This window comes from Nycticebus coucang, chromosome 14, assembly GCF_027406575.1.
Source record: "Nycticebus coucang isolate mNycCou1 chromosome 14, mNycCou1.pri, whole genome shotgun sequence".
Taxonomy (NCBI): domain Eukaryota; kingdom Metazoa; phylum Chordata; class Mammalia; order Primates; family Lorisidae; genus Nycticebus; species Nycticebus coucang.
The window spans coordinates 14,956,795-15,086,119 of NC_069793.1; the positions used below are offsets into that span (position 1 = coordinate 14,956,795).

The 129,325-nt window shown below is 48.8% G+C and overlaps 6 protein-coding genes across 9 annotated transcripts; 3 read left to right on the top strand and 3 right to left on the bottom strand.

Annotated features, from left to right (window-relative positions):
• Positions 1 to 15,890: 15,890 nt before the first annotated feature.
• Positions 15,891 to 28,753, top strand: UBE2L6 (ubiquitin conjugating enzyme E2 L6). The gene is made up of 4 exons (XM_053562326.1): positions 15,891 to 16,282; positions 19,690 to 19,785; positions 26,101 to 26,287; positions 27,895 to 28,753. Exons 1-4 carry the CDS (start codon positions 16,256 to 16,258, stop codon positions 28,044 to 28,046), a joined length of 462 nt encoding a protein of 153 aa, XP_053418301.1. The 5' UTR covers positions 15,891 to 16,255; the 3' UTR covers positions 28,047 to 28,753.
• A 1,233-nt stretch (positions 28,754 to 29,986) lies between these two features.
• On the bottom strand, positions 29,987 to 41,198 carry SMTNL1 (smoothelin like 1). The gene is made up of 8 exons (XM_053562821.1): positions 41,068 to 41,198; positions 36,967 to 37,664; positions 36,570 to 36,714; positions 36,407 to 36,458; positions 35,201 to 35,356; positions 34,893 to 35,007; positions 34,608 to 34,759; positions 29,987 to 30,270 (listed from the first exon to the last, which is right to left on the bottom strand). Exons 2-8 carry the CDS (start codon positions 37,660 to 37,662, stop codon positions 30,126 to 30,128), a joined length of 1,461 nt encoding a protein of 486 aa, XP_053418796.1. The 5' UTR covers positions 37,663 to 37,664; positions 41,068 to 41,198; the 3' UTR covers positions 29,987 to 30,125.
• A 5,077-nt stretch (positions 41,199 to 46,275) lies between these two features.
• On the top strand, positions 46,276 to 49,465 carry TIMM10 (translocase of inner mitochondrial membrane 10). The gene is made up of 3 exons (XM_053562460.1): positions 46,276 to 46,428; positions 46,858 to 46,973; positions 49,180 to 49,465. The coding sequence occupies exons 2-3, from the start codon at positions 46,903 to 46,905 to the stop codon at positions 49,379 to 49,381; spliced, it is 273 nt and encodes a 90-aa protein (XP_053418435.1). The 5' UTR covers positions 46,276 to 46,428; positions 46,858 to 46,902; the 3' UTR covers positions 49,382 to 49,465.
• An 11,326-nt stretch (positions 49,466 to 60,791) lies between these two features.
• On the bottom strand, positions 60,792 to 66,160 carry LOC128565381 (60S ribosomal protein L39-like). The gene is made up of 2 exons (XM_053561798.1): positions 65,708 to 66,160; positions 60,792 to 61,406 (listed from the first exon to the last, which is right to left on the bottom strand). Exon 2 carries the CDS (start codon positions 61,390 to 61,392, stop codon positions 61,237 to 61,239), a length of 156 nt encoding a protein of 51 aa, XP_053417773.1. The 5' UTR covers positions 61,393 to 61,406; positions 65,708 to 66,160; the 3' UTR covers positions 60,792 to 61,236.
• A 196-nt stretch (positions 66,161 to 66,356) lies between these two features.
• Positions 66,357 to 94,884, top strand: SLC43A1 (solute carrier family 43 member 1). 4 transcript variants are annotated; one of them, XM_053561793.1, is made up of 15 exons: positions 66,360 to 66,647; positions 67,942 to 68,108; positions 77,282 to 77,489; positions 77,588 to 77,643; positions 77,906 to 77,982; positions 80,363 to 80,455; positions 82,347 to 82,480; positions 83,337 to 83,515; positions 85,804 to 85,950; positions 86,043 to 86,078; positions 86,277 to 86,415; positions 89,260 to 89,401; positions 89,670 to 89,743; positions 92,762 to 92,885; positions 94,156 to 94,884. In XM_053561793.1, exons 2-15 carry the CDS (start codon positions 67,955 to 67,957, stop codon positions 94,300 to 94,302), a joined length of 1,710 nt encoding a protein of 569 aa, XP_053417768.1. In that variant the 5' UTR covers positions 66,360 to 66,647; positions 67,942 to 67,954; the 3' UTR covers positions 94,303 to 94,884. The 4 variants fall into 4 exon arrangements, with proteins under 4 accessions (XP_053417772.1, XP_053417768.1, XP_053417769.1 ...); XM_053561794.1 differs by lacking the exon at positions 66,360 to 66,647 and adding an exon at positions 67,164 to 67,285; XM_053561795.1 differs by lacking the exon at positions 66,360 to 66,647 and adding an exon at positions 67,508 to 67,848.
• A 5,683-nt stretch (positions 94,885 to 100,567) lies between these two features.
• Positions 100,568 to 115,415, bottom strand: RTN4RL2 (reticulon 4 receptor like 2). The gene is made up of 3 exons (XM_053561575.1): positions 115,047 to 115,415; positions 108,739 to 109,220; positions 100,568 to 101,927 (listed from the first exon to the last, which is right to left on the bottom strand). The coding sequence occupies exons 1-3, from the start codon at positions 115,075 to 115,077 to the stop codon at positions 101,178 to 101,180; spliced, it is 1,263 nt and encodes a 420-aa protein (XP_053417550.1). The 5' UTR covers positions 115,078 to 115,415; the 3' UTR covers positions 100,568 to 101,177.
• Between the last annotated feature and the right edge of the window lie 13,910 nt (positions 115,416 to 129,325).

Sequence of the window (129,325 nt, forward strand, 5' to 3'; positions counted from 1 at the left end):
ACAACACCCAGCTATGTTTTTAGAGACAAGGTCTCGCTCTGGCTCAGGCTGGTCTCTAACCTGTGAGCTCAGGCTCAGCCTGCCAGAGTGCTAGGATTACAGATGGGAGCAACCATGCCCCCTCTCCCCCAAACCTCTGAATAGCCTCCTACCTGATTTTCCATGCTTCCCTCTGCCCCTTGCAGACATTCTCCATTCCACAGCTAAAATTATTAAATTATGAATTAGTTTTTCATGGAATTCTATTCTGATGGGAAGCCTCTTATAAGGCTTTGTCTTTACACTTACAGCAAAATCTAAACTCTAACTGGGCCATGAGGCTGGGTCCAAACTGACCTCTCCAACCTCCTCTTGTATTATTCAACCCCTCTTATTCTTACCTAGCGCCTGGCCTTCTAGAAATTTCTGGAACACACCTTTCCTATTCTCTGCGTTAGGATTTCTTGTTCACCAACTTTCTGCATGGCTGGTCCACCCCTTCTGGTTGGGATCCAACCATAATCCCTGGCTATTTTTAAAGATGAGGTCTTTCTCTTGTTCAGGCTGGTCTCTAACTCCTGAGCTCAGGCAATCAACCCACCTTGGCCCCCCAGAGTGCTAGGATTACAGGCAGGAGCCATTGAGCCCAGCCTCTGGTTGGGGTCTTTAAATGCTCCTCTCAGAGAAGCCTCCTTTTGATATTTCTCCTTCCACCAGAATGTCTCTTTGGTCTTCCTTATTACATTTATTACATGGGGGGCGGAGGGAGGGAATAATTCTGTTTGCTTTTTGTTTACTTGATTATTATTTATTTCCCCACTGGATTGTAAACCACACAAGAGCAGGAGCTCTGTTAGTCTTTTCACCACTGTATTCCTGGCACATCATATTGAGTTCACCATCTTAAATATATTTCATGGCTGAGCTCAGTGGCTCACAGCTATAATCCTAGCACTCTGGGAGGCCAAGATGGGAGGATCTCTTGAGCTCAGGAGTTCGAGACTATCCTAAGCAAGAGTCTCTACAAAAAAATAGAAAAATTAGCCAGGCAATGTGGCAGGCACCTGTAGTCCCAGCTGTTTAGGAGACTGAGGCAGGATCCCTTGAACCCAGAAGTTTGAAGTTGCTATGAGCTGTGACACTACGGCACTCTAGCCAGAACAACAGAGTCAGACTCTCTCAAAAACGAACAAAGAAATAAAAGATATTTCACAAATACTTGTTGAAAAAATGAACACATCTTGCCTAAGCTAGGGGACAGAAGTCCAAGCACAGGATTCCCTGAGGAGGAGCGGAATGAACTGCACAGAATCTCAAGTGACTGTGTGTAATGATTAGTAATGACAATTGTCTGGGTGAGGGGATGGGTGAATTAACTGGAATCATCCCACTACAAAAGTTCTTCGCCTAGTCAGAGGCAACTTGAGGGTCCCATCTGTTGGCCCCCTAATAATCCCATCTTTCTGATACATCTCCATCCTTCATCTGAATAAGCAAAAAGAGGAAGAATGCCAACAAACGGAGAAGAGTGGGGTGTTAAAAGAAGCAGGCTGATTGCACAGTGCCGCCACCTGCTAACTTGTGCTGCGGCTGGGGCTACCGCGGGGCACTCTCGGGGATGTCCATTGTGGTTCAGGGTCAGCATTCTTGCCTGCCTTGTGGGAGGTTCAGATTCCACTTCTGGTCTGTGCAACTTCCTTTCAGCCCACCACCTGGCACACAGCAGAAACTCAATAGATATTTGTTGAATGATTGAATGAGCAAGGTTCTTTGATATTGGCTATCAAGGACACAGATTAAATTGTCCAACTGTGCCTTCTAGCAGTTGTTTTTTCCATACATGCATTTCTACAGGCTCTCCTGGCAGCTGCTGCCAGGAGGCTGGTGGTGCTTGTTACCTCCTCTAAGTAACTGATAAGAATAAGAGAAGAGAGACACAAAAATGTTGCAACGGAGGTGGGAATGGGGAGGAGGAGAGCAAGCACCCCCTTCAAATTCCAGAGAAACAGCTGCACCAGGAGAACATTAACCCCTTAGGGGTAAGGCGTGCTCTGTACTCACAACCCCTCCCCGATATGCTTCAGTCACGCTTCCCTTATGACTTATACTCCTGGGTTATTCTCATTTTCCTACTGAAAAATCACTTCGTTAAGTGGATAGAAAATTTAAACATTAACATTTGTTGCCTTATATTTACATATGTACTTCAAGGAAATAAGTTTTTTTTCTTTTTTTGAGACAGAGTCTCATTCTGTCACTCAGGCTGGAGTGCTGTGTCATCAGCCTAGCTCACAGCAACTTCGGACTCCAGAGCTCAAGCAATCCTCCTGCCTCAGTCTCCCAAGTGGCCGGTCACAATGCTGGGCTAATTTTCTATTTTTAGTAGAGATGGGATCTTGGTCTCTAACTCCTGAGCTCAAGGGATCCTTCTGCCTCAGCCTCCCAGAGTGCTAGGATTACAGACATGAGCCAGCACAGCCAGTCCAAAATTTTTTTTATAAAGCTACGAATAGTGTCTGACTAATGCTTTCTCTCCTATCTAACTGCATTGTATCATTGCTTTACTTTATCCCTGGGTTTACTTGCTCAGCCTAACGTTAGTTCAGAATTCAAACCCACCTGAGTCTTTTCATTTTAGTCAAAATCTTTCTCAAGCCTTTCTGGACCAGCTCGGACTAATGGCAAAAGCTTCTAACTCAGAACTTTTCCTCCCTTGCAATTTCAAAGACTCCCCTTTCATGTCCCATCACCATCCTAATTTGCCATCCAGATAGCTGACTTGGAACGCTGACCCTTTGGTGGATTCTGGCTCTCACTAGGCCTCTGCCCTTTCTCTTTGGCTTGTTAGACTCCACTAGGTTAAAATAGAAAAGTAGGCAACAACAAAAACCCTGGTGGATGGGGTACCCAGGGGCCCTGCTTTCTGTCTCAGGATGTGTCCCCTGATCAGGATATGGTTACCTGGGTGACAGGAGTGTCTTCAGGCCTTTGAAGAAGCCCCCTAGTCGGAATGCTAATTTACTCTTCTTCAAAGCTCCCTCATTTGTTTTTTAAAAGGAGGTGCCTGGATTTAAAGGGACTTTTTAGCCTTTCTGAACATTTTTAAAGCAATGTTCTAGTGGAAACAAAACCCAATTCTGAAGCCGTTTCCTCCATGGTCCTCTGGGGAGCCCACTCCCTGGCCAGAGCCAGCTGTGGGGGAACTCGGGAACTTCCTACATCCCTGTGGAGCGGGTCCAAGGCCAGTGAGAGGGATCATCCCACCCCCAGGAATGTGCTGGGGGAGCTGAGAGACCTTATTGCAAAATGTCATCTGGAAAGCTTAAGAGTGTAGGGCCTGGGCCGAGTGCACTGGCTTATGCCTGTAATCCTAGCATTCTGGGAGGCTGAGGCAGGTGGATTGCCTGAGCTCACAGGTTCAAGACCAGCCTGGGCCAGAGCAAGATCCCACCTCTAAAAATAGCTGGGCAATGTGGTGGGTACCTGTAGTCCCAGCTATTTGGGAAGCTGAGGCAAGAGAATCGTTTGAGCCCAAGAGTTTGAGGTTGCTGTGAGCTATGATGCCAGGGCATTCTACCAAGGGCAACAAAGAGAGACTCTGTCTCAAGAAAAAAAAAAAAAAAACAGATTGTCTGTCTGGCTCCCCAAAATGTTAAATCCCCGGACCTGAGTCTCCTCTTATCTGTTTAATGAAGGGCTTTCATTTTTGCTGTATCCTCACATCCCCTGTACAATTATCTACTTCCATATTGTTTAATGAACTCATTTCCACTTGAACACAACTGTATAAAAAGGTAACTTGATATATCTTCTCTAAATGGAAAATCGGTAGCACTCTCCACAAATAGAATGAACCAGGGCTAACCAGCCACAGGGCTTTGAGTCCATGATACTTTTAGGGGTCAACAAAAAAGCTTTAATTTGAATTTCTTTTAAAATTAGAAAAAAAGTATTATAATAATGAATACATATAATAATGAATCTAGCCAAGATTAAATTCTTATTTATACCAATGTAATTGTAAAATGCGATTTAAAAAAAAAATTCTTTTAATGGAGGAAGAAACACACCAAGGCAAAAGTTCTTAGATCCCACGAAAGTCAGCATGCAGCCCTGGAATGAATATACCTCTAAAATTAACGCAGTGAAAACAGAATAGCGTTATGCAATTCTAGCTGATTCTGCCTGGTAAATCTCTATACTGAAGACTCCTTCCCTGTTAAAAATGGAGGTAGCTAGGTAATAGAGACTGAAGACTGTTAAACTGATACTTCATCCTGGAGAAATCAAGAAGGAACGAAAGAAATTGGAAAAGAAAAAGCTTTCTCAATCCATATTTTTTTGTTGTTGTTATTTAATACCACCTAACATTGTCTTGACACTCCTTCAGTGGGTTCATTCTATACTTGGGAGATGCTGAATTTGATGACCATGATGACAATGATGGTCATCATGTGGTCCAGGTTTTTTTTTTTGTGTGTGTGTGGTCCAGGTTTTTATGAATGTTTATTGCCTGCCATGCTCTGGGCTAAAAATTTTCATATTCAAATCTCATTTAGTCTTCACAGTAATATTAGAAACAAAGTCTCATCTTATCCATTGAACAGATAAACTAAGGCTTAAAGAGGTTAAGTAACTTGCCCAAAGTCACCAGAAAATGTCAGAGCTGGCCAGGCAGGGTGGGTCGCACCGGGAACCCCAGCACTCTTGGAGGCTGAGGCAGGTGGATTGCTTGAGCTCAGGAGTTGGAAACCAGCCTGAGCAAGAGGGAGGCCCAATCTCTACTAAAAATAGAAAAACTAGCTGGGCATTGTGAAGGCACCTATAGTCCCAGCTACTCAGGAGGCTGAAGCAAGAGGATCTCTTGAGCCCAAGAGTTGCTGTGAGCTATGATCATGTCACTGCACTCTAGCTCAGGGCAACAGAGTGAGACCCTGTCTCCCACCAAAGAAAGAAAAAGTCAGAGCTTTACATCCACCTCTGGTTCACCTTACATCCCATGTTCTTCATCACTAGGTTATACCTCCTATTTTTATTTCTCTTTTTTCAATTAATCTTCTTTACATACATTGTATTTGTTTATAGTTTTTTTTTTTTGAGACAGAGTCTCACTCATTAACCCTCGGTAGAGTGCTATGGCGTCACAACTCACAGCAACCTCCAAATCCTTGGGCTTAAGCGATTCTCTTGCCTCAGCCTCCCGAGTAGCTGGAACTACAGGTGCCCACCACAACATCCAGCTATTTTTTTGTTACAGTTTGGCCGGGGTTGGGTTTGAACCCACCACCCTTGGTATATGGGGCCAGTGCCTTACCCACTGAGCCACAGGCACCACCTTTTGTTTTTTTTTTTTTGAGACAGAGTCTCACTATGTTGCCCTTGGTAGAGTACTGTGGCATCACAACTCACAGCAACCTCAGACTCTTGGGCTCAGGTGATTCTCTTGCCTCAGCCTCCCAAGTAGCTGGGACTACAGGCACGTGCCACAATGCCTGGCTATTTTTTGTTGTTATTGTTGTTGTTGCAGTTGTTTTAGCTGGCCTAGGCTGGGTTTGACCGGCTACCTTAGATGTATGTAACAACTGGTGCCATAAGCACTGTGCTACAGGTGCCACGCCTGTTTATAGTTTTGAAAGAATAGTTATTCTTTTTAAATTTCTATTCAAATTTTATAGTAAGAAAATGTTCAAGTACAACATAATAGAAAGTAAGTCCCCTTATTCTCCAGCCTCGAGACACCGTCTTCCCTCTCTTATCTATTTCTTTTTTTTTCTTAAGACAGAGTCTCACTGTTGCCCTCAGTTGAGTGCCGTGATGTCACAGCAGCTCACAGCAACCTCAAACTCTTGGGCTTACGCTATTCTATTGCCTCAGCCTCCCAATTAGCTGGGAATACAGGCGTCTGCCACAACGCCTGGCTATTTTTTGTTGCAGTTATCATTGTTGTTTAGCTGGCCAGGGCCAGGTTTAAACCCGCCATCATAGGTCACAGCCATCATAGGACATGAGAAACCCTGACCCTGGAAAAGAAAACAGAAGAGACAATGAGCAATAGTGGGTAACAAGTGCAAAGAGACTCCAGAGCAGGAGTCCCTCACAGGCCCAACGGCTTTAAGGCAGTGAAGCCAACCAGGCCGGGAGAAATGGGGGGTGGTGACAAGTGTGGCAGACAGGAGCATGTACTCCTGGGCTCACCCCTGCTGGGCCCTAGCCACCACTGCCAAGAAGGCATGTGGGCCTCTTATTGCCAAGAGCTTCATTCTTCAAGACAAGCCAGAAATACACATCTTAATGCAAAAACTGTTTTTTTTTTCTTTTTTTATTCCTATGTACAGATCACTCCCAAGCAAAAATCTTTCTATTAACAAAAGAGAGAATCTTGGTTGGGCATGGTGTGGTTCACCCCTGCAATCCTAGTACTCTGGGAGGCTGAGGTGGGTGGATTGTTTGAGCTAGGGAGTTGGAGACTAGATTGAACAACAAAAAAATTAGCTGAGTGTGGTAGCATAAGCCTGGAGTCCCAACTACTCCAGAGGCTGAAGCAGGAGGATCACTTGAACCCAGGAGTTTGAGTTTGCTATGAGCGAGGCTGAGGCCATGGCATTCTAACCCAGGTGAGTGGAACTTTCTTTCAGAATAAAATATTAATAAGAAATAACATGGGGCCACACCTACGGTGCATCTTAGAATGGGTACAGGCGAAACTTACTAAAGGCAGAATACAAATGTTTACATACAATAACTAAGAAAATGCCATGAAGGCTACGTTGAACAGTTTGATGAGAATATTTCAGATTGTATATGAAACCAGCACATTGTACCCTTTGATTGCACTAATGTACACAGCTATAATTTAACCAAAAAAAGAGAAAGAAATAACAAAAAAGCCGGGCGTGGTGGCTCATGCCTGTAATCCCAGCACTCTGGAAGGCCAAGGCGGGCGATTGCCTGAGCTTACAAGATTGTGGCGGGTACCTGTGGTCCCAGCTACTAGGGATGCTGAGGCAAGAGAATTGCTTGAGCCCAAGAGTCTGAGGTTGCTGTCGGCTATGATACCATAGCACTCTACTGAGGGTGACAAAGCTAGACTCTGTCTCAGAAAAAAAAAAAAAAAAAGCCTGTATTTATGTAACACATTGGTAAACATATATAGGATGAAAGACCTAGAAACAGAATTGATGGATCAAAGGAATGCATGTTGATGATTTTGATAAATTACTTATGATTTGTCCATTATAGAGATTGTACAAATTTACTTTTCTACCAGCAATATGAGTATCTGTTTTCCTACGCTCTGAGAGACTAAGTTGAGTAGATTGCTTGATGCTCAAGGATGTATATTGTAAAACGTCTTTTTTAGTTATAAAATTATAGGTTTGTTTTATATTAGAGAAAGGAAGAGAGTCGGGGGAAACGATGAGAAAGAGAAAGAGCCGAGAGCAGAGAGTGAGTGAGGGGAAGGTGCAGGAGAGAGAGAAGAGACCAGAGCAGGGAGATGGCATGGCAGCCCCACGAAAGGAGGGAGGAACACCAGCCATGTATTACCAAACTTATACATTATTTTGTCAATCTGATAGATGAAAAGTACACATATGGAAGGAAGTACATATATACAAAGGAAATTAAGTAGGTGAGAACAGGGAGGAAGGGTAGAGCCAATTCACACCTAACTGGTGCAACGCTCACATTTGGGGTGAAGGGCACACTTATAACCTTGACTTAAAATGTACGAAAGCAAATTGTGTAATCAAAATGTGTGTAGCACTGTAACACTCTGAAATTTTTTAAAAAGGGATATCTTGATGTGGTTTCAAAATGTAGTTCTCCTATTAGGAGCATGGTTGATGGATGAACTTTTCGCATTATTTAAGAACAATGTGTGTCCTTTTTTAATTACCTTGTCATATCTTTTGTCTTGTTTTCAACTTGAGTTGTTGATGGTTTTTATTCATTTGTAGGTATTCTTTATATATTAAAGAAAATAACACTTTGCTTGGAGTAAGTTTTTCCTGTTTTGGCACTTAGGTCTCTCTCTGTCTCTTGTTGTTGTTTTGAGACAGAGTTTCATTCTGCCAGGCTTAAGCCTAGCTCACAGCAACTTTAAGCTCTTGGACTCAAGGGACTCTCCTGCCTCAACCTCTGGAGTAGCTAGGACTATAGGCACCTGCCACAATGCCTGGTTAATTTTTTTATTTTTGATAGAGACAGTGTCTCCTTCTTGCTCAGTCTGGTCTCCTAACTCCTGAACTCAAGGGATCTTCCCAACTTGGTCTCCCAGAGAGCTAGGATTATAGGTCTCATTTTTAAAAACGTTGAATTGGGCCTGGCGTGGTGGCTAACGCCTGTAATCCTAGCACTCTGAGAGTCTGAGGCAGGTTTATTGCTTGAGCTCTGGAGTTCAAGACCAGCCTGAGCAAAAGCAAGACCCCATCTCTAAAAATAGCCAGGTGTTGTGGTGGGGCCTGTAGTCCAGCTACTAGGGAGGCTGAGGCAAGAAGAATCGCTTGAGCCCAGGAGGTTGAGGTTGCTGTGAGCTAAGACACGATGGTACCCTACCCAGGGTGGCAAAGTGAGACTCAAAACAAAATAAAACAAAACAAAAACAACAACATTGCATTGATGGGGTTCAGGACATGCTACACCAAAATATGACTGTAGGAGATCAGAATATGTCACCCTCCAAAATGCCTGTTTGGCATACGATTATTTGGAGTTAATTAAGAAACAGGAAATGGGGTGGCGCCTGTAGCTCAAAGGAGTAGGGCGCCAGCCCCATATGCCAGAGGTGACAGGTTCAAACCCAGCCCAGGCCAAAAACTGCAAAAAAAATAAAAAATAAAAAAATAAATTAACAAAGTCACATTAAAAAAAAAAGAACAGGAAACTCAGGAGAAGTTCTGAAAACAGAGTAGAAGTTGTCTTTTTATAAAGGAAATTTATAACTATGGACAATGCCTGTTGCTCAGTGAGTAGCATGCCAGCCTCACATACCAAAGGTGGTGGGTTCGAACCCAGCTCTGGCCAAACTACAACAAAAAAATAGCCAGGCATTATGGCGGGCACCTGTAGTCCCAGCTACTCAGGAGGCTGAGGCAAGAGAATCACGTAAGCCCAAGAGCTGGAGGTTGCTGTGAGCTGTGACACCATGGCACCCTACTGAGGCTGACAAAGTGAGACTCTGTCTCAAATAAAAAAAGTTTGATGAAAATATTTCAAATTGTATATAAAACCAGCACATTGTACCCCATGATTTCATGTAAGAAAGAAAGTTTACAACTATGTATGTATAATGGAAATCTCTATTTGTAAGTCTCTCTCTCTCTCTACCAGGAAAAGAGGGATGACTCTAAATCACTGGAAACTCTTACTAATATCAAAAGAAAAGAAACTGCCTTAAATCTCTAATGAACCTTATCTTTATTTGTGGTGCTTTTCTTGACCACTTTACCCTTCTTTCTTTCAAAAGAGATTTGCTATGTTCCTGGATATCTTCCATGTAGATAAGAGGTGCACATGTTAATAAACTTATTTGTTTTTCTCTTGCTAATCTGTCTTTTGTTAGAGGTCTGTCCCAACCAATAACTATGAAGGTTAGAGAAAAAATTATTTTTTTCTCCTCTATAGCATTGTATTTAACAATATATAGAAGCCACACAAATCCTGAAAAATTGATCTTGTTTCTGAGCCACCAGTTTGCCACCTGTATTTATTAATCCTAAGAAAATGGATGGGAAAACCAAAGTAGGGAGGCTATAAATTGCTTTGAGCAGAATCACACGGCTGTGAGTGTGGAGCTCACCATGTACTGGTTCAGGATGAGGGGACACTTCTTAACCACCAACTCTGCCTGATAGCAATCTAGGTAGGCATCAGCTGTCTGATAAGGCCTCTTTTCCTGGCTTGCCGACAGCCACTTTCTCACTGTATCCTCACACAGCCTTTCCTCAGGTGCTTGTGGAGGTCATGACAGGTGTCTCTTCTCATAACACACTAATCCTATCAGATCAGGTGCAATCCCTTTGCTCCCATCAAAAGGCCCAGTTCAGAAAAATTCATGGATGAGGCTGAGGCTGAGCCAACTGAAGGAAACCTGGAAGGCTGTAACTAGATCAGGCCTAAGGAATCCTGGGTTCTAACCCATTTCCCTTGTCTGGGCCCCTGGATCCTTATCAACACAGTGAGATGTGGAGCGATGTGGGGTGATCAGATAATGATTGAGGATCTCAAAACTCTCCTCTAGCTCTGGGATTAAGAGAACCTGAGGCCAACTTGAATATCCTGGGACAGCCTAAGTTTATTTTATTATTCGTTTTTGTTTTTTTTTCTTTTCTAAGACAGTCCCACTCTGTTGCCCTGGCTAGAGTGCCATGGCAGCATTACAGCTCACAGCAACCTTAAACTCTTGGGTTCAAGCAATCCCCTGCCTCAGCCTCCCAAGTAGCTTGGAGTACAGGTGCTGGCCACCTATGCCTAGCTAGTTTTTGTTTTTTTGTAAAGATGGGGTCTTGCTGTTGCTCAGGCTGGTCTTGAACTCCTAAGCTCAAGGGATCCTCTCACCTTGGCCTCCTAGAGTGCTAGAATTACAGGCATGAGCCACAGCACCCAGCAGAGGCAGCCCCATTTTAGAGGCTGGTCTTGTTAAGGAAAACAACTTAGATGTGCACATCACTTTTCAGGAATCACAGTCTTCCAAGTACAACTGACTGCATGGTGCAGACAGGGTAGAAATTCTCTCCTTTTTTTTTGAGACAGAGTTTATATTGCCCAGTCTGTTTTCAAACTCCTAGGCTCAAGTGATCCACGCATCACAGCCTCCCAAGTACTTGAGACTACCACTGACCTGGCTCACTTTCATTTTTAAGACAAGGAATTGAGGCCCAGATAGACATGGTGATTAAAAAGCAGGAAGTCAGGCTTGGTGCCCATAGGTCAGTAAGTAGGGCGCCAGTCACATACACTGAAGCTGGCGGGTTCAAGCCTGGCCCGGGCCTGCTGAACAACAATGACAAATGTAACCAAAAAATAGCTGGGCATTGTGGCGGGCACCTGTAGTCCCAGCTACTTGGGAGGCTGAGGCAAGAGAATCACTTAAGCCCAAGAGTTTCAGGTTGCTGTGACCTGTGAAGCCATAGCACTCTAGTGAGGGCGACATAGTGAGACTGTCTCAAAAGAAAAAAAAAAAAAAAGGCAGAAAGTCAGCAGGTCTGGGTTTAAATTCCAGTTCAGAGACTGAACAGCTGTGTGGCCTTAGGCCAGTGAGTTACCTAGCCTCAGTTTCTTTACCTATAAATGAAGACAATAAAAGAACATATTTTATGAAGATAGAAAATTAAGCTCATTGAATGGATCAATTATAATAATGCATATCAAACACTTTGTACAAGCCTAGGTTATGAATATTTGTGTCCCCCCAAGTTCGTATGTTGAAGATCTAATCACCCTTATGGTTGTTTGGAGATGCAGCCTCTAAAAAGTAATTAAGATTAAATGAGAAAGGCTCAGCGCCTGTGGCTCAAGTGGCTAAGGCGCCAGCCACATACACCTGAGCTAGTGGGTTTGAATCCCGCCGGGGCCTGCCAAACAACAATGACGACTGCAACAAAAAAATAGCCAGGCATTGTGGTGGGTGCCTATAGTCCCAGCTACTTCGGAGACAGAGGCAGGAGAATCACTTGAGCCCAGGAGTTGGCGGTTGCTGTGAGCTGTGATGCCACATCACTCTACCCAGGGTGAGAGCTTGAGGCTCTGTCTCCAAAAAAAAAGATTAAATGAGAAAAGAAAAAGATTAAATGAGGTCATGAGGGTGGGGCCATGATCCCATAAGTGTCTATATGAGAAGAAACATCAGAGAGCCTCACTGTCTCTCCTCCTGAACCACCTCAGCACAACACTTGAAGAAAGGTCATATGAGGGCACAAAGAGAAGGTTGCTGTCTGCAAGCCAGAAAGAGAGCCCTCATCAGAAACCAAATCAACTAGAAATGATTTTGGACTTTCCAGTTTCCAGAATTGCGAGAAAATAAATCCTCTGTTAGTTTGTTATGGCAGCCTGAGCAGACATCCTGGCACATCCAATTCACCATAGTTATTGTTATCTGTTGCTACTATTACTTCTCTTGTCCAAAAGTCCCATGAGAAGCAAGTAAGCAAGTGGCTGAGCCAGGCTGAGGAAACATGTTCCTTGACTCACCAACCCATCTTCCTGTTTTGCAGCAGGAATACCCAGGGGTGTCCAACCTGTGGCCTGCAGGCTGGGCTGCACGCCAACTTTGTGAGGACTCTTCTTGCTGGATATCACAAAAAGTATGCATGGACCTTTTTTTTTTTTTTTTGCTAATAAGTTTTCATTAATGTTTGTGTATTTAATATGTGGCCTGAGACAACTCTTAACTTTCCAATGATTGGCAGAGAAAAACAAAAGGTCACACACCCCTGCCTACTTCCTCTTTGGGACTCCCTGTCTCCACAGCTGCCTCTACACCATCCCCTCTATCTCAACGACAAGGGCAGGGCACATGGTACAGCCCATGTAGAGGTGTGTGTGTGTGTGTGTGTGTGTGTAATCCAGGGGAAGGGAGTGTGTGGGGTACACAGAAGAAGGTCCCTTCCTCAATTACAAGAAGCAGGAAATTCTCTTCTGTCTCAGTTTCCCAAGAACATCTCTAAGCTGTGGGAGACAAGTAGTGCTTAGGTAATTCTAAGATCAACCCTCCCTACCCTAGACAGGAACAAGCAAGCCCAGGGCGTGGGCCTGGAAGAAAATCAACTGCCTCTTCCTAACCCAAATTCTCCCCTCAAGTGCACACTGAAGGTTCTTGGAGACTTCTGAATAACCTGAATCTCTTGCCCAGAACTCTAGAGGCTTTATAAATAGGTAAAGTATTTTATCACCTAGAGATGCCCCTCACATAGACTAGCTCATTTTATCCTTACAAGAAACTAGCAAGTCTTACAGTTGGCAAGCTGAGTCTTGAAGAAATAAACCTAGAGGTCTTTTTCCTGCAGCTTTTTGTCATCTACACAGATGTATGTCTCTTTTACTCAATGGTGATGACACGAGTCAGCCTAACCCCTGTGTCCCACAGAATACTCAACATAGGGCCTTATGCAATGCTGTAGATGGCTGGCTAAATGTCAATGACTAGATTAGAGAGAAATAAAACAGGGTCTCCTATTTGGGAAGAAAGTGCTGCCATTGCTCTGAGGGAGCGGGCTCAAGCATCTTTTCTTCCAACCCAATACATTCACTCTTGGACAGCCACCTGCCATCATTTTAGTATTTATTATTATATATCATTATTATAACTATCATCTATTGTCTACAGTTCTAAGTTAGGTTCTTTCCAAATATCAATTCATTATTCTTCACATCCACTTTTATTAGCCCCATTTTACAGATGAGGAAACAGAAGCACAGAGAGACAGGTTAAGTAATTTGCCCAATGTTATATAGTCAGGAATAGCGGAGCTGAGATTCCAACTTGAGTGTTTATAACTTGAATGTATAATTTTCAAAGTTCCTCTACTTCTGTGAGCTTATCCTCACAACAGTCCTGGGAAGCAGACCCAAGTTTCCACCTCCCACCTAAGGCCATGCTGCACTTGGGGACAGATGTGAACTAAAACCTGGGTCTCTGGCTTGGTGCCTGTAGCTCAATGGCTAGGGCGCCAGCCACGTACACCAGAGCTGGAGGGTTCAAACCCGGCCCAGGCCTGCCAAACAACAATGACAACTGCAACCAGAAAAATAGCCAGGCATTGTGGCAGGCACCTGTATTCCCAGCTACTTGGGAGGTTGACACAAAAGAATCACTTAAGCCCAAGAGTTTGAAGTTGCTGTGAGCTGTGATGCTACAGCACTCTACCCAGGGCGACAGCTTGAGACCCTGTCTCAAAAATAAATAAATAAGACCTGAGTCTCCTTGGGGCTCATTCTGACCTGCATTGGGAAAGGAAAGACCGGATGAGCAGGCTCTCTTTGAAAGGAGGCTCCTGTGTTGAGGAGAACCCAGCCTGGGAGGCTGGGGTGAATTCACTTCAGAGATGCTGCATTTCTACAAGAGAAGGGAAGGAGAACCAACTAGCATGAACAGAGACTTTTGCTCTGCATCTCGTTTCCATATACACTGCCACCTTGTCTTTGCTCCTGCTGTTCACTCTTCCTGAAATACCTGCATCCCATTCCCTTACTCTAGCCAACTCTTCATGCTTTGTAGTACGCTTGGATTTTTCTCTCTTCCAGAAACCTCTGTGCCTTTCTGAGGCTGGATCAAGTGATCCTCCTCTATACTCCCATAGTATCAAGTGATTTTTTTTTTTTTTGTAGAGACAGAGTCTCACTCTATCACCCTCAGTAGAGTGCCATGCCATCACACAGCTCACAGCCACCTCCAACTCCTGGGCTTAGGCAATTCTCTTGCCTCAGCCTCCAGGAGTAGCTGGGACTACAGGCGCCTGCCACAACACACAGATATTTTTTTTGTTGCAGTTTGGCCGGGGCCAGGTTTGAACTCGCCATCCTCGGTATATGGGGCTGGTGCCCTACCCATTGAGCCACAGGTGCTGCCCAGGTGATTTTTCTATATTGTTATTAAGGGGTCCAAGGATTGAGTTGGGGTAATAGGCCATAATAAGGAGAGGAGGCCAGTCCTGCCTGGGATCAAGGAGAAGTTTTATTAGGAGGAAAGAGCAGAAAGGACTCTGGCCAGAAGTCGGCTCTCTGTCACACAGCTCCAAGAGGCTTTTATTAACCTTTATCAATATAGTTGGAATGCAGGAGGGGGTTGCTAGGAGAGTCATTCTCTTCTGCAGAGGGACTGATCTTTGCATTTGGGGCTAATCTTGGAGTCACTGCCTTCTGCACAGGGACTGATCTTTGTACCAAGGGTCATCTTAGAGTCACTCCCTTCTGCCCAGGAGCTGCTTTTTGCACTAGGAGCTAATCTGGGGGCCAGCAGGGCAGGTGGAAAGTTACTGTTCTGTTATTTCCTAGGAACACTGTCCTTGAACCATTCCAGGAGTCTGTGTGGGGGAAGAGGGGGAGGCCTGCTTTGATCATATAGTTTGGTTGCTGGTCTGTTTCCTCTAACTAGCTGTCCTCTCAAAATGGCTGTACTCTTGTTTAGGTCGTGAGGATTCCTTCCCCACAATTATTAAAAATTCAGGGGCTGGCCGGGCGGGGTGGCTCACACCTTAAATCCAGGCACAGATGGGAGAATCGCTTGAGGACAGGAGTTTGAGACCGGGGTTCAGGTCTCTGCCTTTGCACGGAGGGATGAGACTTCTAGCTGGGTTTGGGGACACATACTCGGCTCACAGTTTGTAAAGGGGCAGGAGTAAAATAAGGGCGGCTGAGCAGCCTCTCTTTGAAAGGAGGCTCCTGAAGTCCATCCTGGGGCTTCCCACACTGGACTGTTTTCCCAAATCCACTTAGAGTGGGCACTTACTGAATATTAAACCTAGTGAAGGACTGGATGATGGTCGACCAAATAAAAGCGAAAGAGAATCGACCTAACGCACCCCCTTGCGGTGCTCGGCCCCAAGCGACTCAGGAGAACGAACGTCGTTGCAGACCCGCCACCGAATGCTGGACAGCACAAAGGATCCCACTCTGCCTAAGGGAGCGGTCTTTGGAGGGCATGCGGTCTATGCTGTCCCCCACTCATTTTTCGAGCCCGGGCACTGGGCTCAGGGAGGGAACCGACTTGCCCGGGTTCTCCGAGAATGCGCTAGAGGGGCTTAGGGCCGCTGTCAGACAGAGAAGGCCGCCGCCGCGCGGACTGGTCGTGGAGCTGCGCCTGCACAGCAAGCGTCCCTTCCTTCCTCAGAGCGACTGTGTATTCTGGGTGGAGCCGAGGGGGCTGACAGAGACCGAGGCTCCGGAGGCTCTGCGGAGATGGGCGGACCCCATACCGCGTTCCCGCGCGCTCGCTGCCTGGTGCGCGGCGCCCCCCAGCGGGCCGCAGGGACCAGGCGACGCCGCGCGCTCCAGGGCCCGCCCCGGTCTCCCGACAAAGAGCGCAAGTTCCTGGGCCCACCGCGCCGGGGATCTGGCCGGGGCCCAGCGAGTCCCCTCCTCGGCGGCCTTCTCGTTTCAGCCCAGCAGTAGGGAGAAGGTCTGCTCTGCACAGCTGTCGCGCGGGTGGCGCGGGGCGTGGGCGTGGGCGTGGGCGTGGGCGGGGCTTCCGGACCGAGGTCCGGAGGGCTGGACTCGCCGAGTCCGCGGGTTCGCGCACTGCCCCGCTGGAGTCCGCCGGTGCCACCCGATCGATTCCGAGATGACGGCAAGCAAGCGAGTGGCGAAGGTAACCCTTTCCCGTGCCGCCCTCCCCACCCCCCTTTCATCTCCTCCGCCGTTCTCTGAGCTCGTTTATTTATTTTTCTGGGCACCGGGGCTCTCTGAATCCCTGTCATCCCCGCCTCCTACCCAGAGGAGCCCTGGGTCTGCGAGAGCGCCCAGAGCTGGAGTTTGGGGTGGGGGCGGGGATCTCCTGAGTTCCCTGAGCCGTGCTGCGGATGGAGATGAGCAGTTCCTCCGAGCTGATTTCCATTTCATTTCTCCTGCCGGAAACTTAGGGCAACAACTGAGTGTGTCTTAAGTGCGGGAAGGGTTCCTTGGCATCTTGGTGCCAGGCGTTCTGCCGGTGGTGGTGGTGGGTGGTAGGTTGTGAAAAGAGACAACCAGGACTGGGTCCTTGCCTTGAAAAAGCGCATGGCCTATCCCATGATTTGATGCCTACATTACCAGAGTCCTCAGAAGTCGGGGTGTTGATTAGGATTTGCGGGCAAAATTCTCTGGATATTCTTGGAGGAAAAGATACCGACATGGACATGGAAAGCCTCCTGGAGTAGGTGGATTTTATTTGGTGCTTGAACAAATGTTGAATGTCAATACGGATTGATCCTGTTCTAGGAGGTGGGGGAGACACAGATGAACCAAAAATCCTGCCCTCTTTGAGCCTTCATTCCTATTAGAGGCACAATTTGCAATAAGATCTGGAAGGATGGAGAAGAGGTAGTTTCCCCCAGGAGGTGGGAAAACCCAGGGTGTTTGGAGGACTGGAATGTTGCCAGGAGATGTAGATAGATGGGGAGGAGGAGAAACCCTAGTGAGGTGGTACTGGCACCCCCAGCCCCTCCACCCCAGCTTTGTGACTCTCAGAAGTGGGCTTCCCATCTGCAGAGGGGAGGGGCAGGCTCCAGGGAGGTGGGCTCCTTCAATCTGCAGAGAGGAAGGGCAGGTTCAGGGGCTAAAGGGGTTGGCTGCTACTCTTAGCCTCTGAGAAGAAAATGGTCTCAGACTGGGGCACTGACACAGCTGGGTTGGCTCAGAACTGAAATCTTCAGGCTGACTGACACCAAGGTGGACACAGGGTATTTCTCACCAACTGGGAAAGAGAGGGCAGCCAGTATTTATTATACTGGCTCCATTAAAGGCCAGACAGTTTACATCAGTTATTTTTTGCATCTAATTCTCACAGCAACTCTGTGAGATAAGTGATATGCCTCCATTTTACAGATGAGGAAATTGAGGCTCTGAGAAGATAACTTGGTTGTCTGGGGTCATTCAGTAAGGAGTGATGGTGCTGAGATTCAAGCTCCGGCTCATGGTCTTCAGCCTACAGGCTATTTTAATAGCCTCTCTACTTTCATTTTCCCTTTCTCTTAAGTCAGGTGATTTCCAAAGAGGGGTGTGTCCTAGCTTTGGTTTGAACTTTCTCAGGCTATGGGCAGAATTCACCTGTAACAGGTAAAGTCCGTATGTTCCTAGTTATATTAAAATCAGAAAAATGTCTCTTCCAGATCTCTGTCCTGCCTTGGCTTCATTCTGGTCAAAGAGTCACAGATAATACTGAAATTAGGACTTTCAGTAACAGATGCTTCTAGTTTGGGGTAAAGATAAATGAGAGGCCATAGACTGGGCAGAAGGCACCAGAAGGAATCTGTTAGCTGAACAGAAATGGAATATGAGGTGAAGGATAAGAGGAGGCAGTGAAGTGTGTTTATTTGTTGGGTGGGGAAAGTTTAGGTGATCTACAGTGTTGAAAGGGCCCCACCTCACCTGTGGGTTTGGGAAACTTTCTCTCTGGTTTTCTTTACACAAGAGTTTCTCAATCTTGTCACTATTGATATTTTGGGCCAAATAATTTTTTGTAGGATGTTTGTCAACACTTCTGGCCTCTACTCACTGGATGCCAGTAGTATTCCCCCTATTTGTGACAATGAAAAATGTTTCTGGACATTACCAAATGTGCTCTGGGGTAAAATTGCCCCCAATTAGAACCACTGATTTATACTATTGACTGTTCCAGAGGAATGTGACCTGCCTTTGAATGTCTTTTTATCTACCTCCCACAAAAAAGGTCTGCAGTCCTTCAAGATGGACCCCAAAAGGGGAGGAGTTTCCTTAATCAAATACATTTGAAAAGTACTGTGTGCCATGAGCTCCCATCTTGGAGGGTTACTATATACAATAATAGCATATGAAAGGCTCAGGGAAGTCCTAGAGTGAAGAAACCTCTTTACCCTAGTTTTCCCAAACATACTTGACCATGGAACTTTTTTCCTCTAATAACTGTTAACTTTCTGCCGGACACACTGCACACATTTGCCCTAACGTGATGCCTCTCCCTTTCTCTTCATGGTGAACTCCTATTCATTCGGCGTGGCCCAGCTCACCGTGTACACCTGTGAAGTCTTCCTGCTCCTCTCTGATTGCCTTCCCTTCTTTGTATCCACACTCATTGTTTATATTCATGTTTTTTTCATTATTTTTTATTTATTTTATTTTATTTATTTATTATTTTTTGAGACAGACCCTCAAACTGTTGCCCTGGGTAGAGTGTTATATCATCACAGCTCACAGCAACCTCCAACTCCTGGATTCAAGTGATTCTCCTGCCTCAGCCTCCCAAGTATTTGGGACTACATGTGCCCGCCACAACGCCCGGCTATTTTTTGGTTGCAGTGGTCATTGTTGTTTGGCGGGCCTGGGCTGGATTTGAACCCGCCAGCTGGCGCCTTAGCTGCTTGAGCCACAGGCACCGAGCCTATATTCATGTTTTGTCTATTACTCCTCTGAAGTTCTTGAGGGCTGGGCCCTGTCTTAGTTAAGTGTCTGTAGAAAATGCTCAGTAAATGGATACTGGGAGAATTCATTGATGTCCAGGTGAATGGGCCACATTTCTAGGAAAGTGAGTTGCTGCTCATCCCCTTTTTCCCTGATTGGTGCATTGAGTTCTTCTCCACTGTTGTCTACCTAAGTCATTTTCCTTCCGCAGCCCTGGTCTGGCAGCATTTGAAGGGGTGGAATGATGTCTTTGCTGTGTTCTCTCTGTGGATGCAGATGGAAGGAAGAGAGGAGGAAGAACGGGGGGAATTATGACCTACTGACTTTCTAGGAAGAAGGCAAGAGGGCAAAGGTTCAATATTTTGCTTTCAAGAGAAAAATTTCCTAAGAGAGTTTACTCCCAACTTTTAACATCGAGAAGAATGTCTTCTGCCTACATCTAGTACATGCAGAGTTGTGATGTGGCCAAAGTCAGATAATTTACTTACAGCACTTGGTGATGTGTCAGATTATGTACACTGAATGCTCAGTAAATGGAGGCCCTGACTTTGCCAGCTTCCCACTCTAGGCAGCTTGCTGCTAATGCCAGGGGGCTGACATAGGGAGGCCTGGGCCAACTGCCACTCACTGTGCTTTCTGCAGGAGCTGGAAGATCTCCAGAAGAAGCCTCCCTACTACCTGCGGAACCTGTTGAGTGATGATGCCAACGTCCTGGTGTGGCATGCTCTCCTCCTGCCTGTGAGTATCTGTGGGGATCATGACTTTGGACTGAGGATGACTTAGGCCAGGGGCATGGACATGGAGGGCTAGGACTAGGCCTTAGGGGCCTTTCTCTGAGGTTATCATTGGGGGAGGGGGTCTCTTTCTGGATCAATTGCTTTGGAGATCCAGGCAGACTGATGAAGATGCTAAAAGTCTTTTGGACTTAGTAGTAGACCCCCTCCTCTAACTGGGAGCCACCAGGACCACCATAGAGATTCAGCAAACAGCATCAAAGGGAAGAAGAAGTAAACTTCACTTGAATCTTTGTTAAGGGCTGGAGATGATCTTCCAGGTTCCCGAAGTTAGTAGAATTTGCTCCCCTAAACCTAAAAGGTATTTTGTTTTTTCTTTCCTTTTTTTTTTTAGAGATAGAGTCTCACTTTATTGTCCTTGGTAGAGTGTTGTGACGTCACAGCTCACAGCAACCTCCAACTCCTGGGCTTAGGCAATTCTCTTGCCTCAGCCTCCCGAATAGCTGGGACTACAGGCGCCCGCCACAACGCCCGGCTATTTTTTGTTGCAGTTTGGCCGGGGCTGCGTATATGGGGCCAGCGCCCTACCCACTGAGCCACAGGCACCGCCCTATTTTGTTTTCTTTTAAAGACCTTATTTCAGAAAATTACCATTACATATGACAACACAGCTTGTTACTACTGTCTCATTTTTCTCCATTTGTTATTTGATATTATCTTGATAAAATCTCCCTTTGAGGGCGGCGCCTGTGGCTCAAGGAGTAGGGCGCCGGTCCCATATGCCGGAGGTGGCAGGTTCAAACCTAGCCCCGGCCGAAAAAAAAAAAAAAAAAAAAGTCTCCCTTTGAAGGCAGTATTCCAAAGAACCTATCAAAATGCAGGATCTTTCTTTCGTCATATAATTCTTATATTTCCAAGATGCCTTCTTTCAGAAATTCATTTATATACCTTTGTTTACTTAGAAATATAAATTAAGACATTGGAGCTTTTTGTTGAATTTGGAATATGGAGAGAGCAATTCATCTTATTATTAGCTTTATTTATTATTTTATTTAGCTTTTTTTTTTTTTTTTTTGAGACAGAGTCACACAGTGTTGCTCAGACCAGAGTGCCGTGGCCTCAGCTTATCTCACGGCAACCTCTACCTCCTGGGATCAAGGGATCCTCCTACCTCAGCCTCCCGTGTAGCTGGGACCCCAGGTGCTGGCCACAATGCCCAGCTAATTTTTCTGTTTTAATTAATTAATTAATTAATTTTTTTTTTTTTTTTTGCAGTTTTTGGCCAGTGCTGGGTTTGAACCCGCCACCTCCAGCATATGGGGCCGGCGCCCTACTCCTTTGAGCCACAGGTGCCGCCCTGTTTTAATTTTTTATTTTTTTTGAGACAGAATTTCACTGTCACCCTCAGTAGAGTAGCTCACAGCAACCTCAAACTCTGGGGCTTAAAAGCAACTCTCTTGCTCCAGCTTCCCAAGTAACTAGGACTATAGGTGCCCATCACAATGCCTGGCTATGTTTTTGTTGTTGCAGTTGTCATTGTTGATTGGCAGGCCCAGGATTTGGACTTCTTACTGACAATGCAGTGGTCTAGGTTGTGGCATCTTCTCTTTCACTTAATCTGTAGTCCAGAAAAATGGAGAAAGGCTTGAGTCAGGTCAACTTTGGAGACTGTCAAGTCTCTTGGGCTGCTGTGTTGAAGTGATCCACTTATCTGGCTTGGGGTGAGGCTGTCTGCCAGGGGAAGACAGGTACCAGGGGAAGATGTGAGAAGGAGCTGCAGAGACTGATTAGATCTCCAGCGAGACCAGCTTTGAGATGAAGTGGGGTGGGGGAAGCGGTGGTCAGAAGGAGGAAGTTGAATCATAGGAAGACCCAGGAAAGGTCACATTTGGGAGAATACAATGAAATCAGAGGGTGTCAATAGCTGATAAGACCAAGATGGCTAGACATGCCCCCAGCATTGGCCCAAGAACTTCTAGCTTTATAGGAGTCCTGAAGAAGCTAGTTGGTACAGAATAACCAGAAGTCATAAAGGAGGGGATGGTTTGGCCAGCAGGGGAAGGAGGACTGAGAAAAGTCTTTGAGATGAGCAGACAAATTGTCCCTCAAAGGCTCAGTCTCAATTCACCAAGGTGGCCCCACTTGTCACATCTGGGCCATGGAAGATTTCAGATGGATGAGCCTTTTGGAGCTAATAATAAGAGTTCCCATTCCTTGAAAGGCCCCTGTGGACCAAGTGCTATTTTGAGGACATGACATATGAGATCATATTGAATCCTTTCAACCAGCTGCGAGGAGGGTCATCTTCCTCTATGGTTGAGGAGAAGGAAACTGAGGAGATTAAGCAAGTTGTCCACTGTGGTAACCCAGAATATGGTGGCAGGGCTAGAATTCAGCTGATTCCAGTCATCTCTCTTACCCCCTCCATGAAAAAATGAATGTTTTTCAAAATTTTTAAAGTAGCAAAATGCTTTATTTAGCCCAGAACTTAGAAGGCAGTGGGAGTTTCTCAGCTGACCTAAAGTACAGTGTGAAATCTCTGTCTGGTGCAACGTCTTCATTTTATACATGAGGAAACTGGATCCTTGAGCAGATCGAAGTCACATAGCAGGCTGGTGACAGAGCAGGGCCAGGTCCCCCAAGTTTTTGGCTCCATGATTCTGCTGTTCAATTCTTCCGTTAGGCCCTTGTGGAAAGGACCCATAGATACCCTCCATCTTAGTGCAGTTAGTATTGCTCTACAGGATTACCTGAGGCTGGGTAATTTACAAAGAAGAGAGGTTTATTTGGTTCTGCAGGCTGTCTGAGAAGCATGGTGCTAGCAGGTGCTTCTGGTGAGGGCTCAGGCTGCTGCCATTCATTGAAAGGGAGCAGGCATCACGTGACAAGAGAGGAAGGGACAGAGAGAGGGGAGAGTTACCAGGCTCTTTTTTTTGGTTTTTGGCCAGGGCTAGGTTTGAACCCGCCACCTCTGGCATATGGGACCGGCGCCCTACTCCTTGAGCCACAGGCGCCGCCACCAGGCTCTTTTTAACAACCAGTTCTCACAGGAATGAATAGAGCAAGAGAACTCACTTATCACTGACAACACCAAGCCATTCATAAAGAGATCTGCCACCATGACCCAAATGCCTCCCATCAGGCGCAGCCTCCATCATTGTGGGTTAAGTTTCGGCATGAGGTTTGTGAGGACAAACATCCAAACTAGATACCATCCTCTGTCTTGCTCTGAGGTCTCAGTCCTTGGTCTGTCTTACTTAATCAGTCCAGCTTTTTCTTATCATGGAGGCAACTAAAGCTGAGACATTATCTGCCCAGTAGATCATCTAGGCCTTATCTCAATGGCCCCAAATCACTGTGGTCTCCAGAGGAGGAGCTGTGTGAAAACCTTGACCCTGTGCTTAACTATATATGTCATTCTTGCTGTTTTTGCCCTGTCTTATTAATAACAAGGATTCTGAAAGGACCTTTGGTGCTTTGGAACTAGCCTGAAGGCAACTGTGCTCTGCATGGGGATCATCCAAGTTTGGGGTTCCTCCCTTCTAGGGGTGCAGACTAGTGGTTACAGTGGAGATGTGGAAATGTAGAGTCTAACAGCGCTGGGTCCCATCAAGGCCGCTGTGGCCCTGGGCACGTTACTTATACACACTGAGCTTGAGTTTTCTCATCTGTAAATAGAGCAGCTGGTAGTCATTAGTTTCATAGTTATCATAATAGCTGACACATGAAGCATTTGCCATGTGCCAGGCCCTGCTCTAGACCCTTGGCATAAGATAAATCATTTAATCTTCACATAAGCCCTATGAAGAAGTCTATTATTACCCCTATATGGAAACACAGAAAGGTTAAGCCCAACATCACACAGCTAGTGAGTGGCCAAGCCAAGATTCATACCCAGGCAGGGTGGCTCCAGGCCCTGTATAGCCCCACCCTCTGCTGCATGGCCTATGCATGTCAACTCCTCAGCACAGGGTGGCACCGATAGGTGCTCAGCAAAGTCTGCAATCTGCTTGAAGTCTGGAGGGTCTTCCAATGGCTCCTGGCATCTCCTAACCCCTTGGACATTCCAGTCTCTGGGTTTGGCTTTTTTCTGTTTAATCCTGGTAAAATACTCATAACAAAATCTACCATCTTAAGCATTTTTGAGTGTAGAGTTCAGTAACATTAAACACATTTACGTTGGCTCGGAGCCCATAGCATAGTGGTTATGGCGCCAGCCACATACACTGAGGGTGGCATGTTCGAACCTGACCCAGGCCAGCTAATCAACTGCAACAAAAAAATAGCCGGGCATTGTGGAGGTGCCTGTAGTGTCAGCTACTTGGGAGGCTGAGGCAAGAGAATTGCTTTAAGCCCAAGAGTTGGAGGTTGCTGTGAGCTGTGATGCCACAGTACTTTACCGAGGGTGACATAATGAGACTCTGTCTCTAAATAAATAAATAAATTGGCTCGGCGCCTGTGGTTCAAGCCGCTAAGGCGCCAGCCTCATACACTGAGCTGGCGGGTTTGAATCCAGCCCAGGCCTGCCAAACAACAATGATGGCCACAACCAAAAAATAGCTGGGCATTGTGGCGGGCGCCTGTGGTCCCAGCTACTTGGGAGGCAGAGGCAGGAGAATTGCTTGAGCCCAGGAGTTGGAGGTTGCTGTGAGCTTTGATGCTACAGCACTCTACCCAGGGCGACAGCTTGAGGCTCTGTCTCAAAAATAAAAAAAATTAAAAATAAAATAAATAAATAAAAATAAATACGTTTACATTGTTGTGCAACCGTTACCACCATCCATTTCTAGAACTTTTCGTGTCCCTGTACTGAAACGCCACCCATTCAATAATAACTCCGCATTCCTCCACCCCTCATCACCCGGTAACCACTTTTCTATTTTATATCTATGAATTTGACTATTCTACCCTGTTTCCCCAAAAATTATTTTAAGGTGTGCTCCCAAAGACGCGCTAGGTCTTATTTTCAGGGAACGTCTTATTTTCGGGGAAACAGGGTAGGTACCTCGCATAAGTAGCATCATACAATATGTCTTTTTTTGTTGTTTGGTCCAGCTTATTGTATTAGCGTAATGTCTTCAATGTTCATCCATGTTGTAGCATGTATCAGAATTCATTTCTTTTTAAGGCTAAAAAATATTTCATTGTATTTTTTATTCATCCATTGATGGACACTTGGTTTGCTTTTGCCTTTTGTCTATTGTGAATAATGCTGCTGTGAACATGGGTATACAGATACCTGTTTGTGTCCTTGCTTTCAGTCTTGTGGGTATACATGGGTCACTACAAAAGTTTTGAGACAGACTGTGTGATGCTCTATTATTTCACTTTCAAGAAAAACAGTCAAACCTGGCACGGTGGCTCATACCTGTAATCCTAGCACTTTGGGAGGCCAAGGTGGATTGATCGCCTGAGCTCATGAGTTCCAGACCGCCTTGAGCAAGAGTGAGACCCCATCTCTTGAAAAAAAAAATAGCCGGTCATTGTGGCGGGCGCCTATAGTCCCAGCTACTTGGGAGGCTGAGGCAAGAGAATCATTTGTGCCCAAGAGTTAGAGGTTGCTGTGAGCTGTGATACCAGAGCACTCTACCAGGGGCGACAAAGTGAGACTCTGTCTCAAGAAAAAAAAAAAGGAAAAAGAAAAACAGTTGGCAGTGTCCTTTCCAATTCACTGTGCAAGTTTCAATTTTCTCGGCTTACCAGTGTTGCTGGGAGGGCTTCATTCATTTCTGTCCACAGGGATTTTACATTTCTTGATATTTGTGTATCTCAAAATTTTTATAATGACCCTTAACGTATATCAAAAGTAGAATTGCTGGATCCCATGGTAATTCTGTGTTTAATTTTTTTGGAAAGTGCTGTACAGTTTTCCACAGTGCCTTCCCCATTTTCCTTTCCCAAGCCCCGCATTCTTGGGATTTCCTTAGTTTCTCCATTTCTTCGCCCCCAGAGATGTTCTCCTGAACTTGCTAATGGCTCTCAAAGCAAGGATGTTCTGTCCTTTTCCTCTTCCAAAATTCTCAGAAAGTCTTTAGAGCCAGGATGGTCCTTAGAGCTCATCTAGTCCATCTTTACCCATTTTTCAAATGAGGAAACTGTGGCCCAGACATGGGAAATGGCTTGCCCCTGGTCACACTGCCTCTTTTTGTGATTCCACCCTTCTGCTAATCTTTGGCTCAGCTGCCAAGTGAATGCAGATGTCAGGAATATCTCCTGCTTCTGATTCTTCCTGGGAGTGAACCAGAAGATGCCTGGGATCCTGTGATGGGGGGAGGGGGAGGAAAGCCAAACCAGAGCTTGACCCCTTCTCTCTGCATAGGACCAACCTCCCTACCACCTGAAGGCCTTCAACCTGAGCATCACCTTCCCTGGGGAGTACCCGTTCAAGCCCCCCATGGTAAAATTCACAACCAAGATCTACCACCCCAATGTGGATGAGAACGGCCAGGTCTGTCTGCCCATCATCAGCAACGAGAACTGGAAGCCCTGCACCAAGACCTGCCAAGGTGGGGCTGGGCTTGACTGGGTGCAGGGGCTGATCCTGGGTCGGGAGTTACTGGAGAGTGATTATTGAGCTTATTTTGAGTTAGAAGAGACCAAAAGAGAGGAAATAAAATTTGTGAGTTGCAGCTGAACTTATATAGAAGGGATTCTTCCTCTGACCCAAGACAGGCTGACTTGCTCCTGCCTGTGTCCCTGCACTTGGGCAGGAGTGACAGAGGAACTTTGCCATGGTTCATGAGAAAGAGAGGCAGTTTGGCTGCAAAGGGAAGGACTTTGGATAAGAAGACCTGCTGTTCCATCTGTGGACTTTGGCCTCAGTTCCCTAAATGGCCATGGAGGGGGTTGGCCTAATAATGATAATACCCATCAGGTATCGAGCACTTTTGGTACTGTGCTGAAAGCATCGCACGCCAACTTCATTTTTTATCCCTTCAACAGCCCACAAGGCAATGCTATCATTAGCCCTGTTTAATAGGTGGGGACACTGAGGCATGCGAGAGGTGAAATGGTTGCTTGAGGTTATACAGCTGGCAGAGCTTGGCTAACTCAGGAGCAGAGGTGTCCTTAGTACTGTGGTCACTAACCTCATGTGGCTAGTGCAACTTAGAAACTGAAGTCTTTGTATTTAATTGTAATGAAATTGAATGACCACATGTGGCTAGCGGCTACCATATTGGACAATGCAACTCTAGGGGCTTAATCAATGTGCTGTCCTGCATCTGGACTAGCTCAGGAGTTCTAAACCCCTGAGACAAGCATCCTTGGGGTGGTACAGGGAGGTGGCAGAGGAGTGGTCCTTGGATGAGCTTCAGGGGTTCTGTGAAGCACTCACACTCAGAACTGTGTGTGTGTGTGTGTGTGTGTGTGCGTGTGCACGTGCCTAGGGAGATGGGCTGCTGCCTGCGCTAGGTTTCTGGATGCATCTGTGAGAGATGGAAGGCCATGAGGCCGTGGTGGTTTTCATCTTCAGCCTTAGCATCCTTTTGCTGGAATAAAAGTTTACTTTGATGATTCTCTCTGAAATGGTTCTGGAGGACAGCTCATGAATAGAAAAAGGTTATTTGGGACCTCAATATAACAGAGAAAAACAGAGAGGTGTTTTTTTTTGTTTGTTTGTTTTATTATTATTATTTTTTTTTTGAGAGAGAGAGTTTTTCCCCCTCCCTTTGGAAGAATTTGAGACTGCTTTTTTATTTTTAATTTAATTTTTTAAAATTTCAGATTAATGTGAGGGTACAAACAACTGGGTTCTAATATTTACATTTATTAGGTAGAATCCCTTTTACAGTTGTGTCTGCAGAAAGGCTCTTGTTGAAATGGGGCTGAGACCCAGACACCCCACTTAGCTCAGTTACCCCATGATGTTCTCTGAAGCCCACAGAACATAACTGTTTGAAAATCACTGATATAACCAGTCAAGGCTTTGGATATCATCACCAAGAACAAGGTTATTTGATTTGGTTGTAGAGTCATCCTAAGAGATGGAACCTGTTCAGGGGTTCCCTAAGGAGCGAGTGTGGAATATCGGGGGATCTGGGAATGGATAGTCATTGCCTCCTTCCAGGACTTTTTCCCTCTGCCCTGATGTCCTAATCTGGTCTCTCCCCAGTCTTGGATGCCCTCAACTTGATGGTGAATAAACCGAATCTGGCAGAGCCCCTGCGGGTGGAACTTGCTGACCTGATGACACAGAATCCAGAGCTGTTCAGAAAGAAGGCTGAAGAGTTCACCCTCCGATTTGGAGTGGACAGGCCCAAATAACTCTGGTTCTGACCCCTCACTGTGTTGGATCTTCTGTGTGGTGGATGGATACCACCTCATGGACTGGGGCCAGAGCCCCTTTATGGCCCATTCCCTTTGCATTTTTCCTCCTTAGGTTGTTAGTTGTGAGTTTGTGTGTGTGTGTGTGTGTGTGTATGTGGAGGGAGGGGCTGTGGGTATGTGTGTTGTGGGTGGATTCCCTCCCAGGTCACCTGGCTACCAGTGCACCCCTCCCCCACTCCTCTTTCATACCCCAGAGCTGGGGGATTTCAAGTTTTTAGGGTTACAGGCTAGTTCTCCAGGTCTCCATTTTAATGAGGCAGGTCACCTTCTAGGCCACCTTGTAGCCAAGCAGAATTCCCCTAGGGCCCAGGTTTTGAGAGGTCAGGGGAGAGTGGGGAATCTTGGGGGGAGGCATCTGAGGGTCCCATACCAATGCCAGAGTGATTGACATCGGCCAAACTGCTGATAGGCATGTTCAAACTTAGGTGCTAAACCTTTTATTTTCCACTGATGAGTCATAGTGTGAAATATCTAACTTCTGTCCCAGAAATCTGACTGTGTGTTTTGAAACCACTTGCTGTTTATCCTATTAGGTTGCCAGTTCTTGGGGACCAGGCCTCAGGCTGTGAGGTGTGTGCATCCAGTCCGGGGGAGGCCACAAAGACCGCTTGCTTTCCTGCCATTAAAGTCACAGATGAATTCTGGAGTTGAGTCTTCAATGAGGGGAATGGGCTGGGGATTTAGCTGCTATCTGATAAAACAGCGGTTCTCAACCTGTGTGTTGTGACCCACAGGAACCGTATGAAAGGGCCACAGCATTAGAAAGGTTGAGAACCATTATAATAAAAGGTGTGGCCCTGCTTCCCTTGGACATTCCCCCAAACACTGTAGGGAATGCTGGCCATGAGAGAAGGGCCATCCTTGGCCGGAGGAGTCTTCAGAAGGTCTTCAGGGGTAACCTCCTTTTTATAGATGAGATGACTGAGGCACAGAGCGCTTCAGCGGATTGCACGGTCCACTCTGCAGTCAGGGCAGAGTCCACACCTCCCACAGCTGGCTGAGGTGTGTTTCGTTTTTTGGGTTTTGTTTCTTTTTAATGATTTGTTCTCATCAGCACATACCCCAGATGGCCGATGGAGCCAGACTGATTGTTAGCAGGAAATTGTAATCAGCCCCCGGGGTCATGAACAGTAGAAAAACAGAAAAAGACACATCTTCAGCCACAGGTGAGGGGTTCACCCCACCTGACGGAAGACCTTACTGATTGCAGTTGTTGTGAGTGCAAAACAATACTGTTTTTAAGAGACAATGTGAGGCATCTTTGAGTCAAGGGCATCATCCCAGGTCCAGTTAGGGTGAGATTTCTAGAGAACTTTCTCCAGCTCCTGGCCTTGAGTTCCCTAATCTGGAAGGAAATGTGGAAAGAACTGGGTAAAGTGCCACTAGCCCGAAATATAAGTTTGGTTTTTATTTTTGGTGACTACTTCTTTTTGGCTGTCCCCTTCATGGAAGAGGCAAACCCTTCATGCCCTGTGAGCCTAGGGAGTAGAGGAGGCCTCCTCCCAAGCATCATGGAGCAGCCCACTGGGAGGCTGTGGCATTGCTCACACCCTTAATATGGCAGGCACTGGTGAAGCTTTTTGCCCATGTCATTATCTAATTTAACCTTTGCAGCATCTCCATGAGGCTGGAATTCCTGTTATGCCCATTCAGACTATAAACCGAAGCTCAGAGAGGTTAGCTGTGTGACCCAAGGTCATGTAGCTGGTTGGGGGGGGGGGGGGCGGGAACCAGGCTACTGTTCTTTCCCAAACACCTTGCACAGTTGTTGAGAAGATTGTAGCAGGTAAGGAAACCCTTGTGGGCAGCGTTTATTATCCCAGGGTACAGAGTTTTCCAGGCAGGGTACAGAAAGAACACTGAGGGATCACACAGCGTTTTACAAAAGTACTTTTAATGCCATTAAGACTAGTGCCCTTGGCTAAGCCTTGGCTCTGCTGCCTCTGTAGAGCAGAAGTGAGCCTCCAGGCCACTGCTGGTGAGCTGGACACCCTGCCCACGAGGCCCCTCAGCTCCTCATTTCTTCTTGGTCTTCACCAGTCCTTTCTGCACGAGGCTGCGGTACAGCTCCTGGATGTAGGTGTAGACACACTTGGAGTCGGGCACTGCCAGCCGCACCATATCATCCACCTCCAGCAGCTGGGCACAGTCAGCCAGTTTCCTGAGGGGTAGAATAGGGTGGGGAGCAGAGAGCCAAAGGTGAAGGATGTGGGAGCCAAGGGAATGGGTGGGGACAGCTCAGCAAGGATGATGCCCACAGAATCATGTGTTGGAACCGGGAGATCATCTAACCCAACCACCCCATTGTACAGATGAGATAACTGAGTCCCCAGGAGAGTCAAGACCCCAACCCAGCTCAGTCTGATTCCATAGCCCAGGTTTTCCCTGCCTGGTGTCTGCACATGAGAGCAGAACCCTCTGGTCTCTAGTTCTACTTTAACCCATGTCTTTCACACATCCATGTATCTGCTCTGGAACCAGGAACCCCTGTTAGACCAGGGAGAATTTTATTTTTTTAGACAAAATCTCTGTTGCCCTGGGTAGAGTGCTGTGAAGTCACAGCTCACAACAACCTCAAACTCTTGTGCTCTAACAGTCCTCTTGCCTCACCCTCCCAAGTAGCTGGGCTGCAGGCGCCTGCCACAATGCCCAGCTAGTTTTTCTATTTTTTTTTTTTTTTATAGAGATGAGGGTCTTGTTCTTGCTCAGGCTGGTCTCAAACTTTTGAGCTCAAGAATCCACCTGCCTCAGCCTCCCAGATTACAGGTGTGAGCCACCACGCCCAACCCTAGGGAAGAATTTAAAGGACGGAAATGCAAACCTGGCCAGAGTGCTGGTGTGCAGCTGCAGTGTCTCCAAAAGCATCATTCATTCAGTCTGTCTGTGTATTTACTGAGAGCCTGCTATGTGCCAGGTACTTTTCTAGGCTTTGGGAAGTCAGCAGTGAACAAAACCAAAAGATTCCCACTGTCACAGCACTGACATTCTTGTGGCAGGAGACAGATAGTAATCAACACCAAAAGTCAATGGCACATCAGAGGGTGAGAGGTGCTAAGGAGAAAAATAAGGCAGGGAAGGGAGGCAGGGCATGTTCCTGTGTTGGAGTAGGGATCTGGTTTTTTTTTTTTTTTGAGACAGAGACTCACTTTGTCACCCTGGATAGAGTGGCCGTGGTGTCATAGCTCACAGCAACCTCAAACTCTTGGGCTCAAGTGATTCTCTTGCCTCAGCTTCCCAAGTAGCTGAGACTACAAGCACCTGCCATAACGCCTGGCTATTTTTAGAGACAAGGTCTTGCTCTGGCTCAGGCTGGTCTCTGAACCTGTGAGCTCAGGCAATCCACCCGCCTCAGCCAGGATCTGGTATTTTTTAATAGGGTGCTCAGGGAAGGCCTATTAAAGTCAGTCATGTGCATATCTGGGGGAAAGGAGGACAGGCAGAGGAAATAGCAGGTGCAAAGGTCCTGAGGCAGGAGTGCTTGGTGTGTTTGAGGCGCTTTATGACATTTAGTAGCAACTCTTCATCTTGTAACTTCCCAGTTAACCCCTTCTGGGCTCTGTGCCACCCTTGGCTTTGCTGAGGCCGATAATCTAAGCTAATCAGTGTTGGGGCCTCCCTCACTACCACATGCCAGCTGCCTCATCAGATGCTTCCCTCTTGTGATTTACTCCTTCCTTCCACCCATGGCCAGCAGAGGAGGAACTGGAGACTCAGAGGGTTTTGGTGGTTTGCCTGAGGTCAAAGCGAGTGCCACAGTCAGGACTCAGCCCCAGGCCTGCCTGCCGCCTCTAGTTCAAGCTCACTCTCAGCAGTCCTGACCCACCAAAGCCAAAATGGCGCTTGAGTGAGAGAAGCCAGGGCCCCAGTGGAAATCCTACCAGGAGAGAAACCCAAGCTGGGTTGGCCTGGGAGCCCAGGGAGGAGCATAGGCTGAGGATTTGGGAGAACGGAGCAAAGTCCCTGCAGCCCCACAGTTGTGGGTCTTGTGCCATCTCCTACATGGGAGAGACAAACCCTTCATGCCCTTGAGCCTGAGGAGCAGAGGAGACCTCCTACCCAGCATCATAGAGGAGCCCATGGATGGGGGTGGGGGGGAGGGAGGTTCTGGCATTGGCCACTCTCTCCATCCCAGGTCTCTGTGGGAATCCCAGGAGAGTTCTAGCATGGGGTGATGGAATGTGATGACTGTGGCAGACACCTCTTACTTTTCACACTTAATCTTCATAACAAACTCCTGTGATATGAAGTGACCAGGGAGTTTTGTTCAGCTGCTGAGGGTCACACAGCTAGGAAGGAGGAGGTGGGATTCAAACCCGAGCCCCTCACTTCCATTCTCCAGTCTCCACCTCCAGGCATCCCTTTTACTCCCTCCATTTTTCACTGACTGGTGCTTCCTGTCGGCCTGTCATTATCATCTAATTATTCCTCCCACCTTCCTATGGCTCTTCCAGGGTTGGAACCTGTGTCCAGGCAGCCCTGGGGAGAGGGACAGTGGTCTGTGTGCTACAAGCCAGGGGTGCTTGGTCAGGGCAGAGCTGCTTGTCTTTAAACCTTACAGCTTTAAGTCTAGACTAGGAGTTTCACTTCCCAATCCCTGGTCTTGCCACAGCCCTCCTCTGTGAACCCAGGAAACAACCTAACCTCTCTGCTCATGTCTACAATATAGGACTGTCATCAGAATAAAATGAGGCGATTTGAGAAAAGCTCTTAGCAGAATGCCCAGCACCTAATCACTGGACTCATGGACTTGCCATCATTAAAGGTGTTTCTGAGCCCACAGCAGGACAGGGTGCACCTGAGCCCTTGTCTCCCTGCGGGGATCCACCCCATCCCTTGGCAGGATAATGAGAAATGGGAAGAGACCCTCTGGGACATTGAGCCCGATAGCTTATAGATGGCCTCCTTGGTTTCCTGGGCCCTATGGACATGCTTCAGGAACCATCTTGAGAAGGGGGACTTGGACACTGAGTAGTTACCAACCTACAAAGGTCTACCTATTTTATAGAGTCACTTCATGTTTTGGTTAAGGAAATCTGCAGGAAAAAAAAAAGCATTTGAAAAGCTTGGATCGAAGCTAATCCTCTCCTTTTGCCCATGGGAACATGCATCTTCCTATCAGGCTCCCAGCCAGGCCTAGAGTAGACTAGGGGGCTGGGCCTGCCAGACCAAGGTGCTGCAACATCGCCATGGATGGGTTCTCTGTGCCAGGGGTGTGGGGCTGCACTCAGCTGGCCATTCCAGCTGCGAGCTCTCTCAGAGCTGCTCTCAGTGGCCACGTTCCCAGTTCAGTTTTGTCTTCCAGGCAGCTCAGAAGCCTCTCAGTCCTTCCCGGATGCTGGAGAGAATGTGTACTGCTGGATGAGTCCTTGGGGGCCCTACGGCCACCAGGGACATCCACCACCGGGAGCCCTCACAGGTGGGTAGAGACAAAGGCCTCCAGCTGCGCCTGGCTTTGGAGCTTTGGTGCTTTAGTGGAGGAATAGCTGCTGCCCAGGCAGCCCCGTCTTTGTGTCTCAGGTCTGGAAGGAAATGAGGAACCCATGCTCTTCCTCACTCCCTTCCTGCCCTAGTATTTCACCCTTATGCAGCTGCCACTGTCCCTGCCACCCAGCTGTAGGAGCCTCAGCAGCAGCCCCTCTCCAGGCTCCCAAAGGAATAATAACTCATTACAACCATGATATCATCCATTTTAGTATGAACGAATTTTTTTTTTTAATTGAGACAGAGTCTCACTGTCACCCTGGGTAGAGTGCTGAGGCGTCATAGCTCACAGCAACCTCAAACTCTTGGGCTCAAGCAATTCTCTTGCCTCAGCCTCCCTAGTAGCTGGAACTACAGGGGCCCTCCACAATGCCGGACTTTTTTTGCAGGTCAGGTTCAAACCCACCAGCCCTGGAGCATGTGGCCAGTGCCCTGACCACTGAGATATGGGCACCCTCCTGTGAATGAATTTTTTGAAGTGCTTACTGTGGGCTGGGCAGTTACAGGAACTGCCTGTAACTGTAATTCTCACAACAACCCAGCAGAAGAGGAAACATCATGCCCCTCTTAGAGGTCTGAATATGGAGGCTCAGCGAAGTAAGGGAGCCTTCCCAAGATCACACCCCTGACAAATGGCGGAGTCGGAGTCTGAGCCCAAATCTCTGAGCCTCTCATCTCAAACAGCAGGCCTGTCTCTCCTCTGTCCCTTACCCTTCCCGAATTTTCCTTATGGTCATATCACCACCTGGCATTACATGTCACATCTCTGTGTGTTTGTGATCAGTCTTTCCCTTCAGAATGTAAGCTGTGGGTGAGCAAGGGGTTTTATTTGTTTCACCCACGGCTATGTTCCCGAGGATTGAAAGCACCTTATACTAAAAAAAAATTGGATGTATGAATGTGTGGAGCCAGTATGAATCTGACTACCACACACCCTCCGACCCCTGTGAATCCAGCCCTCATCCTGGGTGGCTCCCAGCTCCCATCTCACTCTGCCAGCCTGTGGCTGAGGCTTACTCTGCTGTGGAGAAGGCCAGGGTGAAGTTGTGCCGGCGCTTTGTGGGGTCCAGCTCAGCATAGTTAAAGGCGTCGGGGAAGAACTTGTGGATGAGGGCGCAGAAGGCCATACCGCTGCTCCAGCTGGAGGAGAAGTTCTGGATATCCACGTGCTGTGGCAGGCAGGGCACAAAGGGGGCCTCAGTGAGTCCCACCAGGGGGCCTGGACTCTCACCCACTGGGGTCTGTACCGCTCATACCCTCCCCAGGTCCCTGCCCCACCCGCGCTCCCTGTCCCAAGCCCACCTCGTAGTTTCTTGTCATGGCCCGGCACCACTCCAAGAGCATGTTCTTGACTCCGCCAATGGCTGCCCCGGCTGCCTTAGTGTTCCGGAACAGGGCTGTGGGGCCCGAGGCTGCCCTGTGAGGGGAGAGGGTTACAGGGCCAGGCCAAAGAGACAAGGGGTCATGAAGGGTCCCACTGGGCAAAGCCCCAGCCTTGGATGTCAGTCTTCCCGCTCTGCCTGGGAGGTCCCCACTGCCCCTCCTGCCACCTTCCCACCAACCCATAGTTTCTGGGGAGAGCCCAGCCCAGCTCCTAGCCTGCATCCTACCCGCCAAACTTGTCCACGATGGCTTTGCGGTTCTGTGCACGGGGGCCCCGGGGCCGGGCAGGGGCTGACACCCTCCGCTCTGGTGCCTTCTCCTTCTTCTTTTCCAAGGGAGGGGGCTCTGGGGGGCTCTGGGGCACATCGCTGGGTGAAGACTCACTATGTGGAGAGGTCCAGAGAAGCATGAGAGAGGCTAGGACATGGAGGGTCAGCCTGGGGCGGTGGGTCACTGATGTGCCATGGGCAGCGTGGCACCTATAGTTGGCATGCATTTTAGGGACGGGGTTGAGGAGGGATGATGGGGCCCAGTCTAACTTTAGGGAGGTTTGGTTTAGTGAGGACATGTGGGCAGGCCTAGGACACATCTGGGGTCTGACCTGAGTCTGGTTCGTGGCTTTGCCTCTTATTTGCTGTGTGATGTTGGCACTGTCACATCACTTCTCTGAGCCTCAGCTTTCTGGTCTGTAAAACGGGGACAAGAAGAGCCCCTGGCAAGGTGGTTTTAAGGTCTGCATAAGAAGGTGAGTAAAGGCCCCAGCTGCGTCTGCCACACAGCTGTGGGAATGCTCAGTGAATACTCACTGGGTATCTTTCCCTAAGAAAGGGACAAGGAGGTGGGTTTCAGCTCGTTATAAAGGAAGATTCTTTTAATGACTGAAGTTGAGCGAGGGCAAGCATGAGGCCATCATTTTAATCAGCACGCGCCATGCACCGCCTGGCACCACGCTGAAGTGCTTTGCACTCCTTACGTCACTTAAGCCTCACAAGAATCCTGGATGGTAGAAACAGTTGTTATGCCCACTTCACAGAGAAGAAGAGGCTAAGTGACATGGCCAAGGTCACACAGCTGGTAAGTGGCAGAGCCACTGTCCAAACTCAGGCTTTCTGATCCTGCTCTTATGGATGATGCCACCGGCACCATGAAACATGCCGAGCTGCGAGGTAAGGAGCACCCAGCAAGGTCAGGGATGCTGAAGAGGAGACGCCAGCCATGGTGTGCGTGGGAGGGGGACCAGGTATCATTTACGCTCCCTCTGCCTATGGCTCCTTTGGTTCCCAGGCTCTGACCTGGATAGGAGGCTGAATGCCAGGAGTCCTGGAATACCTTGAAGTCAAGTGCTCAGGATGGCCCAGACTGAGGTGATGGTAGACTTTGAAGGGAGCAGGAGGTAGGGGAAGTTGGGCTGGAGCCCCAGAGCTTAACGTTACCTGGCTGAAGGACTGGTCTCTCCAGAAGCTGTGGAGTCTGGACCCAACTCATCTGGAGGAGAGGAACAAGAGGGAGGGGAGCCAGGGCTGCCCGTGACATGCTCCTTGAGCTCCTTCCCCAGGGTGGCCCCTGCAGCGTCCTGTGGGCTCTGGGCTCACTCACCTGGGCTGAGACCATGACCTTCCTCTGTGGGGCTCTCAGGCCACTCCTCGGGGGAGCTGGGAGTCACCTCTGCCCCTCCCTCTGACTCTTTCTCTTGGGACTTGCCCATATCTTGCCCCTGCTCTTCACTGGGACTGCCTGACTCCTGGAATGAACACAGTCTGTGTGAGCCCACAGTCGCACAGGCACCTGCCCTTGCTTTGTGAAAACATCAGAAACATCTAGAAGGCAGCCCGGAGCCACAGTGCTGCATTCCTTAGTGCCCATCTCTTCCTCAGTGGGAAAAAGATCAGACTTTCCCAAGGATAATAAAGCAGGGAGGGCTTGCCTTCCAGGGTACAGGGGACCCATAGCTCTTTTGCGGGGCCTCCCCTTTCCTCTCTCCTGCCCCACTCACCACACCCTCCTTGGCATCACTTTCAGCCTCTTCTTCCCCACCAGCCTCCTGAGCTTCAGCATGAGCCTCGTCTTTCATGGCAGCCTTCTCAGATTCAGTCTTGGCCTCTTTATTGGCAATTTTCTCCTGGGGTTTGGCCACGGGCTCCTCTGTCTTGTGGCTCTCCTCTTGAGAAGCCATCTCTGCCTCATCCTCCCCACCAGCCACCTTGGGTTCAGGCTTGTCTTTGTCATCGGCCTTGGCCTTCTCCCCAGATTCAGTCTTGGCCTCTTTCCTGTCAGCCTTCTGCTTCTCAGAGGCCGAAGGGCCCTCCTCCTTTCCCTCAGCCTCCTTGGGTTCAGATTTGGTTTCTTCTTTCCTCTCAGTCATCTGCTGAGAGGCCCCTGTGGGCTCTTCCTTCTCAACATCCTCCCCTGTAAGTTCAGCCTCAGCACCCTCTGTCCCACCAGCCTCCCTCTGGGATTCCACCTTGACCTCATCTAACCCATTTGCTTCGCCCTGGAGTTCAGCTGAAATGCCAGCCTCGCCTTTTTCCTGCTTTCCCGTCTCGTCTGGATGCCCCTCATTGACGGTCTTCCCTGTTGTGCTTTTCATCTTTTCTGCAGGGGTTTCAACTCCTTGTGTCCTGGGGTCCTCTCCAATGGGGGAGACGGGGGCCCCATCCTCAGAGGGGGGCTGTCCTTCCTTTTGCTCCATCTCTAGAAGGAGAAGAAAAGCAGGCCTGGTCATGCCCCAACCCTGTGTGAGGTAAGGACCCTGCCCTCTGAGAGCTCTGGCCTGGGAATCAGGAGATCCGTTGTCCTGTCCTGGTTCTCGCACTACTTGTTTGTGGGACCCATGCATCTATTTTCCCTTTGGTAGAATGAAGGGTAGAGAACTGCTTCCCTAAAGCCAGCATGGTTGGGCTGTGCTGACTTGACATTGGACGGTGTTCACCTAACATCCCTTGTAGGTTCCGGCATTGGCTTTAAAGAACATTAAATGCCCTTTCAATGATGTTTCTTTTTGATAAAGCCAAGGTGGCAGTCACAATGTGACACCAGCATCCTGAACACCTGTGGAAAAATTGCTACTCAGGAGCATCTACCTAGAATTGAATAACACTTTTGTTTCCATTATATTTATGTTTGCAGTTACTTTCTATTTCTGGCAAGCGATATTGAGTTTCCATTTCCAAAAATGATAGAGTGCCTTCTAGAAATACACTTACTGAATTTAAAAATAAGTTCATTCAAAGGAAGACGTTTAGGAAATTAGAATAGAGGTGATATAGATGTAGCTAAATCATAGAAGTGGTATAAAAATGCCTGAAATTTGGGAACCCCTGGGCTGCCTGGTATCTGGATCCCTGCCAGCTCCGCCAATGTGTGCTTCTCAGAAAAGGTGGCCTTGGGCAAGGAAGAGTTTCCTTCCTTGAAGAAAAGAATGCACTCTCCCTGGCCTCTGCAGGGCAATCTGATCCTCTGAGTGTCCCTGAGGACATGGGGGAGATTAGGATGCCTTAACTCGGGGTTTACTATTTAAATATTATATAGACTATAGGATCTACAAAAACAGGTGGGTGGGGGGACAGGGCCAGCTCCTTCATTCTCCTGCTCTTCTCCAGGGTCTAGTTACAAAGAAAACAATTCCCAAATAGGACTCCCAGAGTATGACTCAGAAAAGTGTACGCTCCTGTCACAAGCTAAAAATATCTCCTGCCCTTGGCAGCACCATCTTTCTTGGTGACAGTACTCAGGGCACCTAGGTAATTGGGACAGAGGACAGGAGCAAGGAAGACAGGCAGACAACGGACAGGGCTGTGTTCCTCCACCCTCAGGTCAGAGTCCCAGCACCCCTGGATTTAGTGCCCTCACCATTGCCTAAGTGCCCCTATATTGTTCACAGTGTCCTCCAATTCCACACCCCTTGTCCCTGGCCCTTCACAGTTCAGCAGCTCCAGCAATATACGAAAGAGGAGAAATGAGTCTGAAGGATAGATGGAATGCATGCCAGCAGAGAGCTGGAAGTACCTGAGACTTGACCAGTCCCTTTCCCTCTCTGGGCCTCTGACAAAGACAGGACTCATCTAGGTCAGGTTTTTCACACTGTGTCCTGTGGAAAACTGGACTGTCTCATGACATGAATAGGGTTCTTGTACGGGTAGGAAGAAGATATATTTTCTAGTTGTGGTTGTTCCAAAAACAGCCTCCTCTTTACCCTCCTACAAATAGGTAAATGCTTTAGCTCTTAAGTAGACTTCAAGATACTGAACAGTAAAGGAAGCTTAACTTTGCTTAACTCACTTTTCCCCAAACTTACTGGACATGGATTTTTTTTTTCACAGTTTTTGGCTAGGGCTGGACTCAAACCTGCCACCCCCAGTGTATGAGCCTACTCCTTGAGCCACAGGTGCTGCCCGGATTTTTTTTTTGTTGTTGTTTGTTTATTTGCTTTCTTTCCTTTTTGTTTTATTTTTCCTGAGGACCATCTACTGCCCTCTGTAGCAATTCCATGCTCAGTAGGAGAAAGTATGGCAAATGCTGGTCTAAATTATCCACACAACTCCTTCCCTTTCTGCTCTCCACTCCTGTTTGGAAACTGGTGTGGAATATTGGTGAAAATCATTGATTCTGGGGTTTTCCTGCCACAGGATCCCAGCTCTCATTGTTTACTAATTGTATAACCTTGAGCAAGCTACTTACCCTGTCTGTGTTTTCATTTCCACAGATAAAAATAGGTCTCACCCACCACATAGAGAGTGTGGAGGGTTAAGGAAGCCCTTGCATAGGAAGTATTTGGAAGCATGCTTGGCACAGAAGGCACGCTTAGTACTCATCAGCTCATGTCCTGGGCATTGGCCGTGCCCAGCACTATGCCAGGGTAAGGCCTGGACCTGGCCTTGAGTACATCTACTAAAGAGACAAGGCAGAGAGTACTGAATGCCAGTGAGATGATAGCAGACCTTTTCTATACTTCAAAATGTGGCTGTATTTGACTAAGGCATAGCTGAGTGCTCCAACCATCTTTCCCTCTGTTTCCACACCACCTGCTTAGGGTAGTGGAGAGGGAGGGCAGGCATGCGCGCACACACACACAAACCCCCTTCAGCCATGCTGCCTGTTTATCACCTGGGCTTTCCACCCTCCAGGCTTGTCACGAATAGACAAAGAGCAAAGAAGCTCGGAATGCTGAGAAACCAGGGCAATGCCACGACCACCCCCCAGCATTCACCGTCCTACAGAGTTTACAGCATCCACTGCAGTGCCCTGCCTTATCTTGATTGTTCCTTGCTCTGGTCCTTTAGGTGTTACTGAGGCTCAGGAAGTTGATATGTCTTGACTACAGTTACAGGACAACTGGCCCAACCACATCTAGAACCCAGCTCTCCTGACCCCAAAGGTAGCTCCCACCAAGTCCCTCCAAAGGACCCAGGCCAGAGTGGGGGCCACCCTGCTGGTGGGGAAGAACAGTTGGATGTGGCTGAGGAGTTCCTCTTTCTCTTAGGTGCACAGTAGGCCCTTCAGGAATGTTTCTCCACCCCCACCTTCCTTTCTTACTCTCAGCTTTCCTTTCTTCTTCCTTCCCCAGGAAGCCTCCCCGCTGTCCCTGAAGATAGCTCCTCTCTCTCTTTCTCTCTTCCTGTTTATCCTAGCAGACTGGCAGCAAAAGGACCCAGGCCCAAGTTCCCAGCCTCCAGCAGCACAGACTATGCTGTGGTTCTGTGATGCTATCACCTCCCACTGCCACTGAGGCTTCCACCTCCCCCTACTCCAGCCAGGGACCCTGCCTTGGAGAAGCCACTTTCAACTGCTTAGAGATCTGCCTACCAACCCAACTAGACTTCTGAGACTCCCAAGACACCCTGTCCCCTTGTGAGGTCCTCCTCATGGATAGCCACCTGCGGGCCTCTCTGTAGGTGATCTCAAGGTTTCCCAGCTCCCCAGGGCTGAGAACCCTGGCATCTTATGGGAACTGACATAGTGGTGGAAAGAATTAGGAAGGAGTCTGGATTTCTCCATTTGGGGAGCCCTCCTTGGAGGCTTCTTGCCCTTGGATGGAGGAGTGAGAGTTGACAGATGGGGAGGGGACGCTCAGTAAGGGGCCCAGGGCTTCTCCTACCTGTAGGGCCTCTGCCTGGGGCTCTGGAGCTGTGGGCTTCCTCCAGCTGAGCAGCCTCACTCCAGTAGCCTTTAAGTTCCAGTGGCCTCTAGCCCCCAGCTCTTTGGTTCCGCCTCCCTGCTTCCCTCCCCCTCCGACCCCACCCCCACTACAAGAGCCTTGGGCGCCCGAGGAACATTGTTTACTGCCCAGTTGGTACAACATTTCCCCCTAGACTGGGAGGCTCAGATTTCCTGTGAAGATTTGACAGGTGGCATCTTTCAATCATGGCAAGTCCCTCCTCCCCTGACCCTAGTAGCATCTGTCCTGTGGTCACCTTTCTCCCCAGTGTGCTCTTCTGGCCTTGGGGACCCAACCACCATGCTCGGGGTCCATTTGGAGTATGGCCCCGGTGCTCTGGCCTCCCCTGCCCGTCCAGAGCCCAGGCTGAGCCTCCTGGGTTCCATTCACACCACTCCTGCTATGTTCCTTTACTGGGCCCTTTCCCTCTCTTCAAACAAAAGCAGCTGCTTAAGGTGGGCTCTGGCGGGGGTGAATGGGGCAGCTGCCGGCACAGGAGATGTGTCTCCAGGCTCACACAGTATGGCGGGGAGGGTAGAGGGGACAAGAACCATGTGCCAAGCAATGGACCCCTGGCCTCAGAGTCTGGAAAATACAAAAATCCTGAGTCCTATTTTGAGCTGAAGTGGTGAATACACAGTAGGCTCTGAACACATTTCTGTACTAAAATGAAATTTTTGCTCAGAAAAAGTTAGGCCCAGGGCCTAACAAATGGTTGGCTTTATATTAGATGCTCAGTTAAATACGCAGAGTGACAAAAGCATGTATGCACATTTTAAGAAAGGAAAAAACTACATTAAAATTGTAATGCTCAGTATATACCTATAGCAAAAGATGAACACAAGTCACACTAAACACCTCTTATAATTCCAGAAGTCAAACATGACATGAGTATTACAAGTTTAACACACTTTTTCCCTTTCTTTCTTTTCTTTTCTTTTTTTTTTTTTGAGACAGAGCCTCAAGCTGTTGCCCTGGGTGGAGTGCCGCGGCATCACAGCTCATAGCAGTCTCCAACTCCTGGGCTCAAGTGATTCTCCTGCCTCCGCTTCCCAAGTAGCTAGGACTACAGGCGCCCACCACAGCGCCTGACTGTTTTTTTGGTTGCAGCCATCATTGTTGTTTGGCAGGCTGGGGCTGGATTCAAACCCGGCAGCTCAAGTCTATGTGGCTGGCGCCTTAACCCCTTGAGCCACAGGCACAGAGCCACTTTTTCCCTTTCTTTAAAACATGTACAGTTTTTTCTTTTTGGAATCCTCTGTATACTGAATTAATTGACAGAAATACGTCCATGGTGCCTATAGTTCAATCAGTAGGGTGCCTGGCCACATGCACCAGGTCTAGTGGGTTTGAACCCAGTCCCGGCCTGCTGAAAACAAACAAACAAAAAAATAGCCTGGCAATGTGGCAGGTGCCTGTAGTCCCAGCTACTCAGAAGGCTGAAGCAAGAGAATCGCTTAAGCCCAAGAGTTTGAGGTTGCTGTGAGCTGTGATGCCACAGCATTCTACCAAGGGTGACAAAGTGAGACTCTGTCTCAAAAAAAAAAAAAAAGGAAAGAAATATGTAATAGGATCTTGAGGGCCTATGGTTGGGATGATCTGAGAGATCTTTCTGTGCAGCCAGGTCTGGGTACCACTGGCCCAACAGTCCAGTATTAATGGTTGCTGGCAGCCTCTAGTCTTCACCCATCCAAGAGTTTGTCTGCCTGAGGTTGGTGAGTTCTTCCATATCTCACTCTGGTTTGCCATCCTTTTATTTCTTTAAATTAATTTCTCTTCTTGCTCTACTGTCATTAGATATTGATAATAGCTAATTAGCAGGTCATGGCATCACTCATTAAAAATTCTTAGAGACCAGACATGGTGGCTCATGCCTGTAATCCTAGAACTCTGGGAGGCCAAGGCAGGAGGATTGCTTGAGCTCAAGAGTTGGAGACCAGCCTGAGCAAGAGTGAGACCCCGTCTCTACTAAAAATGTAATTAGCCAGGGGTTGTGATGGGTGTCTGTAGTCCCAGCTACTCAGGAGGCTGAGGCAGGATGATCACTTGAACCTAGGAGTTCAAGGTTGCTTGCTGTAAGCTATGACGCCACACAGAGTGCCCCCGTCACTCTACTCAGGGTAACAGAGTAAGATATTGGTACAATGTGGGTATAATTCTATGATATCTCATCCCATCTATAGATCTTTGTAACTACCTCCAGATTTAGGATATAGAACTGTTGCATCACCACAAAGATCTTTCTTGTGTTCCCTTTCCACCAAGCCTAACCCCAGGCAACCATTAATCTCGTCTCCATCTCTGTAATTTTGTCATTTTGAGAATGTTTTTGAAATGCAATTACACAGTATGTAACATTTCATAACACCTAGTAAACATCCCATTTAGGAAGCATATCCCTCTTGTGAGAACCCGTCTCCTTTCCCATGCAGTTTCTTAATCTTATCTTGTATGTTTGCCATATTTTCAAAAGCAAAACCCAGGCCAAGATATGCCCACTAAAACATCTGTACAATAATATCAAAGCAGCATTATTCATAATATCCCCAAACTAGAAACAACCCAATGTCCATCAAAAGGAGAACGGACGAATGAATAACGGTATACTTGTATAAACACTAGACAGCAATAAAACAGAATGAATAACAAATGCACACAGTATGGAAGAAATCTTACAGGCAATATGTTGAACTAAAGAAGTCAAGCACAAAACAGAAAATAATGTTTAATTGTGTTTACATGAAATTCAAGAACAGGTAAAACTGATGGTGATAGAAATTGGAATAGAGATACTGACTGGGAAAGAACATGAAACAATTTTGGGGGGTTGAGAAGTATTTTACATCTTAATCTAGGTAGTGGTTATATGAATGTATGTATATTAAGCTTAAGATTTGTGTACGTTTTACTGTGTGAAAGTTATACCTCAATCCTAAATTATTAGGGCACAGGATTTGACAAAAATTAGTCCTTAAAGCAGTAATGAGATCTTTTTTCTTTCTTTTCTTTCCTTTTTTTTTTTTTTTTGAGACAGAGTCTCACTATGTCGTCCTTGGTAGAGTGCTGCTGTGTTGTCACAGCTCACAGCAACTTCAAACTCTTGGGCTCAAGCGATTCTCTTCCCTCAGCCTCCCAAATAGCTGGGACTACAGGCACCCGCCACAACCCCCGGCTATTTTTTTTTTTTTTTTTTTGTAGAGACAGAGTCTCACTTTATGGCCTTCAGTAGAGTGCCGTGGCCTCACACAGCTCACAGCAACCTCCAACTCCTGGGCTTAAGCGATTCTCTTGCCTCAGCCTCCCGAGCAGCTGGGACTACAGGCGCCCGCCACAACACCCAGCTATTTTTTGGTTGCAGTTTGGCCGGGGCCGGGTTTGAACCCGCCACCCTCGGTATATGGGGCCGGCGCCTTACCGACTGAGCCACAGGCGCCGCCCCCCCCCCCGCCCCCCGGCTATTTTTTTGTTGCAGTTGTCATTGTTGTTTAGCTGGCCCAGTCAAGTTCCAACCTGCCACCCTCGGTGTGTGTGGCTGGCGCCGTAACCACTGTGTTACCGACGCCGAGCCAGTAATGAGATCTTTTTAAAATCAGGACTGTCTTGGGCACTTAGGGAATCATATGAAGACAATTCATGTAAAATGTTTAAGTTTGGGGCGGTGCCTGTGTCTCAAAGGAGTAGGAGGCCGCCCCATTTACCAGAGGTGGTGGGTTCAAACCTGGACCTGGCCAAAAACTGCAAAAAAAAATAAATAAATAAATAAAATGTTTAAGTTTGGACGCGGGGGGTGGGGGGGTGGAGGGAAGCCAAGGCAGGAGGATCGCGAGGTCAGGAGTTCTGAATTAGCCCAGGCTCTCCAAAAGATTTTTTTTTTAAATAGACAGGCGTGGTGACCTGGGTCTGTAGTCCCAGCTTCTTGGAGGCCGAGGCCGGAAACTCTTGAGATCAGAGTTAGAAGTAGCTGTGAACTATGATCAGGCCACTGCACTCCAGCCTGGGCAACGGAGGAAGACCCTGCCTCAAAAGAAAAGAAAAGAAAAGAAAAGGAAAAAAAGCCACTTCCAAGGACTAGTCGCAGGCGTCCTCAAACTGCGGCCCGTGGGCCACATGAAGCGGTGTGAATTGTATTTGTTCCCGTTTTGTTTTTTACTTCAAAATAAGATATGTGCAGTGTGCATAGGAATTTGTTCATAGTTTTTTTTTTTTAAACTATAGTCCGGCCCTCCAACCGTCTGAGGGACAGTGAATTGGCCCCGTTTAAAAAGTTCGAAGATGCCTGGGCTAGTGTATCCTTGTGTCATTAATTTACATCTTGTAAATTTATTTTACAGGGAAATTGTGTAAAAAAAAAAAAAAATCAGGAGACTGAGGATTGTTTCTTTCTGGTTAAGGAAGAAGGGAACGGTCCAAATCAAGGAACACGGTAAATCTTGAAAGACGTAAAGTTCACCAGTGCCGCCTTTTCCCTCATCCAAACGTATCTGGTATCTGATTAGCTCTGGCGGCAGCCGAAATTGCTTATTTTTCTCATGAAGGTTCAGGTCGTCTCAGAGAAGGTGAATAAAAGGTACTTTTTACATATCTCTCAGTGGGCAGGAACCGTGTCTCGCTTATCTTTGCAAACCCAGAGCAGGCTTGGTGCGACTACCGCCGGGTAACGCTGGTTCTCCAATGTGGTTGAACGTAGGAATCACCTGGGGAATTTTAAATGTTTTTGCTTTCTAGGTTCTATTCCCATAGATTCTCATTTAACTGGTAGGAGGCGAGTCTTGGGCATTGGGAATTTAAAAGGCCTCCGGTTTTAAAGTGCAACAAAAACGGAGCACCCTGTTTGGAGGGCGCTTTCCTTTCTCCACGCCCGATTTGTGATCCGGCTTACGCGGAGACTAGGGCGAGGTTCACAGATCCGCGTCGCCACGCCCCTCTCTACAGAACCAATAAACTCAAACCTCTCGGCTACAAACCCAGGGACTTGAATTCTAAACAGACTGCAGGCGCTCTGCACCCCGCCCAAGCCTCTATGGTATTTTGACGTCCCCTCTAGCATTTGAAAGTCGTCTTCCCCGTCGGCGGAGGCCGGCGCCTCTCTCTCTCTCTCTCTCTATGGTTGCCGATCTTCCCCGCGCCGCTTTGAGGGTATTTCATTCCGGAAGTGAGTCCGGATCAAAGAAGAGGAGGGACTTCACTCCCGGAAGTGATACACGTGCTTCCGCTCTTGCAGGCCTGGGCACAGTTTTAGATTATAGTACATGCCCGAAGTTGGGGTCGCTCTGTAGGCATTGTGAACTGTCCCAGGCAGTGGTGAGTGACCCGTAACATCTGACTTAAGTGTGAACTTGATGATGGTGTCGCCATCTCAGAGGTGCAAGCTTTGGGCCGGGTCCCAGACGCCTCGGTTCAGTGTACGATGTGTTTCCTAAGGTCCAGGGGTTCTGGCCCACGTTTCAGAGTGTTCTTCCCGGATCTCTCGATCTTCCCTTGAATAGAGGTGACCTCGAGGGAGTAGGGCATCAAGGCTTCAGGCCCGCTGTTTACGTCCTGTGTGACCTTGGGCTAAGCAGTGTTTCCCTCAGGGCTTCAGTTTCCATATCTGTGAAATGGGATGGTTAAGCTCACTGAAGTCAGTGGCCCCTGCTGGTCTGACGCCCTACGGTTCTTCCGCATCCTTTAGTCCCTAGGACGGTAGAGTGAAGTGGAGGGGTTGGTACTGATAGTGATGTCTGCTCCCAGGATTAGGAGGCCAGAAGGAGATCCTTTCCACGGTGCCTGGCCGAGATGGATCCGCTCAGGGCTCAACAGCTGGCTGCGGAACTGGAGGTGGAGATGATGGCTGATATGTACAACCGGTAAGGAGCGCCTACTCTGCACTACTCTGTCTTGGAAAATCAGCTTTGGTCACCCTTACCTAAGGGGGATGACTTCTAACAAATTCCTTCCTGAATGTAGGGGAGCCTGAGGCCCATGGTTACACCCACCCTGCTGGTTACATACTAAAGCAGATGCAGTATAGGTCACTAGAACGAGTTGGTCATTTAGATGGGAGTGAAACTGACTCTGAGAATGTCAAGCAGTAAGAGAAGCTCCAATCCAGGCTCTAGTTAGATTCCAAGAACAGTTGTGCATTTATTTGACTTTTGACACATAGCCCTTTTAGTAATTAACATTTTTAAAACCCTTACCATGTCAGGCACTCGCTGAGTATTGTGTGTGTCTTCTCTCTTTCTGTTATTTTTTAATTTCAGATCAATACAAAGGTACAAACGATTAGGTTACATTGTTTTCATTTGTTACTTAAAGTCCAATTTGTAGTTGAGCTCTTCACCCAGGAGGTTTGCCATATTACCCTACATTGTGTCTGTTGGGTGAGAGCTTATCAATGCTCCTTCTTTCTCCCCTTCTCCCCACTTAAAGGTAGTTGTGTTTTGGGCAGCGCCTGTGGCTCAGTCAGTAAGGCGCCAGCCCCATATACCGAGGGTGGTGGGTTCAAACCCAGCCCCGGCCAAACTGCAACCAAAAAATAGCCGGGCGTTGTGGCGGGCGCCTGTAGTCCCAGCTGCTCGGGAGGCTGAGGCAGGAGAATCACTTAAGCCCAGGAGTTGGAGGTTGCTGTGAGCTGTGTGAGGCCACAGCACTCTACAGAGGGCCATAAAGTGAGACTCTGTCTCTACAAAAAAAAAAAAAAAAAAAAAAAAAAGGTAGTTGTGTTTTTTCTTGTGTGAATGTGTAGTTGCTCTTCTGCTGGTTTCATATTAGTATTGAGTACATTGCATACTTGCTTTTCCGCTCTTGGGATACTTTACTTAAGAAGATATCTGTTCCCTTTTTTTAATCTTCAAAATAATCCAGTGGGTGAATTTCATCAGTCCCATTTTAAGATGAGGAAATTAAGGCTTCTAAAGGTTAAATGACTTCCTCAGGGTCTACATCTGGTCACTAACAATGTCAGGATTAAGTACCTCAGTCTGACTCCATAATTAGTTACAACTCCACAAATTTGGGAACAAGTCCTGACTCCACCAGTCACCATCAGTATACTTGAGCTAGTTACTTGGATCCTTCGACAATTGGTTTCTTCACCTCTAAAATGAACATATTGATAGTACCTACCTCATAGAAATATCATAAATACTAAATATAAAAGAAAATGCCCTTAGCATCAAACCAAACACATAGAAAACAAATGGTTACTAGTTTTATTGGTTTAAGTTCTCTCTCTCTCTCTCTTTTTTTTTTTGAGACAGTCTGTGTCGCCTTCGGTAGAATGCTGTGGTGTCACAGCTCATAGCTACCTCAAACTCTTGGGCTTAAGCGATTCTTTTGTCTCAGCCTCCCACGTAGCTGGGACTATAGGCACCTGTCACAGTGCCCGGCTATTTTTTGTTGCAGTTGTTATTGTTCTTTTACTGGCCTGGGCCAGGTTTGAATTCACCAGCCTCAGTGTATGTGACCAGTGCCCTACCCACTGAGCTTTGGGCACTGCTGGTTTAAGTTCTCTTGATTAGTTGATTTATCTTGGCGGCTATAAATTAGGGTGCTTTGTTTGTTTGTTTTGCAGTTTTGGCCAGGGCCCAGGTTCGAACCTGCCACTCCTGGTATATGGGGCCAGCACCGTACTCCTTGAGCCACAGGTGCTGCCCAATTAGAATGTTTTTAAAGTGTAGGCTGTGAAGCCAGACCACTCGAGTTGATATCCCACCCTTGTGTGATCCTTAGCAAATTACTAAGCCTCTCAGTGCCTTAATTTCCTCATCTATAAAAATGGGAGTAATGATTGTGCCTGAAGGTTATAGTAAGAATTGCATAACAGAACCCATGCAAAGCACTTAGCATGATGCCTGGCACATAGCTAGTACCAGCAAATGGTTTCTATTTAATTAGTTATGTACATGGACTCAGGCAAGGTTCCTACTCACAAGGATGTTCCAAGATGAAGGTGCAATTCACCTTCCCCTTTATCAGGGGAGGTGAAATCAGTACAGCAGGGCTGGAATGGTTGAGCGTTTGGGGGGCTGTTACAAGACGTTGCTAACACAATCTTGCCCCTCCCTCCAGAATGACCAATGCCTGCCATCGGAAGTGCGTGCCTCCCCACTACAAAGAAGCAGAGCTGTCTAAGGGCGAGTCTGTGTGTCTTGACCGATGTGTCTCCAAGTACCTAGACATCCATGAGCGGATGGGCAAAAAGTTGACAGAATTGTCTATGCAGGATGAAGAGCTGATGAAGAGGGTGCAGCAGAGCTCTGGACCAGCATGAGGACCCAGATAGTATATGCCCCGGGGAGCACCCTGCTGCTTCTTACTTTAATAAAAGTGCCCCTGGTTGGGTTTCATCTGTGAAGACTGCCAGCCTTAGGCTCTCTCTAGAGAGTCTCCAGGAGCCTGGAGTGTGGTAGAGCTATCTCCTGGTTGAAGAACGGGTGTTTGTCACAATTGAATGTGACTGTATGTGTGTGTATGTGCATATATATTAAAATAAGTTAGTTGACACCTACCATGTTCATAGCAGTATACTTGTCATTTGAGAGCCTCTGCCAGCAGAGAGTGTAACCTAGTGTTAAAGAGTATGCTAAGGGTTTGTACACTGGGTCTGCCACTTTCTGTGGCCCTGAACATTGCACTTCTGTGTACTTTAGCTTCCTCATTTGTAAAATGGTAACAGTCACAGGGCTATGGTGAAGATTTTGTAAATTAATATATGTAAAGCATATTATAATGCTTTACCAGGTATAAAGTAATTGACTAGGGTATAGGAAATGCACAATAATTTAAAAACCAAGGAAATTTGAATAAATATTTATTTTTAGAGACAGAGTCTCACTTTGTCGCCCTTGGTAGAATGCTGTGGCATCACAGCTCACTGCGACCTCCAGCTCTTGGTCTTAGGTGGTTCTCTTGCCTCAGCCTCCTGAGTAGCCTGTCGCCCGCCACACCATCCAGCTATTTTTTTTTTGTTACAGTTTGGCCGGGGCTGGATTTGAACCCACCACCCTCGGTATATGGGGCTGGCACCCTACCCACTGAGCCACAGGCTCTGCCCTATTAGGGAGGTGTTTGGGGTAGGGAGGCACAAGATGGAGTGGACCTTGAGAGCCTGGTTTAGTGAGAGCCTGGTTTAGATTGAGCTCATTTGTGGTTCCCAGGGAAAGGGTGGGGATTATGCCACCTTTTGGAGCCCTGCAGGGCATTTTTTTTTTTTTTTTTGAGACAGTCACTTTGTCACCCTTAGCATAGTGCGTTGGTGTCACAGCTCACAGCAACCTCAAACTCTTGGGCTTAAGCGATTTCTCTTGCCTCAGCCTCCCAAGTAGCTGGGACTACAGGCTCCTGCCACAACACCTGGCTATTTTTTTGTCACTTAGCTGGCCTGGGCCAGGTTTGAACCTGCCACCCTCAGTGTGTGTGGTGGCACCATAACCACTGTGCTATGGGCGCCAAGCCCTTGCAGGGCATTTGGGGGTGACCTTTGTTCCCTCTGGATTCCCATCTGTTTGATAGGCCTGACATTTTGTGGTGAGGATTCTCTATATTGCCTGTGTGTGTTATTTGTGAGTTTCGTTGCAACATAGAAAAGTTTCATCTAAAGTCCCTCAGTGGGGGGAGGTATATTTAAAAAACAACTTGAGGCTCTGCGCTGGTAGCTCAGCAGCTAGGGTGCTAGCCACATACACCAGAGCTGGCGGGTTCAAGACTGGTCTGGGCCTACCAAACAACAATGACAACTACAACTAAAAAATAGCTGGGTTGGGGGGGTGCCTGTGGCTCAGTGGGAAGGGCGCCATCCCCATATACTGAGGATGGCAGGTTTGAACCCTGCCCCTGCCAAACTGCAACAACAACAAAAATAGCCCGGCCTTGTGGCAGGCGCCTCTAGTCCCAGCTACTCGGGAGGCTGAGGCAAGAGACTCCCTTAAGCCTAGGAGTTGGAAGTTGCTGTGAGCTGTAACACCACAGCACTCTACTGAGAGCGATAAAATGAGACTCTGACTCTAAAAAAAGAAAAAAAATCTGGGTGTTGTGGCGGGTGCCTATAGCCCCAGCTACTTGGGAGGTTGAGGCAAGAGAATTGCTTAAGCCCAAGAGTTTGAGGTTGCTGTAAGCTGTGACACCACTGCACTCTACCGAGGGGGACACAGTGAGACTCTTGTCTGAAAAAATAATAAATAGGGCAGAGCCTGCGGCTCAGTGGGTAGCACCAGCCCCATATATCAAAGACAGCAGGTTCAAAACCGGCCCTGGCCAGCTAAAAACTGCAGTGACAACTACAACAAAAATAGCCGGGCATTGTGGCAGGCACCTGTAGTCCCAGCTACTCAGGAGGCTGAGCCAAGAGAATTGCTTAAGCCCAAAAGTTGGAGATTGCTGTGAGCTGTGATGCCACAGCACTCTACCGAGGGCAACAAAGTGAGTCTCTATCTCAAAAAAACAAAAAATACAAAATAAAGAATAAAAAAAAACTTGAACTTGAGTGGAGGCAAGCACACATTTCCACAAATGATATGAAGGAATGATTTAGGGGAGAGAGCGAAAAGTAGCTGGATTTAAGAAGGGAGTTGCTGCAGGTCACATAAGTGGGGCGGTAACACAGAGACCAGGGCTGACTGCTGCATTTGCTGTCTTGTTTGGGGAGGAGCCAAGCATAATTCTAATCTGAGTAGTGTCCTCAGAGGCCTGCAGCTTTCAGAATGTGTGGGTCTCCACATGGAATTTTGAACACCAATAGCACAGTGATAGCAGTACCTTCAAAGTGTGCCTTCACGGTGGAAGAGCAAAGAAAACAGAATAGATGCACTGTGTTTCAGGCTCATGAGTGCAAGTTCAAGCCAGACTGCTTGAGTTTGAATCTCAACTGAAATCGTTTAGCTGTGTAATCTTGAGAGAGACATTTAACTGCTCTGTATCTCAGTTACTCAATCCACAAAATGGTAATAAAGGTACCTACTTCACTGGTGGTTATGAAAATTAAATGTGTAAATAACCAAAGCACTTAGGAAAGTGCCTAGCATACATTAATTATCGTTAGCTCTTCTCATTGCAAAGTTTGATGTAAGGTGAAGACACTTCATGTACCCGCGGCAAACTTAAAGACCATCAGGGATGTGCAGAGGAATAACTCTCCTTCCCAGGTACCGAAGCGCCAATTTGGGTCAACAGGTGGCGCTGTCTCCTCACGGTCAGCGCCTTTGTGGACAATTTCACAGATGATCATTTACCGCCAGCCCCAAGCTCACAAGAGAGGTATGGTGAGGAAAATAGATGATAGGTACCTACCCTCAGGTTTAGCAAGAAACATTAAAACCTCTCTGATAGCATACGGCTGGAACATCTAGAACAGGCGTCCTCAAACTTTTTAAACGGGGCCAATTCACTGTCTCTCAGACCGTCGGCGGGCCAAGACTATAGTTAAAAAAACAAAAACAAAAAACTGAACAAATTCCTATGCACACTGCACATATCTTATTTTGAAGTAAAAAAACAAAACGGGAACAAATACAATCACACCGCTTCATGTGGCCCGCCGGCCTCAATTGGAGGACGCCTGATCTAGAAGGAATGGTGGGAGTGGGGAGAAGAGGTCCCAGCTGGAGGGAATAGCACTTGCAAAGGCTTTGAAGTGGCAGAAAGCATGGAGCGCTCAGGAAATGCGTGTGGCTGGAGTGCTGAGTTTGCAGAGAGGGAGAGATGAGAGACGGGATGAAGCTTGGAGGCTGGGCGGGCACAGCTCCAGAAGACCCTGGTGGGTTGTGGTGAAGAGTTTAGATTTCCTCCTACTAAGTGCATCAGCAAACTGTGAGAAAGGATTTAAACCCTTCAGTGTCAATGACAGGTCTGCATTTTAAAAGGAGGTCCCGAGCTGCCAGCCAGGGAGACCAGTGGTAGGGAAGACAGTATCGTGGTTCTCAACCTTCCTAACGCCGCGACCCACAGGTTGAGAACCGCTGCAGTAGATAATGGTTAAAGGAAGGTGAGCCAGGGAGTCAGGGAGGAGAGAAGGCGGAGGATGCAAGTCAGAAAAGCTCACATTTATTGTGTTGCTACAGTGCCCCAAGCTCAGTGCTAAGCTCCTTAGATGTGTTACTTCAGTTAATCCTTCAAATAACCCTGTGGCGCAGGCATGATTATTCTCATTTTTCAGGTGAAGAAGCTGAAGCTCTCAAAAGCCAGTAACTCACCTAAGATTATGCAGCAAGCAGGTGGCAGAGGCATTTATTTATTTATTTTTGGAGACAGAGTCTTAATCTGCCTCCCAGGCTAGAGTGCCACTGTGTCAGCCTAGCTCACAGAAACCTCAAACTCCTGGGCTCAAGGGATTCTCCTGCTTCAGCCTCCCAAGTAGCTGGGACTACAGGCGCCTGCCACAATGCCTAGTTAATTTTTCCATTTTTAGTAGCTCAAATGATCCTCCCACCTCAGCCTCCCCAAGTATTAGGATTATAGGCATAAGGCATCAGGCCAAGCCTACCAGAGGCCACTTTTAACCACTGCTCTATACTTGGGGGAAATGGTCCCTATTGCGATATGTGTCAGGAGTTTCATATTTCATTCAACAATATTTGCTGGGCACGGTGGCTCACCCTTGTAATCCTAGCACTTGGGAGGCCGAGGCGGGTGGATTGCCTGAGTTCACAGGTTTGAGACCAGCCTGAGTCAGAGTGAGACCTCGTCTCTAAAAATAGCTGGGCATTGTGGCAGGCGCCTGTCGTCCCAGCTACTTGGGAGGCTGAAGCAAGAGAATCACTTAAGCCCAGGAGTTTGAGGCTGCTGTGAGCTATGACGTTACGGCACTCTACCGAGGGTGACACAGTGAGACTCTGTCTCAAAAAAACAAAACAGAAAAACAATATTTATTGTTGGCTGGCTACATGCAAAGAGCTGTGGAAAGTGGGGCGGTGCCTGTGGCTCAGTGAGTAGGGCGCTGGCCCCATAAACCAAGGGTGCTGGGTTCAAACCTAGCCCCGGCCAAACTGCAACCAAAAAATAGCTGGGCATTCTGGTGGGCACTTACAGTTCCAGCTACTCGGGAGGTTGAGGCAAGAGAATTGCCTAAACCCAGGAGTTGGAGGTTGCTGTGAGCTGTGCGACACCACGGCGCTTATAAAGTGAAATTGTCTCTACAAAAAAGAAGAAGAAAAGCTGTGGAAAGTGCCATGGTGAATTATCTAGATCCTTACCCTCCATGAGCAAGTGGGATAAAAGCAGAGAAATGAAACATACATAGAAAGGACATCAGAGAGGCCAGGTGTGGTGGCTCATCCTGTAATCCCAGCACTTTGGGAGGTGGAGGTGGGTGCATTGCTTGAGCTCAGGAGTGGGAAACCAATGAGTTGGAAACCAATGAGTTAAGTGTGAGACCCCATCTCTAAAAATAGCCAGGCATTGTGGTAGGTGGCAGTAGTCCAAGCTACTCAGGAGGCTGAGGCAAGAAGATCGCTTGAACCCAGGAATTTGAGGTTCCTGTGAGTTATGATGCCACAGCACTCTACCCATAGCTACTGAGGGAGATGTGTCAAAAACAAAACAAAACAAAAAACAACAAAGCATGAGAAAGAAAAATGAGGTTGGCCCTTTCTGCCATAGGGAGGAGTCATCAACTTCTAAGATGTCTTTTTCCTTGATTATTACAAAAATGTTCACAGGAAATGATAATCAGGAAGAGCGTACACAAAATCCAGACTTTAGCTTCTTCTTTTTTTTTTTTTCTTTTTGAGACAGATTATCACTGTCACCCTGTGTAGAGTGCATGGCATCACAGCTCACAGCAATCTCAAACTCTCTTGGGCTCAAGTGATCCTCTTGCTTCAGCCTCCTGAGTAGCTGGGACTACAGGAGCCCACCACAACCCCTGGCTAGTTTTTCTGTTTTTTTTTTTTTTTTTTTTTTTTTTCATAGAGACAGAGTCTCGCTGTTGCTCAGGCTGGTCTCTAACTCCTGAGTTCAAGCAATCCACCCGCCTCAGCCTCCCAGAGTGGTAGGATTACAGGCGAGAGCCATGCCCAGCTGAGCCATGCCCAGCTCTGACTTTAGCTTCTTTTGAAAGTTTGCAAGATTAGACTACAGTTGGGTTGGCAGCAGTTTAATTAAGGAGGGGCAGAGGGTCACTTGTTTTCTAGCACTTGGGAGGCTGAGGCGGGTGGATTGCCTCCTACCACTAACTTCTTCCCTCCTTATCATCTGCCTGACCTGGGTGTCAGATGGGCTGGATGCTATATGAGAAAACATGCTGTGAATGATTTCAAAGATCACTGGGCCCCAATGATCACACCTTCCTGGATTTATGCCCTTACCTAATTGTCTTCCCTTGAGTGTGTACTAGACCTAGTGACTTGCTTCTAATAAACAGAACATGATAAGGATGATGGGATTGTAATTTATGTCTTTTTTTTTTTTTTGACAAGGTCTCACTCTATTGCCCAGGCTAATGCTCAGTGATCATAGCTTACTGCAAACGCACGCTCCTGAGCTCCAATGATCCTCCTGCTTCACACTCCTCCTTAAACTTAAACTTCTAAGATGTAGAAGTTAATAGTTGGAACCACAGGTGCACACCACAATACCCGCCTAATTTTTCTATTTTTAGTAGAGATGAGGTCTTGCTCTTGCTCTAGCTGGTTTCAAACTCCTGGCCTCAATCAGACCTCCTACTGCAACCTCCCGAGTAGCTAGGATGACAGTCATAAGCCATCACGCCTTACTGTAATATTTGTTTTGTTAGTTTCTCTCTCTTGTGTTTACTCTCACTCTCTTGTACTTCCTTCTTGTTTACTCTGATGAAACAAGCTTCCATGTTGTGAGCTAACCATTGAAGGAGCACATGTGGTGATAAGAAACTTAGGGCAGCCTCCAGCCAGCCAGAACTGAATCACTCACTGCATGAGTGAACTTGGAAGCAGATGCTTCTCCAGTTGAGCTTTCAGATGACTACAGCCCTATCTGACACTTTACAGCCTGTGAGAAATCCCCAAAGCAGAAGCCCTCTCTCCTGATCTAGATAAACTGAAATAATATAGTTTTGTTTTGTTTTTTTTTGAGACAGAGCCTCAAGCTATTGCCCTAGGTGCCAAGGTGTCACAGCTCACAGCAACCTCCAACTCCTGGGGTTAAGCGATTCTCTTGCCCCAGCCTCCCAAGTAGCTCGGACTACAGGCACCTGCCACAACGCCTGGCTATTTTTCTGTTGTCGCTGTCTTTGTTGTTTGGCGGGCCTGGGACAGATTCCAACCCACCAGCTCTGATGTATGTGGCTAGCACCTTAGCCGCTTGAGCTACAGGTGCCACCAATAAATGTAGTTTTAAGCCACTATGTTTTAGGATAATTTGCTATGCAGCAGTAGACAACCTATACACATGTGGTCTGTACAACTGTGGCAATTCACTGAAACTGTGCTTGTTCCTTTTTGTACCTACACATAGAATGTGCCAGGCACCATTCTTCACATGTGGGACACATTATGAACAAACCAGGTAAAGATCCTTGCCCTCTTGGAATGTATATTTTGGGCAGGGGACACAGTTTCTAGAAGTAGAAGTCTGGGTTAGCAGTGCTGTCTTGAAGGGAAGACAGTTCCTTCAGTATCTGGAAAAAGGTTTTTAGCCTCTTTTAGGTCTTTGAACCCTGTGAAAACCTAACAGAAGTCATAGAGTATTTCCCCAAACTTTGCATCCACTTTTTTTAAGTGACAAATAGGTTTTTTTTATGAAGAGATGCTCAACATCAGTATTTACCATAAAAATGACGTATCATCTCATACCTGTTATGATTATTATAAAAAAGTCAAGAGATAATAAATGTTGGCAAAGATGAGAAAAGTAAACTCTTTATGTTTACATGGATGGAGCTGGAGCATATTCTTCTTAGTAAATATCTCAAGAATGGAAAAAAAAGTCCCCAATGTACTCAATACTATTATGAAATCAATATATAATCACTCACACTTTCATATGAGAGATAAAACACGATTATAGCCCAGAAAGGAGAGAAGAGGAGGGCCAGGGGAGGGGTGGGGATGGACGGGTGGAGGGAGGGTAATCCGTGGGATCTCACCTACTGTGCATATTTTTTTGTGTGTGTATGATTTTTGGCCGGGGCTGGGTTTGAACCCGCCACCTCCGGCATATGGGACCAGCGCCCTACTCCTTGAGCCACAGGCGCTGCCCCTACTGTGCATATTGCAAGGGCACATGTCAAATACACTAAGAGTAGAGTATAAATGTCTAAAAACAACAATTAAATAAGTGAGGTGAAGGCTGTGTTAACCGGTTTGATGTAAACATTCCAAATTGTATATAAAATCAGCACATTGTACCCCATAAATGCAGTAATGTTCACAGTTATGATCTAATAAAAAAAAAGTAAACTCTTATACAAAGTCAAAGGGAATGCAAATTGATTAAGCCATTATGAAAAGCAGTAGGAACCACCAACATCCAGGTAAAATGGAGTTATGTACTGTCACGAATTCTCCACTCATTTCCTATGTTGTCCCAGCATCCTTCTTACAGATCTTGAAGTACCTACAGGTCACAAGGTGACAGAGGATGTGGCAGAGACACACGAACTCTCCAGAGCCAAGAAGGAGCAGGGTGCATCCACTTTTAGAGATTTTCATAAGACCTGGGAGAAGTCTGTGGTTAGGCACGTTTTTTTTTTTTTTTTTTGTGTGTGTGTGTGTGTGTGTGTGTGTGTGTGAGACAGAGCCTCAAGCTGTCGCCCTGGGTAGAGTGCTGTAGCATCACAGCTCATAGCAACCTCCAACTCCTGGGCTCAAGCCATTTTCCTGCCTTTGCCTCCCAAATAGCTGGGACAAGAGGCGCCTGCCACAACGCCTGGCTATTGTTTGGTTCCAGCCGTCATTGTTCTTTGGCAGGCCCAGGCTGGATTGGAACCCACCAGCTCAGGTGTATGTGGCTGGCGCCTTAGACTCTTGAGCCACAGGCGCCAAGCCATGTTAGGCATTGTTTTATGTGCTGGGGCAAAGAAAAACAAGATAGAAAATGTGGTAGTGGAGACAGGTATTAAAACCAGTTGCTTTCACAGTCATAAGTGTTATAAGAGATGTTCAGGGAGCTGTATAAACGGATGTGTCCCCTCGTTTGGTTGCTCAGGGAAGGCTGACACCCAGAAAGTGATAGGTGAGTGAAATTCAAAGGATGAGTAGGAGTTTTCCAGGCAGGAAGCATGGTGGGTGGAGGATACTGTGTTAAGTGGTTGGAGGACAGTGGCAAAGAAGGTGGGCACAGGTCCCTGAAATCTGACTCATCAGAGGAACAGACACATCATGATAAGTTTTATCAAGAGGAAGATCAGAGGCTCGGTGCCCATAGCTTAGTGAGTAGGGAGCTGACCACATACACTGAGGCTGGCGGGTTCAAGCCTGGCCCAGACCTGCTAAATAACAATGACAACTGCAACCAAAAAATAGCTGGGTATTGTGGCAGGCACCTGTAGTCCCAGCTACTCAGGAGGCTGAGGCAAGAGAATTGCTTATGCCCCAAGAGTTTGAGGTTGCTGTGAACTGTGACGCCATGACACTCTACAGAGGGTGACATAATGAGACTCTGTCTCAAAAAAAAAAAAGGAAAAAAAAAGGAAGATCAGATGCTATATAGGTCACAAAGCAAAAGGATTTAATGCTGAAGTCAGGTGCTACGGTAAGTGACCATTAAGTCAAGATCTAAAGGTTTAGTTAGCCAGGCCAGCACAGGGGAACGTTCCAGGTTTAGGAAGAACTTGAGGTGGGAGAGAGAGCGTGCAGTGTTAGTGGGTGTTGGGTGTTAATGGGTGTGAAGGTCACCACACCAAAACGTGAAGGCTAGAGAGCCTGACAGCGAGGCTGAGAGCAGCAGGCAGGCCCAGATAACACAGGACTCAGGGGCCATGTGCAGGGGTGGGGTTGAGAAGGCCAAGTTGCAAGGGTTGCAAGAGTCCAGGCCCGAGCTGATGCTGAACTGGGCTTGGGGGACAGCATTAGCTGGATGTGAGAGGTCTTTAGAAGGGAGAAACCACAGACTCATGGCAGGTCGCACGCGGAGAGTAAGGCAGGGAGCAAAGTCTGGGATAACCCCAGTTTTGTGACTTATGTGACTGGGTGGAGGGTGGTGTCTTTACTGATACTAGAAAACAATGGAGGAGAGGCCAGTTCAGGAGGAGGGAGGTTATTTTTGATCACTTGAGATTACTGAGAGTCCCTTATTGTCCAGAACATCCAGTGTATTCACCTGTTTCTACCGTTCCAGCTGCAACCTTCTCTCATTCTACGTGCTTTGTCCACACCGGCCTTTGTTCAGCTCCCTCAATGTCTCTTTCAAGCATCCTCCTGTTGGAGGCTCTTTCATGTCCTGCCTGTCTCCTCCTTTGGGGTATTGATAAATTCACTGATTCTGACACGGAAAGCTATCTTCAGATCTTAGCACACACATCACCCTTAAAGACCCTTCCTGACCTCCAGTCTAGATCAAAGTCCCTTCCCTAATCATGTGGTTCTATGAAAATGCCCTGTAGATGAAATTACACTTTTTTTTTTTGAGACAGAGTCTCACTTATTAACCCTTGGTAGAGTGCTGTGGTGTGACAGCTTACAGCAACCTCCAAATCCTTGGGTTTAGGCGATTCTCTTGCCTCAGCCTCCCAGGTAGCTGGGATTACAGACACCTGCCACAATGCCTGGCTATTTTTTTTGTTGCAGTTTAGCCGGGCTGGGCTTGAACCCACCACTCTCGGTATATGGGGCCGGTGCCCTACCCACTGAGCCACAGGCACCGCCCGATGAAATTATACTTAATGTGTAATTATTTGATTCATTTATGCCTCTCTCCCACTGCACTTTGCATTCTTTGAGGTTAAGGTTCATGTCTTACTCACCATCAAAAATCCCTAGTTGTTATAGCCCTAAATTGAAATATAATCCACAGATTATAAAATCCACCCTTTTAAAGTATACAGTTCAGTATATTGTACATTCCCAGAGTTGTACATCACCACTATCTAAGTGGGCAACATTTTCATCAGTCCATACTCATTAGCAGTCATTATCCCTCCCCTTCCCCATAACCCCCCACACTCAGTCCCTAGCAACCAATAATCTGTTTTCTCCCTCCCTATGGATTTGCTTGTTCTGGGCATTTCATATAGCACAATGTTTTCAAGTTTCATTCACGTTGTAGCATGTATTAGTACTTCATTACTTCTTATGGCCAAATCATATTATACTGCAGGGATATACCACATGTTTCTGCATCCATCAGCTGATGGACTATTGGGTTGTTTGCACTTTTTGGCTTTCATGAATAATAAGGCTATGAATATTCATGAATAAGGTTTTAAGTCAAGGGCCAGGCATGGTAGTTTACACCTGTAATCCCAGCACTCTGGGAGGTCGAGTTGGGTGGATCACTTGAGCTCAGAAGTTCAAGACCAGCCTAAGCAAGAGTGAGACCCCTATCTCCACTAAAAATATCTGGGCATTGTGGTGAGAGCCTGTTTTCCCAGCTACTGGAGAGGCTGAGGCAGGGGGATCACTTGAGCCCAGGAGTTTGAGGTTGATGGGAACTAAGCTGACATCATGGCACTTTAGCCTGGGGCAAAAGAATGAGATCCTATCTCAAAAAAATATATATATATTTTTATTTTTATGTATGTACTTATTTATTTTTTTGTGACAGAGGCTCAAGCTGTCGCCCTGGGTAGAGTGCCATGGCATCACAGCTCACAGCAACCTCCAACTCCTGGGCTCAAGCGATTCTCCTGCCTCTGCCTCCCAAGTAGCTAGGACTACAGGTGCCTGCCACAACGCCCAGCTATTTTTTGGTTGCAGCCATCATTGTTGTTTGGCGGGTCCGGGCTGGATTTGAACCCACCAGCTCAGGTGTATGTGGCTGGCGCCTTAGCTGCTTGAGCCACAGGTGCCGAGCCATAGAAAAGTTTTTTTTTTTCAAGGTCTCACATATTTATTACTGCACCAGCTTATTAGGGAACAGCACATAAACGAAGAGAAAACTTATTTTCCCAATGATGTGTGGCAACTGTCCAACTGATGACATGTTCAGCTTGATATGGTAAGATGATGATAGTGACCGTGATACAGCATAGGTACCTGCCGTCTCAAGTGCAATTCCTTATAGACCCCGCTTGGTTCTTCTCCAGTGTCTCCTCTTCGAGTTGTACCTGATTTTATTACCAGTTTTCATTCGAATCCACTGGGGAATGGGACGATTTTGTTTTTGTTTCTTGGCTAAAAACCGCTTGATTCCGAAAGTCTTATGAGAGGACATGGTGACAAATGGGACTACTCACAGTCACCACCATGGAGAAGAGCAAGAGAAAGGGGGGAAACGGCCCCACAAAAAAAGTTTTTAATGTCAACATATGCTCTCAGTTCCCTGGGGTATAATATATCTAGGAGTGGAATTACTGAGTTTTAATGGTAACTCTATTTAACTATGTGAGGAACTGCCAAACTGTTTTCCAAAGTGGCTGCACCATTTTATTTATATTCTTCAGGCAAAGATTTATAATAACTATTTGTTAGGCTGTATAAAGACTTTCTTATATGATGAATTGAATCAGATACTTTTTTTTTAAACAGTCTCAAGCTGTTGCCCTGGTAGAGTGCCGTGGCATCATAGCTCAATGTTTTCAAGTTTCCTTCATGTTGCAGCATGTATTAGTACCTCATTACTACAACCTCAAACTCTTGGGCTCAAGTGATCCTCTTGCCTCAGTTTTGCTACTTTTAGTAGAGACAGGAGTCTTAAGTTTTGCTCAGGCTGGTCTTAAACTCGTGAGCTCAAGTTATCCACCTGCCTCAGCCTCCCAGAGTGCTAGGATTACAGGTGCACCCGGCTGAATCAGATACTATTATTTTCAGCACTCGGCAGATTACAGAGATCAAGGCTCAACAGATTAAGTGACTCAGGCAAAATCACACAACTCACTAATCAGCTGTAGAGAAAGGATTTGGAGCCAGCATACCTGACTCCTGTGTCAGCGCTCTTACCCACTAAGGGAAGCAGTCTCTAGCCAGGAGCCCACCCAGTAGCCCACGTGATAAGGCTGTTATACTTAACCTAAAGGTAGTGTCAGAACAGACTCTAGGAAGGGATTACTTTTGGAGGAAGGGGAGGAGATCGATAAATCCTATTGATTCTGATAGGGAAGTGTGTCTTAGGTCTCTCTCCTTCTCTACTTTATTTTAAGATTGATTTTCAAAAATTTATTTATTTATTTAGAGCTGAGGTTTCACTCTGTCACCCAGGCTGGAGTGCAAGTGGTACTGCACTTTTCATAATCCCTGGGCTCAAGTGATTCTCCCACCCTGATCTCCTGAATAGCTGGGACAGCCATTGACCACACTTGACCAATTTTTTTTTTATTTGTTTTAGAGATGGAGTCTTGCTTTATTGCCCAGACTGGTCTAGAACTCCTAGCCTCAAGTGATCTTCTTGCCTCAGTCTCCCAAATAGCAAAGATTATAGGTGCAAGCCAAAAAGGCATTTTTGAGAAATTGGGGGAAATTGAATATGTGATTACATTAAGAAATAACTGTGATTTTAGGGATATGAAAATTGTGGTCCCAGAGTGGTGGCTCATGCCTGTGATCCTAGCACTCTGGGAAGCCAAGGCAGGAGAATCGCTTAAGCTCAAGAGTTTGATGGCTCAGTGCCCTTTGCTCAGTGATTAGGGTGCCAACACATACACTGGGGCTGCGGGTCGAACCAGGCCCCTGCCTGCTAAACAACAACAATGACAACTACAACAAAAAATAGCTGGGCATTGTGGCAGGTGCCTGTAGTCCCAGCTACTTGAGAGGCTGAGGCAAGAGGATCCCTTGAACCCAAGAGTTTGAGGTTGCTGTGAGCTGAGATGCCACGGCACTCTATCAAGGGCAACAACAACCAAAAAAATGTTTGAGACCAGCCTGAATAAGAGTGAGACCCCATATCTACTAAAAATAGAAAATTAGCCGGGGTCGGCACCTGTGGCTCAGTGGATGGGGCGCCAGCCCCATATACCAAGGGTGGCGGGTTTGAACCTGGCCCCTGCCAAACCGCAACAAAAAAATAGCCAGGCATTGTGGCAGGCACCTGTAGTCCCAGCTACTCAGGAGGCTGAGGCAAGGGAATCACCTAAGCCCAGGAGTTGGAGGTTGCTGTGAGCTATGACGCTATGGCACTCTACCGAGAGTGATAAAGTGAGACTCTGTCTCTAAAAAAAAAAAAAGAAAGAAAGAAAAGAAAATTAGCTGGGTATTGCGGCAGGCACTTGTAGTCCCAGCTATTCTGGAAGTTGAGAAAGTAGGCTCCCTTAGACCTAGGAGTTTGAGGTTTCTGTGAGCTAAGGCTGATACTACACCACTCTAGCCTGGGCAACATTGAGACTCTGTCTCAAACCCAACAAACAACAACAAAACTAACTGGGAGAGGTGGCTTGAGCCTGAAGTCTCGGCTCCTTGGAAGGTTGAGGCAGGAGGAATGGTTGAGCTCAGGAGTTTGAGGCTGCAGAGAGCTACAATCACACAAGTGCACTCTAGCAGCCTGACCAACAGAGCAAGACTCTTGTCTTAAAAAAACAAAAAAGCAAACCCAAGAGTTTCCCATTACCTATCTCACAATAATGGAAGTCCTTGTCTTAACAGAGGTCATTCCAAAGTGACCACTCTAGCCTGCCTTTTCAGCTTCATTTCCCATCTACTCTTTTCACTTATTCAACAAATGTTTACCATGGACTTGTTACCTGCCAGGTCTTGTGACGTGCATATGAATTACCTACCACGTGGTGGTTCCTGCCTTCAAGAGATTTATATCTAAGGGGGGCAGGGAACTAAGCTAATAATTGTAGATCAGTGTGAGGGCCTCAATAGAGGTTAGCTCAATATTTGGGAGGAGTATGTGGGCAAGCACCCTAACTCAACCTAGGAGAACAGAGACAGGTGGAAAATGAGCTGAGATGGGAAGGATGAATGCATTACACAAGAAGAAGGGAATCTGTCATCCCCACAGGAAGGGCAGCAAGGACAAAGGCAGGGGGTGCAAAACCAGCTCTTCATTGCACATGTGCTCACTGAGTGTCCCTTAGGTGCCAGGTGCTGCTCTGAGTGCCAGGAGATAGTGGTGACTAAAATACCAGGTGAGGCCTTTGCCCTCATGGAGCTGACAGTTCACAAAGGGAAAATGTGGAAGTTCAGGTTGAGATGAGGAATTGTTCTAGTCATGGGGGTTCACAAACAGCTACGGTCTCATGGAGAGGGTCCAAGAATGCCTTGAAATTTGAATGTAAGCATTTCCATAAACAGTGGATCAATAACATGTTTTGTATTCTCAAAACAATCCATGACCCTCTGGGGTTAGGACCTTTTTAGGGCCCTTCTGCTAACCTAAGGGGTTTGGTCTTGATCTGGAAGTTCCAGGAGCCAATATTGCATTTTATTTTTATTTTATTTTATTTTATTTGAGACAGAGTCTCACTTTGTTGCCCTTGGTAGAGTGCCATGGCATCGTAATTCATAGCAACCTTGAACCCTTGGGTTCCAGCGATCCTCTTACCTCAGTTTTTCATTTTTAGTAGAGACAGGGTCTCACTCTTGCTCAGGGCTGCTCTCCAACTCCTCAGCCCAATCAATCCAGCTGCCTCAGCCTCTTAGAGTGCTAGGATTACAGGCCTGAACCACCATGCCCGGCCCAGTATTGTATTTTAAGAAGTGAAATCAGGGTGGTGTCTGTGGCTCAAAGGAGTAGAGCACCAGCCCCATATGCCAGAGGTGGCGGGTTCAAACCCAGCCTTGGCCAAAAACTGCAAAAAAAAAAAAGTGAAACCATCAGAGCCTGACATGTGCTTTTGCCAGCAAGAACTCTTTGTGGCTTTTCCAGTGCTAAGCCTCTGCACTTGCTGTTACCCTGGCCTTGACCAACCTGTCTTTGTGTCCTGTGTCCAACCATTATGTCCCAGCTGCAAGCCTACAGTTGAAAAACTGTGAAAAACTGTGAGGTTTAAATGAGACCATGATGTCTTGAGGATTTAATAATAGTATTTTTGGTGTGGGGGCAAGTGCCCAGTCTATAGTAACATTCACTCAGTGAATGTTAGTTTGTCTCTTGGGTTGGTGGCTCAGCTGTCCAGGGATCCCCTGTTATCTGAGGCCTTCTTGGAGCTTTCCATGCAGTTGCTTATGTTGCCAAAGAGCTTTGTGAGTTTCTCAACACACTGCATTAAACTCACATGTAATGAGATCACACCTGGACAGTAGTCCAAGTAGGGACTCCTTTCTGTGTTTTTTTTTTTTTTTTGTAGAGACAGAGTCTCACTTTATGGCCCTCGGTAGAGTGCTGTGGCCTCACACAGCTCACAGCAACCTCCAACTCCTGGGCTTAAGCGATTCTCTTGCCTCAGCCTCCCAAGTAGCTGGGACTACAGGCACCCGCCACAACGCCCGGCTATTTTTTGGTTGCAGTTTGGCCGGGGCGGGTTTGAACCCGCCACCCTGGGTATATGGGGCCAGCGCCTAACCAACTGAGCCACAGGCACCACCCAAGGGACTCCTTTCTGTTTTACAGATGAGGAAACTAAGCCTCAGAAGGCTGAGAGATTTACCTGTACTTAATCCATTAGTGTCCAGAAGGATCTGATCACCACGTCTTCTGAAATGGTTACAGCAACAATAATTAACATTTATGATGTTTACTATGCCAAATGCTGTCCTCAGCAGTTTACCTGCATCATAATCAGTAATTTCTTTGGGGCAGGTTGTCGGTTCCACTGTTATCCCTATTAAAAGGGAGAGAAAACGGAGGCTCAGAGAGGTTAAGGAACTTACCCAAGGTAACCCAGGCTAGTACGTTTCAAAGTTGAGGCTCAGACCTTAAGCTGACTGACTACAAAGAAATCCGTGTCGTTCTGCCTCTCTGAAAACACTACTCCCAACTGTTCAGTTCAAAACCCCACCCCAGCCTGCCCTGCATCGAAGTCAGAGTCCTCTAGCCAAGTCGTTCTTGTTTTGATCAGGGATACAGAGGGCGCTGCCTGACGTTACAGGGGGTCGAGGGTAAAGGTGGGGGTCCAGTATGTAAATTTAGGTGCTGGGACGTGTACCGGACGGAAAGTGTCAGGGGACTAGCAGGCGAGTCACGTGCGTGTGAAACTCGACCTAAGGGGAGGAGAGGGGGAGGGGAAGAGGAGGGGAAGGGGAGGGAACCCCCGCCCCCACCTCGGGGCGCTTCGCGGGACGGGTGTAAATACAACTCTCAACTCCAGAGCTCCACTTCGTCCGTGTCCCAATTCACGGGTCTGTGGCGTCCGGCAGATTCCTAATTCCCCGACTTCTGAGGGGGCAGAGGAGGTGAGAACCCGGCTGTCTGTCGGACTGAAGCTCCGAGGCCGCCGGGACCCGGCATGCAGAGAAGATCCCAGCGCTGGTGAGGCTGGGCGCTGGGCCCACCGGACCCCGGACGCCGAGAGTGTGGACGCGCTGCGAAGGCGCAGCGCCCCCCGAGGCGTCCGAAGCTGCAGAAGGCTCGTTTGCCCGGACTCGGAGGTGAGCGGCGGGTACGGGGTCCCCGGCTGCGCGTCGGCGGAAAGCCACCCTCCCGCCGCCGCTCCCAGGCTACCCTACTGAAGTCCGTTAGTTACCTGAGCTCGTGAACCCCGCGGCAGATTGTCCAGCCCCTCGGAGCGCTTCCTCCCTTCTTTACTCCAGTCCCTCGACTCTTCTCTTTCCCTCAGGGTCCCCAGTAGTTGCACTTCCTCTGCTTAGACTTAAGAGCAACCCCCTTGTCGGAGAGCTCGAACTCAAAGCCCCATTTCACAGATGAGGGTACCGAGGCCCCCGCGGGAGAGGCGACCCGTGCTTGCCTCCCCTCGCTCTGGGTCTTTCTTCCTCGTTCTTTCTTGTCCTGCTCTCTGCTTTCCCCGATCTCACCCCGCCGTTGCTCCCCGCCCCTTCGCCGCCCGCGTTCCTTCTCCTCCCGCGGTGGCGGTAGCGGCCGCGGCGGGGGTAGCTCGGGCAGCTTCCCTCCCTCTGGTAAACACACCCGCCCGCCAACCCATCCGCCGCCGCTGCCCTTATAAAGTCAGCAGCTGCCGGACTTCCTGCTGAAGTCCGAGCCCCCTCCCGGGGCTAGGAGGGGGCGACCGGGTCCGAGGCGCGCAGCGCGGTGCCCCGTGCCCGGCTGAGTGAGTGAGGGGCGCGCGGGCAGAGGGGGCGCGGGACAGCGCGCCCTGGGTCTCCCTCCACGTGGCAGCTGTGGGCTTGGCCCACGAGAATGTCGGCTCTTGCTCTCTCAGTGTGGAAAGGGGGAGGTCTTGCTCTCGCCCAGCCCCAGAGGGGAGGAGTGGTCTTAGATGGGACAACAGGAAGAGGGGGTATTTGGCAGCTTTAGACTTCCCCTTCCTCCTCTTGCCGGGGTCTGGGGGTCCTTTCTGGCGCTAGAGGCCGGATGTGGGCCAGCGGTGCTTCAGAGCGCGCTCTGCCCCAAGCTGACCTCTGGGGACTTGGGGAAGTGCATTTTTGGCCCCCTGCAGCCGAGCTCCGCGCGCCCTGGCCTGGGTGGGAGAACCCGGCAGCGCGCCAGGAAGCTGCAGCGCGCAGACAGGACCTTCCTTGTCTCCGATAGTGACCCGGCGGGGGCCCAGCACCTCGTGCGCCCCTAGCACTGCTGGTGCGCGTGGAGCTGGCTCGGTGGCATCGACTGGAAAGCCCAGGGCTCTATGGGGCCTCCATGAAGGCCCCTTCGCAGGTTGGCCTGAAGGGTTTCAGGAGCCACTATGATGCAGGACACTTCCCAGGGGCCCCTGGGGGGCCCTTCGATCAGCGCTCTGTTTCTGTTCAGGCTCGCGGCCGGCATGGCCCCCACGCTGCAGCAGGCGTACCGGAGGCGCTGGTGGATGGCCTGCACGGCCGTACTGGAGAACCTCTTCTTTTCCGCTGTGCTGCTAGGCTGGGGCTCCCTGCTGATCATGCTCAAGAAGGAGGGCTTCTATTCCAGCAAGTGCACAGGTACGCCTGAGACCTGGCCAAGTGGGCTGGCGGAGGGCCGGCAGAGGGGGATGGTGGAAACCAAAGAAGGACAGGTGGCTTGGTGGACAGAAAGCGGGGATTTCAGGGCTGATAGCTGGACAGCCGCACTTGTTGACCTCTTCACACTTTGTGGGGAAAACGGGTGGCCTTCTACCCACTCTCCCTCGTTTATCTGATCCAGTTGTCACTGAAAGCCAGGTATCCTGCTGCATGTCCAGGTCCTGAGACTAATGGCAGAGTCCTAAGCCTCTTGACAGCCTCAGGTATCAGGTTGTGAGGGAGAAGTGTTGCACCTGGCTGGGCGAGAGGTTTCTTAAGAGGGCCATTGTAAGGCTAAATAAGACAAAGGAGCACTGCCCAAAGTGGGGTTCAAATGTAAAGGGCCAGCATTCTTCCCTTTTCAGGACATAAGGTTAAACAAAATGTGGGTGATCAATGCAATGGAATATTATTCACCAATAGAAAGGAACTCATTTCAATTCAAATTGGGGAGAAGGATAATAAGGGGGGTGGGGTTTGGCTTCCACCAACCCCTCTGCCAGCCCTTTGAGCCCCCAGGCTTTCAAATCACCCATTGCAGCAAGTTGCCTTACTTCATCCCGGATGGGCTGTGTGTGTCTGTGTGGTGGTGGGGGATGTCTCTGCTCTTCGCTTCAACCACCTTGGCCTCTTGTGAGTGGTCCAGAACAGGTAGTGGGAATTCTTTTTTTTTTTTTTTTTTTGAGACAGAGTCTCACTTTGTTGTCCTGGGCTAGAGTGCCATGGGGTTAGCCTAGTTCACAGTACCCCTAAACTTCACAGCTCAAGCGATGCTCCTGCCTCAGCCTCTGGAATAGCTTAGACTACAGTTTCCCACCACAATGCCCAGCTAGTTTTTCTACCTTTAATAGAGACAGGGCCTCACTTAGCTCAGGCTAGTCTGGAACTCCTGAGTTAGAAGGATCCTCCCACCTTGCCTCCCAGACTGCTAGGATTACAGGCATGTGCTGAGCCTTTTCACCTAGCTGAAGGAGTGAGAATTCTAACACTCCTTAGGAGCAATAAACATTCCTTGGGTAGAGTAACTTCTGCCAAGGGGCTATCTGCAGCTGTCTCCAGGCAGGGAGTTGTCTTTCCTGGTGTCTGGGAGACTGATAAATATCTTCCTTTTCTGGGAAGCAGAGCACTATGCTGAGGGCTCAGCTCAGAATAAGTAGCTGGGTAGACTTGGAGTTTTGTTCTCTTCCTCTTTCCTTACCTTCTTCCTCAACCCTCTGTGTTGTGGAGCAGGGTTGGAAGGAAGGCCAGCTTGCATCAGAATCCCAGCTTCCACCACTTACACCAGCTGGTGACCTGGGTAAGCTCCTTTAAACACTGAACTTCAGTTGCCTGGTCTGTGGAATGGGGATAGTAATAATATCTATCCCGTGGGAGTGCAGTGATAAATGTTAGTGTCCTAGCTCCTCAACACCCTGCCTCGCAGCCCTTGCTGTAGTGGGAGAAAACCAATTTCTTGGGGATGGAGCTATCACCCTGGGTAGAGTGCTATGGTGTCACAGCTCACAGCAGCCTCCACCTCTTGGGCTTAAATGATTTTCTTGCCTCAGCCTCCCAAGTAGCTGGGACTGCAGGCACCTGCCACAACCTGCCCTGCTATTTTTTTTTTGTTGTTTGTTTGTTTTGGTTGTAGTTGTCATTGTTTGGCAGACCGGGGCCGGATTTGAACTCACCAGCTCTGGTGTATGTGGCTGGCACCTTAGCCGCTTGAGGTACAGGCGCCAAGCCTAGGGAGGTCTTAATATCTACTCTGAGCAGCTGCTGGTCCATCCTGGGGGCTCCCTTATCTTAGCCTTATCTATACTGACAGATGGCAACTTGCCCATGCCTCCTGGCCCCATTATGAGTGTTGGCGGGGAGGAGATAGAGTTGGCAGTTGGCCCAGGAAGGCAAGGTGGGTCAGAATAGGAGACCTGACATGAAATTATAGGCATTCCAGGGTGGCTGTGAGAACCAAATGGTGAGCTACTTGTGGGCCTACATGACATCTAAGTCCCCTCTGAGTTTACCCTGGAGGCTGGAGATAACCTGCCTGCCCTTTGCCCACCCAATGGCTTTGTAACCTGACCCTGCCTCTCAGATTGTTCTCTGCCTTCTCAACCTGGTGGTGGTGTTAATGTTTTTTAAATGTACTTTATTGAAGATTAATTGACATCTTTTTTTTTTTTTTTGAAACAGTCTCACTATTTTGTGGTGGTGTCATAGCTCACAGCAACCTCAAGCTCTTGGGTTTAAGCGATTCTCTTGCCTCAGCCTCCCAAGTAGCTGGGATTACAGGCGCCCGCCACAACACCTGGCTGTTTTTTTGTTGCAGTTGTCATTGTTGTTCAGCAGGCCCATGCCAGGTTCAAACCCACCAGCTTCCGTGTATGTGGCAGGTACCCTAACCACTGAACTACGGGCATCGAACCAAAATGAGTTTCTTTTTATTGGTGGATAATACTCCGTTGCATGGATCAGCCACATTTTGTTTAACCATTTGTCAGTTGATGGGCATTTGAGTTCTTTCCACTACTTGGCTATTGTGAATAATGGTGCCATGAGCATTTGTGTAGAAGTTTTTATGTGGACATATGTTTACATTTTTCTTAGGTATATTTCCGGTGCTGGGTCATAAGGGTTAGCTATGTTTAACATTAACATTTTGAGGAACTGCCAGATTGTTTTCTAAAGTTGCTATACCTTTTTACATTAGTATCAGTAGTGTACACGAGGGTTCTATTTTCTCTACATCCCCAGCATTTGTTATTGCTCATCTGTCTTTATCATAGCCATTCTTTGTGGTTTTGATTTGCATTTCTCTAGTGGCTAATGATGTTCAGCCTCTTTTCATGTGCTTACCAGCCATTGGTATATCTTTGGAGAAATGTCTATTCAGATCCTTTGTCTGGTTTTAAATTGGATTATTTGTCTTTATTAGTGAATTATAAGAGTTCCTTGTATTCTAGTTATAAGACCCTTATCTAATATATGATTTGCAAAATTTTTCTTCCATTGTGGGCTGTCTTTTTTTTTTGTGAGGCAGAGTCTTACTTTATCACTCTCGGTAGAACTCACAGCTCACAGCAACCTCCAACTCCTGGGCTTAGGCAATTCTCTTGCCTCAGCTTTCCAAGAGGCTGGGACTACAGGCGCCTGCCACAATGCCCGGCTATTTTTTGTTGCAGTTTGGCTGGGGCCGGGTTTGAACCTGCCACCCTCGGTATATGACGCTGGCACCCTACCCACTGAGCTGCAGGCGCCACCCTCTTTTCACTTTCTTTTCTTTTTTTTTTTAAGTGAGACAGAGTCTGACTTTGTCGCACCTGGTAAAGTGCTATGACATCATAGCTCACAGCAACCTCAGACTCCTAGGCTTAAGTGATTCTCTTGCTTTAGCCTCCCCAGTAGCTGGGATTACAGGTGCCTGCCACAACGCCTGGCTATTTTTAGAGGCGGGGTCTCATGCCAGCTCAGGCTGGTCTTGAACTCATGAGCTCAGGCAATCTGCCCGCCTTAGCCTCCCAGAGTCTTTTCACTTTCTTCATGGTGTCCTTTGGTGTACAACACTTTGAACTATTGATGAGACCCGATTTATCTATTTTTTCTTTTGCCATTTATGTTTTGGTGTCACATTTAAGAAACATTGACTTACAGGGATGTCCAACTTTTTCCTTCTGCTGCACATTGATAAGATTTGTCTTGGACCACAAATTAAATACACAAATACTAACAAAAGTGGTTAAGCAAAAATAAGGTCCACGCTTACTTTTTATGATATCCAACACATAGATAAGCAAAAAAAGGCCTACAAAATCAGCATGAGGCCACAGGCTGCAGGTTGGACACTTGTGGAGTTCACAATGATTTTTATAGAGTTTTATAGTTTTTGTTCTAATATTTAGATCCTTGATATATTTTGAATTAGTTTTTAATATGATATAAGGTATTTATTTAGTCATTGATTTATTTTTAAGGTATCCATTTAAATTGGAGTTGTCCAGAAATAGGTGTGCTTCTAAGTCTGGCTGTTTGGGGTTAGTAGAGGTGACCAAAGTCAACCCCTCTCCTTTTCTCGGAACTTATTTGTCCACTCTTGGAAAGCAGTTACAACATACCTCTTCCTCCCTGCCCCCATCTCTCTTCCCTTCAAGGGACTCCAGCCTAAATTCCCAAGGCTGTCAGGCTGATTGAAGATGATGTTTCCTGTTCTGCCTCAGTCATGCTGCCTGATTGGAAATGCCCACTTTCTGCTTCCTGCAGTCTCATTCATTGTGGGTCTCAGACTCCCTCTCCAGAATAGAGTCCCAAGAATAGAAAATAAAACTGGGAATCTGTCTCCCCACAGTGTATGGAAAGAGGCAGGCAGCATGCCTTTCAGTTCTGCTATGTGCTGATTGGCTGATTTGAGCCAGTTACTTAACTTTCTTGATATCTCAGTTACCCTGTATGTAAAATGGGACCAGTAATCCCCACCTCATGGAGCTGTTGCGAAAATGAAGTGAGAGCAAGCAGACACAATTTCAGACTACATGTGGGATTGTTACCATGCTTTGGACCCAGTGCTGCCCTCGTTTGCTGTATGACCTTAGGCAAGTCACTTATCCCCTCTAGATCTCCATCTCTTTGCAAGTCTATAAAATAGAGTGGGTAAATTGCCAACTTTCCTGCCATAGAACAATGATGTAAAGATTAAGCGATGCCATTTAACAAATATTTAAAGAGCTGAACAAATATGGTAGAACTCATTATTGAGGTATGAATTAGTATCAGTTTGGGGCTCCCTATTGCATCTTGGCCTTTTGGCTTAAGCCCAGGAATTTGAGGTTGCAGTGAGCTATGATCATGCTCCTGCACTCTAGCCTGAGGAAATAAATAAAATGAAATATCAAACTTCACACCTAAAACATATATTTGTAACTCATACCACAAGGAGCAAATTTCTTTGTTTTTTTTTTTTAAGAGAAAGAGTCTCACTTTATCACCCTTGGTAGAGTACCGTGGCATCACAGCTCACAGCAACCTCCAACTCCTGGGCTTAAGTGATTCTCTTGCCTCAGCCTCTGAGTAGCTGGGACATAGCATGTGCCACCATACCCAGCTAATTTTTTTCCATTTTTGGTAGAGACAGGGTCTTGCTCTTCCTCAGGCTGGTCCCTCAGGCTGGTCTTGAACACCTGACCTGAAGCAATCCTCCCACCTTGGCCTCCCAGAGTGCTAGGATTACAGGAGTGAGTTATCACAAGTGGCCAATAATTCCATTTTAGTCAACCTACTTAAAAAAAAAATAAACCTTGGCAGCGCCTGTAGCTCTGTGGGTAGGGCACCAGCCACATACGCCAGGCTGGCAGGTTTGAACCCAGCCCAGGCCAGCAAAACAATAATGACAACTGCAACAAAAAAAGTAGCTGGGCGTTGTGGCAGACACCTGTAGTCCCAGCTACTTGGGAGGCTGAGGCAAGAGAATTGCTTGAGCCCAAGAGTTTGAGGTTGCTGTGAGCTGTGATGCCATGGCACTCTACCTAGGGCGACAGCTTGAGACTGTGTCTCAAAAAAAAAAAAAAAAATTAGCCTTATTCTAAAGCATAATATCCTTGAAATTCTGGGTTTGATGCCCCTCACATTATATATAATACATGTGTATATATATATGTTTCTAATACATTCATATTTGCATATATGTGTGTATTTCTAATACACATTCAAATAACTGAAACCTCAAAAACCATTCCATGTACTGCCTAAGCCCATCTTGAGTGCCCACATGCTGTGCATACCACATGTTGGGAAACACTGTTTGCTGCGGCTTCTAAGCCCAGCTCTGTCACTGCCTTACTGAATACATTCTGTACCATCCCTTGATTCCTTTTAATTGTCAATAAAAGTGAAGGATCTTCTTGAGCCCTGAGGTTGCTGTAAGCTAGGACACCACAGCACTCTACCCAGGGTAACAAAATAAGACTCTGTCTCAAATGAAAAAAAAGAAAAAAGTGGATGAGTTGATGCCAAAGACCTTTTCTGTTGTCGTTAACATAGGTACAGGACTAAGAGGTCTTGGGATCTTGGGCTGGCTCCCTTCTTCATTCACACGTTGGGTTTTATCCAATGACTGAGAGTGATCAGACTTTATCAACTATCTCACATTAGTCAAATTCACATGAGACTGATAAATAAGAACAAATCTATGAATTGACCTTGAGACAGTACCAGTCCACTGGGCTGGATTTTCCACCAGTGGAAGAACACATGTCTTTGTCAGCATTGGCACGCGCTTAGGACACTTACTAAGCTGGCCTATGCAGAACAGAGGGGCCTATGGTCCAGTCCAGTGGAAAGCTCTTGGCTTTGGAGATTCTCTTGACTTTGAATCTGGTGCTAAGAACCTATATGACTGTGAGTTACTTTGTTTTTTTGAATCTCATCACCTATAAAATAGGGACCATTATACTTACTTTTTAGGGTTGTTGTGAGGATTACATGAGATTCTATATGGAAAAACCTGGCACTAAGTAGGTGCTAGTTAATTGCAAGCTAGTGTGATTATTTTTGAGGGAAATTGTGATCTGATTGTGAAACATTTAGGAAGTGAACAGTGTCTGATTCAGGAGCTACAAATCCAAATGCCAGTTGAGGCCAGGGCAAGTGTAAGATGGCAAGTGGCTGGGAACTAAAAGAATGGTGAGGACTTGTGTGACCTTGAGAAGGCAAAGCCCGCAGGGGTCCTCAAATTACGGCTCTCGGTGTGATTGTATTTGTTCCTGTTTTGTTTTTTTACTTCAAAATAAGATATGTGCAGTGTGCATAGGAATTTGTTTACAGTTTGTTTGTTTTTTTTAACTATAGTCCGGCCCTCCAACAGTCTGAGGGACCCTGAACTGGCCCCCTGTTTAAAAAGTTTAAGGACCCCTGGAAAGGGTCTCTTCTACTTAGCTCTGATAATGGCCAGAATTTCAGCTTGTTATGCTGGAGGTGGCAGGTTCAAACCCAGCCTCAGCCAGAAACTGCAAAAAAAAAAAAAAAGAAACCAGAAGTCTGGACTTTTTTTTTGTGGTAACTCCTGATTTTAAGATGGCAACCAATGTCAATTTGCAACATCATAAGGGTCAATACTTCCAGTCAAGCAAAACCTGAGTCAGGGGGCTAATGCTAGTAAGCAGTTTGCAGCAGCTGGTCTATATCATGTTTGTATTTCTTCTTGTTTTACCTGTTGTTCCAATATGGTGATGACATACAGGAAATATCCAGTACATCACTGTAGAATGAGTAAACCAGCGCAGACAAACCTGGTAGAGAAATGAGGAGAAATGAACTCCAAAACCTGTGTGATCTAACCCCCGACCACTTCCTCCGGGTGCCAGAGCACTTTCCCCAGCCTACTAGGCAGCTGGTACTGATAGAAACTCCCCCTTGCCCAAGGTGGTTTCTTCCCTGATTGGCCAGCACTCAGGATTTGACAGTTGTTTATGGTCTTCCTTATGGTAACACATAGATCGCTTTACTCTCCCACTACCTGCTGTTCCCTTTGGATATCTAAAGTCATTGAGGGCAGATATCCAGCATCCAGACTCTATCACATCTCCCTGTTTTGGTCTCTGCACAGCACTTATCACTCCTCAAATCAGCCATCTATTTGTTTCCTTTATTATCTAATTAAGGCTTGGGTGGCGCCTGTGGCTCAAGGGGTAGGGTGCCAGTCCCATATGCCGGAGGTGGCGGGTTCAAACCCAGCCCCGGCCAAAAAAAAAACAAAACAAACAAACAAAAAAGGCCTATGAGAGCTGAGAGCTTCCCATTCATTCTCTTAGGATCCCCAGCTCCTAGAGTACAGGCTCACCACATTGTGACCCACCGGAGGAGTTGTCGTCCACTCCTTCATCAGCTATTTCACAAGCATCTCCTCTGGGCCTGGCACCAAGCAAAGTTCAGCTCTTTGTTCATTGTCTCCAAATGAATCTTTAAAAGAGTGTTCTCTCTCTCTCTTTTTTTTTTGTAGAGACAGAGTCTCACTTTCTTGCCCTGGGTAGAGTGCTGTAGTGTCACACAGCTCACGGCAACCTCCAACTCCTAAAAGCTTAGGCAATTCTCTTGCCTCAGCCTCCTGAGTAGCTGGGACTACAGGCATCCACCACAACGCCCGGCTATTTTTTGTTGCAGTTTGGCCAGGGCCGGGTTTGAACCCACCACCTTCAGTATATGGGGCCGGTGCCCTACTCACTGAGCTACAGGTGCCGCCCTAAGAGTGTTCTTTTTACAGGCACAGGGACTGAGGATTAAAGAGACGAAGTTACTTGTCCAGGGTTGCATAGTTAGTAAGATTGGTGGTAGGAAATTAGAGGCCTGGGCTTTTTGCTTTCCAGGTGTACCCTGAGTTTGTCCTTGGCAATGCTGCCTAGTGATAGAGTTGGAAGCCAAGGAGCAGCCAACTGATGACTCACTGAGCACTCAGTAAAGTGAAGTCACCCTCTGGCCCCTACCACTAGCTTTTCTCCTTAACTTGTCGCAAATCCAGGTTGGCAGTTTACCTTGCTCCAGCTAGACTTCTGGAGGGCAGTGCTGTGGTCCTGACCCTGTGCCTCAGTGTCTTCATCTGGAGAATGGAGGAACTACATTAACTAACTCCTGGGGCTGTTGTGAGCTAATGTAGCAACTGTTTACAACAGTGCCTGAACATAGTTAAATGTTCAATACATGTTAGCTATTATTATTTTATCAGAATGTTACTTGTTGACATGAGAAGGCTTCCTCTAAGGTTTTGGGATTTTTTTTTTAAACTTCTTTTCTTTTTTCAGACATAAGGAAATTTGTTTACTCTGAGTGAATTCTTATTATGGCCATAAGACGACCATTCACTGCCTCTGCTTTCTGTGGGGGGGGGTCCATGAAACCCCCTGAGCTGGGACGTTGAATGAATATTAGAACCTGGCAAACACTTCCATGTCCATTATCTCATTTGAATTAGTTGAGTCCTCAGGTTGGGTGTGTACACAACTCTCACATACTAATTGCTGCCATTTATGGAGTCCCCCCAGAGTCACCTGGCACGGAACTTGAGCACAGGCCCCTGAGCACAAGCTGCTTTCTTTTGTGCCCAGCTGCCCCTGCTGTCATGTGCTGAGCCCTCCCTTCCTCCTCCTCAGCTGAGAACAACAACAACAACACCACCACCACCACCACCACCACCACCACCACGCAGGATGAGCCCCACCAGTGGCCGAGCTGTGCCTGGCAGGATGAGATGCTCAACCTGGGCTTCACCATTGGTTCCTTTGTGCTCAGCGCCACCACCCTGCCCCTGGGGATCCTCATGGACCGCTTTGGCCCCCGGCCCTTGCGGCTGGTTGGCAGGTGAGGTGGCTGGGCTGTGGGGAACTGGAGGGCAAGGTTGGTGCTGCAGGGACGAGGGCTCACAGGTCAAGCCCTCCCCCTTCCCTGTGTCCCCACAGCGCCTCCTTCGCCGCATCCTGCACCCTTATGGCCCTGGCATCACGGGACACTGAAGGTGAGCTGTCTGTCCCTTCATGCCTCCACAAGGGACAGAATTAATCTTGTATGTTCTGCTCAATGGCAATAGCCAGGCCTCAGGGGAAGAGAAAACAAAATCATGACTTCCTTTGCACACACCCCCTATCTGGCCCCACCATCCTCCCCGGGTTACCAGAACCTCGCCTTCATCTCTTGAGATGGAAGTTTATCCCATCTCTGCCCTTGGCCTCCTACAGCTCCCCAAATGTATGCTCATATGCCCCTCTTCCTTTTCCTAGTTCTGTCTCCATTGATATTCCTGGCCCTGTCCCTGAATGGCTTTGGTGGAATCTGCCTAACGTTCACTTCACTCACTGTGAGTATAACAAGCCTGTCCTGGCAGCAGGACTTCAGGGGTGGGGTGTGTGGACACAGATCAAGTGGGTGTGTGAAACCATGCAGGTGGCAGCTAAGGGTGAAGGTGAGGCAGTGTGTCAGGGTGAACGTGTGTGCATGTGTGTGTACACAGCCTATAAATGTCTGTCGAGCTCTGTTCTGGGTGCTGGGGCCACAGGACAAACAGGACTGACAATGTCCTCCCCTTCCAAGAGCTTACATTTGGGGTAAACTAATAAATTATGTCCATTGTCCTAAGTGCTGGGAAGAAAAATAAAACTGAGTAATATGATAGTGAGGGGGAGGGATAGTGCATATGTTTGCCAGTTGTGGGAGAGCAGTCTGTCCTGTGCAAAATGGCTTAAGTCCACAGGTGTAGTGGTGAGTGTAGGAACTATGTGGAATTGTCCATACCTGGCCAGGCCTGACCTACAAAAACAGCTTTTTCACACGGCTTGACCTATTACACGTGTGTGAGAGTTTGTGTATGTGTTATGTTTATGTATGTGAGTATAAGGGTTAAAGGCTTAGGAGTGTGTTGGTGGGGGAAGGGGAAGGTTCCTGGCTGGACTGGCTTTGGGCGGGCTGTTTATCTGGGACGATGGCCTCCAGACAGCCAAACTGGGTGTTTTTGGCTGAATTTCATCTTACCCCAGCAGCTGCCTTTAATTCCAACTGGGGACATTTCACAACTGTCGAAGGAAAAGAATCCCTTCCTCCCCGCCCTGCTCTATAGCCCCTCTCCGCCCTGTGTAGCTTGGCGCCAGCCCCTAAATCCCTTGTCTCCCGGGGGCGCGGGCTTGACCTCCGACCCCGCCCCGGGCCGCTTAGGGGGCTCGGCGGGCGGCTCCCCCCGCAGCCCCCCGCCACCGCCCCACCGGCTGTAATCTCCAGCCAATCGCACGGCCTGGCACCGGCCACGCCCCCTCTGACCCCGCCCCTCCCATGGCCGGTCCGGCCCCTCGACTGCCGCGCCAGCAGTGCAGGGCTTAGCCCGGAGGTCCAGCGCTGCGGCCGGGCTTCTGCCCGCGAGCTCCCAGACCGCCAACTTGGGGTTAGCCGCCGCCCGCCTCGCCCTACCCGCTGTGCTGGCGGAAACTGCGCCTGCGGACCTTGGGGGGAGGGTCCCTGCCTCCCTCCAGGCCCTGGCGCCCTTCCCTGGCGTCCTTGGAAGCGTGCCCTGCAGATCCAGGGTGCCAGGGAAACCTCTGCCTGAATGGGGGCCAACCTGGCCCCACTCTCTCTCCTGAGGCATTTGGCGGGCATAGGGCGATTTGGCTCTGTGTTTAAACACCACCATTCCCAGGGCCTCAGTTTTCCCCTCTGTGAAGAGGGTTTAGCTTTGTATGGCTTCTGAGATCCTTTCCAGCTACAGGGTTCTGGTGACCTGGGGAGGATGATGGGGCCAGATGGGGGTGTGTGCAAAGGACGTCATGACTTTGTTTTCTCTTCCCCCAAGGCCTGGCTATTGCCGTTGAGCAGAACATACAAGATTAATTCTTAACTGGTGGGGGCTCTGGGCCAGCTCTGCGTCAAAGCCACCTCCTCTGGAGACCTGGCCTGGCCCTGCTCCCTGCCTATTCTCACTCTCGCCCCACCCCACCCCCCAGGATCTGTCCTGATTCAGCAGAAACTGGGCTGAGGTGTTTGGGGCCACCAAGATGGTTAAGAGATAGGGTCAGACATTGTCACACCCTTGGGTTAGGGCTGGGATGGCCACGGTAGGAGAGAAAGTTATTAACGTGCTCTGTGGATTTGAGTGTACTTCTTTATTTCTTTCCCTTTTGGGGCCTCAGTTTTCTCATCTAAAATGAGTCAGACTAGATTAGTGTTTTTTTTTTGCAGTTTTTTGCCAGGGTCGGGTTTGAACCCACCACCTCCGTTACATGGGGCCGGCACCTTTGAGCCACAGGTGCCGCCTGATTAGTGTTTCTTAAACACCTGTTCTGTGGGTTGTTCAGAGGTGTCACATAATAAAGGGGCTCCATAAACAACAAACTGGGAAACCCTGGGGTTAAACAATATCTTTTTTTTTTTTTTTTTTTTGTTTTTTTGTGGTTTTTGGCCGGGGCTGGGTTTGAACCCGCCACCTCCGGCATATGGGACTGGCGCCCTACTCCTTGAGCCACAGGCGCCACCCGGGGTTAAACAATATCAACAAAATTTCTCTTTGAGGACATTGCGGGAGCTCCTGGGAGCCTTTTAGATGCATCCTGAGTGTGTAGGAGAGGATAGAGTACAGTTTCCCACGTTGACATTTTCCACCACGTCTCCTAGAGCCCAATTTTCACAGCTGAGCTGGGAACCCTGGGTATGTGTCAGGGTGTCCCCTGCTCATGGGTACCACTCTTGCCCCTCAGCTGCCCAACATGTTTGGGAACCTGCGCTCCACGTTCATGGCCCTCATGATTGGCTCCTATGCCTCTTCTGCCATCACATTCCCAGGAATCAAGGTATGGAGCTGCCTCAGGGGTGGAGGGGGGCAGTGAGGTCCCCTGGGTTTTGTTGTGCCTTGATGAGAACTGGGTGGGGCTGGGTGAGCAGTGACTGGTGCTTCTCCACGGGTCTGACTTCTCTGCATCTTTGTGCTCCTTCTTTGCTGGTGTCCAAATGCAGGCCTGCCTTCTCTCTCCTGGGCTGGTCTCCCTGCTTCTGATCTTTTCTTTCTCTAATTCATCTTTCCCATGACTTCCTGAATGACCTTTGATGGAGAATTGGCCCACACACCTGCTGAAAAACCTTCACTGGTTTTGCTTTATCTATAAAATTAAGTCCAACCCCTTCACATGCATTCAAGGTCCCTGACTCCTTGGCCTCATCCAACTTTTGGGGCCATATCTTTTTCCACATCTTCAGACAAAGCTGAGTGACTTGATCTGAGATCAAACATGTAGTCCCTTCCAGGCTGTATCCCTGGACAGGTCAGTGTGGTGGACCAGGAAGCCAGGAGATCTGAGTTTTAGTCTGGGGCAAGCCAGGGGCTTCTGTTTCTTCTTCTGTCAAAAGATATCAAAGAATCCTTTACTAAGCCATGATGTGCTCCTCACACTCTACCTTGGGCAGTTAATTTTTTAGTTTAGAAGGTACTTTTGCTCAGACTCTCCAAAGGAGTTTGACAGTGAGAATGTGCATGGATGGGTTGTCATCAAGTTTTCTGGTGGGCAGGCATAGAGGGTGAGTGGTTCCCTTTTCTCTTCAACTAAAGGAGTAGAGTTTGAGGAACCAGATTTCACCTTCACACATGTGTGGGTATGGCTCTTTGAAGTTCTGTCCTGCCCCTGAGGAGGAAAAGGCCTCAAGGCCTATTGCTGTGGGGAAGCAAAGGTTTTCCCAGGCACAAGTAGACCTCTGAGCTGGAGCCTGAGTGTAGGGCAGACATCAGTCATTCTAGTGGAGAGTATGGGAAGGATGGGAGGAGGACATCATCTCTGTGCTCCAGATCTCCCATGAGCAGGGCTGATAGCTCTGCACACAAAATCCCAACCAATTCTGAAGCTACCTGTCCTGGGCTCAGGAGACCTTAGGCAGAGGACTAGCACTTCCTCCCAAATCACTCAGTTGTGCCACTTAGGACCACCTGTGAAAGATGGGACGAGGCTTCACAAACTGGGCTTGCCTTTCCCCCAGGGAATGTGCCAGTAAGTCCTGTTAAACGTAGAGTATTAATTTTTCCTTTGCACCTAATATGAAGTGGACAATTTTTTTTTTTTTTTTGAGACGGTCTTACTTTCTTTCCCCCGGTAGAGTGCTGTAGTGTCATAGCTCACAGCAATCTTAAACTGTTGGGCTCAAGCGATCCTCTTGCCTCAGCCTCCCCAGTAGCTGGAACTACAGGCATCCGCCACAACACCTGCCTATTTTTGTTTTTTAGAGACGGGGTCTTACTCTTGCTCAGGTTGGTCTCAAACTCTTGAGCTCAGATGATCCACCTGCCTCGGCCTTCCAGAGTGCTGGGATTACAGGCGTGAGCCACTGCACCCAGCCTGGACACTTTTGTGTAAAAATAAAGATGAATGTTAGTGGAATTATGGGCAAAATGAGTGTACCTTTTTAAGATAACAATTGAGATTTCAATGACATTTTAAACGAGTGGCCAGCAACTTCAATACTTCTGTGGGAACTTCTTCACACCTCTTTAGGGAGACTTGAGTGAAAAAGGAAGAGGAATAGTGTGTCTTCTGGATCTGACTCTTTGCCTCTGGCCTCAATTTCCTCATCTGCAAATTGGGCACAAAAAGTTGGATAGAAGAGACTTTTTTTTAAGGCCTCTGAGCCCTGGGCTATACCTGACTGGAGTCTAGGGCCAACGGGCCTCCCCTGTGAGCCTTTCCTCTCCTCCCACAGCTGATCTATGATGCTGGTGTGGCCTTCGTGGTCATCATGTTCACCTGGTCCGGCCTGGCCTGCCTTATCTTTCTGAACTGTGCCCTCAACTGGCCTGTTGAAGCCTTTCCTGCCCCCGAGGAAGTTAATTACACGTGAGTGGCTGGAGTGGGCAGGGACTCCTCAGCTGCAGAAGGGGAGCCAGGCTGTGGTGACAGGATGGAGAGAGTCAGCTTTGGAGTCAGGGAGACTTCAGCTTAGATCTCAGCTGGGCAGACTGCCTGAGCTCTCTGAGCTCTGTTTCTCATCTGTGCAGTGGGCCTGATCCTATCCATCCACAGGTGTTTTAAGTCATAGGGCTGGTGCATAACAGGTGACCAAAACATAGTAACTATTATTGGTATTATCCTTTGTGGGTTTGGATGAGATCAGAGGGACCCCAGCAATAGCACCAGATGCCATGTAGACACAAAAGGGGGATACAAAATAACCAAGCACCCCACCTTTTGTGGGGCAACCTAAATGCCAAGGTTTCCCAGCTGCATATCAGTTCATTAGGGGTAGGGGGTGATGCTCCACAATAAGCACCTAGGGTGACAGTCATGTAACTGGCAGTTATTGAGTGCCTACTGTATGCCAGGCACTGTACTTAGCCCCCATGCCATTCTCAGACAGCTATGTGATGTAGATTCTATTATTGACTCCATTAATAACAGAAGGTCACACAATTAAAAGGGGGAGTCAGAGGGCTGACTCCTGTCTGAGATTTTAATGCTTCCTCCTTTATGGGGACAGCCCAAGTGAAAAGCAGCTGATGTACTCTGTACTGGGCATCTGTGCTAAGCTGATCCCTGGGGCAGGTTCTGAGCAACACAGACAGGATCCCTGCATTTGGAAGCTTATTATTGGGCATGTTGAGCTGGGTCAGACTGGGCCAGCTGCCTAGCGGTAGACTGTTGGGGCTGGGCTTTGGTGGCTAGTTCCCACACTCTCTGGCCTGGCTGCTGGCAGAAAGAAGATCAAGCTCAGTGGGCTGGCCCTGGATCACAAGGTGACAGGTGACCGCTTCTATACTCACGTGACCATGGTGGGCCAGCGGCTGAGCCAGAAGGCCCCTAGCCTGGAGGAGGGGAATGATGTCTTCATCTCATCCCAGGATATTCGTGGTACCTCGGGAAAACTTCCTGAGAGTAAGTATCTCGTCTGATCAAGGTGCCTGCCTTGGGGGATGGGGAGGGTGGCTGCTTATGTTTAGTGAGCACTCATGTCTGAGTATTTCTTCTCTCAGTCCTTACAACAACCCATGATGTAGGTGGAGCATGCTTCCTATTTACAGGTGGGGAAATCAAAGCTTGGGGAAATCAAAGCTTTGGGGGTACCCTATTGGATTCTCAGGATGGGGGAGGGAGGAGGTTCCAGAATGGGGGTAGTAGGGTTCCTGATCCTGTGGGGCAGCTGGTTTCCTTTGAGCACCCTGCAACCTATGAATCTATTGCATCAGGTGCAGCCAAGCCAGAGTCAACTGGCCAGAGCCCTCCAGCACCTGGCTGGCGATGCCCCCTGCTGGCTATAGGAGGAGCTGCACCCACCTGTCTAGACCACTCCCCAAGGGACTTGAAACCTCAGGACTGCTGGCTCTATGATTAGTGGAAGAAGTTCCTTTTTTGGGATAGAGATGGGGGAGGGCTCACTATGTTGTTTATGCTGATCTTGAACTCCTGGCCTCAAGTGATCCTCCCACCTCAGCTTCCCAAATGCTGGGATTATAGGAATGAACCATCATGCCTTGCAGGAAGAAGTCCTTTGGACTCAGAAGATGGGGGTTTGAGGCCTGCTTCCCAGTTATGGGCCATGTGACTTGAGTAGACCACCTCATCTTGCTCTTCATTTCCTTATTGCTTAGCCTAGCACTAATAACACCTACCTCACAGGGAAGTTAGTTGTGACAGTTGAATACCACAGCAGACATGGAAGCTCTTTGTAAGGTGCAGAATGGTGTGTGGAGGATGGTCTCCCCTGTTGCTGCCCATCCTCAGAGGCAGAGTGGTTAAGGGCATGAGCCAGAATCAGGCCCTGTGAGTCTGTACTTCCAGGCCCAGTGAGCTTGGGCAAGTCATAGAGCTCTGTGAGCTGCAGTTTCCTCACCTGTAAAATGTGGTAAAGACAGGGCTATTGTCAGATTTTTTTTTTTTTTGAGACAGTGTCTCAAGCTGTCACCCTGGGTAGAGTGCTGTGGTGTCATAGCTCACTTCAAACTCCAACTCAGGCTCAATCGATCCTCTTGCCTGAGTTCTTCTATTTTTAGTAGAGACAGTGTTTTACTTTTGCTCAGGATGGTCTCAAATTTGTGAGCTCAAGCAATCCACCTGCCTTGGTCTCCCAGAGTGCTAGGATTACAGGCGTGAGCCACTGCACCCAGCTCTGTTGTCAGATTTGATTAAATGAGATAATACATGTCAAGTGTGTAGCCCAAGGTAGGCGCTTCAGAATATTCCAGGGGTTCTCAAACTGCGGCCCGCAGGCCACATGAGGCGGTGTGATTGCATTTGTTCCCGTTTTGTTTTTTTACTTCAAAATAAGATATGTGCAGTGTGCATAGGAATTTGTTCATAGTTTTTTTTAAAAACTATAGTCCGGCCCTCTAATGGTCTGAGGGACAGTGAACTGGCCCCCTGCTTAAAAAGTTTGAGGACCCCTGAAAGCATAGGTGGTCACCTACCAATGTTCTGTATAGAGTTATAGAGCTGGGTGAGAACTTGGGGGCATGGGACCCTGAACTTTCCCTTCACCATCTGTCCCTCCCTGAAGTTACATAGTTGGCTGGGCATGGTGGCTCACACCTATAATAATAGCACTCTGGAAAGCGTGGATTACATGAGCTTAGGACTTTCAGACCAGACTGAGCATGAATTAGACCCCATCTCAACTAAAAGGAGAAAAACTAGGCTTGGCTCTCCTAACTCAGTGGTTAGGGTGCCGGCTACATACTCCGGGGCTGGCGCGTTTGAACCCGACTCTGGCCTGCTAAACAACAAGGACAATTGCAACAACAATAAAAAAAATAGCCAGGTGTTGTGGCAGGCGCCTGTAGTCCCAGGTACTTGGGAGGCTGAGGCAAGAGAATCGCTTAAGCCCAATAGTGAGACTCTGTCTCCAAAAAAACCAATAATAACAATAATAAAATGATAAAAATAAATAAATAAACAGAAGTAGAAAAACTAGCTGGGTGCAGTGGCAGGCGCTTATAGTCCCAGCTACTTGGGAGGCTAAGGTAAGAAGACTGCTGAAGCCCAAGAGTTTGAGGTTGCTGTGAGCTAGGACGCTGTGGCACTCTACCTAGGGTGACAGAGTGAGAAATAGAAAAATTAGCTGGGCATTATGTAGTTAGTGACACAGAGCCTCCTGCTAGAACTGCATGAGCTAGGACAGAGGGCCGTGGTGGGCTAGGGCTCAAAGGCACTCCCTGCTATCTCCCCAGGGTCTGTCCCTTTCCGAAAGAGTCTCTGTGCCCCCATTTTCCTGTGGAGCCTCCTCACCATGGGCTTGACCCAGCTGCGGATCATCTTCTACATGGCTGCCATGAACAAGATGCTGGAGTTCATAATGCTCGGCGGCCAGGAGCAGAGTGAGGCGCTGTGGAGGCCTGTAGGGGGTGTGGGGTACAGAAGGGTCATTCTGGCTGAGCTCTCCTTACCATACCTTTCCCCTTCCCCACAGCGACAAGCGAACAGAGCCAAAAGGCATCAGAGACAGGTAGGGAGAGGGGAGCAGGACCGTGGCCTGTACCCACCTGCCATTGCCCACTCTGCAGGGGGTGGGCCTCCTGTGGGCCTGGGCCCACCCTGGTGACCCTGGGCATTTGGAGAGCTGAGAGTCTGTGGTCGGCGGAAGGCACTCTCTGGCCTCTCTCATGCCAGCTCCTAACCTTATTCCCTTCGGTGTCCTGCCTAGTTGGGTTCTACACCTCTGTCTTTGGGGCCATGCAACTGTTGTGCCTTCTTACCTGCCCCCTCATCGGCTACATCATGGACTGGCGGATCAAGGACTGTGTGGACACCCCGGCTGAGGGCACTGGCCTCAGAGATGCCAGGTGACACACACAGGAATAGTGACAGCAAGTGGTCAGACAGTGCTTTTCATTTTCTCTGTGCTTTTACATTCAGTATCTTATTTCACTCTGCTGAGCCTTGGGAGAGCAAGGGTGCCCACCCACTTTACAGATGAGGAAACTGAGGCTAAGAAGGGACATGGTGGCTTGGGTGGCACCTGTGGCTCAGTGGGTAGGGCACCAGCCCCATATACCCAGGGTGGCTGGTTCAAACCAGGCCCTGGCCAAACTGCAACAAAAAATAGCCAGGTGTTATGGCGGGCACCTGTGGTCCCAGCTACTCAGGAGGCTGAGGCAAGAGAATCGCCTAAGCCCAAGAGTTGAGCTGTGACACCACAGCATAGTGAGACTTAGTGAGACTCTGTCTCTAAAAAAAAAAAAAAAAGAAAGGACATGGCTTGCTTGGTAATAAGAATAGCTAACATTCAGTGCTAACTGTGCACTAGGCACCTTGTACCAACTCATTTAGTTCTACCCCAGCTATCTGGTTGTTGTTTTTTTAAGTAGAGGTAGAGTCTCGGTGTGTTATTTCTTAGGCTGGTTTCAAACTCTTGGTCTCAAGCAAGACAATCTTTTTTTTTTTTTTTTTTTTTTTTTAAGAAATGTCCTCATTTTGCAGTCAAGGAAGCTAAGATGTAGGTTACACAGTTAATTAACTTATTCAAGATTGCACATCCTTTAACAGCAAGCTCCAGAACCTATGTAAAAAGGGTATATTTTAAAGCCTTCTTAGAAATCCAGGCCTGGCTGTGTGCACCTATAGTCCCAGATACTCAGGAGGCTGAGGTGGGAGGATCACTTGAGCCCAGGAGTTTGAGACCAGCCTGGGCAACATCGTGAGATTCCTCCTCTTAAGAAAACAAATTATTGGCCGGGTGCAATGGCTGACACCTACAATATTAGCACTCTGGCAGGGAGAGACAGGCTGATTCCTAGAACTCAGGAGTTCAAGACCAGCCTGAGGAAGAGCCAGACCCATCTCTACTAAAAATACAAAAAATTAACTAGATGTTGTGACACAAGCCTGTAGTCCCAGCTACTCAGAAGCCTGAGGCAAGAGTGTTGCTTGAGCCCAGGAGTTTGAGGTTGCTGTGAGCTAGGCTGGTACCATGGCACTGTAGCCTGGGCAACAGAGTGAGACTCTGCCTCAAAAAAAAAGAAAAAAAAAAAAAAGAGAGAGAGAGAGAAAATAAATTATTACAAAATAATAAAAATAAAGGCTTCTCAAGTCCAGGAAGAGATAGAGCTGGTGTGTTAGATATCAATTGCTGTATAATAAATTATCCCAAATCTTGGCATCATTAAATAGCAAACATTTATCATCTTATATAGTTTCCAAGAGTTGGGAACCAGGAAGTGACTTAGTTGGGTGATCCCGACTCAGGGTCTCTCATAAAGCTGTAGAGCAGAGGTCAGGGCTACAGTGGTCTGACGGCTTGGCTAGGTTGGAGGGTCTGCTTTGATTCAGTTCTTCCCCTGTGGCCAGATACAATCATTTGCATCATATTCTGTTGGTCAACCCTCCTACCCCTGGTACGGTGTGGGAGAGGACTGCACAAAGGCAGGGAATCCTAGGAGGCAGGGGTCACTGGGGGCTTCTTGTTGACTAGAGACCACTATTGGGTCTGGAACCAGGTGTTCTGACTGCTTTTGTTCTCTTTGTGTTAATCCCAATAGTCCCCATTTGTTCTAAGAAGACGGGAGAAGGAGAATAGGAGAGAAGGCGTCTAGGGGCAGTCCAGAGGCTTCCCTCCCTGGTGAGGTGCCTGGTCCTGGCACCCAACCTCCCTCCTCTACCCTCTGGTCCTGATAGCTGTGATTCACTAGAAGGGACCTTCTGTCCAGCACAGATGGGCTGCTTGCCCTTACCCCAGCCTGCTGACCTCTCCCCTGGGCTGGCCTCAGAGCCCTTGATCACACCAGAGAAGCTTACTGAGCAGTCAGGGGCTAAGCTGCTGTTCTCAGAATGGCATCTGTTTTCCTTAGGCTAGTGGGCAGAGACACCTTCCTGGGGGGCTTATTTTTTTTTTTTTCTTTTTGAGACAGAGTCTCACTTTGTCGCCCTTGATAGAGTGCCGTGGCATCACACCTCAAAGCAACCTCGCACTCTTGGGCTCAAGCAATTCTCTTGTCTCAGCTGGGACTGCAGGCACCCGCCACAACACCCCTCTATTTTTAGAGGCAGGGGTCTTGCTGTGGCTCAGGCTGCTTTTGAACTTGTGAGCTCAAGCAGTCCACCTGCCTTGGCCTCCCAGAGTGGTAGGGTTACAGGCGTGAGCCACCGCGCCTGGTCCTTTGTGGGGGCTTCTGATGAGAGATGATGTGAGAATTCTCCATTCTCTACCTTCCTTTCTTATCCTTGAGTCTCAAATTTCAGTGTGCGTGAGAAGCAGGGAGTGGTGGAGATATTTGTCAAAATTCAGAGATTCTGGGGCCTAGGGTTCAGCCTGTGAGTCTGCATGTTAGGAAAGCCCCTAGTTAGTGGGGTGCTGGCCCCATATACTGGAGGTGGTGGGTTCAAACCTGGCCCTGGCCCAAAACTGGAAAAAAAAAAGCCCCTAGTCAGTGGTTCTCAACCTTCCTAATGCCTTGAACCTTTAATACAGTCTAAAGGGGTCGCAACCCACAGGTTGAGAACCGCTGTGCTTAGCTGATGGTTGTATAGTTGGGTGGATAAGTCACACTTGGAGAATCACAGAGCTGGAGAAATGGTTTCTACCTTTTTTGCTGCCTCAACGGTGAAGGCATCAGAAGGGGGCCTGGCCGAGAACCAGGCAGCTTCTGGGGAGGCAGAGGCAGTGGCCAGTGACTCCCTTTTCTCCTTAGGGATAGCGTTGCCACCAAGTCCCCCAGACCACGCTACCGTAAGATCCAGAAGCTCACCAATGCCATCAATGCGTTCACGCTGACCAACTTCCTACTTGTGGGTTTCGGCATCACCTGCCTCATCAGCAACTTACACCTCCAGGTACCCACTTCCATCCTTCTCTCCCTGACCCCCCTGACTCCGCCGAGGGGATGTTTCATGCTACGCCTGCCTGCCAGGAAGCATGGTGCTCATCCTGGTCTGGCTCTGACTATTTTCTAGGTTCTCCAGAAAGTGTTCCCAGTAGATTGGGTTGGTGGGGGTAAGAACACAGACATGGGCTCAGGAAGGTCCCGATTCCCTCTTCACCCCACCGTCTCCCTGCCTCCATACTTCTTAATTAACCTCTTCACTCTCTTGTTGGTTTCAGTTTGTGACCTTTGTCCTGCACACCATGGTTCGAGGTTTCTTCCACTCTGCCTGTGGAAGTCTCTATGCTGCAGTGTGAGTCCCCTGGGCTAACTGCCTTCCTGACCTTTGCTCCCATAACCAGGGAATCCCACAGCAGAGTTGGGAGGGCCCCAGACCCCCCTGAGTGCACCCCTCCCGCCACCCTTGAATGCTGACATCTCAGAGTTGTTGGGGACCTTGGAAGCTGTCTGGCACACTCTGCCTGCCCTCTCTGAGCCCCTCACTTCCTCAAAGGCAGCCCACCCCCTGCAGGATGACTTCTACCTTGGGAAAATCTCTCTTTAGAGGAAACTGAAATACTCGAAGACATTTTGTTCCTAGAACCGCCTTCGAAGTGGCCCCCTCTCCTCCCCATGTCTGCTCTGAAGAAATTTCCCAGTGATAGTCTCGTTTGCCTTATAACGTTCCTTCTTCATGCTGAGCACCACCAGTTCCCGTTCTCCCCTGGGCTGGCCTCAGAACCATTGGCTTGATTTCATTGCTCTATCTCAGCACCCAGAACAGTGCCTGGCACGTGGTAGGAACTTGATTTTTTTTTTTTTAGACAGAGTCTCAAGCTGTCATCCTGGGTAGAATGCTGTGGCGTCACAGCTCACAGCAATCTCAACTCTTGGGCTTAAGTTAGTAGTTCTCAACCTGTGGGTCACGACCCACAGGAACTGTATTAAAGGGTTGTGCCATTAGGAAGGTTGAGAACCACTGGCTTAAGCGATTCTCTTGCCTTAGCCTCTCAAGTATCTGGGACTACAGGTGCCCACCAAAATGCCCGGCTATTTTTTTTTTTTTTAATGTTGCAGTTGTCATTGTTGTTTTTAGCTGGGCTGTGCTGGGTTCAAACCCGCCAGCCTCGGTACATGTGGCTGGTGCCCTACCCACTGAGCTATGGCCCTGCCCAGGAGCTTGATAAATATTGAATGAAAGAATAAAATGTGGCTCACGTCTGTAATCCCAGCACTCTGGGAGGCTGAAGAGGTTGGATTGCTGAGCTCAGGAGTTCAAGACCAGCCTGAGTCAGAGCATTTATAAAAATGCTTTTTACCTCATCTGTAAAAATAGCCAGGTATTGTGGCAAGTGCCTACAGTCCCAGCTACTTGGAAGGCTGAGGCAAGAGAATCACTTGAGCCCAAGAGTTTGAGGTTGATGCCATGGTACTCTGAGGGTGACAAAGTAACCTCTGTCTCAAAAAAAAAAAAAAAAAGGAGAAAATGAACAAGCCTGTCTGGCTTCCCCTGCCAGGTGCTGTGAGTGACCCTCCCCTGTGGGGGTGAGGGAGTAACATAGGACATTACAATAGTGATGACAAAATCATGACCATTAGTGAGGGCATCGTCCTTCTATGGCAGGCGGAGGACGGCCCCTTTTCCTTCACTCACTGCAGACATCTTGGTAGGAGGTGGCTCCTTTTCCTTCATCTGCTCAAGCCGAAACCTTGGAATCCTGCTTGGTTCTTCACTTCCTCCCATTCCACATTCAGCCCATCCTCCTTCCACACACTCCAAATCTGACCCGTTCTTTTCCTCTCCACTGCTGCTACCTTGGTCCTACCTGTCGTCATCTCTGGTGGGATTGTTGTGGCTGCCTCTGCACCCTGGTCTCTTCATGTCTGCCCCGATCCTCCCTTGGTCTATTTTATTTTTATAATTTTTTTTAGAGACAGAGTCTCACTTTATTGCCCTCGGTAGAGTGCAATGACATCACAGCTCACAGCAACCTCCAACTTCTGGATTTAGGCGATTCTCTTGCCTCAGCCTCCCAAGTAGCTGGGACTACAGGTGCCTGACACAACGCCCGGCTATTTCTTTTTTGTTGCAGTTTGGCCGGGGCTGGGTTTGAACCCACCACCATCGGTATATGGTGCTGGCGCTGTGCTCACTGGGCCACAGCCACCGCCCCCTCAGTCTATTTTAACACAAGGGCTGGAGTCCCCTATTAGGACATAAGTCTCTCCATGTCATTCTGGGGCTTTCCATCATCTTTCCTCACTTAGGGTAAAAGCCAAAGACTTTTTATGTGGCCTTAAACGCTCCATAAGACCTGGCCCCAGGACCTCCCCTCCTGTGCTCACTCTGCCTCAGCCGCAGGGGCCTCCTTGTGCCTCAGCAACTCCAACCAAGCATATTCCCTGATCAGCACATTTGCACTCAGTAGGTCCCTGTTTATAAAACATTCTCCAGAGATCTGCAAGGCTCCCAGTCCTGCCTTCTCCCCTTTGTCGGGCCCCTTCTCAGCGAAGCCTTCCCTGGCCATTCTAGCTACACTTGCAGCCCCCTTGCCACCTTCACCCCCTTCTCTGCTTACTTTTCTCCTGCACACTCAATCCTGTAATGCACCCCCACATTTCCTGGCTTATTGTCACACCCCCACCTACACCATAAGCATGTCACCTCCAAAAAGGCAGGAATTTATTATTATTTTTTTTTTGAGACAGAGTCTCACTCTGTCGTCCTCAGTAGAGTGCTGTGGCATCACAGCTCACAGCAACCTCAAACTCTGGGCTTAAGCGGTTCTCTTGCCTCGGCCGCCCAAGTAGCTGGAACTACAGGCACCTGCCACAATGCCTGGCTATTTTTTTTTGTTATAGTTGTTATTGCTGTTTGACAGGCCCAGGCTGGGTTCGAACCCACCAGCCCTGGTGTATGTGACTGGCACCCTAGCCGCTGAACTATAGGCACCGAGCCAAAGGCAGGAATTTTTTTTAGTTTCATTGCTCTGTCTCAGCACATAGAATAGTGCCTGGCACATAGTAGGAGCTCCATAAATATTTGTTGAAAGAATAAAGTGAATAGCCTGCAAGGTTGCTTCTGTCCTGGTTATTAGTAGAGGAGGTGGGGGCCCAGAGAGGTTGGACAGCTAGCACACAGACCAGAGGTGTCAGAACCCAGCTTTGTGCCCCTAAAGTCATGGCATATGCCCTCCCTTGAGGGCAGGGACCCAAAAGCTCATGCACAGAGCCTGAGCGCTCAAGCACCACCCCATGACATCTGGAGGAAGGGACCTGAGGGATGCTGGGCTGGAGAGGGCCACCACATACACTGCTCTCTCCTGGACAGGTTCCCGTCCAACCACTTTGGGACGCTGACGGGCCTGCAGTCCCTCATCAGTGCTGTGTTTGCCCTGTTACAGCAGCCACTGTTCATGGCCATGGTGGGCCCCCTGCAAGGAGACCCCTTCTGGGTGAGAGCAGGGATTGGCATGGGGGCCAGGGCAGGGGGCTTGTGTGTGAAGGAATCCTTCACTTCTCTCATCTCAGCCAGAGGTGCCTTGGAGGGCTCTAATCTGGGGGTTCACAAGCTGGCTGCCCCTTAGAAACCTTTCCCAGAGTGTTAAAAATACAGATTCCCCATCCTACTGAATCAGCATCTCTCAGCCTGACCCCAGGAGTCTTGTTTTTAATAAGCTTCCGGGTGATTTGTGAAGTGGCCCAATTCTGATCTTCGGGCTGGTGTTCAGGAGCCACTGGTCTGATCTAGTTCCACCCAGAGCGGGGATCTCCTCTCTAGCACCCCTGAAAGGGGGGTTCTTCCCTTTCATGGTGGAGCACCCACCCCTGCATGAGGCATCACTGTTGTTGTCAGAAAGGCTTTTGCTGACACTGAGCTGGCAGCTGCCTCCCTGAAGCTGATCTTCCATCTGTCCTGTGGGGCCACCCACACATAAGCCCTTCTTCCACAAGAACTGTGATGAGAAACCACTGCCATTTACTGAGCATGCACCCTGTGCCACGTGTGCTGTATACTTTTTTCACTTAATCTTTGTCACAGCAGCCCTGAGAAGGACACACTTAGAGCTGTGATTACTCCCAAAGTCACACAGTGAGTTATGGGTGGGTGTGAACTGAGTCAGACCCCATGTGAGGGCCGCTGTCCTGGGCCTTCCAAGCTGCCTGTCCTCCAGGCTGTGTATCCCAGCCAGCTCCTTGAACTGGGCCTGAGAGCCTCCTCTCCCCACCCTGAACAGAGCCCCATGGGTCAACATCTCCAGTGGTCAGAGCTGCCAGCCCATAAGGTCTCATTTCTGGAATAGCCTAGCCAGCCCAGTCTGCTACAGTGCTGTGGCCTTCTTCATATCTACCTAGAGAGTGCTGTCATACAGGGTGGCCACTGACCAGACTCTGTCCCTTATTAGATCCGAGCAGTCTCAACCACTTTGCAGGGTTGCTGAACATTAAATGAGATAATGGTGGAACAGTGATTGCACACAATAAGTACTAGCTGGATTTTTCATTCTAGCCAGGACCTGCCGCAAAAATGCCTGGACATTTTGGGATCTGCCCTGCTGGTGGGCTATTCCTTCTGCAGCTGGGCATGGGATGTCCAGGAATGTCCCTGTCTCGTCCCCTGCCCACCCCTATGTCAACCCTTGTGGAGACTAAGGAGGATCTCTGAGGATGATGAAGGGTAAATAGGTACCTTCTTGACTCTGTTTCTCTCTCTTCGTCCTAAAGGTGAATTTTGGCCTCCTGCTCTTCTCACTCCTTGGATTCCTGCTACCTTCCTACCTCTTCTACTACCGTGCCCGGCTCCAGAAGGAGTACACTGCCAATGGGGCGGGCCCACTGAAGGTGCTCAACAGTCCCGAGGTGACTGCATAGACTCCTGAGGCCGAGACCTGGACAACAGGCAGCAAGGCCTGAGCAACCAAAGGGAATGCCCCATGTGGCTTTTCTACCTGTAACATTCACATAGAGCCAGGGGCTATGGATTTATAAATATCAAGAGTTCTATTTTTGTAAGGACTTGACAAAAGGAAAAAAAGAATCCCTAAAAAAAAAAAAGTCCCCCAAAGCAGTGCTCCATTGACTGAAGACAGTCTGTGCTAGAGGGATTATGCCTTCTTCCTCTATGGACTGGAGGACACCAGGGTATGGGGTACCCTTTCTGCAGCCTTCGTCCTAGGGGCTTGCCTCCTGGCCCCTCATGGTGCTTGTGCGATCAGTGAATGGGCTACCCGCCTCAGACCCGGCTGCCAAGAGTGCATGCATGCATGCATGTGTGTGTGTGTGTGTGTGTGTGTGCAATGCAACCTTCCCTCAGAAGAAAGGGGCCTGAGGTGCTGGCTGTGTCCCAGGTGGGGTGTAGTGGGTAGGTCCCTTCCAGAGGCTGGAGGGCAGGTTCCCTCCCTGGTGCTGCTTCTTGCAAGTCTTAGAGGAAATAAAAAGGGAAGTGAGAGACTGGCTGGTGTGTGCCTGTCTTTGATGGTGGAGGTGGGGCCGCACCCCCATCCCTCTTCCTCACCCCAGCTCAGCTGGGCATTAAGTAGGACGGTTGGCTTGTGAGCCTGTCTCTGGCTGTCTGGCTTACTTCCCTGATCCCAATCCTTCCCTGCCTTTAATGCCTGGAGAGAGTCCAGATCCTGCCCCCTACTTCCCAGGGTTTAGGGCACATCTGGGAAGCTGGCCTTTCTCCATACAGGGGATCAGGGAAGAATGCTTTAGAAAGAATGCTAAGAGATGACTCAAACTTTCCCACCAGAGCATCTCCGGTGCCTGCGGAAAGTAACACTTTTTTTGTAGTCTCCTATTATATCTTAAAACTTCATGTAAATTTCAAGCTTCATTCTATACTATATTTACATTTAACATTAAAAGGAGGTTTTAAAGTAAATAAATAATTAGAGGTTCTAAAATAATCTGCATCAAAGGAAGATATCATCTTTGAGGACAAAAGTCCTTCCAGAAAGACACACCTTATTTATCCCCACCCTACACCTGCTTGTGTCCCAGGGACATAAGCCTTAGAGGTTAGAGTGAGTCCTAGAAGGGAGGGATGAAGATTAGGCTGAGTGAGGATCTGTCTGTTCTACAGCATCTCATTTCACCCGCACTATAGCCCAAGAAGTCAATATCTTCATCCTGTTTCATAGATTTGAGGAAACAAGCCCAGAAAGGTTAAGGTACAAGCCCAAGTGGTAGGTAGCTGGGAGCTGAGCTTGGTACCCCCCCCCCCCAGTTGACTGCAGAGTCCAAGCCACAGGTCTTTCTTGGGCAGTTGGGCAGAAATGAGGTCGCAAGCTACTTCTCAGTTCTTAGATGCTTGAGAGTGACCTTATTCAGCCTCCCCAGAAAATCCTGTACAGGATCCCCAAAGGTTAGCGTTGGAAGACAGCATTTCAGATAAGCCATTTTCTCTCCCTTTGTCTTAAGTTATCTTGAGAAGTCAGTAAAAGACTGACCTATTTTCAGATAAGAAACCAAGTTCAGAGGGGTCTGGAAACCCGGCTTCTCCAAGCCCAGATTCCTGACTTTGTATTGCCTTTTTCGCAAATATGAAATCAGAGTAGGACAACACCCACCCACGGGTTCGGCGGCTCCCGGGAGACCTGCCTGGGTCTCACTGCGCTCGCTGTCCCGTACTCTTCCTTACTTTGACCTCCTGGGTCTCACTGCGCTCTCTGTCCCGTACTCTTCCTTACTTTCCGAATAGTCTTCGTGGAGGCTGGCCCAGAGCGGTGAACTGGATGCGGGGCGAGGGCTGGAGGAAGCGCAGGCACTCGGTGTGCCCGCCAGGCGGCGCTGCGTGGCTGCGGTTGGCACAGCCTGGGACAGGGAGTGAGGGAAAGAGGGGGCGGCGAGGCTGGAAGGTAACCCCAACCTTTAGCACAGGTCCACCCTTCCTGTGTCTCAGTCTCCAGAACCCTGACTCCCGATTTGCTTTGCCCCTCCTTTGAACTCGCCCTATACCTTTCCGGATCCACCGACTCTTGCAAAGGGAAGCGCGGGAGTGGGGTGGGATGGGGATTGGTGGGTGAGGGGTGTGCTGGACTCGCCCTTCCCCAGCTGAGCCTTGGGACCCAGTGGGAGATGGAGGCAGAAATTTTGGCCTCCCAGGAGAAGGGCGTCTCCTTATTCCCCCACTCCCGTGGGAAGTTTGGGAAGGGGGCTGGGCAGGGGCGGAAGCGAGCTAGAGCCGTGTTTGTCGCGGCGCTGCCGAGTGGAACAGATGGCTGGGGAGGGGAGAGGGTGCGTAGCGGGGAGGAGGAGGGATGCGGGGGCTGGAGGATGAGAAACGAGGAATTTCGACGCCCCAAGTCTCCCAGGAGAAGCCCCCCTCCCCATCTCTTCCCAGAAAGAAGGGCGGGCAAGCTCCTGCCTTTTCCCGGAGAGCCCTGGCCTCTGGCCCGCGGCAGACCTGGCCACGCAGTCCGTCCCCAGGGTGAGCCCCTCACCACCACCCCCAGACTCCCTACCTTGGCGGGGTCAAGGCCGCAGGGAGTGGGTGGGGTGGCTGGGGTTAATGGGGCCGCTATCTCCAGGGCGAAGAGGAGGTGGCCGGAAACGGGCTCCCTGGCTGGGAGTGAGTTCTGGGATCGCAAATAGCTAAGGAAAAACGTGTTAATTGGAACTTTATGCAGATGAGCTGGGGCTGGGGGCCGGGGAAATCAGGGAGAGAAAAGGTCAGCGGGTGCTGGACCCGAGCTGAGTTCTGAGGGGTGGGGTGGAGGGCTCTGGCCGGGGCCGTGATGGACTGGTATCAGTATATCTCTGCCTTGAACCTCAGGGGAGGGACGCTGGTCCCGGGGATGACAGGCTTCCTCTCTGACCCTCCGACCCAGAAACAGGGGGCTCTTCCATGGCCTCCTCATCCTGGGTCCAGAAGTTTAGAGTCTCAGGTCGCCACGAAGAGTAGCCCATGAGCGGCTGCTTCTGCTTCTGAGGGCTCCCAGTTTCCCCTTGGCCGTGGGCCTCACCTCCCCAGTCTGGGTTGGTCTTCTCCCACTTTGCCTCCTCCATTCTTCAGTCTCCATCCCGGCATCACCCTCTCCACGCCGGATATTTATCTGTGACTGCCACCAAGTGTAACTTCTCTCCCTCTGCGTTCTCGGGTCTGCCCCCTACAGACCACCCCACCTTCCAGGAGATGTTTCTCAAACTTTACAGGGCTTGTTAAAATGCGGGTGCCAAGCCCCACTTTGGTAATCTGATTCAGCAAATCTGAGGGAAGCAAGGGAGGGAGGGAAGAGAAAGAAGTAAAGAAGGAATGAGTCTGCACTTGGCTCTTCTCTCTGAGCAGGGTCTTCCCTTTCTTTCTCTATTCAGGGATCCTAGATAGATCTGTGGCTAGAGCTAGGGAGTGTCTGTGATACCAGGGAGGTGTCAGTAAGCTCTGAACTGTGGAGGCCATGCAGTACCTGGCTGAGAAGTGTAGACTGTATCTGGGCCCTGCCATAATTCTCTCCCCTGTGCTTTGGCTTCACCATCTGTCTTCCTCACTCACCCCACCAGCCTCACCTACTATCTTATCTCCCTGACCTCTCCTCATCTGAGGTTTCTAGGAAAGCCAAAGGATCTTGAGGTGGGCAGTTTGGATCTGAGGCGGGATGGCAGAACCAACCGTTAAAGAAAGCCCCCATCTTCAAAGAAAAAGCCAGAGACACTTCTGGGGTTGGAAGAAAATCAGGAGAGGGAGGCGGGACTTGAGGAAAGATAATAACCATAAACATATGGGGCACCTTTCCACAGGCAATTGCAGTTACTCCTAGGCAGGCACTATTACCTTCAGCAGGTACTATTACCCTCAGCTTCTAGGGAGGCACTATTACTCTCAGCTTACAAAAGGAAAAAAACAAACACTGATGTTCAGAGAGGTTAAGTAACTTGTCCAAGGTCACACAGCTAATAAGTGGGAGAATAATTAGGTTATTTCCTTTTCTACCGCCCCCAAACCATTTCTCCAAAGGGCATTGGGTAGCTGTCCCAAACCTGCCCTCCCTACCGCACCCTCCCCAATGGAGATGGGGAAGGGCATCGTGTACAAAGATGAAAGGAGATGCTCAGGTTTCGGAACATCTGACAGGTCTGGCTGGAAGCATTAAAAATTCATGTGGAAACCTGACCCCAGCTGGACCTTGGGCCTGCCACCTGGACTATCCCAGGCATTGTGGCTTCTTGGAGTCTGGTGGTCAAATTTCCCTTCTGCTGTATCCTGGGAGCCCCAAGTCTTTATATTTCATAGAAGAGGAATTCTCTCATAGATTAGGGATCTAAAGTTGGGAGCCAGTAGCTCAGAAAGCAGGGATGAGCACCCTCCCCCCAATCTGGGTGTAAGAACCTTAGAGGCTTAAGGGCTTATAAACCTTGTCATCCGGTGGCCTTCTATTCCTCTCTCCAGGGGGTTAGATGCTCACTCTCAGTTCAGTATAGCTGAAGCATGGCTGTGCTTTCCAACGTGGCCAGTTGGGGGCGCCCATCTGGTTTGGGGGAGCCATAGCCTAAGCCTCATCTCCTGCTGTGAAGGGCAGTGAAAGAGCCCCCAAATATGGTCAGACAGGTGCAGTCTTGGCCTTGGAAAGGGGCTCTGGAGTCTGTGATCTGAGGAAAGGGGCAAAGTTTTCCTAGTTTGAAAATTGAGGAATTTTAGGCAGCATTCAAAATAGGTTTGTGGGTTTCAAGTGCATGATAACTGATGCAGCCATTCTAACTGGAGAATAGGCTGGAAAAGCAGTTGGTACCCAATTCTGAAGCCTCTTGCATGCTTTGCTAAAGTGTTTTTTATCTTTAACCTGTAGGCAATAGGGAGCCATTAGAGATTCCTGAGTAACATAATGACTTAATGCAAATTTTGATTAGATGAATCTGGTCACCATGGACAGGCTGGGTGGGAGGGAGAGATTGAATGTAGGAAAACCAGTGAGGAGATTATTGCTATTTTCTTTTACATTCTAGGCATGAGGTAATGAGTAGCTGGAGCGAGGAGGTGGAGAGGGGAATGGGAAGGAAGGTATGGATTGGGGCCAGGAGGGGGACTGGGTAACTGAAGAGATACAGGACTATGATTAGAGAAAGGGAGGCATTTAACTACAACTAGGCTGGGTGTCTAGCAGACAAAAAGAATACAGAATGGGGGTACACTCCCAGGATGTAGGAGGTGAATGAATTGTGTTTAAGGGGGCAGGGAAGTCTCGGACAAGTCCCTTCCCTTCCCTGGCCTCCATTTCCCCATCAGAGCATTTGGTGGGGGTTGGACTAGATGGCCTTGAATGTCCCTCCTGCTCCAGGATGTGTGGCTCAAGACTGTAAATCTGGGTTGTTTGGAGAGCCTGGGGGGGGGTGTCTGTGCATGTGAGAACTCTGGGGGTAGTCTCTTTGCTGGTCCCAGCTGAGCAGTGTGCACATGCCAGTATTTGGGGTGCATCTGCCTGTTTGTGGGACCTGTGGGTGGTTGGTGTGCCTAACGTATTGCGTAGCTCTGCTTTGGGCAAGTGTGTGTGAATGAGAGCTCAAGAGTGTGGGTGTGCATGTATGGGCGTCTCTGGGTCTGTCTGGGCTGGTGGTGGCAGAGGTGGGGGTCGGTGGAGAGTGGCATTGCTTTAGACTTCTTCCTGAGGCTCACATGCTCCTCCCATTTTCACTGTTCTGAAATAGCATCTGGACCAAAGGCCCATGAATATTTCACAATGATAATTCTGTGACCTGGACAGCCTGCCTCTGATTTACCAGCATTCCTCCCTCCCCCTGCCCAGGCCTGGCAGTCCCTCCTCCATCAGAGTTTTGCCTGGCTGGTCCCCCCAATCCAACTCATTAGCCTCCTCAGAGCCAGCCCGACACAGGCCCCTGTAAAGACCCCAGACTTGGGGCTCCCCAGATTCCTGATCCTGTTCTTATAATCTCCACCCCCACTCCACTCCCTTACCTCTAGTCCACCTGACTCAGGCTTGTTGACCCCTTCCCATTTCTTCTTCTCCTGTCCTCTAATATCCTCCACCCCAGTCACAGAACCTTAGCTTGCATCCTCCTTAAGCCCATTTAAGTCCCCTTTGTCTTTCTACTCTTTTTTCTAATCCTCCTGGCCCTAAAGTCCTTAGAGTTCTAAGACCTCTTCCCACTTTTGAGGTCCTCAACCAACAAATCTTACAGGAGGTAAAATAATAGAACTTTTTAATAAATTTTTGTTTTCCCAAACAACTTCTTTTGATCTTCACCACACAGGGGCCATAGTGGAGAGGAAAGTTCTCTCCAGGCGCCCTAAAAGTGTCCAGAGTAGACTTAGGAGAAAAGTATTCCTCCAGTGTCAGGAGGTCGAGGGGCTAGGATAAGCAGCAGCCCAGGGTCAGCCTGGCCCTGACTGAGGCGTCCCTCCAAAGGGTCCGGAGAGGGGCTCCCCTGGGGGAGCTTCCAAAGGCTCTGCTGGTGGAAGATGCTGTGCAGCGCCAGTGTCCAGCTGGCGTCCACTGTGGGCCCTGGAAGAGGGGTCAGCGGTTGCCTGGGGTGCCCCACCCCAGCCTTGGGATGGGGAAGATTCAATGGCCAGAGTTGGGGAGAACAGGGCTGAGCTACCATACAAGCCCCCTTGGAGCGTCCTAAGTCAGGACAGCCCAGGAGGTAGGGAGAGGTGGCCTGGTGGGGGGAGGAGGAGGAGGGGGAGGGGAGAGGCGGTGGAAGAAAGGGAGCAAGTCGGCAGGGGGTGGGGGGCAGCTCTGGGTGGGAGGTGTGGGGACTGGACACCGGCCTCTTCAGCCTCAGCACCGCAGTCAGAGGTGATGGGGAACCAGGAGCAAGAGGCAAAGCAGAGGGCTGGGGAGCCCGGCTGAGAGCGCAGGGCCGCGGGAGTCCGGGGGCGCCTGGCAAGCTGCGCCGGGGCACGTCTGCTCCCCACGCTGGTCCTCTCCCTCGTAGCCCCCCCAGTAGTCGTCCTCGGTGGGCGCGTCCCCGCCCTGGCGCCCCCGCGAGTCTTCGGCGGGCAGGTCTCGGTAGAGAGTGGAGGGGTCGGCTGGAGGCGCCCCGGCCTCGGCCACCCCGTACAGGTGGTTGGAAGAGCTGTTGCCGCGGGCGCGGCTGCCGGGCCGCGTGGGAGCCGCCGGAGGGCACGCCTGGAAGTCGGCCTCGCGCAGCTCGCGCAGGTCTCGGCCCTGGCGCTCTGGGGGGGTGGCGCAGGTCACGTCGGAGCTGGACACGCGCGCGCGCTGGAACCAGGCCCAGAGCGGCCGCGCGCGGCAGTCGCACGCCCAGGGGTTGGCGTTGAGCCTCAGGAACTCCAGCGCCGGCAGGTCCGCGAGCGCCTCGCCCGGCAGCGAGGCCAGGCTGTTGTTGAACAGGTAGAGGATGGTGAGGCGGCTAAGGCCGCGGAAGGCCGCGCGGTGCACGCCCTGCAGCCGGTTGCCGTGCAGCAGCAGCCGGTCCAGGCTGCCCAGGCCGCGGAACACGTGTTCCGTGAGCAGCCGCAGGCGGTTCCCGTGGAGGAAGAGGTGGCTCAGGTTGGCCAGGTCAGCGAACAGGTCATCCTGCGGGGCGGGGAGGGAGAGAAGAGTCGTTCTGAGGCAGGGTGGGGATGCCTCTCCCAGGCCTGGGTGCGGTCAGGAAGAGGGGCATCAAGGCAGAAAACAAAGGGTGTGACCTTTTGATTCATAAAGTCCTGGATTCTAACCCAGGGGTATAGTCGAGATCAATGGTTCCTTAACTGAAGTGGTTCTTCAATAAGTGTGGTATCAGAATCCCTGCAGACCTCTGAAGAGGGCCCCCGAGTGTCTGAGTTAGCAGTCCGGGGCGGAGCCCTGGAATCTGCAGGTCTTTCCGCGCTCCCAGGCCCTTCTAGAGCTGGAAGACCACGCTCTGAGAAGGAGAAGTTCTGTGCAGATTCAGGAGCCACCCTTTCTGATTTTAAATTACGGATCTTTCATTAACTGACTGTACCACCTTGGGCAAGATCTCTGTGACTCAGTTTCCTCATCTGTAAGATGTGGAGATTAACTGAGGCAACATGTATTAAAGTGCTTAGAGCAAAGTTTCTGTATGGTAGGCATTCTATTAAATATGAGTTAGCCATTATTGCAACTTAGTCAAGCCAGTGGTCTCTCTGTGCCTCTTTCCTCAGATGTAAAATGGAGATGCTCATACTTCATGAATTTGTTATGATCATTAAAGAAGACAGTTCACATAAAGACCCTATGAGGGAAGAGCTGGGCACGTGCCTGGCAAACAGGATTTGGTCCAGTGATGCCGTCCACAGGCTCAGGCCCTAGTTCAAAATCCAGTTTGCCATTTCCCTAGCTGCGTTATTTGGGGCAAGTTATTTAACCTCATTGAGTCTCAGTTTCCTCTGTATGGGAAACAGGCAGAACAACCCCCTCAGCAGGCTAAATGAGGAGTGGATGATATATTGCTGTTAAGGGTACAGTACTGGCAGGTGCATAGTCACCCATCAATAAATGCTGGTTATTATGACAATAGGGGCTCAGTTAGCATTAGGTCCCATCTTTTTCTCTCTGAAAGAGGAGCTAGCTGGGAATCAAAAATTAAACTGTGTTTCAAGGGGACCAGGCATCAGCTCCACCCCCCAGAGGTGGGGGAGGGAGAGGAGGAAGCTGGAAGCTGAGTTGCTACAACTGGATGTTTGTGTTACTATCTCCTACTTGCCTGGGAGTCTCTGAGACAGGCCCTGTTAGTGTTGGGAGTCTGGAATTAACAGGGGAGGGCATGACCCATGGTAACCGTGGGGACTGCTGGACTCTGCATTTTAACCAGTTCCCCCAGGGAATTCTGATGATCAGCTGACTTGGGAGCTAGTGCTTCGGCAGCCACTTTTCACAGAGGAGAGCACTGAGGCCTGGCTCTCAGGGACAGGAGCATCCTCTATGCTCAGGGCAGCTCACCCTTGGGTCCTGTTTCCTGACTGTGGCTCTCCCTCCCTTTACTACCTGGAGAGATGACCCCTTCCCCATACCACCCAGGAGCCTGGCCAGAGGCCTCAGATTGGGGGAGGCCATCGACTCTCAGCCTACACCCACAGCCTCCACCTTCCTGTGCTCCTGCCTATTCTCGCCCCCTCCCATCTGCCTTCCGCCCTCTCCGCTACAGGAACTGAGCCTGCCAAGAGTCCTCCTCTTGGCCACATTGAGATCCGATCTGTCCCCCTCAACCTTCTCAGCTGCCTCTGAAACCACCATTCTTTGCCCCTTGCTGCTACCACCCCAAATCCCTACTCAGGTCTTCACCTGGCTTCCTGTTACCCCCTTGCCCTTTAGCTTCAGCCTGGCTCAACATGGCCTGGTGCGCTGTTCTTCTCTTCCCAGCCCACTTGAGTGGGCTCTGAATCCCTTCCATTCAAACAGCTAATTAAGGTTCCTCTATGTCATCGAATGTTGGCATGAGTAGGGCACACCCAAAGATGTATGGTGTCAATATGGGAGGTGGGAGAGGGAGCTGAGGTAATCGGTACTTTGGGGAATTCAGGAAAGAAAGATGGAAGGTTCAGAGAATTCAGGTGCCTTTGACTCACAGCTCCATTTTTGGGCTACAGAGTTTCTTGGTTCTAGCCTCCTCTGCTTATGACAATAAGGAGAAGTGAAGTGACTTGCCTGGGGTCCTTTTGTTTCTCTGCAAAATGTGCGGCCCCTCCCCTCTCTGAGCCTCAGCCTTGTGGTCCATTTTTCCCTCCCCCTATCCAAGCTGTTGCCAAATCCTATTGGTACTTCCTTGACTATAGCTCTTAAATCCGGTCCTTCCTCTCTCCATGGTTAAAACTGTTGTCTGTGCATTAACAAGCTCTTGACTTTCACAGCCCTAGCCCCCCTCCCCTATCTACCCTTGCAATTGCCCCCCACTCTGGGCAGCAGAGAGTGTCTGCTAAAGTCATCCTCTTCCATTTCAAAAACCACATTTCCCTCACCTCCCACCTGGCCAGTTCACAGCTCTCTGCATCCATTTGGAATTTAACGCAGCATCCCTGCACCCCTTTTCTGACAGCATCCTGTTCTTAACCTTGCCTTCCTCCAACCTCCCAGCTTTGGCATTAATCAAATCAGCTGCTGGGCTGTGTGACCTTGGACAGCTCCAAGCACTTCTCTGGGCCTTGGTTTTTTCTTCTGTGAAACAAGGGACTTGGGATCTTTTAAGATCCTATCCTCATCTGATATTTATGAGTTGGTGTATCCTGGGATGTACCTCATTCATTCAGCAAAGCTGCACTGAGTGTCTGCCCTGTGCCAGGCAACCCCTCCCCCTTGGTGCTCACCAGTCTGTGATGGGTATTGTCGTCAGCATCCGCGTCAGCGTGGCGAACAGGTAACTTACTGTACTCTTACCATGTGCCAAGCTCTGTGCTACACAGATCCCACATAGTAACTTGATCATCACAACTCTACAAGGTGGATACTATTCTTATCTTCATTTTGGAGATTAGGACAGGGAGGCTCAGAGAAGTGAAGTGACTTGCCTGGGGTCCAACAGCTAAAATGTAGTGAAATGTGGCTGTGAATCCTAAAGACAGAGCGGCATTCTGAAGTCAGGCAGACCTGGGCTAACTCTAGGTTGTTTCTCTTACTGTCTGGGTGACCTTGGATTGGTGCTTTAACTTTGCTCAGCCTTAGCATCCTCACTGGTTAACTACTGATATAACCACTGAATAACTACTATTCACTGGATACTTACTGTGTACTGGACATTGAGCTAAGCCCTTTGAAGTAATATCTCCTTTAATCCTCACAACTCCACTCGCCCCATACAGGTTATCATCTCCATTTCACAGATGGGTCCATTGAGGCTCACTGGAGTTAAGTAACTTGCCCAAAGCCTGGAGGTGGGGCTGAGATTCAAACTCAGATCTAGTTTGCCTAGACGCAAAGATTGCTTTTAAGCCATGCAGGCTACTGTAATGATAAAAGGGAAAATGGGCGTCATCCAGCTATAGTGGAGTAGGAAATATGCTCCAGGAGTATAGGGACACTTTTTTTTATTCACCCCTAAATCCCTGGCACCTAGAACACTGCCTAGAAGGTAGTAGGTGCTCAGTAAATATGTATTGATTGATGAATGAACTCACAGGGCACAGTGCCTGGAGATAGTTCATGAGAACCTTCACTCACCCATTTCCATTCTACCTTCCACATCCTGAAAAGCTATGGTCCCCTTTCTCTAAAGCTTCCTTTGCAGGGCAAGACTAGTTCCATCTTGGGTCACACCTGCATCCTGTGTATCTCACTCCAGCCCACGTATTTCCTCACCTGCCTGTAGCATCACCCAGCCTAGTTCCACCACCCCATTCATAGGCAGAGGCTGTCTCTTCCTCCTTGAGAAAGGGCCAGGTGTGAAGATGCTCTTTCCTTGATGCTTGGTACCATTTACACCAGGGAACAGAACAAACACTTCCCATTTCAGAAGGCCCCTTTGTCCCCCTGAGATCCCCTCTGCCCAGGCTTTTGCTGACCCCAGGCCCTGACTGCTTTTTTTGGCCCACACACTGATAGAAGATTTTGTCATAATGACATGATTTAGGGCTTGGTGCCTGTAGGACAGTAGTTATGGCGCCAGCCATATACACTGAGGCTGGTGGGTTCGAATCTGGCCTGGGCCAGCTAAAACAATGACAACTGCAACAAAAAATAGCTGGGCATTGTGGTGGGCACCTGTAGTCTAAGCTACTTGGGAGGCTGAGGCAAGAGAATTGCTTAAGCCCAAGAGTTTGAGGTTGTAGTGAGCTGCGACACCACGGTACTCTACCAAGGGCGACGTAATGATAAAACTCTGTCTCAAAAAAAAAAAAAAGCATAATTTATGTACACTAACTCATTTATTATACACATACATACCTTGTGGAAGATATTATTTGTATTATTCCCCATTTACAGGCAAGGAATCTGAGGTTCAGGGAGGAAATGCCTAAAGTTAAGTCAGAAAACAGCAGAGCTGGGATTCAAACTCAGGTCTTCTGACCCCAGATTCCTCTTGAACAATTCATATATTGATAAGGAGGTCAGGACCTTACTAATTGTAGTGGTAGTACCAGTACTCACAGTAGTATTAATGATAATAATAATGATAATAATTGTAGTGGGTACTCCTATGTTGAGAGTGTTGCCTTATGCTAAATGCGTTACATTTTAATTCCTAAAGAACTTCTTAGGTCATTGAGAACTTCTTAGATTAATGAATACTATCATAACTGCCATTTTTTAGATGAGGAAATGGAGGTTTTTTGTGTATGTGTTTTTTTGTTTATTTTGTTTCTTTAGAGACAGGGTCTTGTTCTGTTGCCCAGGCTAGAGTGCAGTGGTGCAATCATAGGGAAATGGAGATTGAGAGTCATATAGGAGCCAGGATTGGAACTTAGATCTGGCTAGCTTCAAAACATGTGCTTTCAAAAATGAGCACATTTGACTATGCTTCAGAAACCATCCGCCTGAAATGTAGTCAGACCAAGCAGGCTTAGGCACCAGCTCTTCCTGGCTATCTGGCTTCAGGAACATCTATTTCACGTCCCTACTACCCTGACTAGGCTGTTGTGAGGCTCAGCGTGATGGTGAGAAGACATAAACCTTTAGTCACTTGGACAGTGGTTTAAATAAGAGATTTATGTTTAGAGCCTGGTGTATTCTTACAGAGTCTTTGGGGCCCTCAGCCTCAGCTTCCCCATATTAACATGAAGATGAAAACAACCTCCCAACAGGGTTGTAGAAATGAGATGAGGTGGCCGAATGCATTTCGTAAACCATAAGTTGCTAGGCAAATTTGGAAAAAAAGAAAGGAGGGTGTGTATTGGGACCCACCATGACCTCAGGATAATCCTTGAAGTTGACACAGATCTACAGGATGGGGTACAAGTTGGGCCCCTCCTTCAAGCCTAATGTTAAATAAGGCTCATTTCTTTTTTAAAAATAGCACTTTAACAAGCATTTATATAGTGCTTAACCGTATGCCAAGCACTATTCTAAGTGCTTTACAAATTATTCATGCATTTAATGCTTACAAAACCCCTAGGAGATGGGTGTTCTTGCTATTGCTATCTTACAGATGGGCAAACTGAGGCCCAAGGAGGTTAAAAAATGTCAGACACTTGTAAATGGCAGAGTTGATACCTGTAAAGCGCTCAGCACAGTGCCCAACACTGCGTGTCCATTAAATGGTAGTGGCTGCTATTATTACAATTACTATTTATGCACTTACAACATTAAGATATGTTTTACCAACATACAATACATTTCACTTGTTTCTCCATTAGAATGTTTTGTTCACTACTGTATTCTTAGCATCTAGCACAAGGTGGGTGCTCAATAAATGTTTGTCAAATTGTTATTGCTATTGTACTATCATTAATGTCATCAACACTGACTTTATTTCCAGCCTACAGACTGGTAACTAGTTAGCAGCAGCACTAGCTGGGGAGAAGGAAGCAGCTTCCAGGTTTGAGTGGGGACAGGGGAGTTGGGATATCCTTGTACCCTGCCAGCCAGGGGAACATTTTTCTCTCAGGGTGATTTGGAGGGTCTCTTATTGCTACCTGAGGAAAGGGAATAGGAGGAACTGGCTGTCAAATAGTCAGCATAAGAACAACAATAAACAATAATTAGATCAGTAATAATAACATAAATAACAATTACTGTTATTCCTTCCATTTTCAGAGCATCCATTTTCTGCCTGCATAAAGAGATTTACCCTTTTTTTTCCTTCTTTCTTCCCTTACACCGAGATAATAAGTTTAGGAAACTGGTATCTACAAAGGGTGTGGTTTTCCCTGTCCCATTACCCAGTGAGTTGGAGAGAAGTAGAATCTTCTATGGGCACCAGTGGTGTGGGCAGACCTGGGGGTGGATGAGGAAAGCAGCCACAAAGGTCTTTGGGCAGGAGAGCCTGGGGAAGGCAGAGTCCCCCAAAGGCAAAAATGGAGAAAGGAGAGATCACGCAAGAGACACATACATACACACCCAGACAGACATGGGGGTGTGCGCAGAGTGGGTGTGTGAAGGGAGACAGACAGAAGAGGAAGAAGACAGATGGGGGAGGCAAGTTAGTGAGAGAGGCAGAGGGGGACAGAAAGGGATAGGTAGACAGACAGGCACAGGCAGACAGAGGAAGGTTGGGGAGTTAGTGAGACAGAGCAAGAGAGAGGCAGAGAGGGGAAGACAGACGGAGAAAGATGGACAGAAGAGACAAAGTAAACAAAAGGCCCTGGAGAGAGCCAGAGGGACGGAAACTTAGGAAAGCGACAGAGAAATAAAGAGATGGAGATGCTAAGTAGGAAGGATGGTCTGGGGAGAGAGAAGGGACACATAAGGACAGGGTGGGGCAGAGGCCTAGCCGCTGGGTACAGGGCAGGCTCACCTGTAGGTGGAGCAGGCTGTTTTCCTGGAGGTAGAGGTACTGCAGGCTGACCAGGCCTCGGAAGATGTTGCCGGGCAGGCTGCTGAGCTGGCAGCGGTACAGATGCAGTGACTGCAGCCGCTCCAGGCCCTGGAAGGTATCAGACTCCAGGGAGCGCAGGTGCCGGTTGTCACCGAGGTCCAGCTCTTCCAGAGCTTGCAGGTGGCGGAAGGTGCCCGGGTAGATAGTGGAGAGGTTGTTGGAAAAGAGCCACAGGGTCTGCAGGTTGGGCCCGAAGGTGCCCGGCCGCAGTGTGCGAATAAGGTTGTTCTGCAGGAAGAGCCTCTGTGTGCTGGGCGGCAGGGACAGCGGCACGGAGGAGAAGTTGTTGGCCTGGCAGCTCACAGTGGGCGGGGACGAGTAGCAGGTACAGAGCATGGGACAGCTGGCAGCTGCTGGGGGCAGCGCCAGGAGCATGAACAGGAGGCAGCCCGAGGCGGGAGCTGTGGGGACGGGAAACGAACCCTGGTTGGGTGGGCTGCCAGGCCAGAAGGCCAGACAGGGGCCTGCCCACTCACCTTGCTAAGACCCCGGAGCTCCCGTGTCTGGGGGTTCCAGGTGCAACCTCACAGTCTCCAATGGCCTGGCCACCTCCACTTTCTGAGGCTCCCAGTGTATTAAAAAATAATGCCAAGAGTACATGGTAGAAAGCGCTGTAATACATTTAAAGTCATTTGCTGAAAAATCGTCTTTTCATTCCTGTTTTTACTATGGTATGTTTGACCTTGTTTAGAGATTAATGTCAAAAGACTAACATCAGGGTTTCTCTGCCTCAGTGCTGACAGTTGGGCCATAGCTCCTTGTTGTGGGGGCCGCCCTACATAGGGCATTTAGCAGCTTCTCTGTCTTCTGCCTACTAGCTGCCAGCAGCACCCTGCCCCCGGTTGTGACAACCAAAATGTCTCCAGACATTGACAAATGTACTCTGGGAGCAAAATCACCTTATTTGAGAATGACTGGAACTAACTTGAGACACTTTGTGAATTCAAGGCCCATGGGAGATAGCCTCTGGCCACCCTGGCATCCAGCCTTGCCAAGCCCGCCAGTGCCCAGTGTCCTCCCTCTCACTTTCCCACAGTTTTCACCTTTGCAGAGCCAGAGCCTCTGCGTGCTGGGAGGGACCTTAGGGACTTGGGGTCAGTGGGTCTCCAAGTGGGGCCAACAGCCACAGGCAACATGATCAGCGAGGGTCCCAGAAAGAATGCAGCTTCCTTGGCCCCAGAATCAGAATTCCTGTGGGACAACCTGGGAATCTGCATTTTATACTCCAGGCTCTCCTCATTCGAAGTTAAATGAATTTTGTTTTTCAATGTAACTTTTGAAGGTTGGACATGACACATCCTTCTTATGATACAGATGGAAAAGTACGTCAGTGGGGTCCAAGGGCCTGGGGGCCAGGGAGTCAAGTATAGGTGGCTATATTCCTGAGCAATAATAGCAAAGGGTGCAGGGTCCCTCGTCATCCCTATCCCTCATCTTCCTGCTCTTTAACTCCTGATAAAGTTCTGGGCTGGAACTAGCTTGGCCTCTACACTTTATCATTCCCTGTAGTTCTTCTGGCACTTTGGGGAAAAGGGGAACCTGCACCCCCAAAGCCAGGCAGTTATTCCCTGGGCACACAGTGACTGAACATAAGCATCATACGAGGCCTTGAAGGCACAGGAGAGGAAGCCCTGGTTCTTGCACCCCAATATCCTGGGGTTCCTGTGGTTCAGGGATCCTGGGAGCGACTGAGGGGTCAGTGATTTTGAGTGTGGGATCTCCAAGGCTGCAAATTGTACATGCTTGGTGGTTATTTTGTGTGTGATGTTTCACTCTCCTGAAGTTAATGTGTGTGTGAATGCATGTGTGAATGTGTGTGTGTGTGATTTTGCGTGACAGTGTGAGTAAGGTGCTCACCAAATGAAGGACTGTCTAGCCAGTTCTATATGCATGGCACCAACAGGCCCTGAGTGTGGGGTTGGCATCACAGGCTCTCTGATGTGCTGCTTCCAGAGAGGGGAACACACAGGTGCAAGTCCTAGACAGGTTCCAGGGGACCCCATGGCCCGCCCCAGTGCCAGCCCAGGCCTGGCCACTGTAAGTGTCCTGGCCCCTCCCAGTTCGGTGCGGTGCTGTGTGTGCAAGTTGAGTGCTGGCTGTCCTCTGCGTGTGTGTGAATGCCAGGCCCCGTGCATGTGTAGGCTGGGTGTGATGTAATACTCAGTGACACAGCGGCTGCTGTTCCATTCGTTCACACCACCTCCGCGTTTCTCCGCCCTTCTCACCCCTCCCCCGTGCGGCGGTTCACGATTACTTTCTTCTCTTGAGTTTTTCAGAGCCATGTGGGGTGGAGGAGCATGTCTCTCACCCCTTTCTGAAACAGGCAAAGGTGGGGTGAGGGATCATAGTGCGGGACCCTAGGTAGGTTTCATGAGAGCCGAGGGTTGGGGCTTAGGACTGAAGACTTCAGAGCTGGAAAGGTCCTCTAGGTTTGTCTCATTCAAGCATCAGTTCTATCTACTGAGGTGACAACTGGGGCTGCTCAGTAGATGAGGGCAAGCAACTTGCCCAGAGGGCAAGAGAGGGCAAGCAACTTGCCCAAGGTTACACAGCAAAATGGTGACAGCGTAAGGACCAGAAAAGAATCTCCTGATGCCCAGTCAGGGCCTTTCCCTGCCTGTCAGAGTCACCCTCTGAGCTCCACCTCCCCAAGGACTTAACACCAAAAGAAGCCAAATCCTTCTCTGATCCCTTAATCCCACCCCTTATCCACAAGCTCACAAGAGTGTGAGCTCTGATGGCTGCCAGCCCTCTGGAGGATTACGGAGCTCTTCCTCCAGCCTCCAGGACTGACCCCCAGGAGAGACAGAATGGAGGACATCCAATCCCAGACAGACCCCAAATTAGGGGCCACTCCACCAGTTCCAAAGTCAGCACCAAGCTCAGCAGGGGCTGGGAAGGGCCCCTACTCCCCTTCTTGCCCATGACTCCCTCCCGCTTCCCACCTGCCTACATCGTAGCCCTCTTCTCCACCGCTTCACACTCCTCCCTGTGTCCCCACATCTCCCGCAGGCAGCCGTGGCCCACCCCAGCCCTCCACGGTACTCCCAGCAGGCCTTGTGAGGAGGGACCCTGAGCTGGGGCCCCCACTATGACAGCTGCTGCGTAACAGTGACTCTGTTGCCATTTCTGGCCCTCGCCACTGCCGTGCAAAGCAGCTGTAACCCAAGGAGCCTCATCCATAATTCAGGCTGCAGCTCTCACTAGAGGCGAGGAGGAGGAGGGGATAGTGAGAGCTCTGGGTTTCTCTGCCCCCAGGCCCATTGGGGCCAGAATGAGCAGTGAGCATTCCAGGGCAGAGGCTGTGGGCCTGGCTCGCTGTGCCTTCCTCTCCTGCCCTGGCCAGCACTGTGCCTTCTCCTTCTCATGCCCTTTTCTTTCTCACAAGTCCCCTCCCCACCCCCTGCTTCTCACCCTCTTTACCACCCTGCCCCCCAGGCCCATTTCTCCTCTCCCTTCCAGGACCACACCCTCACTCTTGGCCCTTATTCTGTGAATCATCAGCAGAGACTAGGGCAAGATGCACAGAGTGACAGAGCTGGAATGGGGGGGCTGGTGATTCGGTGGCTACCTCCAGCATTTCACCTCATTTCACAGGTAGCACCACTGAGGGCTGCGCCAGCAGCCCAGGCCTCCTGACCCTGGTCTCCAATCTGTCTTCAGTGTCTTTCTGGGAAGCCTTCATTTTATCCCTCCCTACCTTCTGAGCACAGGAGAGAGAGCCCTTTGTAGCAGGTCCCCCCACCCCCTCTGCTCACCCTTCCTCTGAAGTCAGCAGGAGCCAGCTAGAGTTGTTGGGAGTATAGAACAGGGTATAGGGGAAACCATCTGTTACTAAGCGCCTACTGAGTGCCCGGCACTGCATTTGTACTTGTGAACTGCTTTAACCACAGAATACGGCATAACATAACCCCCTGGGAAATCAATACTATGGCTCCCAATTTGCAGATGAAGGAAGAGAGGCCTAGAAATATAAAATAAGTTGCCTCAGGACGTGCAGCTAGTTCAAGGTGGAACCCAGATTGGAAAGGAGGGATGTCAAGTCCATGTCAGAAGGAACTCTCTGACCTTTCTTTGGGAAGCCTCCCCATCATCCACGGAACTACCCTTGAATGTGCTAAATGCTGCCCTTGAGGTAAAGGGGGGGACAAAAACTGCACCTACATGCCTATGGCTTGGCAAGTCACAGTGCTGAGTCTGGCAGTTCAGGGTCAAGGCAAGGAAGTCTCTCCTACAACTTTCATCTCTTGGCTTCAAGTTATGTTTGCTTCTGGGTAGTGGGTGAATTTGGGATCAAGAGGAGATGACCAGTGTCCAGAAGATATGGCCAGAACTGACCAGGGGAGGGAGCAGACAGAGGCCAGAACAGGGTATTGATCTGGAAGGCTGACCTGCAGAGCAAAAAAGTATTCACCAGGGACCATTGTCAAGGACTCTGGGCTATCAAACCTTGGAGTACTAAGGCTCAGAAACAAAGTTCTCTTCCCAAGAGTCATTCTTTAAAGGGTCAGAGGCCCCTGTGGAAGAAGGATCTAAAAGTGGAGGCAACTGGGCCCAGGGTAGAGGTCAGGAGCCAAGGTGCCAACCCCCTGGACAGAGTTGGTGGGGCAGAGTGTCCCAAGCATAGTGTGCTCCCTGGAAAAAGAGCTGAGGCCTCTGACTTGGGAAGGATGGGCACAGGGTCCCAGATGAGAAGCAACAGTTCCACACCCAACAGGCTGCTTCAGGGAAGGGCTGGGGCCTTCAGGCAGATGCTGAGGGGGCAGGGGCTGAGGAGGTGGGACTTGAGGAGTGGGATGAAGGTGGTGGTGATGCCAGTGACGCAGGGGCCTGGGGAGGCACTGACGCGGGTGACGGGGGTTTAGAGCTGCTGCAAACAGCTTCTCACTCTGCCAGAATGTAACACCCCAAAATAAGCAGCCACTGTGGTGGTGGTGGTGGCGGCAGCAGGATCTGAGGGCCTGGAGATATAAATGGCAGCATGGAGCCAGCCGGGTTGCCCACCCTCAGAGGCTGCTACCCCACTTGAAACTTCTCCCATTCTCCCTCACAGCCACTTCCAAGGCCCTGAGCTTAGGGGCCCCTGGAGCCCCCACCTGGCCCAACAGCCACTCCTGAAAAGAAGCAGGAGCTTTGGGAATGGAGGGCTTGCCACGTGGAGTGGTTACCAGAAGCCTCTTTGTCTCCTTCCTGAGCAGCACCCCTAGGCCCTCTCTCCCAGCCTTTCTCTTCCTTCTCCCCTCCTCTCCCCTCCTCTGCAGCCCCACCTGCACCCTGATCCACCCCAGCCCCCTCCCACCAATGGCTCCCCTTCCAAAACCTTAGTGCTCATCTTTGGCCCGCCTCTCCCATTCCTGATACTCCATTTCTATCCACCATCACCATCCTTCTCTGGTTCCTGAAATTCCCATTCCCCTTTTCCATCCCAGTGCCTAGAGTCCCAGTCCTCAATTCTCTGGGTCCCTGTCCCAGCCTTCTCTCCAACCCTCCCCTGCTCGACTCCTCTCCCCTTCCTTGGTCTTCATCTGAGTCCAGTTTCCTTCCTCCCTCTTCTTCCGTCTAACCTTTATTCCTCCTCCTTCCCTCCATCTCTCTTTCTCCTCTCTGCTGCCCTGACCACTTTCTCCATCTTTGACCCCCTCCCTTCCTATCGCCCTCTCTCTGACCCTTTCTCCACCCCACCCCCAATCTCCAGCCCACACCCTTGTCTGTCACTCAGTCCGTGGAACTTCCTTTCTAGCGCCCTCCATCTGTCTTACCAACGAGGACCATTTGGATTTCGCTTTGCGTCCCCTACCCCCTCAGACAACCCCCTACCCACATCCTCTGTTCTCCCAGGTGGCTGGAAAGTGCTGAGGCACCGGGCACGAGGAGTTGCTGAGTCGGCGCTTCCCCCAGCCGGCCCGAGTCCTCCGCGTCCCCCGGAGCAGGTGGAGCCCGGACAGCAGAACCTGAGCCTCCCTCCCCCCTCCGGTCTGGGCCGGGTCCTCCCGTCCCTGCGTCTCCCCTCGGTCACAAGCTCCCCGCACACCCCGGCAGGCTCCGAGCCAGGTGCCCTCCTCCAGAGAGCAGCTCTGGGGGCCGGGGCGCGGCCCCAACGCTGAGCTTTCACCCTGTCCCCTGGTTACCCCACCCCTCAAATGCCCCACCCTCAATCTCAGGGAGAAGGGGCGCCTTGTTCTCCTCCCCCAGATGCCCTCCGCTCTCCCGCCGGTGGGGGTTCTTACCTTGCAGCAGGCGCCTAAGCGCGGGCAGCATCTTGTCTCGACGCTCTGGGGAGGGGGTGGCGGGGGGAGGGCGCTCCCACTCGCTTCCTGAGCCCGCCGGACGCACGGCGGGGACCCCGCGGGGCTCCGGGAGGGCCCGGGAGTCCCCGGGCTTCGTGGCCGGGCCGCGGCGCTCTATCCTGCGCCCCCCGGGCTGCGGACCTCGGGAGGAGCCATCGGCCCCGACGGGACGGGGCGGGGCGCGACGGGGCGGGAAGGGCTGGGGCTGACAGTCAACGCCCAGTGCCTGCACCCCGCTAGCAGCACGGTCCGCGTGAGGGTCCGGCAGTCCGGCGGTCCGTGCGCCCCGGCTGCTCGCTGAGGGAGTGTGGGGACAGCGAGGAAGATCTTCCTAACCAACCCCCCCTTCCCGCACCGGCTGGCTCCTCCCTCGCTTTGCTGGCTTGCCGACTTAACCATTTCCTGGCCACTAGGAGGCGGAAGCGGCTCTCTAACACCCTCTATTCCCCCTCCTCCCCTTCTTGGGAGACCCTGAGGACAGTGTTCGACCGCCTTCGCGGCGCCACAGTTCTAGAGAAATCCCCTCTTGAAGGAGTGCTGTAGTGTAAGGGAACCCCGTGGACTTTTCCTATTCCCTCCTCCCAACTTTCCTGGAGAAGATGAGCTTCTGGATCACTTCTCCCCCCCAACCCCCGCCCCATCTCTAAGCAGCGTCCCTTGCTCCAATGTCCGGGTCTCCAACATTTCTCGCCTCTGAAGGAACTCCAAGATTCCCATTTTCCCTTCATTTTCTAGACCCCAAGCCCAGCGCGTGCGACTGTAAGAATAGTATCTATGCAAGAGTTTGTGTGCAAGATATGAGTGTGCACGCGAGCGGAAGGATGCTTATGTGGGTGTGACTCCGGGTGCTTGTACGCAACCTCTTACACGGGTCCAGGGAAGCGGGGAGGGGCACCTGAGTGTGCGCAGTGGTGAGCCGCTGAGTGCCCACCAGCGTGCCTGTCTGCGCTGGTGGGAAACATGAGGCTGTGCAAGGTTTTGCCCTCGCGATCTTGGGGGTGGGTGGCAAGGGTCTCTGTCCGCGTATATGCGTGCCGCTTAATGCATTTTCGAGCGGATGCAAGTCTGGGCACGTGTGCCAGTGTGTGCGTTTTTATGTGTTTGTGTGATGTGTCCGGGAGAGGGGTATCTCATCCTCCGCGGGGACTGGGGACAAGAGAGGACCAAAGGGTGAGGAGGAGACTGGCGACTTCACGCGAACTTCCTCTCTAACCTCTTTTGAAGAGGGGTGAATTCCGGTCTCACTGGGGCCCCTCGAGCCCCTCGTGGCCTGGTGCCTAAGTGCCTTCTTACAAAGGCCGTGACACCGTTCGTGCTGGTCTTGACTTGCCTGGGGGGCAGCCCCGCATTTTGTCCGAGCTGCCCCAGCGTGGGATAGGTGCCGAGCCTTCCGGGGAGCCGCTTCGGGGACAGTCGCCAAGCGGCGCGGGCGGGGTTGGGGCTGCTGGAGCGGGGAGTGCCAGGTGCCAGGCGGGTGCCATGGCCATCTGCACGCAGCCGGACAGGCCCGCGGGAGCGAAATAGCCCCGGGACGCTGTTTCCGCGAGCAAAGCAGCGAACCCCCGCCCCGCCTCCTGCTCTCCGTTTTCTCCTTTTCGGTCGGTGCCAGACTCCAGCGAAGTGCCTGGCATACAGTCGGTGCCTTTTAAACGTTGGTTTCATTCTTCCCATTCATTCTTCCCTTTCCACCGTTTCTAGTTCTTCCCTCATTCTCATTCAATTTCTCTCATTTTCTCCCCCTACTCTGATTCATAGATTGTGGTCTCTCTATTCTCTCCCCCTCTTTTTTCCTCCCTCCCTCCTTCCTTTTCTTACCATTCCCCGCCCTCTCCTCCCCCGTGTATGTCTCTTTCTGCCATTGTCTTGTCTCTCTCACTGTCTCTGTGTCTGTCTCTTCTCTTCGTAGAGCTCCCTGTCTTTCTGTCTCTCCTTCTCTCCGTGTGTCTCGGTGTCACTCTTTCTCTGGTCACTATCTCCTGTTCCCTTTCACCGCATCTCTTTCGCAAGCTCCCCTCGCTCTTGCCCCTGGACGCTTGGGCGCCCCCTTCTGGTTCCTTCTCTAAGCTTGGGGCTCCTCACCCCTCTCCCGCGGCTCTCTTATTTCCGGTCAGGTAGAAACAGGAGGGACGCCTCTGGAGCTCCAGTCCCCCTCCCATCTCCAGAAGGCAGAACCAGGCGACTGCATTTCCACGGGACCCACCCTGACAAGGACCCGCGCCTAGGGGGAGGACCTGGAGGGGGCGGCAGGGAGGGAGTGCTGGGGGTAGCAGGGTGGGATTTGGCGTCCTTCCCCGGAATGAGCGGCGGCACAATCTGTCGCTGAGTTTGTTTGCCGAGCTGCCTCCGGAGCGCAGTGGGGCTGGCTCCCGGGGAGCGAAATATCACAAGATGCGGAGACAGACGCTGAGGGGCGGGTGGGCGGCGGGCTGACTCAGGTGTGCTGTCATCGACTCCCGAGCCCGCGCTCTTCTGAGAAGGGTGGGAGGGGGACCCCAGGCCCCCAACATAGATGGGTTCCCGAAGCTAGAAGGGAAGCCCCCATCCCGGGAGGAGCTGAGTTGCAGGGAAGGAGGGGCCCGTCCAACAATCCTTGACTCCAGGCAGTGACAATCCTTTCGCGCAGACTCCATTGCACAGGTGTCCTGGTTTCCCATAATTACCTGCTGACTCACCACTTTCCCCCCACTAGACTGCCAGCTTTTCGAGGGCAGGGAACTCCTCTTATCCGTTGTCGTGTCACCAACAGGTGCTCACCAAGGAACACTTTTGGATGGATGGCTGGTGTGTGGGTGGGGGGATGGTCTCAGTTTTCAGGAAATGCCACCACCATGCGTTTGGTCTTTTCCGCAAAGGCTCTGACCCCTTCCCCCGCCCAATCTCCCTTCGGCCCACCTGGACTGGGGGCTGGGGCCGGGAACTGGAAATAGTTATCTTAGAGTCTGAAGACCAGGGCTCTCTAAACAACTTACTCCACTTCTTGTGCCTCAGTTTCCCTCATTCGAGAATACACCCTTCACTCACGAGGCTGCTTTAAATCTCCTGCCACTGGAGGTATGAGAAAGTGCTTGGTAATGAAGTGTGTGATGGTAGTTGTCTTCATTACTACTGTGGTGATGAGTCTTTGGTGATGATGACCATCCCAGTGGAATCAGACACCGTGTCTGAACATGAGTTGGGCTTCTGAAGTTAGACATTTTGAGGTACAAGGGAGTAAGCTGATGACAAAGTTCAATCGAGGACTCTGCCATAGGGCATCTAGGCCCAACTCTGGCTGGACACTGGCTGGGCTTTGGGGTGCTCCGGCCTTGGCCACAGAGCTGGAACGCCCTCTTGCGGCATTATATGGATCTGCAGCCCTACGGGAAGCCAAAGATGTCTGGAAAAGGGCTGATGGAATTTCCCTAAGAAGGGAGAGCACCCAATGTCTGGAGAACAGTGGGTGTTGGAAAGGAAGCCATGGAAAAGAAGGAGAATATTGGCACAAACTATTGGTCTGAACTCTCCCTGAGTTCCCACTTATTAACAGCACCACTTCTCTTAATGTGCCAGCTGAGGCCCCTCTTCCCTCTGGGAGACGCTGTCTAGTGAGACCACAGCGCCTCTCCGGCTCCTTCCTCCGCCCATTGGGCGCCTTCTCTCTGTGGAACACTCGGCAGGCTTTGGTGGGTTCATGCGCTGGCTCTAAGCTCAGTAGCTAGACAGATGACCTTGAACAAATTGCTTAACATCTGTAACTCGAAGTTTTCTTATTAAGAAGATTGGGAGTGGGGGAGATACTAGTTCCCAGCTCATAGAGTTGATTGAAGATTAAAAGAGATAAAGCCTGAAGGAACCTAACAGAGTCCTTGACACTGTGCTCAATAAATGCTAATAATATTATTATTTTCACTTTTAGCCTAATGATGCGAGAGAAATAGGCATTGCAGACTAGTGGCAGAAAGAGAAATTATGATCTACAGTCTTAGTAAGAAGTGAGTGACAGAGGTAGGTCTGGGAGTCAGTTTCTACCCATGTGTGTGACCTCTTGGGTGGCCTTCAAGTCTCCACCCTCGCTGGAACATGCCAGGGCTGCCCAGTGTGATGAAAGGAATCCTGACCTGGATTTAATTCCCTGAGTTCTAGCCTGGACTCTGCCTCCAAATGGCTGTATAACCTGGGACAGACCTTCCTCCTCTCTGAGCTTCAGGCTCCTGTCACAGAAGGGAACATATTGGAGTTGATGCTCTTGAAAGTTCCACAAACCTATGGCTTTGTGCCATTCCTGGTTTCTCCATGGATCCTGAGCTGGAAGCTGCCAAAAATGTAGCCTCTCAACTGGATCCCATGCCTCTCCCATCTTCCAGTTCTGGGGGTGTGATGTAGGCCCCAGGGGAAACCCAGAATTTCTAGGGATTCTTCCAGCCCCCTGTCTGGCCACCAGGCCTGCCCCTGAGCTGGTCAGTGACCACATGTGCTTCATATTCTGGAGGAAGCAGAGGGGCCGAGCCTGCACTTGTCACCCATAGTCCTTACCACAGCACATGCCCTGCTCTGTCCAGCCTGAGGGGAGCAGGGCTTCTTCTCAGGTCTTTTTTAAAATAAGGAAGAAAAACTAAACTAGACTAGCTTAAAGGACAGGTTGTTAGAATATGTTTTTCTCTTTCCCTGACTGGCTACTAGGGTCCTTGTCCATTTACATTTATATTATTTATAACAATAACTGGCACTTAGGAAGCACATCCTTTATGTCATGAACGTATGCATGTTGGCCAATTTAGAGCAACTTTGCAGGAGGGCTTATTAATACCTCCTTTTTATGAGTGGGAAACAAACTCAGAGAGGTTGCTCTTGGCAAGAAGGGTCTTGCTCTGAGCCCCATGCTTTTGAGGGCTCTGATGGGTCCTCCTCCAGCCTGTGGCAAGGCATCCCTAAGACCAGGGGGATGTGTTATCCTGAGGCTGCCTCCCTCTTCTAGAACACACTTTGGGTACTGGGGAATTTCTTGCTCCAATGGCTCAAGTCTACTTCCAGGGCCCGTGTGGGCTGCTTTTCTGATCCATCTTTCTGCCAGTGCATGAACCCACAGCCAAAGGGTGGCCAAGGGATAGCTCTTTGGAGAGAGTGTGGTTGAGCCCTAGACATTTGGGTGGGATATTCACCTGCATGATTTTGAGGTTCCTTGTTCGAGATGGAGCTATGGTTGGAAAGAGAAGAGGAGCTGGCTGTATTTCCACATAGAACTCCAAACGTTGGATCATTCTAAATGTGAACCTGGCTGTCCAGGGTCAGCTTCCTTTGTGGGATGTGAGACTGATGCTTGTGATGGAAGGGTAGATCTGCTTTGCAGGCAGAGATTGCCTGGCTTGAACTAGTGGGGTGAGCAGAAACCTCCAAGCCTATAGTCCCAGTACTTCCATTTACACTTCTGCCCTGACCTTGTATGTGGTAGGGGCAGCCTTGCCTAGAGGTTGTATAGGAAGCTGTGGAGCCAGGCTCTGAATTCAATTCTGTGTGAATCTTTCCTCCTTTCATGAAGCTCCTTATCAGTCTTGACCAAAAGTCAGAATTTTGGGCTCCTTGGGGGTCTATTTGTTAAAAAGCTGAGTCCCCTTATTTACTGGAGCCCCTCTTTCTCAGTAGACTCTAGACTTTCTGAGTGCAGGGTCCATGTTTTCTTTGACTTTGTTTATATTGTGCACCTAGCAGAACCCTGGCCCAGAAAAGGCAGTTAGTAAAAGGTGCTGACCTATCAGAAACAAAGTTTCCTGGGGGAGATACTAGTCAAATAATCATGAGGAAGGTGCTGTGTGTCACATCACATTTAGCAGAGGGGTAAACTCTAGTGTGGAGGGCGGGGGTGAGAGAGTATTAGGGTATCTTGCCCAGTGTGGCTGTTGAATAAATTGCCTCAGGCTCTCTTAGTCCAAGAACCAAGATAATGGGGCAGAAGACTCTGAGGGTTCCCCCTTCCCTTGTGAACCAACTCTCCAACCCTCCCTCATCTCCTTAAAGGCATGAGTTGAAGATGGCATCACCTCACTATGTGACCTCTTAGGAGCAACACTTTTCCCATTTATATAGTAAATGGACAGAACAGAACAATGCCTTTCCTCTCCAGTTCTGTGGATTGAAGCTACTGGATTTGCAAGGGTGAAGGGGTACATGTATGGGGCATTGTAGATGGTGGGCAAAGACAAGAGCCATAAGCTCCAGGAAGAGGGGCATAGAGCATTCTGCTACTGCTTGAGGGCCCTGGGGCCACTGCCCTCTTTGAGGCACCTGCTACTGCCTAAAATCAATTTTAGATTAACTCAGGAACTCTAAAACCAGTTTTGCTCATGCATCCTTTTCCTCAGAAGCCTCAGTGGCCAAATTTGGTTGTTGGTGATTAATATCTTCCAACTCTGTAGCTCAGTGGTTAGGGCACTGGCCACATGCACTGGGGCTGGTGGGCTCAAACCTAGCCCGGGCCAGCTAAACAACAATGCCGAAAATAACAACAACAAAAAAAATAGCCGGGCATTGTGGTGGGTGCCTGTAGTCCCAGTGACTTGGGAGGCTGAGTCAAGAGAATCGTTTAAACCCATGAGTTTGAGGTTGCTGTGAGCTGTGACAGCACAGCACTCTACAGATGGCGACATAGTGAAACTCTGTCTCAAAACAAACAAAAATGACCAACTCTGAGCACTCACTGAAACTTACAAGACAAGCCTCAAGACATCAACAGATAAACAGGTGAAGGCAGTGGATAACTACTTCACCCAAGAGGATAAAGCAGAGAGTAAACAAATACTTGGAAAATAGTTCAACCTGCTAATGATCAAAGAGACGGAAATGACAGCTGTATGAAGATAGCATTTCATGCTTATTAAAGTAGCAGAACTTTACAAGCACCGTCACCCAGTGCTAGCAAGGTTTGATGACGTCTGTGTTCCCACGTCTCTGGAAGCAGTGTGAAAAGCTCTAGAAAACGATCTAGTAAAATGTGACAAGCGCCCTGAAAATATTATTACCTTTTGACCCACTAATCTCACTTGATTTTAAGAATGTAATTCAATGGACCAAAGAAGCTCCAGGCATGCCCCTGGCATCATCTGCTCTAGGCAGTGAGATGGGTAAGAAAACCGTGGTTAATCTATTCAATGCAGCATTATGCAGCCGCAAAAGTAATAATTATAAAGAATATGCAGAAAGATGGAAACAGTTTATAATACCATCTTTGTTGAGAAAAGGCAGGATAAAAAAATTTGCATGAACACTGTGATTGTGACCATGCACAGTAAGTATGTTGACAAAGTCTGGAGGAGAATATGCAAAAGTGACAATTATTGAAGTTTGAGAGAATGATGGGTGGTTTTCCTTTTTTGTCAAAGACTATTCTTTGTTAATGTTGTTGAAAATATTATTTTCACAACAGAATGAGTTCTGTAAAAACAAATCCTCTTTGATTGCTTGTAGAATAAAGTCGACATGCTTTAGCTTAGACCCACTGTAATAATTGCAATGATCACATTAATTAGATGTTTGCTGCATTCCAGACAGTGAAATGAGCACATCGTACATGTGATTTTCATTGAATCTTCAAAGAACCCCGTGAGATAAAAATGAATTTATCCCCAATTTATAGATTAGGAATCTGAGATCTAGTAACGTTAGCCCTTCTACCTAACTGTACACAGCAAGTATCAGAGCTGGGTTTCAACCCAGGCTGTCCGACCACAGAATCTGTGCTGAATTACAGAATTGGCTCTGCATGTCAGTATTTAAAGAACTTCAGTCATTAACATATTGTCATATTGTCATCATGATTTTGGGGGATAATTGTGGCTCACACATTATGTGGTATGATTTACCTAATTTTTAAATTTTAATCCATTCACCTTTTAGACATTCAAATGTCTACTTTAGCATTTTCTTTTCTTTTTTTTTGGAGACAGAGCCTCAAGCTGTCACCCTGGGTAGAGTGCTGTGACATCACTGCTCACAGCAACCTCCAACTCCTGGGCTCAAGTGATTCTCCTGCCTCCACCTCCCCTGTAGCTGGGACTGTAGGCGCCCGCCACAACGCGTGGCTATTTTTTGGTTTCAGCCATCATTGTTGTTTGGCGGCCCCGGGCTGGATTTGAACCTGCCAGCTCAGGTGTATGTGGCTGGAGCCTTAGCTGCTTGAGCCACAGGCACCGAGCCTACTTTAGCATTTTCTTAAGCAAGAAACCTTTTGGAATCTCCCATTAAATGTGTTGGCTATATTTCACAATGCACAATACAATAAAAATACTAACAGTGTAAAACAGTGTTTTCAACATTTTTTTTTTTTTCTCTCATGGCACACTTGAACCTATAGTGAAACTTCCATGGCATGCTTAAATTATGTTGATCCAAAAAAGATTAAAAATAGAATGTACTTGCTGTGCTTTGAACTTCTTTCGAAAATAATTTAATTAATGATCTTTAAAATTTTTTGCAGCACACTTAAGGTCCTCTCACAGCGCACCGTGTTCCACAGCACAGCAGATGCAAATGACTGGTGTAAAAGAATCACGTGAGATCGTCTCGTACACCCCTCTTTGGCCAAAACTAAGCTATACCTGATTCTCAGCCTCCCATTTTGTTCTTACTTCCTCCACACTCCTTCTCTCTTTATGCTACATCCATTCCTGAGGCCAGAATCAGCCTTTCCCTGCTGCCTCCCTAAGCTTTCCCAGCCTGCCCCAGCTGCTGCGTTCAGACCCACCCTGCAGCCCCTACCCACTCCCAAGCTCAGCACTTCCCCAGTGCTTCCGCCTGCGCCAAATCCATATCAAGAGCACTAATGTACAGAGAGAGAAGTCTGCTCGCTACAATAATTAATTCCCATTTATTAAGTTCCTACTGCACGCCAAGCATTATGCTAGAAGCTTTTTTTTTTATGCTAGAAGCTTTATATACATTACCTCTGTTGGCGCTTTATAATGAGTATTGAAGTGGATATAATTTTTTATTTCTAGTTTTATACGTTAGGAAACTGAGTCCCACGGAGGTTAAGGCATTTGCTTAACTCACACTCTGGGTAAGGAACAGGGCAGGATTCAAATCTAACCCCATTGGATCCCCAAATTCCTTGATCTTAACCACTCTGCTCCTTGGTCTTTATTAAGAAATTGATGCATAATATTTGTACGTACTTGTAGGATACGTGTCGTGTTTTGTTACATGTATAGAGCGTGTAATGATCAAGTTTAGGATATTCAACACTGAGCACTTGTCATTTCTCTGTGTTAGGAACACTTCAAGACCTCTCTTCTAGCATTCTGAAATATACAGGGTGACCATAAAGTTCGTGTGCAATTTAAAATAGTGTATAATTTGAAATTGCATATAAACTTCATGGCCACCCTGTATAATATGTTGTTGTTAACTACAGTCACCCTACTCTGCTATTGACAGTTAGAATTTATTCTTTCTTTCTAAGAAAGAAAGATGAGGGGTATGTAATAGGACAGTACTTCCTCCTCCAAGCCCTTCAAAGTGGGCCTATGAATTTCTTGCATCTTCAGGGCATCGGAAAAAGAGACATTCTCATATTAAAAGTGGGAGTGTTGGCTGGCCATGATGGCTCATGCCTGCAATCCTGGCACTCTGGCAGGCCAAAACAGGAGGATCCCTTGGCTCAGGAGTTCGAGACTAGCCTGAGCTGGAGCAAGACCCTGTCTCTACTAAGAATAGAAAAAATTAGTCATGAGTTTGAAGTAGCTGTGAGCTGGGCTGATGCCCCAGCACTCTAGCCTGTGCAACAGAGTGATACACTGTCTCAAAAAGAAAAAAAAAGAAAAAAAGTGAGAAGTGAGGGTGTTAATTGTTATGACCACTTTGGAAGACAATTTGACAAATAGCTATTAAATATTTAATGTGCATAGTCTTTGACCCAGAAATTCACTTTTTAGGAAATTATCCTGCAGTTATTCTTGGAAATGTGCACAAAGATATCTGCAGATTGATAGTCAGTGCAGCCTGGTCTAGAGCAGCATACAATGCAGAAGACGTAGCCTAAATATTATCAATAAAGGATTCGTTGCATAAATTTTAATACATCTGTCTGTAGCCATCAAAAAGAATGAAGAAGGCCTGTGTGTTCTTATCTGGAACAATATCAGAGAGACGAAGTTAAGGAAATAAGATGCAGAGCAAGGTCATGTGTGTCCCTGTGGGATGGAAATACAGATGTGGTCATTATGCACACGTATGCTGATACGTGCATGGCTATCTCTGCAAGAACGTGGAGGAAACAGGTCGTTGTCACTGCCCAGAACTTGTACTGGAGGGACTGTGTTGAGAGGGGAGTTCTAGGGACTAGTCACGTTGCATTGGTTTGCCTAGTAGACTTTGCTCGAGTCTCAGGCTACTCTGAGGAATTTGGGGATGTGAGTAAAGGACACCATGGAAACTCTAACTTCCCCCATGTCACCTCCCACCCACACGCCCAACCAGCCCCACTGGGCACTGCCCCTGATGGACAGAACACCTCGTTTTCACTGCGCAACCTTTTGTACTGCGTGTTTTGTAAAAAGCAAAACCAAAAAACCTGTGCATGTATCACCACTTCAGTAATTTAAAATGAAAAAGAGAAGAATTTCCTGTCTGAGGCACCATCCACCTAAGAAATGGGGAACATCCCCCCCGGGCTCAGCATCAGTGGACCCCCAGGGGGAGGGGAGGTGGTGGCACGTCTGAACCCCTCTTCTGCAGCACCTGGAGGACCTAGGGAGCCTCTCTCTCTGTCTCTTTTCCATGCAAGATTTTATCCTCTCCTTTCTCCAGCCAGTTGTTGGTGGTGGTTCTCGGGTAAGATGTATTTCAGTAGCTTCACTGAGCCCAGGTCCCCTGACCTTTTTAGGCCCTCCTTATTTCTAAGATTTGGATAATGCACACTTGGTAAAGTGGTCATGAGAGTTGGGGAGCTGGTGCTGGGTGTTACATAAGGACAGGACACAGCAGTGAGAAATTCTATGACCTTGGCAAAAAGCAAAATGTTGACCTGTGGAGGTTACTTTTATCAAATCAGCACATAATGGGAGTAGAAAGAATGTACCTCATCAGTTAGAATACTTTGAGGGTGGCCTCGCTGGCCTCAGTGTGTTATCTGTCTCACACCCCATCAAGTCCAGAAGAGGGGACTCCAAGGGGGTTGATTCAGGCTTAACAATGTCATCCAGCACCCGGGTTCTTTCTGTCTCTGTTTGCAGTGCCAGCTTCACCCTAAGCCAGATTACTCCTGTACTGATTATCGCTGGCTGTGGGGACAGCAAAGGCTTCTTGTTTCTTCGGGAGGAAATAGCAGCCCTTCCATGGTCATGGCATGGAATGACTTTCCCTGTCTGGGATGGCTTATATCAAAACCCACCTGAAACCAGTAATTGTCACCAGGAGGGTAATTCATATACGCTGATTGTTTTAAGATGGGGTTCCTAGACCACTCTCTGGCGAGGAATGTGATGGTCTTGGCCCCTGCAGATGAGATCAAACTCAGGCTCTATTATTGCTGAACAGTGGGGAGTAGGGAAGAGATGTTTGGTGGGGGGATGTGAAACACAGTGTCAATCACAGCCCTTAAGGGCCAGGTAGCAGCATCCTGGCCAGACATTAAACACAGAGAGGATGAAAGACCATCCTCCCATTCATCTGCCCAATTCATCTGTTTAATAATTCATGAAATGGCCTGGTGTGGTGGCTCGCACCTATAATCCCAGCATTTTGAGAGGCCGAGGCAAAAGGATCACTTGAGGCCAGGACTTCAAGACCAACCTAGACAACGTAGTGATTCACCATCTCTACAGAAAAGAAATCAGTCAGACGTGTGGCATGTGCCTGTGGTCCCAGCTACACAAGAGGCTGAGGCAGGAAGATGGCTTGAGGCCCAGGAGTTCAAGGTTACAATGAGCTGTGATTATACCACTGTACTCCAGCCTGAATGACAGAGCAAGACCCTGTCTTTAAGAAAAGAAAAAAAAAATTTTTTTATGCAATCGGTATTGGTGCCAAGCATGGGGCTAGGGGCTGGAGATTAGCAGTGACCAAGTCCTGGCCTGGCCCCTGCTGAGCCTTTGCTGAGTCCTTGCCTTCTTCAAGACTTTGCTCATATCCCGCTTTTCAGTGTGGCCCCTCTAACCTCCTTGCCCCACTCTCTCACCTGGCACTCTTGTCTTACAACACTTCATTTTACCTTCTTCTTCTTCTTTTTTTTTTTTTTGAGACAGTTTCACTCTGTCACCTTGGGTAAAGTGCTGTGGCATCATCATAGTTCACAGCAACCTCAAACTCTTGGGCTCAGGTGATCCTCTCGTCTCAGCTTCCCCAGTAGCTGTGACTGCAGGAACCTGCCACAACGCTTGGCTGATTTTCCTATTTTTAGTAGAGACGAGGTCTCACTTTTGCTCAGGCTGGTCTTGAACTCAAGCAATCCACCCACGTCGGCCTCCCCAAGGGCTAAGATTATTGGCATAAGCCACTGCACCCGGCCTTACTTTGTCCTTTTTTTCCATAGCATTCACAACCTTCTAACATGCTATGTAAAGTTATTTATTTGTTAGGATTTTTTTTTAATAACTGCCTTTCCCTATCAGAGTGTAAACTCAATGCAAACAGGGATTTTCCTCCTTTTATTAACTGTGGTGTTTGCAGCACCTGTAGCAGTCCTTGGCACACAGCAGCCACTCAGTTGATGGCTGTTGAATAAACGACTAATGGTCCCTGCCTTCCCTGTGTTTGTGTGCGTGTGTTGTTAAAAATCTGAGGCACAATACAATTTTAAGAGTGTATTTGAGTACAAGTCACTTCCTGTGTTAGGAAACAGCATACTAACAGAGGTTTAGAGTTCTAATGACAAGCATCAGAGGCAAGTGTTCCTGGGGAAAATGTGGAAGAACAGCAAAGAAATTATTATTATTAGTAGTATTTTTTAGAGACAGAGTCTCACTTTGTTGCCCTCAGTAGAGTGCTGTGGCATCACAACTCATAGCAACCTCCAGCTCTTGGGCTTAGGCGATTCTCTTGCTTCAGCCTAAGGGGGAGTACAGGCACCCGCCACAACACCTGGCTATTTTTTGTTGTTGTTGTTACAGTTTGGCCGGGGCCAGGTTCAAACCCACTACCCTTAGTATATGGGGCTGGCGCCCTACTCACTGAGCCATAGGCACCGCCCAACAGCAAGGAAGTTATTTGATTGGTTACAGTTATACCCTTGCTTGTTTGGTCTATACTGTTGGAAAGTTCCTAGTTCTACCATTTTAAGTTTGTTGGCTGTTTCTAATTGGCTGAACTTAAGTTCTGTTTTCTCTTCTCTTCTCTTCTCTTCTCTTCTCTTCTCTTCTCTTCTCCCCTCCCCTGCCCTTCCCTCTTCTCTTTTCTTTTCTTTTTTTGGAGACGGAATCTTACTCTGTTGCCCCACGTTAGAGTGTCATGGCCTTAGCCTAGTTCACACCAACCTCAAATGCCTGGCTTCAAGGGATCCTCCTGCCTTAGCCTCCCCAGTAGCTGGGACTACAGGTGTGTGCCACAACACCCAGCTAGTTTTTCTATTTTTAGTAGAGATGGGGTCTTTCTCTTGCTCAGATTGGTTTTGACCTCCTGAGCTCAAGGGATCCTCCCAGCTAGGCCTCCCAGAGTGCTAGGATTGCAGACATGAGCCACCATCCAGCCAGTTCTGTTTTTCTTTAATACAGTCATTACTGATATTTTGGTCTAGGACATATTGCATATACAATGATGGTCCCATAAGATCATAATGGTGCTGAAAAATTCCTGTTGCTTAGTGTTGTAGTCGCTGCTGTGACGTCATAGTGCAACGCACAGCTCCATGTTTGTGTGATGCTGGTAAAAACAGACCCACTGCACTGTCAGCTGTATGAAAGAGTAGCACTTACAATTATGTATGGTACATAATACGTGGTAATCAACGACTATGCAACTGGTTTATGTATTTACTACACTATACTTTTTATCATTATTTTATTTATTTATCATTTTTTATCATTATTTTAGAGTATACCCCTTCTACTTATTAAAAAATGTGAGCTGTAAAACAGTCTCAGGCAGATCCCCCAGGAGGCAGCCAGAAGAAGGCATTATTATCATAGGAGATGACAGCTCCCTGTGTGTTACTGCCCCTGAAGACCTTCCAGGGGAGAAAATGTGGTGCTGGAAGACAGTGATATTGATGGTCCTGAACTTCTGTAGGCCTAGGGTAATGCATGTGGTTGTGTTCT

Excerpts from the sequence above, each read along its gene's own strand:
- UBE2L6 (XM_053562326.1), top strand. The coding sequence starts at position 16,256 with ATGACGGCAAGCAAGCGAGTGGCGAAG. Across the intron at positions 16,283-19,689 it reads CAAGCAAGCGAGTGGCGAAG|GAGCTGGAAGATCTCCAGAA; the intron begins GTAACCCTTTCC and ends TGCTTTCTGCAG. Across the intron at positions 19,786-26,100 it reads GGCATGCTCTCCTCCTGCCT|GACCAACCTCCCTACCACCT; the intron begins GTGAGTATCTGT and ends CTCTCTGCATAG.
- SMTNL1 (XM_053562821.1), bottom strand. The coding sequence starts at position 37,662 with ATGGAGCAAAAGGAAGGACAGCCCCCCTCTGAGGATGGGGCCCCCGTC. Across the intron at positions 36,715-36,966 it reads GTGATGCCAAGGAGGGTGTG|GAGTCAGGCAGTCCCAGTGA; the intron begins GTGAGTGGGGCA and ends TGTTCATTCCAG. Across the intron at positions 30,271-34,607 it reads CTGGCCTTCTCCACAGCAGA|GAAACTGGCTGACTGTGCCC; the intron begins GTAAGCCTCAGC and ends TCTACCCCTCAG.
- TIMM10 (XM_053562460.1), top strand. The coding sequence starts at position 46,903 with ATGGATCCGCTCAGGGCTCAACAGCTGGCTGCGGAACTGGAGGTGGAG. Across the intron at positions 46,974-49,179 it reads ATGGCTGATATGTACAACCG|AATGACCAATGCCTGCCATC; the intron begins GTAAGGAGCGCC and ends CCCTCCCTCCAG.
- LOC128565381 (XM_053561798.1), bottom strand. The coding sequence starts at position 61,392 with ATGTCCTCTCATAAGACTTTCGGAATCAAGCGGTTTTTAGCCAAGAAA.
- SLC43A1 (XM_053561793.1), top strand. The coding sequence starts at position 67,955 with ATGGCCCCCACGCTGCAGCAGGCGTACCGGAGGCGCTGGTGGATGGCC. Across the intron at positions 77,644-77,905 it reads GGCATCACGGGACACTGAAG|TTCTGTCTCCATTGATATTC; the intron begins GTGAGCTGTCTG and ends TCCTTTTCCTAG. Across the intron at positions 89,744-92,761 it reads GGAAGTCTCTATGCTGCAGT|GTTCCCGTCCAACCACTTTG; the intron begins GTGAGTCCCCTG and ends TCTCCTGGACAG.
- RTN4RL2 (XM_053561575.1), bottom strand. The coding sequence starts at position 115,077 with ATGCTGCCCGCGCTTAGGCGCCTGCTGCAAG. Across the intron at positions 109,221-115,046 it reads GCTTAGGCGCCTGCTGCAAG|CTCCCGCCTCGGGCTGCCTC; the intron begins GTAAGAACCCCC and ends CCGTCCCCACAG. Across the intron at positions 101,928-108,738 it reads ACAGCCTGCTCCACCTACAG|GATGACCTGTTCGCTGACCT; the intron begins GTGAGCCTGCCC and ends CCCGCCCCGCAG.